The sequence below is a fragment of the Pempheris klunzingeri genome, chromosome 8 (assembly GCF_042242105.1).
Source record: "Pempheris klunzingeri isolate RE-2024b chromosome 8, fPemKlu1.hap1, whole genome shotgun sequence".
NCBI lineage: Eukaryota > Metazoa > Chordata > Actinopteri > Acropomatiformes > Pempheridae > Pempheris > Pempheris klunzingeri.
Genome location: NC_092019.1, coordinates 4,625,415 through 4,769,593, shown reverse-complemented (window position 1 = coordinate 4,769,593; position 144,179 = coordinate 4,625,415). Strand labels below are relative to the sequence as shown.

The window sequence follows — 144,179 nt, the reverse complement described above, 5'->3', positions numbered from 1 at the left end:
TAGTCGACAAGAGAGATGAAAAATAATGGGTAACATTTAAGAGTTTAAGTGATGGCTTTGAAAAACATGCAAAACTTTTCTAGGAGTGATTGTAAAATGATACTGAAATCGTTATTATTATTGTTAATTATTCTTCTGATTTTGTTGCGTGATGCCTTCAAATTGTTTGTTTTCTCCATCCAATGTTCAAAAAGCCAAAGATATTCAGTTCACAATGCAGCAAATTTACAGCTAAGAGGATGAAACCAGCTAGTCAGTCAGTGAACTAATGAATCAATAGATAAATGCTGATAAATAGAACAAATTAATAAATAGCAGACACTCTGAACTTTCTTCCGGTTTGCCTCTCTTGTGTTAAACAAGTTCAGTAGACGTCCTCCGCTGCTGCTAAACAGCCAGTGCAGGTTAAACCAAAGGAAAACACACACACACACACACACACACACAAAAACACATATTTCCACCAGCGGTAAAGAAGAAGTATCTATGATGACAGGACATGTGATGTGCTGTGACAGTGCTGTCGTTGAAGGTGTCGGTGGAGACAGAGTGTCACCCAACAGGAAGTGTAAATAAGACACACAACTGTGAGAAGAATAATCATCATCATCTTAATCATCGTCCTCTGAGGATATATAACTATTTCACCACTCTCACCATTGTGTCACCAAAAGAATTCTTTTATTGAAGCGTTTAACCCTCCAGAGTCTTTTTACTACTTTTCATTTTACCTTTGTGTTTCCCATTAAAACTGTTTAGCTTGCTTTCTTTGTGTTTGTGTCTTTGACGCCGACGGGCGGTCCGAGACTCTGAAGAGTTAAGGTTTGAACACTCAATTTAATGCTCTCATGTGGTACACAGACAAATTTCATAGATTATACCACAGTGACAAGTTTGCGTCGATCCCTTTAGTGATGTGACAACACGTTTGACACAATCCTGTTAGTGGCTCTGCATACATGTTGCAGATGGCAAAGGCGGTGACGGGGAATTTATTCTCTGTGGATCGGGGCTGACAAATTTCCAACAGTTGTGGCTCCTTTTCTGGTGCTTTGTGAAAAGAGTGTTTTCAGGTAGGACACAATATGCCACGACTGACATGACACCCCTGTTAACTGATACTCTGAAAGCTGATAAAAAACACTCATCTGAGCTTTAATTAACATCAAGCAAAGCTACTCACAGCCCTACAGTGGGTCTGTGTCATCGCAGGCTTTGTCCTTCATTATCATATGAAGCACATGCGAATGTGCCCCTTTACAGCTGTTATTAAGACCTGATATTGATATATGATAGCACATTATGAGCTATAATGAGTAGTATAAATTACATACATTTTTCTATAAAACTTCTGTGTTTGTTTTTCAGCCCAGATTTTGGCACGTCATTGTGGAACATGAGCCATTATGCATCCTAATAACCACATAAATCACTAATCTGTTTGTAGCATGCAGTGTTAAAAATGAACAAACTGTTTCATTGTTGGAGACTCTTTAACAGCCCTAATTACGTCAAGCTATCGCACGTGCATTGTTGTCAAAGCCATGGCAGAGGAGGCATTTGGGAATGAGGAGGGTTGAAATGCAAAAGGATTACGTCAAACTGTTGCAAATCTTTTTTCAGGGATTAGGAAGGTTTAAAGTCAGGAGAAAACCCAAGGGTGTCTTCTCCTGGTTGTGTGTGTTGTCTGCTTACTCTACAGATGACGCACAACACAGATACACACACACACAGACACACACACACACACACACACACACACAAACACATGTACTGTGCAAAATTATCATTATCTTCACAAGGGCTTCAGTGTGCAGACAGCCTCTTCCCATCTTGCACACACACGCATCCATATGTCATCAAACTCTACTGTAAGTGTATGTGCTGGTGTGTGTGTGTGTGTGTGTGTGTGTGTGTGTGCGGCTGCCCATGTGTTATTGAGGTGTGAATAGGCGGCGGCTCTGCCCAACGCTGTTTCCAACAGGCTTAATCTGCGAGATGACCCACGGGGTCAAACCCATTCTCTCGGACGTGTCCCTTATTGTAGCAGGCAGTTTAGAGGCTCATCCACAGTCAAGCCCAGTTAAAGCGTGAAGGATCTGGGGGCTATCAGACAGTGTGGCCATCACATCACGTCTGCGTCTGTCTCAGTGTGCCTGACAGGGAAGGCAGAGAGGTTTCAGACCAAGAGAGAGAGAGAGAGAGAGAGAGAGAGAAAGCGAGCCTGACAGCTGTCAGACATGAGGTGGAAATGACAGGCGGAGGGACAGACAGGTGGACGGAAACACAGACGGAGAGACAGGCCGATAGACTGATTAATGAACAGCACAGCACAGGCAAAGACGGACAGATATACAGACAGGTAGGCAATACAGGTCACACACACACACACACACACACGGGGGCACAGGTGCATCAGTTGTAGCTGCAGTCCCGTCGGTTGTGTGCTACATGGACACAATAGAGATGACAGTGGAAATACAGTAAAGAAGGGTGTCATTACAATGAGTGATAAGCTTTTAATATGGGCCCAGGCAGACAGGGAGTTTGCCCAGGTGCTGCTCTTTGTGAAAGTGTGTGTGTGTGTCTGTGTTCAGCATTTGTTTGCATTGGGACAATATGACAAGTCAGATCCATGTGAGAAATGTATTGTGTCCCATAGGCTGCACCTCCCAACACTGTAAATATAACACTGAATCACACTCTCAATCCTTGGAAATGCAGTCAGCAGTCAGATTTCATCCTCTCTCCTTTCCATCTACTTTTTCTGCCTTCAAAAAAAAAACATTTTTTTCTCTTTCCAATTTGTTTTGCAGTTTTTCTTTCTTCTCCTTCCAGAGTAATGATGCCGCCTCATTTCGGCGAGCTGCTGGTAAAAAGCATCTGAGCCGACGCATTCGTTTTCCCAAAGCCTTCCCTGATAGAGACAGATGGTGTCCATTTAAAAGGTCCCATGGAAGTGTGTTATTTCTGGTGCTTACAACCCACACAGATACTGAGACACGCTGGGAAAGACACACTCACACAGATGCAGACACCCAGTGGCGTCTGCATCTGTGTGTGCGCATGCAAACACCCATAAACATGTACAATACATGCAAATACACACATAACATGCAGAACATATTGTAGATGCGTCTCTGTCTGCACAGAGAGATGGAAAGAGGCAGCGGGATATGGGGTATCTATCTATCTTTGCTGTGTGTGAAAGTACAATGACACACCTTTCACGCTGCCCCATTTCAGGAGCCGAGCGTAAATATCAGCATTTATGGTAGTAAGCCCCCCCCTCCTCTCTGTTTTCAGCATTTGAGCTATGAAAATAAAGGCAAACGAAATTCTGCTGATGCATAAAATGAGGATGGGAAAGGCACACAGTAGCACCTGGTGGCATAGCATCAATTGGTGGCTGTTAAATAGCTCCCTGTTTGTGCCAGCTGCTGCATTGTTGGACTGAGACAATATGAGAGTTCCAGTAGCAGGGCTCGCCACTAGTTCATCTATGTGTGTGTGTGTGTGTGTGTAGCCTGACCTCAACCCCCCTCAGGGTATTTTGGTGTTTTCTAGAGCTCGTTTGACCAGTGTGGGAGACTTTCTGGATTCAAGTCACAACAATTGCATTCAAATTCAAATACTTTATTCAAAACAGCAGGGTTTACCTCAGGGTACACAACATCAGGTGGACACCCGCGCACCCACACCGCTCCGGACATCGGCTGTGCTGAGCTGTCCTCTGTCAGCCGAGCTCGGATCCGTAAAGCTGCTGGTTAATTCATTGTGCTGCTTATACACAGGCGTGGTAGATGTGCGCTGTGTGGAGTTTCTCTGCAGGTGCTGTGGGAGGAAACGGTAATTGCTGTTTGGCAATGCATGCTTTCATGCTCCATTGGTTTGTCATTTTTCAAAGTAAAATATTTTCCCTCTCATGATGCGATCCACACATGGGCTTTCTCTACAGACACTGTTCGTCTCAGCCTCATTCACCACAATATTACTGACAATGATGATGATGATGATGATGATGATGATGATACAAATGATAGACGTAGGGTCATTTGGGGTCTTTCCTTCTCCATTATAATGGTTAAGCTTTTCAAATTAATTTGCTACTTTAAACTAAACTTACATTTGATTCACATTGCACACACATTATACAGTAACGTAACCCACAGTTGAAACATAGTTCAAAACAATTCAGGGTGATGAAGAAGAGGTCAGTATAGACAACATCAACATCAACATCACAGAAGAAGAAGTGTCCAAAATCATCCTTGTCACACAGAAATTATGTTTATTTAGAACTAATTTGTTTTTATTTACACCTGGAGGAAATATTGTTAATCAATGTATCTGGCAATTTGCCAACATGTTTACTGAAATCATCAGTAAGATGTTCGCTGGAAAACATGCTACATTGGTTTTCCACCAAAGTATCTGATCTTGCAGTGACAACAAAGATGATTACACTCTTGTAGGTGTTATGTTTGGGAGCTCAGTGCTCGGTCAGGGATGGGGAAAGATCCTGGTCTGGTTTGATATCATAGACTGAATATAAAGATCTCTGCACTGTACAACGATGAAACCAAAACACCCCTGATACGATTGCTGGTGACATACTTTGGATCAGGGCTGGATCACGACTGCACAGGCTCTGTTTCCAAATAAGCCCGTCAGACTGAATCAGTTAGCTGTCAATTATGATGTTTCACCCTCTGTTTAAAGCAACACATAACTAATCAAGACCAACTGCTCAGAAAAATGAGCACTGGAACAAAGATCAGCGTGATAAGAGCTACCTAACGTGACAGAAACTGTCTTTGGGAAAAATGTAAATATGTTCTTTGATTTTTTTTTATTTTGGCCCGTGATGAAACACAATGTGATAATCAATATTTAACTAAAACCACCACTTTCTGTAACCTTAACCCAAGTGATTTAGCTGCCTAAACCTAACCACAGACAGGAATCTGGTTGTGACCTCTGGACTAAATGTCCTGTTATTACATTTCATAGCACAACATAATTGGGAAAATTATTCATTATTATATAAATATGAAAAGTGGTACGATTAAAAATGGTCTAAATAAACATATTTGCAGGAAGAGATTTATTTGTATTTTATTCTTGTAGGGAATTTTTGTTGATTTTTGTTCACTTTCCAGAAAAAAAAATAGCTATACAAAAAAAAGGCAGACACACACACAGCATAGTGTTTGTATAAATTTGAGTGTAGTAACAACTGTGCTACACACACACACACACACACACACACACACACAGTATTAAATAATTTTTTTGGCTATGCGGTGGCAGCAGAATGAGCTACAAACACAACAATAAAATATCATCATCTTACAGTTAATGATCACAGTTGCCTATTCACACATCCAGCAGGCAAAGAGCAACATTAGTGTTTATTTGGCGTCATGTTTCTGGCTACCTGATGAATGTAAGAGCAATATTCACTCTCCTGTTCACTCTGTTTTGGTCCTGAGGTCCTGAGGGAAATACCAGACTCTTGAGCTGCTAAATGCTCCACTACACTATGTCCACCATGCTAACTGTCAGCTGCCAGCTGCTGCTGAAAATTAGACATATTAGATAGAATATGTGGGACTGAGCCAAAACAGTTGTGGTTCAGAAAACCAAAACAATGAGCTGAAAGACTGTAAAACGTTCCGTAGAGCTGTGGGGGACTGCAGAGTCTTTGATGGCTCATCATTACGATCAACAATGCTAATTGTTTGACCGATTGTTCTTATAAAGATATTGACAGGCAAGTTCAGCCACTTCGAGTTTAACACATTTATTCGTGGTCTTCCGCGTTAAGACATTTCAGCAGAGCAGAGCCTGCTTGGTTTGAACCATTAGCATGGACTGAGAACACCTTGTGCACCTCCAAATTACATTTCATCAGTGTAAAATCTTTGACCCCCACCCTGCAACCACAATCTCATATCTCTGCTTCTTCCCTAACTAACCCCCACCCCCCACCCTGCCACCACCACCACCTTCTCATTAGTGGTCCCCGCCAACCCTCCAACAACACAGACTCTTCCCCTGCCTGCTATTAATGAGGGAAGTGAGGATTCCTAATAAGCAGTTTTTCTTTTAATTAAAAAGTCTCCATAAATAATCACCTCATAATCCATCTGTCAGATTCCATCCAGCTCCTACTTAGTTAGACTCCAAGATTAGAGACCAGGGCAGGAGATGAGCCATGGAGGAAAAATCTATCTATCCATCTATCTATCTATCTATCTATCTATCTATCTATCTATCTATCTATCTATCTATCTATCCATCTATCTATCTATCTACTTCACTCTCCTTCTAGACTTCCACCTCTATAGTGTGTCTCTCTGCAGCTGAGAAGAATATGCTAATAACGTTAGCGTGTGTGTTAATAATTGATGGTCATATAAGACTTGGCTCTGCTTTGCTGATTCGGCAGTATTAGTGAAGGCGGCCGGCTGCGCTAAATGATTTATCGGGGCCAATATTCTTCCTGGAGGGATTTTGAATTTCTAATAAGGAAATATTCCTCCTGCGCCAGTGTGTATTTATCAAACAGTAAGCTGTTTTCTGATAGGCCCAGCAGGTCTCTTGGTTTCTACTGCGGAGACAGTATACAGCTACAGTCACTGCTTACTCAATATTTCTGGGATTCAATTTCCTTTAAAACCAATTTTCTTTGATGCCTTTTGCATGTCTTTTTTGCAAACGGAGACCATTTACCAGCTGCTGAGCTTTTGTTTTAAGCTAAGAAATCATTACTGTAAACATTTTTAGATGAACTTGGCACTGCTCAGTAACCTAATACCATCCCCGAGTTACATTTTCAAGACTTAATTTAATTATTCATTACCTCAGATACATCAGATATGCATAAAAGCCCAGAAATCTAAAAAAGTAAGTGGGAAGAAAGCTTCGAAAGGGAAAAAGATGTGTCTAACTAATAAGCTGCTGGTCCACGAGGCCCTTCTCTGGGAAATTGGCTAATGTGGTGTTTGGCTGCAAAGACAAACTCTCCTGTTGAACAATGTGCAGGTGCAATAAGTGTGTGTGTGTGTATTCTCTGGACGGGTTCGCCATTCTTCATCTCGTCAAAGCAGAGCAGCGTGCAGGTGTGCGGTGGAATGTGTGTGTCTAGCACAGTTACCATAAGTGACGCCTCAGGTTAGTTGTGTTTGTTCACACAGAAGGGAGAGAGAGAGAGAGAGCACAATGATAAAGTCACACTCTCAAAGAAAGTATGACTATGCGAGTCATCATTTTCCCATTGCCTGCGCTCTGAATGTTTACGATAAGCTTGTTTGAACGGAGAACAAAAGCATGAGAGTGAAATTTAATGATCATAAAACAAAATGTTTGGTCAGCTCTTAGAATCTTTCCTCTCTGTTGTTCCATCTCTGCAAAACAACCGTGTTTGCCAAAGGTGAAGTCCCACACGGCCTCTTACACCAACACAAGGGTCGGTCTCACCCTGTAGGCACATTAGCTACAGAGTAAATCTAGTGACACCTCACTTTGTTGACATGAGGATTAACTGAGACCATAGCATGTGGCTGAAAATAAACCAGCTCAAAACAGTGGTTGACATAGGAAAGTGATGGATGTCATGATCAGGACCTTCATACTACAATGAATAGTTTGGTGTGGAGGATAAACTCCACCCGTCTGCTCATTCACCCATTACATAAAAACAATTAAGCAGGTCTGCTTTCATTCATGCTGATATTTTTGGATTGAGGCTAATGCTAACTACTGCAATGTGCAGTACTGTGTTAAATGGAAGAGCAGAAATAGCCTGAACAATATTATTAAAGGTATACTCCACTAGTTTTACACATCAAAGTTTACACAACAAAAGATTCATTTGCATGACGGGAAGTGATGGATGCAGCGTTTTTGGGAGCATGATCTACATTAGGCATTAAAATGTGGATTGTGACCATTCTTTTTGAAATCGGACTCCTCTGTATCTTCAGCCTCCGCTAAAGGACAGTCCTTAATCGCTGGAGTGCCCCTTTATGATCTGTCCAAGACTGTAGACTGTTCTGTAGACTCTTGTTAAATGACATAGCATTAGAAACAGTATGGCAACGCATGACACCATTATTACCTCTGGGTGATCTAATGAATAGGAAACATTAGGTTGTACAGGTCTAATACACACTGATAATATACAACATTGAAGCATTAAAATGTCTCAAACCAACTAGACCTACGGTATTTATATATTTTTTGATCTACCACAGTGCAAGTGGCTTAGCGATACACACCATCTATTTTTGACTTTACTATTGCTGCTGCTACTGCCACTACTAAGCCAACAGTTAGTGCCAAATATCAAATCATTTTATTTCAGATATTTCACTCTTATCAAGTCAAAAGTATAGAGTCCAAGGGACTCTTCTCCCCAGTGTGTGTGTTGGTGAAACCTGCTCGTCCTGCTCTGCCAGAACTTCTCAGCTTGTAACAACAGAGCACGTCCAATTCTCAAGCGTCACAGTAGGCTGTGTTGATTGAAACACAGCTGTGTTACAGTGGATGTAACCCAACACTGGATACACTTTGCTCATTTCCACATTCCCACCTCTCACATTGCACCATATATAAATAAGCAGGGTTACACCCTCGGCCACACACACACACTGTGCATATCCTTATTCAGGGACTTCAGCTTTCAGCATCATCAGTACTGTTTCTTACACTGAACAGTGCATACGGTTTACTTTGACATATGAAACATATGTATGCATCATTCTGTATGCTCTGTATTTGCTTTTAAATGCACATATATGCAGTTACACACACACATGCTCACACACAGTGTATGACCAAGGTTACAGAGTCATGCCGGGCCCTCCCTCCACTCACACCTGTTCATCTCATCCTGACCGCACCCCAACCTGCCCCGTCTCAGCACCAGTCTACGAGCTGACTGACAGGAGCTCCATCTGTGACCTCTAAAGGTCATCACACTGTACATGGACAACTTTTTACAGCAGCTCAGGGGGAGCAGCGTTACCTTCAACGGGGATGGAGCTGGTGTCACGGATATAATGGTGAAATTGCTTATCCACATTGTTAAAATTATTATCCTTGTTTTACATATGTCATACCTGTGTGTTTTTAGCTCTTTTAGATCTTTCTTGTGCTTCTCTGTCCTGCTTCACACTCAAACTGCCAAAATCCTCACCTAACCAAGAATCATGGGTGCTAATATTTGACGAATCGTTTGAATGAAGATACAACTAATTTTGATGCAGAAGGGTATCTTGTGCATCAGTATCAGACATCAAAGGGAATGAACAAAGTGTGGCTGTTTGATGCCCTGGAAATGAGAACAGTTTGGCTAAAACACAGAAGAGAAAAACTGATGCTCTTCACAATTCTAAACAATTCTTGTACAAAGTTGGTTTTTGTTGGAAAGTGTCTCTCTGCACCAGCAAACTTAATGTGGGAGCATGAGACTAAATTGACTAAATAAGATCAACGTTGCTGCACTACATACTGTATACTGTACTTTTTCTTTACTTTCACACCGGGCTACAGGCTCAGCTCTCTGCAGGAGTCATACAGTAGATGTGTGCGATCTCTTTCCTGCTTTGAACCACCAACCTGAGAATAACTATAATGGTAGAAAAATCTGACTTTAAGACTGGCTGTTGGACAGTGGTTCACTTAACAATCATGAACCAATAAGGAGAAACCAACCCCTCATTAGATCTCTCATACCCATATTAGGCATTATTCTAACAGTGCTTGAGCAGAAGAGGCCCCACTTAATCCGGTGGCGTTACAAATGGTATTATTGAAGTGTGTGCACAGTTGCATCAATATTCATCTCTCAGAGGACTATAGGTTTCAAAGTTGCATAATGAAATATAACAATAGCTTTCGCCAAAATATGCAAATACCTTCTGTTTCCCATTCGGATTATGTTAATTCATATCCAGTAACCTGGTATCTGCAGTATGCATAATGTACCAAACTCTGTCCTACAATATGTCCTATGGGTATGATATGGGAGGAGGCGTTATGAATGTGAATGCAAATACAACGGCTGCTGTAAAAACAAAGTAGGGATTATGACTGGAGGAAAATAAACCCCGGCTGGACACACAGGAACAAAAACAGGGTCCGTTTACTGTCCTGAGAAGAATCCTCACACAGGCCTTCTTGTAACACTGACTTTACCTCAAATATTAGCGTCGGGATGGAGAAAATACTTTATAATGGGATGCACCATTCAGCACTTGAGATGCTGTATAATATGGAACAGTAAAATATAAACTGATCCCTGATCTTTTCTCCGAAAAATCAATTTCCTATCTGTAGTGTGAATTTGGGCAGAAAGAGCAAAAGAAAAAAAAGTCATGACTAAGGGATATCACAGCGAGGGCCATTTCAGTTCGCTACAGTAAAACTTAATCAAACAAATATAGCCGCACTATAAACCAGTGGGATGTTTATTTGTATTGAGATAAAAAGCCATTTCCCATCCAGATCCCATCAATATTACATTCACTGTGTTGTCTTTCCAGCCCCGGCCAAGGGAAAGTGCAGGGAGGAGTTCTGGACCAGAGTTCAGGAGAGGACACTTGATGAGCCATTTCACACCAGCGTGATCTGATCAAAATTTGGCTGCATTTCTTACGAAAAACTCTTTGCAGAGTTATATAAAAAACTGTTATTTTTTAATATTTGAATGGCATTTGTGCAAGCTGTTATAAAGTCCATGATTGCTCAATGAGTAGCGGTGAAACAGAAACATCAAGCCTCCAGTTGGCAGCATGCTGAAATTTCATTCTTGTACACAGCTCTGTTTTCACATTTACACCTGCTCTTTCATGCCGCCTCCATAATGTGAAAAGATTGCATACAAGAGCAGAAAAAGAGAGCGGCGTGCTGAACAGGCCCACTGGACCCAGCGATTACCAGGTTCTGAACAGCAACCAGAGCGCCTGGAGTCCCTCCTCTGATCCAAGCGCCGTACATGTGGGACCAGCCGCTCGCTAATAGAGACATTTACACCTTAGTAAAAGTTGGCAGGTGTTACCCCGCCGTTGTCGAGAGCAGACGCATGCCGGGCATCATTAGGCCCCGTGCCAAGCCTGCTTTGGCTGCCAGCCTCACTCGCTCATTCTGGTAGAGGCAATGTGCATCTGTGAGTGTTTGTGTGTTTGTGTGTGTGTGTGTGTGTGTGTGTGTGTGTGTCAGTGGAGCAGCGGAGGAAAGTGTCCTCTGTTGTAGTAGCATGCTAAGAAGGGCTCCTTACTGTGATGGAGAGTGCATTACTGCTCTCCATGCAACATGGCCAGAAGTGGAGCAGGAGGAGCAGGGGTTAAGAGGTGATAGCATCTGCGTGAGTATTTTCAACAAATGATCAGAAAGCATTCAGAGATAAATTATATATTTCACATTTAATAAGCTTAACTGTTAACTCCTCTCTCCTAAAAATCGCGTTCAAACAGTATCCATCATTTTTTTGTTTTTTAGGATCAGAACATCACATTTTCATTAAATCCTGGATTAAACTCAATATATTGTAATACACCATGCCATCTTTTTTTAGAATAATTTCTTTCTCAAAAATCTGCAGATGGAAACTATGAAATACGTAAAGTGAAGGAAGGAATAAACAATGGTTACATTTAAGCATCTAAAACACTTGGTTAAGGTTAGAGAAAGTTGTGGTTTCAGTTTAAAAAAGGGAAGATTTACTCAGTTGACTCAAATGTTGGACTCCTATGAATGGTAGATGAACCGAAACACTCATCCACAGACCCAACCTCCACACCTCTACTTTCCATTTTAATTTGGATAGACGTTTAATTTGGACAGAAATTGCAGAATCATCCAGTACACATTGCAAGGGATCGTGGGCTGGTATGTCACACTTAGAAAAACATAATCCAGGCACCAATTACAGTGTGCTTCCTCTAAAATGTGTCTGGCAGCGCAGTATTATCAGCTGCATTTAAACATATCTGAGTGACAGGTTGGACTATCATATGCATTAGCTTGGAAAGCATAAGAGAAAATATGTTTAGTTTTTGAGCCAAGAAGAGAAGGATGTAAAACATAGTTGAAACCTCCTTACACATCCTCAGTTTGTGGTTAACATAAAAGACAGAGTGGAACCAGAAAAGGATTCAAAGACTTGTAGTAAAAGTAATTCTTCTGACATTATGATAATTTATATAATACAATATAATTTATGATACAATTATAATGTTGTGCTTTTGCACTGCAGTTCTTTAAATGAACTGTGAACTAGCACGGTGAGCCTTTTGTTCTCACTCTACTAGCTGGAAGGAAACTCTCCTTCTTTCTCTTTCTCTTTCTTTCATGGTTAACTAAACACATTTTCTTTTCTGCGCCCTTTCATTTGAGTTCTGTTTTCATCTGTGATATTTCTGTTCATTAACCGTTACCCTCATCTTGATCCCGAGCAGGCCGCAGTGCAGCGAGGAGACTGATTTGATCAGCTGATCAGTAGTCAGACGCCCCTGAATACGTTCTGCAGCCAGAGATTTCTGGCCGATCTCTGCATTTCAACACACACACACACACACACCGCACATACTCTGAGTAATGAAGTGTTGGTACTGCAGTCACCCTCCTCCATTTACATATAGAATACATTACTGAAAGGTTTATATTATGGCCCCCATAGTTCACAGTGAGATTCAATAAATTCTCAGAGCCGAGGCCTCTCAGTAGGAGAGCGAAACAGGAGAGAGAAGTAAAACATGAAGGCAGGAGGGGAAATGATGTCGCAGAGATACAGACATGTCTTCTCCGCTCAGAGAGTGAGATGTAAATTGACTGCAAACAGAAAAGCCATTAATAATGATAATGGCAATAATAATTTAGAAGCAGGGGATACACACATTTAACCAGGCAATCAGAAATCCATCTGCGGAGGTGTTAATATTGAAGAGATGCTGATGGCACAGAAAAAGAGCACAGCAGCATCTGAATATGTAATGACAACCGGGAGGCCATAACAAACACTGCTTTTATGTAGAGAGTATTACTTATTAAAATTGCATCTTAAATATTTATCACTTTATAGATGGCCCCTGTCACTGTTTCCTTATTTGTCTCCCTGAAGATTACTGTCTCAGTCGAGGGAAATGTGTGAACTCCATTCAACTCATTACAACCCCCCTTTTTCTTCAGAAATGGTCTGATTAAAATCAACTGTCAAAGTAGATTGTGATGAATTATGCAGACTTTGGTAAGGAAACGAAGCAAAAGGCGGTAGTTCATTTAAAAATGTAATCCTGGACCTCTTAGGTAGATGTTACAGTGCTGGAAAACACTGCATATTGATAAGGTATTGTTATTAGCAGTGTGTGAAGCATTGTTTTACAGGTGAGATGTTTGCATGTACAGATGTAGCGCTGTGGCTGACTCCTCTGTGGTTTGTCTCTGACAACATTGTGGCACAAAGTTGTTGGAATTCGCTGCAGAGAAGTTGCTGCTCCAAATGGTCATTTATCTCCATGGTGCTTTTTCATCAAGTCATAAAGTAAATGAATACCTGCTTTCAGCTTACGTTACAAAAGAGATGAATTAACACAGTAAACATGTTAGGCATTCAAAACAGAAACACAATGATATATCATCGTTACTTGGTGTAAATGAGATAAAGCATTCAAGAAAACTTTGAGGAAGTAGAAGAAATATGAGCGGTACCTCTGTATTAATCTTGTTTCTGTGGCTCATGTCCAGATCACAGATGTCCTGCGCTGAGAGACAAAGACATGGCTTCGCCACAGTGTTACGAAACATAACGTTTACAGACAAAAGTGAAAACGAAAGCGAAAATCGAATTGATGATGGTGATATAAGAAAAAAATGATCAAAATTCAAATTGTTTTGGAAGCAGTTCTGAACAGATCTTGAAAGGATGAAGGTCCTGCGGGCAGGTGCAGATATCAACAGGCGTTGGTGCAAATCAACATTTAAACAGTTTGTACGTTTAGAAATTAAAACGTGAAGCAGAAAAAACATTACAAGTAATCATTAAAATCCTTTTTGCTTTTCCCATTTATTTCTCAGATTCAATGAGGCCGCTGTGGGTTTACACTGGTTAGTGGAGGCAGCCATGACCACGTTACTTGCAGCGCACTCAATTATAAAAAATATATATTAAGGAGTATATGTTAGCATTTTAGCCTTTATTGATAGACAGAGTGCAAAACATGGAAAGACAGAAGAATCCATGTGTTTTGTAAAGGAAAGTAGGTCGCCGCTGGGATCATGTTGCCTGGTTGTGTTTTAGTCTAGTCTTTACGTACAGCATGCAAAATAAGGGATTTTGACTCTGGAGACAACCTGAGGTTTAATTAATGTTTGGTTAATGTTGAGGAGAGATGTTGATTTTAGTTACATGTTAATGAAATAAGTACATCTTCAAGTAACTGTTTCACTTTTCAATATTAAGATGAGATAAGAATGTTGTTTATTCTGTGGGAAATTATTTTGCAGCAGTTGCAGTACAACAAATATATACAGTGGGGTGATTAGAAATAAACCTCTCTTTTTGTGAGCAGCTAAACACAAATATAGTATTTTTTTATCATGTATTAGCTGCTGGATATTGTAGAAAACATTTTGCTGATACTTTCAGTATTAACAGTTTGTGACTTGGCAGATGTTCCCTTCATATGTTGATAATAAGGATAATTTCAGTGGTGTTGCATTCCTGCAATTTGTTTTTTGCTTTTCCAAATTAGTATTCTATAAACATAATTTCTGGGAGTCCTGGACACAACAGTTCATGAGTAACTTTATTACATTTCATCGCTTGTTTCTCATATTTTCACAAGTCACAGGACAACCACTGTGGGCTTATTTTGGGAATTAGAACGAAGTCGTGGCTGGTTTATTTTTATTTTTTTAATGCACTCGATGGATTTTGGCCTTTCTTGGCAGAAAGTGGAGACAGAAAGGAAGCATGGGAACAGAGGGAGCCATGCAACAAAGGTCCTGCACCAAATCACACTGTGGGCATTGCAATCGTTTGTATGCATCATAACTACTGGGAAATATTTTACTGGGAAGAATATTTCAGATCAGAAAACTAGTGTGAGCAGCCAGTTTCTATATTTCTAACTGTGTGTGCTGATTTTAAAAAAGAACCATGTACTATGCAGTGCAAATGTATTACTTCACAGCACCATTAAATGGTCCTAAATTCCCCATTGAGCATCAGGAGAAAAGTACTATTTAGAAAAGCAATGAAACCAAGCCAACTCTATTTATTTCTCACATTGCAAAGATGTCTGAAATGAAACTCTTAGATGACTTTTCAGCACTGGTGGGAAGCAGCACTAGAGTTTCTGCAGGGTGGTCGGAGTAATTTCCCAAGTTTGAGATTCAAGGACCCTATTGAACTCAACAAACACAAGAAAACACAGCAGCAGCTTCAATGAAATTGAATTCCAGGAAGCAGCAGGGCTCCTTCATTTCACAGGTAGAGTTAGTTTTCAAACTTGTGTGTTTCTTTTTTCCATTTCTGTGTTTTGATCAGGCTATAATATCATATGCGACAGGGATGACTGCCCCTGTCTCCTCTCTCTCCTCCTCTCCTCCCTCTGTCTCTGTCCTGTCTAAATAAAGGAACACAGAGGAAGAGGTTTTAATGAGATCAACACAGAGCGCCGGTTACATTGATAAGTAAATACTACAGCTTTAAATGCTTCTCGCACTCAATTGGCTCCCTGCTATTGTTGCCGAGCGTACGCCTCAGTGAACACTAAATTTTCACTGTCACACTTCAATAACCCTAATTGTCCAAAATAAATGAGCTAATTTCTGAAGTTCCATTTTCATATGCAGGAGATAAGGCAACTTTGCTGATTGATTGGATTCCTTTGTGTGCCTATGGGTATGAGTGTGTGTCTGAGCCTCTGTGTGTGCGTGGGTGCGTGTATGTGTGCGAAAGTGCAGCACTCATAATTTGAGTGAAGGCCTCTGTTTATTATGCCTCTGTTATTCACTGCAAGCATTTCTCTGACCCCTGCTGATATTCATCCGGCTTCCTCTCCCCATAGCAAGAAAGAGAGAAGGATAGAGGGAGAGAATAGATGGATGGAGAGAGGGAAAGTTAAAGATGGAGAGAGAGTGCATGAGACAGAGTTTGTTTGCGTGGTTGTGTCCGTGTGTGTGTGTGTGTCTGTGTGTGTGTGTGTGTCTAAGGGGTCCCTATGGATTTGGTGCTGGATCTAGCCTGATCATTTGCATTTTTTCATTTGAGCTGTTATTTGCAGCATTGCGTGCAGCACAAACCCCTAAGGGCCTGCAGAGTAATTCAGTAAAAAGGCAGGTAAGACATAAATTAATCATAAGACGTCTGAGAATTATTGCGCTCAACTCTCTCACACACATGCATGCATGCATGCGCAGATGTACACTTAAACATATAAATATATATATATATATATGCATACATATAAACACACACAAGAAACTGCACATCGGAAGAACACACACACACACATGCACATACAGAATAAACCCATAGACACATCACTGAGTCTTAGATTGAATCTGAAAGGAGACCAAGGTCGAGTGAGAAAGTTTTCAACTCCATCAAGCAAAATTACTGAGCTGGATGGAGAGAAGTAACTTTTAATGGGCCAGTGTTTCAATACAAAAACTTTTTCACACTCAAGCATGACTTGCATATCAATGTGATAATTTACTTTCCCATAATGTATATTGGATTAATCAGAAGGAAGGAAGGAAACTAAAAGGGGAGAATTTAAGAATATAGTTTCCAGAATGAATGCGTGATGATTTGTTGATTTGTTGAGTTTGAATGTGCAGATGAACGGTGTGTGGTGCACATGATCAAAAGATCCGTGCTAAACAGAAGAAGAATGATGATATCTATAATAATAATGATAATAATAATTACTGATCCCATCATCTATCTTGTTGAATTTGAACAAATCACTCTCATTTTGAGACATTGGTGAACAAATTAGATCACTGCCGAAACAATTAGAAGCCTCAAGCAGCCTCCATACTGACGTTTACACCAAAAAAATAAAATAAAATGACCACAGACTTTACAGCCATGCTAGCAACCATCGTCTGTGAGACTGTATGTGAGAGTAATGTGCTCACAATGGCAATGCCAACACGCTGATGTTTGCACGTTTGCATGCTAACATTTGCTAGTTAGCACTAAGTACAGCCGAGGATGATGGGAGTTTTATTTGTTTTGTAGGTTGATCATAAACCAGCATTGTGGTTTGGATTAATAGTCATAAAAAGTCATGTGGGTATTAGAGGAAAAGTCAAAAGATCACCATGAGTGTCTATATCATGTTATATTATTGTTCTGAATGTTGTATTGATAACATTAAAACTTGGAAAGCTGAAAAAGCAAAATGACCATGAAACATTTTGAGAAATTCAGCAGTTGGGTGGGAGGGGACATAGTACCAGAACCAGAAATATTGTATTTATCCTCAGGGGGAAATTCATTGAAAACACTGACCGTCAATAAAAATATTAATGAAAAACTAAGAGCTGGTGCTTTTTTCAGCCCTGATTCATGTCTGTGTTCCTTGTAGGCTGCCTACAGCCCCAACATCCCTCACCAATAAGATAAGGCAGCCGGTGTTGTAGCCTGGGAGACAACAGCTGAGGCAAAAATGTCCGCAGAGGATGTCAGCTGGACAGTAAGAGGGCAATGTTCACAAAGGTTTTCCAATAAAAATCAACCTGAAACTATGAAACTGAACAGGAAGAAAATAGGATTTTGAAAAGTGAGGGGGTCATGCTGTCCCCATCCCCACTGGAAATGATTCCCTTGAGTAGAAATACTAGTGATACACATCAGCTATCTCATCTCTTTGTTAGAATTACAATATTACCACTGCATAGCCGTACATTGTGTTCTTTCATGACTTCATCCATCAACCAACCAACAACCTTCCCTGTGTATCTTCAGTGTTCTGCTGCTGTATGTGAAGGTGAAATGAGGGCTCTGAGCTCTCATTTTACCTCCAACACTTGCTTTATTTGATGACACACTGCATGTGACCCATTGTGACCCAAACACAGCAGCTTTGAATCATCTTCTCTATGTTTTCTTTCTTTTATGCTGTAGCACCGGTTCGGCTGCAGCCTCACGTCTTAGAATTCAGCCCGGAGCTGAGCTTTATTATTTCACATATCCAACCATTTACAACACAAATGCATGGAGTGAATTGGGGTTTTTTTTTTTTTTTTTTACTGCTTTAAATCCCCCATAGTCCTCTGCACTCTCCTACCATACTTATCAGTGCCTTTGTTCCTGAATTCAGCAGTCTGAGGCAGATTGGCCCATCAATACACTATCAGAGAAGGTAGGCTAGATAAGAATTCTGCTGCTATCTGTCTGCTGTGAATAAGCTGTCTAGAGGTCTCCACAGTCCAGGTCAACGCACATACACTAACACATATATAGCGTTCCTGCACACACACACACTGAATAAGCTGTCTAGAGCCTCTACAGTGTAATCCAGCACATGCACAGACACACAGCGTTATCAGTAAGAGAGGAGGGATTCAATGCAGCAAGGGAAGATATTACTACATCTAGTGTATCTTAACTCCAACATAATGTTACTTTAATAGTTAAACTTTGGGTGAAAGAAAAGTTGTCTTCAAGTAAGACAGTGAACAGGATAAAACATGGCACCACCCAGATAGTGCACTACATTAAACTACACAATAGGATGTCATGGGCAGCTTAATTAAATCAATTAATTTGATCAGTGCAAGTCAGGTCAACCTGAACAATCTAGTTTGAACATCAGAACTAAGACTTGAGAATTTAAGTCCAGTTACTTAAAATGGCGACCAGCTGATGTCTCTGATCAAATTAAGCCTGATTGTTGATTATTACCATTTTCTTCCTAGCATGCTTTGTATTTGGGCTCAGATTCTCCCGGAAGCCTTAATTTTATGAATCTTATGGCTCTAATTTGATGAAAGTTAGATGATGGAGGGTTGTTGTTGTCATGTGCCTTTTAACAATGTGCATGAGACTCACATGAGTCTCTTGAACATCTGTCTGATGAAGAAAAGCTTCCATTTTCTGTATCATTTAAAAAAAATCGAAAGCACGTGACAATGTCAGACCGGAAATGTCGGACCAAGCAAGCACGAGATCAGCAGTGTGACAGCTCACCATCACCCCTGCGTAGCCAGGTAGCCTCATAATGTGCTGAAAACATAAATGGATTTATGAAAGTAAAAATAATTTCAGGGAGCAAATGTTTGTAGATTTTACTGCCGGCTATTTCCAAGGTCTCAGCTTGCTGATAAGAGCACAGCCTAGACAAGATGTCTAAAAGTTGGGATTTTGTAGATTATTTTAAGGACATTTCATGACTATTTTTTCAACATGTAACTGAGTCTACAGGATCTCTTGGACAGATTTCTTAGCAAAAGCTCATTACAAGTGAAATCCTTCCTTTGTTTCTAAGAGTGGTGACACTGCAGTTATGGCGACCTACAGCCTGGACTCCTCTGTATCATCTGATGACAAAAATGTAAAATCTAAATACTATGTTCACCAGTTAGCCACTGACACGTAGCTGCTGTTTAAATGGTCTTTCGGACCACTTGTGCTTTTACAGCTTCCGGAAAACATTTGGGGTCCAGCGTTTAGCCGAAGGACACTTCAACATGAGGAGCCGGGATCGAACCAGCTGATTATCTGATTGGTGAACGACTCACTCCACCTCTGAACCACAGCCGCCCCTGTGGTGAAGGGCAGGTATTTTTGTGTTGGAACAACTAATCAGTGGATCTAACTACTGCTGCGAATATAAGGTTATATTCAGGGGTCACATTCGAACACTCCAGGTATGTTCCTGATCACTTTTGCCCAAAGGAAATAACCACCAGGGGTTCAAGACCAACAAATGATTTAAAGGTCGTTTTCATGAATTATTCTGGAGCGATGCCCAGATGTTGAGAACATCTTTTATTTTAGCTAGAAATTTTAAGCTTAGTCATCAACGTGTCCCATCTGTGCCGTGTTTAAACGAAGCATCCTGGGACTGTGAAGGTTAAGAGAGGATGAGCTCAATGAGCACTTTCCCATTAGAGCCACAGATCAGAAAAGAGAGGGACGGGGAAGGAGTGAAACCGAGACGAGGAGAGACTGATTAAAGTCGGGCGGAGTGTCAAACGTGTGAGAGAGGGAGAATGAGAAAGAAAGGAGGAGAGAGAGAAATGAGGAGTCTTATCTTTGGCTGTGACCTGAAACAGCTGTTTCTCTGCGGTGCGTTGAAGATGGATCCTCGCTCATTTCCTCTCCATCCTGCCACTCTATTTATGTTGCCAGTTTACTGTCTTCAGAGGTACAGAGACCTACTTCTTCCCTGGAGAGAGAAAGAAAATCAATTCGACTTAGCAATCAATCAACGCAATGAAGAATACCATTTTACAAAAGAAATGCATCATGTAAGTGTCTCCTTCTGCTTTTATTTTTCAAAGGCTTTGACGGAAAAGGGAGGTGCTTTTTCAGGTGATGTAGCTTCTTCAGGAACTGGAACTGTGGCAGCTAGGATGCTGTTCTGACACTGCAGATTTGACATTGAGCCGAAAGTCTTTCCTGAGCCCTGAGTTTTAGTGGTGATGTGGAGGTTTTGGCCTGTCATCAGCAGCTGAAGACTCCCCCCTGCTCACCACAGCTGTCACCCAGAAAACACATGAGGAACAGAGAGGAGAGGAGAGGAGAGGAGAGGAGAGGAGAGGGTGAAAAAATGTGGAGGATGTTTCTCTTTCTTGCTCTCAGAGGTCAGGAGGAGAGCGAGGGAAACTGTGCTAGAAGCAACTGACACACAATCCTTTGTTCTCTGTCTCTTTCTCACACACACACACACACACACACACACAACATGCACTTGCACTTGTTCATTTTCTAAGAGCAGAGTTTGTACATGCAAGTAAGTGCTTTCTAGGAGCACAGTGATGGTTCCGCAGGAGGAGGGGTCGGAGTGGAAATTGGCCAGAGGAGAGAAGGAGAATGAGGAGAGTAAGAGAAAAAAACCTGGTCAGATGCAGCCGTATAAACTACAAGGTATGACATACTCGATCTGAGGGCTTTGGTTTCATTGATCACAATCCTGGCTGACTATTCCCACACCACATTTCTGCTAAAATTGAAAGTTATATATCTTGCAAGTGAGTTGAAAGTTGCAAAAATGTACACTTTATTTCATTTTGAGTGCAGGTTAAGTAAGGTGCTGCTAAGCTACATTTGTCAGATAGAGCTAGGCTAGCTGTTTCCTTCTGTTTCCAGTCTTTATGCTAAGCTAACTGTCAGATGGCTATAGCTTTAAATTGGCTGCGCTGATACAAGAGTGGTATCAATTTTCTCATCTCACTCTCAGTAAGAAAGGGAATGTGTGTACTTGCCAATTCATGAAAAGCGTGTAAAAGAGCACTCCAGTGAGAGATATGGGTAACAAGTTCTAAGAAGAGGAGGAAGGAGAAGGGTAGAGGCAGAGGAGGGGGAAATGAAGCCAGGATGAATCTGGGAGAGAGGAGGAGGTTTAGAGGAGAACGTGGAAGAGGAGAGTTAAAGGACAGGACTATGGAGAGGAGAGACGGAGCGGAGCGGCATATGACTGGTCGTCTATGGAGGTTGATGACCAGCCCCTGTCAGTCAAGCTCACACAGAGAGAGCAGGGCCCTGCCATCTGCTCCAAAGTTAATGGGAAGGAGACAAGGTGGGGAGGTGAGATGTGTCGACACAGCCCAAAGAGGCTGGAGGGAGAGGGGACGGTGAGAGGATGAAGGTCTGACTGAGAAAAAGAGGAGAACGGTGGAGGTGTATGGAGTACAGCAGGGTGGAGACCAAGGACAGGGAAGCTCATTTAATGAGATGGACGGATGAAGAAATGGCTGATGAAGCTGGAGAAAAGTCGATGATGGATTGAATAAAGGTGGAAGCCAATAGAGTGTAGAGGGTATCCCACCTCAGCCATGTGCTGTGGGTCCTATTATGGCTCTCAATGTACAATTCATAGAATCCAAATCTCATGGGCAAAAGCATCCACACCAACTCTGCATCCTACAAAATAAGAATTATACTATTGTGTTATATTATTTCAACATATTTGCTGCCTTCACAACATTCGCCAGAAGCATTTATTTTCCAGGAAACATGACATGCTGATACTGTGCAAAAATCACACGTAGAATATTGTGGTTAATTGCGAGGAGCTGGTCTGACTAGCATTTGTGACTTTTTACTCCAAAATCAATTAATTTCAAAGGGAATGACGTGTCCCGCCATTTAATTGTATATAACCCTGCTCTGCTGGAATATAAACTACCCCAGAAAAAGCCTTTTGTTTACATGGGCACATATAAGACTGGTTTCAATATTCGTCAGCTTTTTACTTTTTCACGTCAAGGCAACCCATAAAAACAACAAGGCAATTCAAAGTGTAAAAGACAGACATAGTAAAAGGACATTTAAATACAATAGAGACAGCAGAAAATAAAAACCATAGACTGTAATCTTTCTCTGACCTTAACCAAATGCTTTGAGTTTTCATTATAGCAAGACACTTATCTGCAAATGAGCTGGATATGAACATAATCTCTTAGAGACACATTTATTTATGATGTGCAGGTGGTGCTTTATACAGCCATATTAGGGTTTTTTTTTTTTTTTTTTGTAAAGGCTAAGGGCACTGCAAGGACCACCACTGATCCCTGATCCTCAGTGTCATGGTAGAGTTTGCACCAGCCTGCATTCCTGACATACTTTTGGATTTTCTGTGTCTTGTGGTGAATGTGAGCTTAATGCCTAATCAATTGCTTTTGTGATCCTCTGAGAGCTTCTTAATAGAGCCTGTAGTGACACCCCGCTGAGGTCACAGACCTTTGACAGTTCAATTACGCCCCCCTATTCACAATGGGATAGATGGTGACACACAGCGGGATCAGAATAACTATGTCAGACAGTCTTAAACATCTGCTCGGTATAATTTATGAAAGCACACACATGAAGATGCGGTTTATGTCACTGATAAACATTCACATAGGGTGCATGTTCTGCTGAGAGTCACAAGGTCACAGCAAGTGTTGACGTTGATGGTCGGACAGCTCTTCACGCCCTGGCGTAAAATGTGTGTGTTTCTCATTATAATTTCGATCCATAAATAAACAAAATGAGAACGAGGTCAAGTCAAAAGTGTTAAAATCACCAAGTTCGGCTGAGCCTCACGCCACCTGTTCAGGAAAGTAGGAACTAGGTCAGAGCTAGCCAAAGTCACAACCAGGCAAAGTTAGTGAGGCCCGGGTTAGAATTCAGGTCTTGGTACGAGGCTTTCCTCTCAGCCATCACACACACTCCACCCCCTGCTGTTGGACATGAGCGATACTGGAAGTGTTTCCTCTGAGGTTCACCCCCCCCCTCCTCCCTCAGGTTCACCTCCTGACTGGACAACAGATGGACTGTAGTAGAGCCCAGACAACAACACCTCCTGCTAGCGCGCGTGTGTGTGTTTGTGTGTGTGCCTGGCTGGCTGTGTGTTGTTAGGTCAACACGGCTGCAGATGCAGGTGTGATCCTTCATGTCTCTTGTTGACACCGTTATCAGTCATTGTCTAAACATGGACGGTCCAGTTTGCCTTTGTTGGTGTACATCTCACTCAGGGTCAGTACAGCTGTAAGCCAATCAAGCTGAACACCAAATCTGAAACACTTTCACAAAGAAAGTTTGCTCATTTCATACGTAGCTTTTTCAGATATGCTATTTATTTGGGTTTTAATCTCAACAAAAAGCCACCTCCCCTGGTTACCTCAAAAGTTTTTCAGTTTTCAGTTTTTATGGATGTAGATAAGAACAATGTGTTAACGCTGCATATTGCACCCCCCAGCTGTCATGTGTGAACTTGTCAGTTCACTTGTCACTGTATGCAATGTATAATCACAGTGAGGCAAATATACAAAGTGTCATTCAAACTAGTTATCATATACTATTTAATATAAAAATATAAATTGAAAATACAAACAAAATACTGAGGGAGAAGCAGCCAACCTGTGAGGATGCAATGCAATCACAACCGCTGGGTGTGGAAATAATTTCCCAAATACGTGCACAACCTGACATAATTCATTATAATTGCCATGGAGAAAAATAATACTGCAGAATGTTGTTCAACATTTTGGAAAAAAACTCTTATTTACTTTCTTTCTGAGAGTTAGATGAGAGTCTCATCAATCACGTCTGTACCTAAAATATGAAGTATGGACTAAAAGTTTAGCATTGACTGGTGGCAGGGGGAAAAAATAGTTAATATCTAATATCTAAAAGATGTTCTATATGTTCAAACCTGTCATGTGTTGAGTCAAAGGTCATTCTCAGGCCCTGATTTGTGGTGGTGCTGTGCTGGGCTGGTGTATGTCTGGTGTGTCTGATGTCATTTACATACATCCTGGTAATCCCTCCATTCACTCAAACAGTTCTCTATGTGTTGAGATTGCAGTACTGCAAAGTGAGTCCCATCACTATATTACAATTAAAGGCAGATGACGGCCATTGTGTGTGATAAATGAAAACACTGACTGTCATGATATGTCACTATTTCTCAGTGAAAACAATCAGACATGTACCTCTTGGAGTCAAAGCAGCCGCCTATCAATCAATCACTGTCACTAAGTTCATTGATTCCTGCTGTGTGGCGGCTTAAAGTTGAGAATATTTGCGGTCTGAAGCCTCTCTAATGACAGAGTACGGTCTTCCACAGTTTGCCGTCCATAATCATCACTCAGTCTCTGAAGACGTGCATATGTTATGGCAACAAATTAGACATTCAAAAGAACAACAAACATTTAGCGCCTCGTCAAACAGAGCAGCCCCGTCTGCACCGACTCCTGCTGTGGGGTGCTACTGTTCTCAAGCTGCTCCAAGCCTCTGCTTTATATATACTGCACACACACACACACACACACACACACACACACACACGCATACACACACACACACACGGATATGTGCACACACAAACATTTAGGAAATTTAAACAAGAAAACATGCACAAATGAATGTAGTAGCACACAAAACGTATATACACACACATACACACACACACACACACACAGATGAATACAAACACTCCCACACACACTGGTCTCCAACAGTGGTAAGAGTCTATCAACACTTAGTGACATCTGGCAGGGATGCTGCCTCATGAAGACAGGCTCTACTGAGCCTGCTTGCTATAGTCATTATGTGTGTGTGTGTGTGTGTGTGTTCACTTGGTTGTGTGTAGGTGGGTGAGTGGGTGGGTGTGTGCTGGGTTATGTTCTGCCAACATCTGGAGTCTAGACTGAATGAGTTTAAGCTACTGGCCAATAGTCCGTCTCCCTGTCACCCACTCTGTTGACTTAGGTGCTGCTGGGCGCTCCTGCACCTGTACGTGTGTGTGCGTCTGCCTTTGTTTGTGTGTGTGTGTGTGTGTGTGTGTGTGTGTGTGTGTGTGTCTGTCTGTCTTCCAGGTTCCTGCTTAGCCAGAGACACAAAGACTAAAAGCCTTGTACTATCCACCTGTGCTCAGACTTTAGTGGCAGGTGAAGGTGTGTTCAAAGAGAAAGACAACATCCTTAAACGACATGCACAATACCAACAATTTAGTAATCAGGTGTCAAAATTCAAAATCAGAATAAATGTTCAGAGGAATAGACTTTTTTTATCTGGTGACATTTTGTCATAGCTGGAAACCACAGACGTAATTAGTATCATTAATGCCTAAAGTTATTAGATATACCTGCGCCTTATATTTGACCTCAAAGAGGTTAATAGGGAGACATCTGTAGTGTTCTCTCAGTACATCCAAAAACAAATATTATTTATTCTGACCATAGAAATTGATTATTAAAGGCTCAGACCAACCCTTTCTTCCTGCACAAAACCTTCATTTTGAACAGGGGCTTTATTTAGCGTAACACTCCCTCCGGCAGACACATTGGATGTTTACAACATGTGAGCAAATAAACGGCTCAGAGCATCAGGCCGGCTTCTAAAAGTACAACTGAGTGAAATGTATGAAATACACATGGTCAGTACCTGTGAAGTTCAACAGGTGTGTCTCTTGTATAAACACATCTGACTGATAAAGCGTTAAAGTCTTTAATAACTGGTAGTTGCATGTTAAATTACAGCCTAATTGCATATTGAATAGTGATAATTAAACAGGCCTTGTCTCTGCGATTTGGGCATTTCACAATAGCAAAAGCACAGGTGTAAATGATCAAAGCTTGATGGCTGAATTCCATTCAGCTGCCTCAGTCAGCTCTGTGATTGACTGGTGACCAGTCCAGGCCATCGCCCCTGCAACCCTCCATGTATAAGCGGTAGAGATAATGGATGGATGGATGCTTCAGTTTCAAGGTGCTGACATTGTCCGTGTTGCCTGTCATGGCTTACCTGGATGGAACTTTCCCTACTGTGAAATGGCGTCAAAGAGAGTTGAATCACACCGCAGGTACACTTGGCCTGACTGAGGTTGCATGGACATGTGATCCTACTGGACGTTGAGATGACCCTCTCTGCCCTGACTTAAATGTACTGTAATAATCACATTATTAATGCATGTTTTAACTTATCAGGTTACAGTCTTTCTTAGCTGAGTGTTATTTGTAGACGTTATTTAAACACACCAAACACTAAAGTCAGGAATTTGTTTTTTGAATACAACTACAAAGTCTCTATTACATCATGTGGTTATGTGCATTGTTTTGTGGGATTGTCTACTAACACTTCAGTTTACTGTGTAAATGCAGGTATTAATAGGTGAGCCAGACAGTTATCACCACCAGAAAGAGAGTTTGTTCATCCTAAGTAGCGGTTTGTCGTCCTTCTCTCCAAAATTCCTCTCCCAAAATATTTCCATGTGTATACTACTAATGATCCAAATAAAAATAGATTATTTTTGCTGAAAATGTTTTGGGACACATCTAATTACTGCTGCTAATATGCCAAGTGGCAATGTGGTTAAGCTTTAGTCTGCTAGAGTTTTAAATTAAGATTTGGGAAAGGTTGTTGTTTTCATCAAATATTAAAGACAGATAATCGCAAGGGTGGGAAAACACAAATAGGCAGGAAGTAAGCTAAAAAGAGACAATACTACAAAATAAAAGAGGAAACAGTGACTTGACGAGACCACAACGTGAGAGCTAAACTAGTTACTCAAAGTCCTCCGAATCAGAGTCCTCAAACATAAAGAAGGAGAAGGAAGAGAATCATGGTACAGAAATGATATTCCCAAACATGTGTGTGTGTGAATGGTTGTCTCTCTCTATGTGTCGGCCCTGTGATTGACTGGCGACCAGTCCAGGGTGCACCCCACCTCTCACCCAGTGTCAGAGCTGATTATTTCAGACAAATAAAGATTAGTGCAGTGAGACAGAAAAACAAGCACTTCAAGATCTTAAATTAGGATTAGGGTGAGACAAGAGGAAGGTTATTTCTCAGGAGCTGAACTGAAGAAGTATGAGAAAATCGTCAGTCTCATATTGATCTTAAATTGACTAAGAGAAAGAGGCTGGACAAAGAAGAGATTTTATTTTGTGTAGGTGATGAAGAGATTAAAAAAGGCTGGTATGAATGAAGAAATACTGTCTACTAACTAACCTAATTCTGGACTTTATTCAGGGAGTGAACGTATCTAAACCAAGGACGCCCATAATGCTGCATCCCCCTCTCTCACATCCACACACACACACACACACACACACACACAGTCACTCTGAGCTCCCAATGTGCACTGATTGGGAATCAATGGAGAGGAGGAGCTCTCAGCCTCTGGTCTCTCCATCCCTGTCTTCCAGTCAAGCACTTGAGTTAATTAAGTCTATAATTACACAGCGTTGTGTTTGTTTACTCCTCCAAATACCAGAATTAGACAAGTTATTTCAGGGGTGCGCTCTGAAATGTCATGTAATGAGGAGGGCAGCTGACATTTAAGCATCAAATGCTTTGTTTTTGTTTGCGGCAGACAGTCTAAGTTGTTAAGTAGTCCATAGTTTTACCCACAGATGGAGACTTTTTCTTCAGCTTCTGTGTATTTAAGTGTATCGATACTGGTATTTTTAGAAAGATCTATGTCATTTTGAAATTACTGGGGTGAGATGGTGAGATGTGTCATCAAAATCAAGTTAATAGTTAATAGAAATAATGATGGTTTGGGAAGTGCCAGAGTGCTGTGGTGAAAGGCATCATTATCCCAAGTTTCATCAAAATACAATCAGCAGAGTCGTGGATTTGTGTGTGACACATTTGACAAATAGAAATGTAACTCATGGGGGGTGTTTGCTCATTTTGTTCCTCTGTTCTCCTTTTGATTTTTTTGGAGTCTTCCTATGGATTGGATGCCAGTCATTCATTCATTTTTTTCCCCTCTGTCATTGAAGTTTCTCTGTGGGGGACAAATATGATAATGTTTCATAGATGCAGCATTAGAGCATGAGACTGAAATGTGTGTATAAACCACAAGTGTGTAGAAAATTGCCATGAAATGCTGCCTGACTCCAACAGTCTGAACTCTATTGTTTTAAACTCTTCCATTTAACAAAAGCAGTATTTCCCTGTATTTCCATGGGAACAATTTGCACTTGACAGAGAGCAAAGGCGCTGCGGTGGAGGAGGGCAGTGAGGGAGGCGGCGTGCCGGCAGGCAGCAGGTGATGTGTCTGCCTCCTGAATGCCTCCACATGCTCTGTGTCCGTGGATTTATGGCCGTGCCACCGTCGGCCCGGATCCCCCACTGGCCAGGGGTCGGAGGGCACCGTGGTGCCCTGTACAGCTGGCCAGCTGGTCCTGCTCAGCCCTGCCACCCACCAGCTGAAAGAGGGAGCTACGCACAGACACACAGGCATAAAGTGTACTTACACACATACAAACACACACTCCTGGCCAGATAACCAGCACAGATGCCCATGCAGGACAACCGTGTCGGCATTGATGCATCCTTGAGCGAGTTTGAAAATGCACAACAGTGGGGAGGAACAGGCTTGTAGCAGATGCACTTAACACACAACACTGTGAAGACCGGGCGTCATGCTCACTGTACGATTAAAAATGAGTTATATTTGGTTTCTTAATAAGCATAGAAGTATTACTTCTGCTTTCTCGCTGCACTGCAGTGTTTCTGACTTGAGGAAAATGTTGCATTTCTAATAGAGTAGCAAGGTGGTGGAAGGCAATGTTTGTACAGAGCTCCATATTTCAGTCCTGTCCGTGTTCTGCATAGACAATATTAGGTGAATAACAGCATGAAACTCTCCTGGTTTAGCCATTTGTACAAAAAAAAATGAAGAACTGTTTTTGAAAATATCTGGTTCTGTGTGTAAAGAGATAAGGTATGAATTCAATTCTTTGTATTGCAGTAAGAAGCATCTAATCATCAAGCGTCGTGTCACACTGGAAAAAAAGTACTGATGACGTCAACATCCAATATTTTTTCAGCTGAGGAGGGCACAGCTCAGTGCTACCGAAGTAAACCAATACAGACATCTTTTTCAATAATCAGAGATGACTCATTGTAAAAGCTGCTGGTCAGCTGGAGGTAAAAATGCTTCCAAGTTAGCTTTGTAATGGTAGTGCTAGCTCTGCTATTCCTGTCCGTCACACCATAATTAAAACTCGTGCCATGACCTAAATCTATAGCATGAATAAGATGTGCTATAGCAGTGTAATGTGTAAGGTAAAGTCAAAAAACAAGAAGTAAAATGAGAAGTGATGAGAATGAGAAGTAAAAGCACAAGAGGTAGAGGGAAGGAGACAGCTTGTTAAAACTGTTCAGTGTCCTTCAGTGTTCGGATTAACATCTTTTTTACTTTTTTACTTTTCTTACTGTCAGACAATGGATGGAGGGTGACATTGATCACGGATCATAAATGCATTGACCGGTAGGCATTACCAAGCTGCAGAGCTGCAGATAAAACCACTACTTTACAATCACAACATCGACAGACATAATTAGCAAAATCCAGGTGTATTGCAGCAGCTGTGCTTTTGACATTGACATTAAAAATTAGTGATGACAGGGAAAGTCATCATATTGAGGTAGAGGCAAAAAATATGTTGCAGCCTAAATGACCTGCAAACGTGCTTGTAATGCAGGAGATGTGACGGCAAAACAACTCGAAACAAGCGTCTAAAAATGGCTGCTGCAGAACAGATCTTCTCCATCTGACACATTTCCAGTGGACATTGAAACCACAATGAAGCCGTGACTGAGCCGGAGCACAACCAGATTATGTGCACATTCAGCTTTGCTTTTATAATTATATTATATGGAAGCTGCATTCATGGTGGAGGTTTTCTACAGATTACTGCTGTATATTTTTCCAAACTGAGGCCCCATAAGTAAAGCATCTGTTACTTAACCGTCTGGCTAACCTTCTGCCATACAAGGACGGATCCTTTCTGCTTAGGTCACAGGCTGGATGATAGCAATATTGTGGGTGTGAATATATTTTAACTGAAGACTATGGTAGTCATTCTAGCCGAGTAGATCTACCCTCTCTCAGTCAGCTAGAGCGATGATATCCACACTCCTGACACAGTAGTTTCTATGACAGTCAGTTCAAAGACAGGCCTGCCAGAGACGGGGAAATAAAAATGTACCCAGACGTCCAAAAATACGAGGTGAGTGTTGGAAAGTTGACACCAGAGTATTGTGGAGTCACTTTTTCACAGTGCATATCCCTGCCAAGAACTGAGTCACTGCGGAAGGACACTGGTAGTGTTACAAACACAAACACACACACACACACACACACACATAAAATTGAGATAATGTGCACGAGGCCAACACTAGTTCAGGTCAGGGTGCCCTGGATAATAAATGAGTCTCTAGTGATCAATCCACTCAGATGATGTGTGTGTGTGTGTGTGTGTGTGTGTGTGTGTGTTTTTACATCTGTATGAATTTGTATATACGAGCCCCCCCTGCCTCCCGCAGGTCAGCGTCTTAAACCTAGCATAATAAACAGTGGATGTATGTATCCACTTTATAACATGACATTCTCCATTCACAGCGCTGTCATCATGGAGCCAGTTACCGCCTCCCATAGCGTTTTGCTGACAGACATTTTAAATTAGACTAATAAATTGCCTAGCGCTCTGCCTCGTGCTTTCTAAAAGCCCTGTTACCCGGAGACAAATTAGCATGCTGCAGGTATAAAGACTGAATTCTGCACAAAAGGCCAAGTTGTTTTTATGAGGCGAGGCCTAAATATCCAAATGGAGATGTGAGGGTCGTCTGAGGAGGTCATACGAACAGAAAGTAGCGGCGATAAGAAACAAGAAAACAGGCTTTTATACATTAATAATACCAGTGTGTAGTGAGGTGTGTGTGTCAGTATAGCGCGGGCTGCACTCAGAGGATGGATGTGACATTTCAAAGCCAGTCAGAATAGGAGAAAATGTGTTTTGGCTTGATATGTGATCTGAAGTGGGGGAACAGGATATGTGCGATACGTGCTGGCTAACACCCAGTTAAAGCAATAAAAAAGTGAGAAAGAGTTTGAAGTTTCTTTCTACAGAGCAGGTTCTGTTGTTGCAGCGGTGGTCTTTGTCAGCGCTCATTTAGTAGTATTCTTTCAACTCTCAGAGCAAGCCTTAACATCCTCTCCAGATGAATTGAGCTGCACTTAAGAAGAGAGTGGATGGAAATTAAGCTCCTACACAATGCGTGGGCAGTGCTGCCAAGCACATGACAAAGTGGAAAGTGTTGTATTTCAAACCATATAATGTTTCTCAAATGTGAAGCAACGCGGTCAAAGCAAAAAGGGAAAGTGGAGAAAGAAAGGAAAAGCAGAGCACGCTATATAGCCGGCCAGATAATTGACACTCTCAGAAAACAAGCCACCACTTCTCCTCTTCCTCTCGTCGGCTGAGTGCCGTGCTGTTGCTGAAGTTATTGTGCCCATTGTAAGTCACAAAGCAGGGAGGAATGTTTGGCCGGCTCTCTGGGAAACGCCACTTCAGGGCCCACAGCTGTCACAGCCTGGGGACTTGAATTCTGCCACAGAGAGTTCAATGGTGAGGAGCTGGCAGAGGGAGATATGCTTTTTACTTAAGGATGGCAAGCTGTGAGAGGACTTGATGTGAAACCAAAACTGGCTGCTCTGATATTCAGTTACTCACACGCACTCTTAGCTTCTCTTGCTTTCCAAAACCACACACTATCGCTATCATTCTTCCCCATCGATCTTACTCACAAACTCTTAAAACTCTTTTCTTTCCCTCTTTTTTTCTCCATTTTCCTCATATCTCTCCTCTTCCCTCCTCTTTTCAAAAAGCTCATTCTGTATTGGGCCTAAACTTGAATAAACAATCGTCTCTCTGTGGCGAGAGCTTCCCATCCCGCTTCCTCCAGGAATGCTGCTTCCCATCCTCCGTCTCACCATGGTTACTGGGAATCTGCTGGGAATCACATTTTATGCGGTGGTGAATATGGGCACTTACCTCAGAGAGGCTCCAGAGGCTGATCAATGTGAACTTTGTGAATCACGCATTCACTCATTTAAATTCACTCTTTGATTAAACCAGAAAAATAATGTTGAAATATAATTCAAGGCAAGCGAAATTATGAAAAGACAAAATGCAGGAGCAGACTTGATCCGCCATCAATTCACTAACATAATTACTAACAGTGGAAATGCATTAAATTAAATCACTTTTATGACTCCTTCACATTAATAATCATTCTTAAACATAAGCCTTTTAAATTAAGCGATTAGAATTCCACTCCGAAATGCAAAAACCTAAACATAATCAAAAAAACATTTTATCCAATGGCTATTTATTTTTATGAAAAATTAGATTTTCTGAATAAAAGACACTCTGGTGTGTTAAAAATGCTTTCATTCACCATATCGTGCTCAAGTTATTACTTGTTTTTGCAGGTCTTACTAGAACAGATTTACATGGTTTAATGCTCAAAAAGCACATTATTATTTTTCTCCCCCCTGACATGGCTGCTGTGACTCTTTCTGCACCAAACAATCTGCGAGTTTTGATCTCGTCTTTGACATCTTCATGTTAGGACAGCTCGGTGGTTTCTGGAGGTTTTTCAGTGGGTCGGCCTGCTGAATGGCCTGAGGAGGTGATCAACAGTTCCCCCTACGATATCATAAAGGGAGCCAAATCTGAATGGAGCATTTTTGCTTTACTGAAAGATGGAACAGGAAAAACGCAGACAGGATCCCCGGGGACATACATTTATGTTGAAAAGACATTAAAAAGTGCATTATGAGCTTTAAATTCTGCACCCTTCAAAATCTTACAAAGAGAATAAAAACTTTTTTATAGATCTTAGAGTGCCTTGGATTTCTCTTTTATTCTGAAAGATCACTTGAGGACCCGTTTTTGTACAAAGAGTGCCTGACGCCACAATCCCAGCAGCAATCCTCTGTGTTGTTGAAATAAAATAGTCCCTTTCTTCCACCAGCCTAGAAATCAAATCGTTTAAAAAATGCTGACTAAGTAATTGTGTTTAAATACTTTCACGATTGAACCCCGGCTCTGGACCACATGTGTTTTGGTTGTAGTTTGTGTTGCTGAGACTCTTCTCTCCCCGCAGCCTTATTATGATAATGACCAAACCCTCACATTCTTCAGCAGTGATCTCACTTTACAGCACAATACTGTGTGACACCGACAATGCACTGGCACCCAGAAGGCCTTGGAGATCTGCAATGTCTTGCTCGCTTGGAGGTTCACAGACCTCAGGGATGATGAGGGAATTAGAGGGCATGGAAACAATGCACCTCGCAATCTCCATCTATTTGTCTCTGAGCAGCCTTGGTCTGTTCTGCTGAAATGACATCGTCTTTCTCTGCCTTAATAGCTTGGCAAGGTCGTTTCCCTCCACCTACTGACAATTAGAGCACTGCTGTTGGATGTCAGGCTTTGTACCAAAATCTGTTAGCGATTAAATTAATAATTAGGCACGAGCTGCTCCTGTGTGTATTTATTGAGGATCTTCACTCTGTGTTGAGAAAATATACATGATCTTAAAGGGAAAAAACACGCTGATAATGTTGTTTAAATCAAGAGTATATGCAGAATACAATATAATAAATCACAGCAGAGTAATGGCAGTAATGGTAGTGATGGAAGAAGTATTTAGATTCTTTAAATGTTAAATTTAATGCAGCAAAATGTACTACAGTATATAAAATAAAAGTATTCTTTCTGCAGACACGTGACTGTCGATTACTACAGCTGACATTATTAGATTGTTAACACTGATGCATCAATTTGTAAGCAGTATTTTACTGTGTGAGGAATTTTAACGTCTCCGTATAGTTACGTAGTTTAGCGGAGTGGTTGCCAATCGAGGGGTCAGGCCACTCCAAGGGGTCATAGCATAAATCTGAGGGGTCATGAGATGATTAATGGGAGAAGACGGCAGAAAAAACAAAGCATTCAGAGGGAAATACAAAGTATAAAGTAGCATTAGATAGAAGTATTGAAGTAAAGTCCTTCAAACCTGTGATTATATACAATATTCCCCCCACTGTGTGATGGCACATTAAAATACATTATATTAAAAAAACACCCTCAGTATTTTAAAATGCTGTTATTGTTATTAGAAAATGGCAAAAGACGCACAGTATTCTGACATTTGATGACCACCAAGGCTATTACCATATATGTTTTTCAGTATATCTAAGCTGTTTACGGTGCTGAGGAGTTTAGAGTGAAGGGAAATATAAACCACTCTAGCAGACCCTAAGGAATCACACACACACACACACACACACACTCAAAGTAAAACATTCCCCCCTCCTCACGCAAGCACTTGCATATTTCTCTAACAAAAATGCAAATCTAATTTTGTGCACTTCCATCTCTCCTCTCTCCTCCCATAACTCCCCCACCTCCCTCCCTACTCCAGCTCTAGCTTTGCCATTAGAGCTATTTGCATCTGACTGAGAGGCCATTAGAATAATAATTAGCCTGACCCACCAGAGAGGGAAGGCCTTCGTCAGCTCTACACCAGCCTGAAGGCACACACACACACACACACACACACACACGCTGGTCGTGAGAGAGAGAAAGTGAGAGAGAGAAAGGCCAACACATACATGTAATTCCATTAGCCAAATACGTCTCCGCAATCAATCTGCACAAACAAGGTTTCTAGGTTTTTCATTTTTGCACAGGTGGGCTTGAAAGTCTCCGTTTTTTTTTTTTTTTCCTTTTGTGCGTGTGTATTGCAAAAAAAAAAAAAAGCATCAAGCGTGAAACCTTTTGGCAGTGCTGCAGTTTAGGAGGCAACTGAAGAGAATGTAAGAAAATGCAGCATGACTTGTCAGAAAATCTCCCTGAAATTACTCTGGAATTACTATGCATGATTTTCTTTTCCTGAAATTGCTGAACTAATAGTACTCCATACTGGCAGAATGCACTTCTGGCAAATGGGATGAAAAATGGGTGTCACATGCTTTTAGCAGATATGTGTTAATGTGCCCAATTTCCAGGCTCATTATAGCATTAATGTACAAATCTCTGGCCTGGGTGGTGATTATTCACATTGAAGGCAAAAATAATCACCGATAATTAGCTGTGTTCGAGTATCGCAGAGACCAGAACCCTGTTTGTGTTGTATGAACCACAAACTACACCTTCATCACAGTGAATCGCTGAATCTTTCACCGCAAATCCCCCCAAAAAAACATCAGGTTCAGTTACATGCAGGGTAGAATTTATTTTCCTGGTGCTGTCATGTGTGCCACAGAGCATCTGTATTGTATGTGTGTATGCTAGAGCTTCAACAAATGACACCACGTTTTATTATTCAAATTAAGAGGTGGACGTCATCGTTATCGGACTACGTATGTGCATTCGATGCAGAAGCAGATGTGGAAGAAGCCCTTTCCTGTAGCAATAGCGTCACTGTGTGCGTTCTTTGAATAGATTTTAGGTTGGGCCTGCATTAATCAATATCATCTATAACAACAACAATTTTCTAGAAATACCTTAAGTGTGATTTTAAATGTCGCTCATGATGACAAACCAACAAGTCAAACAAATTAAATAACAAATTTGAATTACTTATGGTGAAGGTTTGGTCAGCTTATCCAAGGATGAAGTTTTGCTCTTTTCCCTCTTAGACCGTCATTATTTTGGTTTTATGGCTCACCACTATAAATTGTCAATGAAAAAGCTCTGGTAAAGTGACTGCACAATACGGTGTCCATTGTCAAACAATAGTCAGACACTGTGGAGACCCAAACAGAGCTAAAAAGAAAATGAATATCAGAATTATTAGCCAGAGACACAGTCCAGTTCGATAAGGTGATATGCAGTATGTCTCATGGTCTGTTTGCTCCCAAGTGGCAAAAAGTAATTAATGTTGTTGTAATATAGCCACATACTTGAAATGTCAGTTAGCAATTTGGCAAAGAACAAATACAGTTGCTTGAAACTGGTTAGTCCACTATCACTCCTTTTATGTATATCTTTGCAAGACTCCAGGTTTGGGTGTACCATTGAAAAACATGCATCCGCAGCTTTACAGATTACACACAAGACATGCAAACCCAACATAAACCCCATCGTAACATTCCCCACAGGGCACGACCTGCGCTATCGTGTGGCTGGCCTGCTTTGTGCCACTGTGTTTGTATTGTAAAGCGTCAAGCTGCAGATAAAACAAGTTGGGATAATCTATTCAGCCATCAGATGTGTGGAGTTTCAGAAGCTTTGTCTGGAAATGACATTCAGTGGGCCAAACATTTGCATCATTAATATACCCTGGAAAGCACTTTTTTCCTTTGCAAGAACTAAACAGATGATCAATGCCAGTATTAAGTTCATATGTTAATGCTCACAAAGTGTACTTCTATTATTTTAGCTCCAGTCCCTTCATATTAAATCAAAAGTACAAATAATTAGCAACACTGCTTGACAGGGGTCGTCTTCCTACAGAATAATTTGGTAGGAGACACCCAGTCATGGAACTTATATTATACCAATTCATAATAATGTCCAGTAGCCAATAGGACCATTTTGCAGTCACAGTCATTTTGCTTAAAATACATGTATGTAGAATCAATTTAGAAACTGTTAAATGAACATTTGCTGGAACGGTTTTTAACATTTTAACATTTACGTAACGTCATCCAAAGACAAAAAGGCAGAACATACTTTTGCTCAAGCACTTAGTTAAATTCCCCCACACGTGACCCTTGTGGCATCTTTAGATAAAGAGGATTGTAAACTTTAACCTTCAGTGAAGCTATCTGGTGTTGGAGGCACCAATCAGAGCATCTCTAATGGGCCTACTCAAGAGGAATGCGTGTGTATGTGTGTGTGTGTGAGCCTCCGCCTGTCTACTCAGTGGCTACTGTGTATACAGTATGCATGCATGAATCCATGCATATGTTTTTGTGTGTACAGGTAAGTCTGTCCTTATGCTGGCTGGCTCATGTGTGTGTGCGCATGCATACAATTATGAAATGCTTTGTGCATATGTGTGTTACATGCATGTGTATTCAGTATGTACAAACATCTAGTCAGTATCATTTCTAGCATACGCGCACACGCCTGTGTGTAGCTGACTGCTGCGCCCGTGTCTGTTTGTTTATGTGCGTGTGTGGTTGCTGCAGGCAGGTTGAAGATTGTCTCCCCCCTGAGGGCCTCTCTCTCCCTGCAGCATGTGGGAACCATGGCGCGTTGCCAGGATACAAGCCCCTCGTCTGTACTGACAAGAAGACATGAAGAGCAAAGATTAATTATTTACAAGCAGACCCCTGTACACCGCGTCTGGCTTGGCACTTCTCCTGCATTAAATGTCACTATCTATGAAGCCATCCGTTTTATTGCTTATTCTATTTAAGCACCATGGAAAATCTGTTGCATCACCCCGAACACTTTCTCATATGGAATTCCTACATCTAGGGCAATATTTCCTTTTAAATGAGGCTGTTTTGTATCGGCGTGGCCAGTATTTTTTTTAAAGACATCTCTGTACAATAGCCCATTTTTAAAGGCAGTTGTTAAACAGACCAGAATGCTCCTTAATGGTCCCTGCACTCTCACAGCTATATTCAGTGTGTTTGCAAGCTGGGATCACCAGTGTCCTCTGGGCAGCCTTCTCCCCTGCTTCATCTAATATTTATGGGGTCTATACGGTGCTGACTGACTAGCAGATCCGCTTTCTGAGTGCAAGCAGATATTTACAAAACATATTAGAATGATTCATTTACCATCACATACGTCTTCGGCGGCGGTTCTGCCTTCCCTCAGCCTCAGCCCAGCTAAATGACGAGACGTCCAAAGGCACGCGGGGGGTGATTGAGTGAGTTGTGAGTTTATCGCCCTGATGGGTTTTTTATTGTTGTGGACGAAACAGATGAACAGTTATAACGTGCAGACTAAAACACACTACACTGTATCAAAAGCGGCATTAATGTCAGATTCACAAATATTCCAGTAATATTAAGAGATTCATTGAGGCAGATCTCCAGACATGTGCACCCTGGTTCTGGTTGTGACAAAGCTGGAAGTGAAGGCATCTGTGCTGCTTCAACCCAGGCTGGTCCTTTGTTCTCATTTCCTACCACCTCTTTGTTGTGCTGCTGACTGTCTGACTGCTCGCCTGTCTGTCTGTCTGTCTCTCTGTCTGTCTGTCTGTAGCCGACCAAGGTTTATTTGCATTCTTCCAACACATCCATATTCATGATGGAAGCAGGTCACTCCACGAAGAGATGTGTGTGTGTGCGTGTCTGTGTGTGTAGGTGTGTGTGTGTGTGTGTGTGTGCAGGATTTAATTGGACTGTGGTCAGAGGGGATCCTCCACACTGAGTCCCAGGTGGAGAGGGAGCAGGGATCCCACTGTTCTGAGCATTATGCATTTTCCATTGTTTCTTCCCCCCTCCTCCTGTACACATCAGCGCTCCTGCAGCGACGGCACAAGACGCCTTTTCATCAGGCTAAATTTGGTCTGATCCAGCACTAATTCTGCTCATATCTAACGAATTGATTTCAAGGACCACAGACTGGGAAAGATATATCTTGCTGTGTTTTTCAAAAAGGAAAAAACAAAACAATAGACTACAGATTTCAGCATTCAATTATTTTATTTCAGTAAATATTGTATTGCTTTTAAGAGTACAAATGTTAGTGGTTGCTGTGTTCAGGGACGTGTGCAATTCTAGGATAAATGCATTTTTGAGAAAAAGGAATAGCGAATGCAAATTTGAGTCTTATATGTGGAATTAATTTCTAAATTTATTGCAGAAAATAAAATATTCAAGATGTTACCTGAAAAGATGACATTGATGGCTGACTGAAAGATGTCACATCACAAAAGCAAAGCCACCTTCTCTTGCAGAAAGCACTGGGCTTCGTGCAAAGGGCTTTTATTATCATCAGAAATGTAATTGCACTGTTGTTGTTGAAGGACAGAGGACAGGGGAAAAAAGGATCAGGCTCAGAGATATAAAGTACGTGCCGAGCATTAATGCCGAGCCCACTTCTCTCCTTTATATTTCCCCGCCAGTCTCTGTGACTTCCTTACATGATGGAGCTATTGTATCCCCTTAACCCCCTGTATGTCACATGTCAGGAAACACAATCACAGCTGCAGCCTCCTTCACCCTAAAGTGGAAATGAGCATTAACACCAGGCTGGGATTGTATGGCAGAACAAGCCTTATTATGGAGGTCAGTGGCTCAGGATAACACTGTTTCAATGGTCTGTGGAATGGTTGTAGGACAGGGCCTGCAATTATTTTTGTTAAAGAATATGTGATGGGTGCTTTATTTATTTTCCACTTTAATATTGATTTAAAATGCAAAGATAAAATAAAAGTGATTCTGCTGTATTTTTGCATTGTTGCAGAATGACTGAGGCGTTAGGGACTGTATGCAAATTATTAGAAAGGAAGCGAGGTCAAAAAGGGGGGGAGGGTTATGTATTTTTTCTTTTTCTTACATAAAGGAGCAGTAGAGCATTTTTTTTTTCATATTACCAGTAACCTCCAACACAGATACTTGCTTACAACCACAGTGTTTGCTGAGGGTCGACCGGTATTTTATGAACTCATCTAAAGCTCCTTGCAGCACTGAATGTTCATCATGTCAAACGTGAATACAACATGATATATACATACACGTTAATTAATGAATTAATTAATTTTTCTTGCCCTTTTATATCATTTTCTTTTTTACTGAATGTAAAAAGCTTCTTGTGAATTTTTTTGTTTGTCAGTTTTGTATTGTTTTGTGTTAAACTGTATTCCCTTGTTCTTTCTTTCCTCTATTTGTTCTCTAGTATCACTGTGTTTCTCAGTCTCTATTTGAATATGACCACATTAAATGAAAATAGCTGGCAGGTAGTTTCATCATATTCAAGACGCATTTCAGGAATCACACGCAGTTTTTCATCATACATTGTGATTCCTATGAAAACTTTACACCACTTTCATAATAAGATTACTAAGAGTCTTGATCTTTCTGCCACTTCTATAATAAGAAGTTCAAATAATCCCAAATTTGTAGTTAACAACAGCTCCAATGCGTTTGAGGAGTATGAAACTCTTCCTGTAATGATCTGAATGCATCACCTGGATATACATCATGAATTTTTGTAGTTCCAGTCATTAAACCTCACATCTGAACATTCAAAGTCAGGACTAATCACAAAAGGTGCTCAGAGTGAATGAAACGATTTTAAGTTTTTGGTCCATTTACATATTACAATTAAAACAGTACACATGGAAAGTCCTTTATGCAACTTGAGCTTTTACCATTAAACAAACTGTACTAATTTAACACTATTATTTTGAGATTTTAGTGGGAAGAGTGTTGCAGTTTCTTTTCTAAATCAAGAGGAGCATCCATTTAAAGTATTGATGAAACTGTGGAGAGCTTTGCTTTATCAAAAAAGTGAACAATAAGTTTTACTGCCGTCTTTACCCAAACCATTTTCATACAGTCCCTTATTATAAACTCACTTTTCTCTCACTTACCACAGCTGTCCTCGTCTGAATTTTTCCATCCTCAAACTATCTCCGTGTAAATAATGAAACCAAATGAAATAAAGAGGAGAAATGCCAAAATCTGCCTCTCTCCTGCCAAACCCCCAAGCTGTGCATATTATGACACAGACCCTAGGTAATTTCACATGAAACGCTCACAGTCTGTCTTAAAACAATTAGCGGCTTTGTTTGATGGGAGAGAGAAAAGAGTCTATGAGAACTGATTATTGCGATGGGATTTTATATTGCTTTTTAAAAACCAATTAACTCCTGAGAGCTTAGTGGCTTTTCAACAAACGGCACATCGTTAAAGTATTGTTGAGAAACATTGTTGGGTAGGATAATTGGCATCCATTCAGAGCGGCCCTGGCAGACTCTTAGAAAAGGGTCTCGCTGAACAATCAGACACTCAGAGACAGAAGCCTGAGTTGGCATTTCTCTGGCCTTTTCCCCTCATCGCAGATTCTCCCTCACAGCCATTTCTCAATCCTTATCTCTGCTCCCGCATGGAAACGCTCACATTTAACAGCACGCTGAAAGAATGCTTTCGGTGTAGTCATTTGACACACAGTGCAAGTGACATTAGGTGCATGTATTGTCCATTCCCTCTTGACACTGAATTTAAAAGAACAATTTGAACCAGCCTGCTGTTTCATGCATTAAAAAAAGAAATAATCTTCATGTCCGGCAAGAAGTGCTGCAAATGTCAGCATTCTTCTCCTTTTGATAAAAACTCCTGATATAATCTACTGTCCTGAAAACCTAAGCAGTCATTTATTTCCAAACGTAATGAAGGAATCAGAGTTTGTCAATTGAATAACAGTCGGTCAGCAAGACAGCAAGTTCTTTTGCTTTTGAATTAGTTTCATATTGATGGAAAAACTTGATTTATTTTTATTTGATTTCATCAGTTTATTTGACAGAGACAGGAAGAAACTGTAAATGAGATGAAATTGTGATGTGATGTGTTTTTAGATGTGATCTGCCCATGTGTGATTCTTTTTACTGGTTTTATGGTTTTATTTTTAATTATTTTTACTCTTGTGAAGGTCTTTGTGAGCACGTCAAACATGCCGAAGCCACAGTTTCAACGGGCCAGTGAAGGAACAGCAAGTGTTGGTATTGACTTCTGTTCTTTTCATGCTATTATAGAAAAGGCTGATTGACTGAACGCTCTTCTTCAAATGAGAATCATACAATTTTTCTCTGCTAACCCGACTGCTTGTTCCTCATGTGATGAATGTTTGAAGTTGGGGGAGCAGTATTATATCGAATTTAGAGAAAACAGACAAATATTGACAATTTTTTATGAAGTTTTAAATTAAGTTTAAAAAGTTTCAAATGGTTTAAATGTAGATTTCATGTGGATATGTGTATTTTAGATATTGGACAATGTGTGGACTGGACTAATTACATGTTAAATTTAACAGAGGTATAAAAATCCCATGAGCTTGCACAGCATAATCAAACTGTTCCTGCAGAGAAGGTACAAAAGTTTTAAATTATCTGGAACCGTGGACACAAACTCACCGTCTGTTTGGGGTCCTGTGGGCTTCACTGGGGTTCACAGTGACACCGAGGAGAGCCTGAGTGTTTGGGTGGAGATTAACACTCACAGACCGACACGCTCACACCTGGTGGGTTCCTCTGCCGCTCTCAGAGAAACAGCCTCTAAAGCCTGGACTCTGACCGCTGTACAGAACATTAGACAGACAGACAGACAGACAGACAGACACACGCACAGAGAGACAGACAGACAGGGACACGCACAGAGAGACAGACAGACAGAGTGAGACATAGAGACAGACAGACAGACATACAGAGAGACAGACAGACAGACAGACAGACAGAGACACATGTAAAGACAGACAGACACACACGTACAGACATACAGACATACAGAGAGACAGACAGACAGAGACACATGTAAAGACAGACAGACAGAGAGAGACTGACAGATTGACACACGTAAAGAGAGACAGACAGACAGACAGACACGTACACAGAGACAGACAGACAGACACACGTACACAGAGACAGACAGACAGACAGACACACAAGTACAGAGACAGACAGACATACAGAGAGACAGACAGACAGAGACACATGTAAAGACAGACACACACAGAGAGAGAGAGAGACATACAGAGAGAGAGACAGAGAGACAGACAGACAGACAGACTGACACACGTACAGAGAGACAGAGAGACAGACAGACACACGTACAGACAGACAGACAGACAGACAGCTCCACCCACCTTAAATAATCTAGTGTGAGAGCCGTGAGATGAATCCTGTTTTCATGAAGGCTGTAATGTTCAGTTTTTGTTGAAACTGTTTCAGAGGAGCAGATTCAACTGAACACTGGGTGGATAAAACAATAGAAACACCCAGACAGTCAAACACAGTCCAGTTCAACAGCACCACTAACTACATCCTCCAAAGTCCCCATACAGTTGAATCTGTCTGCAACAGTTACAACAAAAACTAAACATTAAAAACCTTCATGAAGGGGGGGGATGTTTTTGTAGGATTAGATTTAGCTTGGTGTACCTAATAAAATGGCTCCTCGTGGTCAGTCAGTGACTCCTTTGATAATCCAAACACCTTCTCTGTTTCTTTTTCATTAACTATTTTCACAGAAATACACTCAAATAATGCTCAACATATTGAAACGTATTGGAAAAAGGCACAAATAGTATGAGTACACATACAATAGTATACATACAGTACGTGTGCTGCGTCTCCCCAACATCTACATACACAAACATGCTTTTAAATATGCTAATACATTTAACACTGAGTGCTTTGGTCCTCTCTCAGAGTTGCTCCTTCTCCTTTTACTCTATTTGCTGGAAGAGAATCTGCTAAACAATAGGGAGGAGAAGATTAATATTCATACAAAAACATGGACCAAATTTAAGGTGGATTTAATTACGTTTTAATAGTAATCAATCTGCACGTCTACCATGCTCAGGTCTGGATTTATTTTTACAACATCAGTGTGTTGTACTCAAAATCACATTTGAATTAAAGGTATTCCATTTTGGATGGGCGAGGGCTTTATCGTCTCATGAATCACAGACAACTTTCTCTGTGTTTCAGAGTAAAGAAAACAATATTCCTTTGCGCAACTGTGTAATGAACCCAAATGTTGTTGCCAGTGGTGGAACCTACTGAGAAAAAAGAGATGAATAAAAGATGAAGACACAATAATGCAGAGAAGGAAAAAAAAAAAAGAAAAGAAAAGAAAACTTTGAACACACCAAAAGTTTGCATTAAACAGTCTTGCATTAAAAAGACATGAAAAATTCTGTTGTTTACTTGAAGAAATGGGCTTTTCTTTTTCATCTCGGCTTTGATCAGAGTGACACAAACACATCCAGAGAGAGGAAAACAAAAAAAAGGGAGCTAGTCCCATTCCTGATTGACAGCTTTAATTAACAAAAGCAGCGCGGGCTCTGTGCATTTCCTTTTGCAGCCTCTGGGGGCCGAGCCATGATAACAGGGAAATGCCAGAAAACAATACCTGACTTTTCAAACAAACGATCTATTCTCCTAGCGGTTGTATTCATGTATGTTCGTGTAGGATTTTTTAATGAGGATTTTTAAATTGCTGAGCTAAATCAAACTGGAATCCAGCTGGATTGTGCCGAGATGCTGCCTAAAGTATTAAATTAGTGAGATACCATATGCTTCTTGTTGTCTGTATGGGAAATTTTAACCTTCAGTGTTCATGTGATATAATGACAATTAATTCCAGATAAATGGAGAATGTATCAGAATCTCCATTTGATTTACAAATAAGATATGAAACAAGCCTTTATGTCTAGAAAACTCTATGAGTTCGTGATAACAGTGTCTTTACATGGAACAGTGAGTTTACATAACAGCATACTTTACATTCAGAGCAAACTGAGACTTCTACGTCTACCTGGTGATTATTTATTTTATTTTATTCTATGCTGGTTTCACTATTCTACTCCCCCTCCAACGCAGGGGGCTACAAAGACTTTTTAAACAGAGTGTCTAAGTTACAAACGGCATGGTGGAGCTGAAAAGACGTGACAATGAGCATTTAAAAGGCAAACTGTTTTGGCCTGATGTGGACCGGAGTTGTGAGCAGTCCAACTAAACAGCAATTGCCTCTTCTCAGACACAAATTTTCCTTTCCAAGCAGCAAACAAAAGTAAGAAACATTTAACTTTTGTGCATGGCAGACATGTTTGAGTTTTTTTCTAATCCCTTTAATGATCTTGTGACCCCACAGATGCACCTTGACACCCCTCAGTCGGTAATACTAAAATAATACACAGCTTGATTCATTTAAAGTTCCCTTCCAGACATGTTTTAAGACATAAAATACTACTGTATACTGTTTGGTATAATGATTTGTGTCTGATATGGTTTTTACATAAAAATAGTACAATTACCACGTTGTGAAATCTTATAATTGCATCAACTCCTTTGCCCTCATTAGACACCCACTCTATGAATACAGTGTTTGTCATTTCAAAGGCTAAACTACTGAACACAAGATGTCTCCTGCTTCACTGACAAGTCTGTTCTCAGTGACTGCTGGTTATAAATTTACACATCAAACTTGTGCGTTGCATCCACAGTCCATGATTAAATTAGTTGTGATGTCATAAATCCTATCAAATCAAAGGTGAACTCAGAGGAACTATCCCTGTCCCGCTGATGAATGTGAAAACAAACACTGCACGTATGTCATGCTGCACAGCGAGGAACAGGAACACTTTTTGGTCGGGGTGGGATGGGGGCTGCAGGAGCTCAGGGGAGATGAAGAATATCCAGTATCTTACAAGTAAAAGCCAAAGCTTGGAGGAAATTGTGCATAACAGAAAGGCATGATTTTCTTTTTTGTCTCTTTAAAGTATCTTGTGACACCATGGATTCATCTGAAGACCCCTTTCCTTGGTTGGCAATCACTGCTGTGAGGGACTTGAACTCGGTATTTGTAAAATCCTGGCTGACTACAATATTGTGATATAAATACACTTTTTGGAATAAAATCCAAAATCACATCCATCAGGTTTTCTATTAGGGAAGATTTTTAATACAAGAGAATTTGGCTCATCTATGATTTAAATAATAATCATAATATCACATAATAATCACATTTATTATTGATGCCGACTGGCTGTTTTAACTATATTAATGATATTACCTGTAAGGAGTTACACTGCATAAAGGTTTGTTAAAAGTATGCAGCAGCTCTTTATCAGCAGACTTCTCATTACTGATGACACCTTTCTCTGAATAGTAACATTTAAACAGCAGGAAGTCATCAGAAGAAATGGGACGTGTCATATTGGGCCTATGCATTCCTTACGCAAACAATGACCACAATTCTTATCAAAAGACGGAGTAGCTCAGTGATTAGGATGAGGAGAGGCACATATAGCAGGCGATAGCATGATGGAATATGGTGAAAATGGACCCCCAGTAAATGTATGTACTTTCAGAGCAGTATTCCCTGCATCCAAATCATTATGTGCTGCGCGGGGAGGTGGAAAGCAGTCACTGATTATGGTGTACAAGAGCGGAAATGGCAGGCAGGCATTAGCACACAGCGACATTAGCCTTGTCCCAGACAGCCTGTTAGTTGAAGTGGGTTTTAATTAGCTATTTTCCAGTTAGTAAATGGAGGAATTATCAATGGCCCAAAAACAAGATTGAAACTGGGCTTGCAACCTACATGCACAGCACAAAAACACACATTCACACACATAAAAGCGCTCACGTGTATTCGCCTCTGCAGGTGCACGCATGTACACAAGCATACACACTACGTGGCACACACACACTACGTGGCACACACACACATAGGACTGCCAAGTACAAAGACAAACACTCCAAGTAAATGGCAGATACAGGCATATCATATTAGCATAATACGTGGCTCACAAATGGAAAAACCCATTATCTTGTTTTAGGGACAAAATGATTTTTTCACCTGCTTCCAAACAAATCAGAGACTTCTCATACAATGCCATGCTTACTATAAGTGTTTAGAAATGCAAGATTGCTATCACTATCAGTCCATTGAGCTTGTAACGCAGGACACTCCTGGGTTTGAAATCCTCCTTTATGGATGTGCTGTGTGCCGTCATGGCTGAGGCCGTCACATCAGGATGATAACAGAATGCTGAAGTTATTAGCCAGCTTTTTAATTAGATTCTGCCCTTCCACCCTGTCTTGTCCCCTCTTGATTTCTTTTTTCTTTTTATATGTCGGTGCACCACTGAGGCATTATTAATATTTAGATGAGAAGCCCCTGCTCTTGCCTCAGAGGCTGTTAGTAAAAGCAGCCTCCCCCCAATAGTGTTGGATGGATGGATGGTTGGATGGAGGGATGAATTCCCCTGATGGCCCTTCATCTCTGCTGCTGCCACAGCCGTGCAGCCTCTCTAATAGGGTAGACGAGGATTCAGGCTGTTTGTAGTGAAGCTAAAACATGTTGTGCTGTGCAGGTTTCTTTAAGGTCTACAATACTAATAAAAGCTCTGCAAACGAACCTTGTGTTTATGGGTTCACTTTGCCGTGTGTGGGTGTTTGTAGATGGCATGACATCATGTTGAGATATTACTGATGCAGCTACAGTGGTGTTTGATAATAGAAAATAATGATAGCAAAAAAACTGAAATACATTAAATATTGCTGTGAAATTGCTAACAGGTCCAGTGTGAATGAAATGTTCACATCCTTTACTGAGGTTAAAGTAGCAATACCATACTCTACAAATACATAACATACATATAGAATATTTGCTCTTCTGCTACTACATGTTTCCACTTGTCACGACCCTCTGCAGAATATAAAGGCTACAATATAGTATAGAATTAAGTATTTATATCAGCTTAGAGGAGAAACAAAACTGGCACGAAATCAACAGAAGAAGCAAATCTCAAGTGCTAACTGAGCTGCAGATTTATCAATGCCCAGTGCTGCTGTCAACCTTTTACCCAAGATGCCTCAGTTGTGCTACTGTTGCACCTGCTGTTACTGAGCATCCAAAGACAGACACTGGACAAGTTCAGCCCAGCAAGAAAATGTTGACTTAGATTAAACATTAGATGAAACTAAATTAGCTAGCTAGCATATCAAGTAGGCACAACTAGTAACAAAAAAGATGGTCACCAGTTCTCTCAAACTCTGAGCGGATATATCTCCAGTAGCTGCTCCTTTGGTGTCAAAATAATAAGAACTTGGCAGGTTGTACATCTCTGGGTTTCCCCAGTATAAACACTACTGTACTACTAATCCATGACATCACCTCATTTGTATTGGAGACAGGTTGAAATGATCTCTTGCATAACTACTTACAGATTTCTTTGCTAAAGACTAAAAAAAAACAAAAAAGATGAAATGCTTTTCTGGTTTTGATTTATAATCCAGTTGCAAACAGAACAAACAAAATGTTAAAAAATAATCATGATTTCACTTAAAGTCGATACACAATAGTACTGAAGTTTTGCTAATACTATTATTTTGAAGCATCCCCCCTGTTCTGTGTAGACAACAGCTTTATGTATTGAAAGAGAATGACTTAAATACTCCGAGCATTCATGAAGGTGTTGGTCCTATATGACCAAAGGGCATTTCAATTACATTAAAACTGAAGTGTGGCTGTAAAATAGCAGTGTGCTACTCAGAGCAACACACAATGGTTTCCCTGTGTCACTTCGCTGCTGTGTAAGTTCAAAGGAGAAAGTTTGCCACAGACAGCAAAAAGTCCCGCGGCTTTCGCAAACAGTGTTGAGTAGACTTATTGGAGTGTAGGTAGTTGGAGGGAATTCAAGCTTAGCAAACATCTGAAGCCTTTCCAAAATGAATAACAATTAGGTGGTTTTTAAAAAAAAAATGGTGGCTCCAAATGGTGTGTAGGAGAGACATCTGTTCCTGCAGGTTAGCTGAGGTGAACAGAGGATAGAGACTAAACTCCCTGATGCAACAATGAAGCTGTTGACATTCTTGTTTCACAACTTTCCCAGGGCCTGACTGTGTGTGTGAGTTTGCTTTTACACTTATTACACTGTTTTCAAGAGCGATACGAACATAATAACTCTAAACAGACCACAGACTGTGAAGAATAACTGGATGTAACCACTGTGATGCCTCCCATTGGTTTGTGGACTGCTGGTTTCGAGAGTTTGGCATTTGGCCGTCGCCATCTTGTTTTTTTGGGAGCTAAAAAGTGACCACATTTGGATGAGAGGCTAGCTAGCTTGGTAAGCATCCATAATTCACTTTGAATGTGATATTAATTGAAATTCTACTTTTGGGTAACAAAAAACAGGCTTAAAATAAAAATGTAAATGTGTGTAAGAGTGTTGGGGTCAAAGTTTTACGACAAAAACACCCAAAAACTGCTATTTAAAGAATTCAGTACCATGAATACGCTTCTCCAGGTCTTTGTCCTGATTGACAGGTCTCTATGGTGGTAGCCATGCCCTAAAGCACACCCTGCTTTAATGTCTATTTTACCCTAAGTGCTGTATTGAAAGTAACAATTGAGACCATAAACTCACGAGGAAAATCTTTACTGGGATAATAAATCCAGTGAGAAGTAGGGTCATTTGATTTTAGACTTTTATACAACTGGACTTCTTTTTGTAACCAGTGGCGTCGTCCCCTTTAGTAAAAGAATGCAGGTTTAAGGTACTTCCACATTGGCTTCATGTCTGAGATTCAGAAGATGCATTGACTTCTTTTACACAGTGAACATGATTATTACACCAGTGATGCACATTGGCTACCAGATGTCTGATTCCCACAGCACCTTTTCCACGACAGTGCAGCCAGAGAAGTTCCAGTAACAAAGAAGTGACGCCATGCTCTTCATTTAAAAACACTTCAGTGTATCAATCAAACCATCAAGTCACCCTCACGGCTGTGGAGGATCCCTCCTACCAAGGGGGAGGGGGGTAAATTAACAGGTACAGTCTGCCACACACTCCCCACTTTCAGCACGAAACAGCCATCGCCATGGTTACTGATGGACGCCTCGCTCGTCCAGCTGTTGTGTCTTTTAAAATTGATGAGTGCACGTACAAGGTAATGACTGCAAATCAGGTGACGTTAAGAACAAAGTGATGCTTTCCATTGTTGTTTAATTTCAGCTTTACGTAACAAACACACTCACACGCACTTTTGATTCTGTCCAAAGCCACCACGCAGAGCTGTAGCCACCACTGAGGACAGTGTGGTCATGGATCGTTGTGTACTGTTGATGGGAATGTGGGGGTTTTAGAAACCTGATCGATTTAGAATTAAAAACCAGGACATGGTCGTGGAGCTTTTATAGGATGATTCATCATAAAAAAGGACTACTAAAAAAAATACTACTACTACTTTTGGACCAAAGTGAGGAAAAAGGAACAAAAAAAAATGTAGTATCCAGACTTGTATTCCTGGCAGTGCGGAGAAAGCCTTGAAACGGTCTAACATTTAAACTTAATTAAAGTCCTTCTGACATTTAACTAGGATGATTGTGAAATCACCGTGGGGACGGTTTACAGGTACATGTGATGAATTCAATCCACGGCTGGAGAACCTCACTGATATATTTCCTCTTTAAGGTCTGATGAGTGGTGTATCAATGTTTAAAGGTACACTGGAAGGTGCTTAGATGGGAGAGATGTGGTAATCACTTAAATCTGGGGACACATTTTCAGACAGTCCCTCCTGGGAGGCCTTCATAGTGTTGATCTTGGTCGCGTATATGAAAGTTGACTGAAGTAATTGTGTGAAAATGGAAAAAGAGCTAGAGGGAGAAGTTCACAGCTTGTCCCTAAGTAGCCAAACACATCAGACGGTCCATGTTTGAGAAAGACAGAACGTAAGTCAGCTCTGACGCAGACTTACTATCACAGTTCTCCTCTCAGTGTGGCGAAGGATGGGAGCATGCAGACAGGTGGAGTGGATACTGACTGCTGAAGATATTTTGTCCGTGGAGAAACTGGTGTCTCAGCCTCTTCTTTCTTGTATAGATATTCTCCGTTGAAAACACATGCTAAGTTTAAAAGTTAACCACTGCTGTATACACAACCCGATGTTCAATTACATTAGTACGTTCGACCTCACCTTTAATCTTAAAGTGTCCTCAGTATAAAAATGTTTTGTTTAGCTCCACATTCTGATCTGCAGATTTTAAAAGTTTGAAAGTTCTGATCCATTGAATTTATCAGTAACTTGCTGCATAAATTAGACCTCTCCCTCATGAACATGCCATGTAAACATTCCCCCATCTTTCCCGAGCCTTGAAGAAGTCATGCATGGAGTCACGGTGAATTCTCATTGACTGTGACATCTCTGTGATTTAAATGGAAGACCTGTGTAGCTCCGAAGTTTACCAACATCAAATATAAAACAAAACAAAACCTCCTCGTTCCAGCGAGACCGCTCCGCTATTAAATATTTCAAAAACCTTCCCCCTTTTTCCTCTCGCCGGCAATCAGGAAACAATCTTTCCTTGTCTCTCCCCGGCATCTTCAGGGACTGAGGGTACAGAGTGTGAGGGAAGACGTCTGAATGCGAGATGACTGCTCCAGATCCGATGGCGGATGGATGTAGCTGGTGGAGGGCGGCTTAATTGGAGATGTGGCTGGCTTCTCCTGCGGAGGGAGAATAGGAATATGCGTGGTTCCCAGTGGCTCAGCACATCGCATAACCAGTGACCTAGAAAAGGAACACTGATCACTCCCTGGAGTTGACGGCAGAGGAGACGCACTCCCAACAAACGCACAAGGCTGAGTTCTGCTGCTGATCAGAGAAAACAGGGGCATTGTGGGTATGCAGGACAGGCAGCAGCGCATGTGACCACCTCAGTACTGAAGGGGAAGAGATGCAGTGTGTTACTGTGGTCTTACTTTGCTCGGGTAAAAACACGCAGACAAAGATTTAGTCCAAGTCATAACATTGAAAATTGCAAGACAGGACGTCGTGTCACCTGACAGAGAGGCACAAAGTCTGCACTGGGACACAGCTGCACACGTTTAAGGACATAACCTGACAGGATAAGAGGTAACTGAGGATACTAGGAGACAATAAGACCTCTAATCTGACACAAACACATGGCAATAACTTGATATATTGTAATCTATTAATTCGATGCAGTCTAATGGCTCAACTGGATTGCTAATGCTAAAATGAAACTATGAGTCTAATCCATTTGAAATGTAGAATTTTAGATAATTTAGCATTTTCATCATTTTACTTGGTGGCATTCAGACTATTTTTCTCTCTCTCTCTCAAAAATCAGCAGGACACTCACTTCCAAAACGTCAGATCAAGCAAGGACTGTATCTCTTTGGGGAAGGGCCAAAGCTTGAAACCAAAGTAGTGTGTGTGTGTGTGTGTGTGTGTGTGTTTGAATATGAAGACTGACAGGAAAAGCAAGCACACTATACTGTACTACAGAGGTTCACTTTTGTTTTGTTTAACAGTACCACCCCATCAGGAAGTTTCCCAGTCGTCCCAATGCCCACTGGGATATAATTACAACATGGGCTGAATAGCTCTCAGCATACCTGTCGTTTACATATGATTTACTGTATTAGACACATTCTACCCTTAAAAATGGGCTTCGAGGGCTCAATTTGAAACCTTCATTTCCCATCAAAAAGCAATTCAGATGAAGCAATAGTTGAGGTGTGTGAAACGTGAATATTTCCCTCAAACTGCACACATTCTGTGCTTTATAATGAGGCGAATCACACAGAGAAAGAGAGAGAGAGAGAGACTCCCATTAGAGGTGGGGGAGAGGACTCCTGTGTTTCCACTGTCAAGTAGTATTGCAGCCAAGCCAGAGGAGCGCTGCTGATTACTGAAGGAGCTGCAGCCTGCCAGAAAACCCACCAGCCAGCCAGCCAGCCAGCCAGCCAGTTCTTCAGTCAGTCAATACAGGACCTACTTATTGAATGACTTTGATTCAGCAGGCCCAGATGGGGCAACGAAAAGCCAGTCCCAGGTTGGAAATCACTGCACTCACACACCTAACCAAGGCGTTGTTTACAGTCATTAAATATTCAGCTGGTCAGCCAGCAGGACGGCCCACAACACGGCACGTTAAGTCCATTAGAGAGGCTTGTTAGAAACTTGCCAGGCTCAGCCAAACTGAGGTGGCCAGCTAGTCCTCTGATGCAGCTTATACCACCGTCACATTTTAATTAGCCTTTCATGCGTGCTTTGATGTTTCTTTACATGGCATGCTGTAAAGTAGCACTACATACGAATACATCAGACCCAACAAAATGCAGTGTGTTCTGATTGTAAATTTCCTGGCTTGCAGGATGCGGCAAACTGCAAAAGACATCCAGTGGTTCAGAATTGTGGTTCCCAGTCCAGGGGTTGGGACCCCTCCGAAAAAAAAAAATGTCTTGTTTTTTCTTAATGAAATGAATAACAGGGTATTATAACTTTAAATGGTTAAAAAGGATTACTGGATCATTTACATTTTCAGGCCTCTAAAGATTATTCCAATGAAAAGGTATTAATAATCATAATCTATGCAAATACTGAAAATAATATCACTCATTGTAACTTAAAAATAAACACCTAAAATGCTATGTGCCAGGTCGAAGTGATAATAGGACACAGTGTGTAAGGGTTTGGCTCGATTTGAGGCTGAAATGTTAATAGACTGTGTCCTCTTTTCCTTTTCAAAGAAAATCTCTCCCCATCCTTTCATTTGTGTCCCCGTTGACGTGCATCACAGCCTTCACATTAATCACCAGTCTGTCGCTCCTTTCTCTCCTCCTCCTGGTCTCAATTTATTCACATTCCTCTCTTTTCCCTTCCTTTACCGTGAATCACGCCTAATTAGGCGCTCTCTAGATCTGATTTTCATAAAAGGCTCGGGGGAAGGGGAGATTTGGTTATGACAATTATTTTTCATATATGGAACAGGGACAAAGGATAAATGGTTATTAGTATTCTGCACCTTAAAGAAAATCACCAAAAGATCCCGCTCTGCTTCTGAAATTACAAAGGGATGCTGCTGTTTTGGAATATGTGGGACAATGCTGAGATATGGCAGATAACATGCATGGCCACATTATTGCACATTTGAATGTGGCACTTGGGAAATTAAACACAGAACTAGATTTGATAAGAAAACAAGCCTACATATGTGAAACACTGTGTGTTGACTTATTTTGGAAAATATAGGAATTACATAGAATTTCGACAATACAGAACTTGTTAGATATCCACATTAGGTAAGAGCTGAACAACATAGGCTTGGTGTTTTTTCATGTAGAACTGATTGAGTCTGCATCTGGCTCTCTTCGATATTGGTCTTCTGCAGAAGGCTTCTTTTGTTCCAATTAGTGGCTACCATGGTTGCAAATGCAGCACTCTTCAGTGGATCCACAAAAGACGTAAAAATAGACTGTAACAAACCCACGAAAAAAGCAGAAATAAGCAGAATATGCAAGACATTTTAATTGACAGTCTTGATTAAAAGGTGAAATTGTCCTTTACTGCTCATCAGCAGCAGATATGCCACACATACACAGAAAAACAAGTATATTTTTCAAACACACACACACATTATCCAGCTTTTAGGTATTGAATAAATGAGTGTCTACATTATTCAGAATATATGTGCCGATCGTCCTGTTAAGAGCAGCAGTACCTAACCGCCTCGGGGTGGATGCAGGGGGTGAGAAAACATTGGTGGGGAAGATCCGGTGACGTCCGCTGTCATATTAACAACACACACACACACACACACACTCATATTCATGTACACTGATGATGTCTTCTACCATATTGAGTGGGCTCTATTGTTTACGGCCCCCTGGACAGGGTCTCCAGATGGCAGGGTGCCTATTACTGCGGCCCCTACTGTGAGGGCCCCAGTGTGTGTGTGTGTGTGTGTGTGTGTGTGTGTGTGTGTGTGTGTGGTTGCACGTATTCATCAATGAATGTGTGTGGATGCAAATACAGAGAGAGATGTTCACCTCCATACTTGTGTGCATTTCTGTCTATACGTCTGCAGGGCAGGCCATGTAGGTGTGTGTGTGTGTGTGTGTGTGTGTGTGTGGATGGGGTAAGGGTGAGCCAGAGGCGACACACGGTGAGACACCAGTGTGACATTCCTTCAAAGGCCTCATCAGAGCCTTTCCCCTACAAAGGAGAGTGCGGTGTGTGTTCCTCCGGGGGATTAGCTGGGCCTTGGTCATTAGGCCTCAGCCAAATGGCCCTGAGGAGACGCTGGCTGGATCTATAGCATGAAACACATACAACACTCACAGCCGTATGGTGGGCCCAGCTCATGAATATCATTACATAGTAATGCAGGATAACTACCCAGGGATAAAGCACAATATGTTGTGCTGTGCAGTCAGGATGGAATTCAAGACAGTGTATGCAGACATGAAATAAAAGTCTGTATTTTAAAATCTTTTTGTCCTTTTAATTTGGTTGAAATGCAAAAATAAAAGTATGTTATGTCCTTTATTGGTGTGGAACTGAGGGGAAAATATACTTTGACATAATACCTTCGAACATGTAGAGCAGGAGAAGAGAAGAACAAAGAAAAGACAAAAACAGAAACAAGGAAGAGATGAGATGTGAAGAGGAGAGAGGAGAAATAAGAGACGAGGAAAGAAGAGAAGATCCTGTCAAATCAACACGTTTTTTGTCTCCATCAGGTCTCATTGACGACTATCGTCCACCTCTGACCTTTATCACCGATGGAGCCCAGTGATCAACACTGCAGCACATTGATCAGCAGAGAAGAGCCAGGCGTCAATACGGAAATCAATCTCCACAGGTCACTGGGGTAGGGCAGGAACAGACTGCATGTAACAGGATGATGGCAAATTAGATTTAAAATGATTGGAACAGTGGTGATTTATTAGCATTACTAAAATTAAGGAATGATAGAAAGGGAATGGGTCTCAGAACAGAAAAGAGAGACCATGGTCAAAGTGCACAATAGAATAGCATGTTGTTTGAGCTTCTGATTCACTTCCCTTGAATCTTGAGCATTTCAGAAGTAAATTAAATGTGTGCAGCTCAATGTAGAGCTGAAAGAAATCACTTCGTCAATCAGTAGAAAATTAACAGCAACAGATTTGATTTATGAATCAACACTTTTTTGAGCAAAATGCCAAAAACTAATTTATTTCACATTCCCAAATATCTTCTAGTGGACAGTGAATACCTTTAGATAAAACTAGTTATTGATGTTTGTCATGTTGGGCCCTGGGAAGTTGTCACGTGGCATTTTTCACCATTTTCAGACAGTTTATATGCCAATGAATGAATCATCTGAGAAGCAGAGTAATCGATTAGGAGAATCATTTGTACTTGTCCCCTCAATTTAGATGTTGTGAGATGATTTTTTAAAGTGTGATTACAGGTCATGTTGTATAGATTTTTGAATATATTCTATACCCAGTTTAATTTGTCTGTATCTCCATTTCATATTGCTGCTGAATTCAACATTTTAGTACATTTCCTGCCTGGACCACACCCTGACAAACACTCTTTCAAGCTGAAACTGATTAATCAATTTGAATTTACTGCACTGCCGACTGTAAGGGCATGTAACATCACTTCAGTCTGTCAGGTTTGGTTTTTAGAGCGTCAAAATGCCATAAAAGAAAACAGCACACAGAGAAAACATTAACAGCTATTGAAACATCGTGGATCAATATGCTGTATAAAATATATCCTGCCACCCCAGTGACACATCTGAACTGTAGACACAATCCACTACCTGCAGGCTAGCTGACAGGGCCTGCTGTGGTGCTTCCTTTTGTACGACACAGAGACGCGCTGACATTTCAACATAATGGTGCCAATAATGCATTCATCTGCTCACCGTTTATGGACCAGCAGCCAGGAGTGATGTGATAGTTAGGAATGATATCATAATATGAACCTCAAGCTGCTGCTGTATTTTTGATGGGGAACATTTGACTTTTAGCATTTGGATAAACAGAGGACTGAAAAAGGTAAAAGGAGACAAGGATGTGGGTTTTAAAGTTCTTTATTGCTCCTTTTTACTGATTTCACAATCCCATTTTTAAAAAAGGCACCTAAAGTTCTGTACAGTGAGATTATTGAGACTTTATTGAAGTTTATGTGATAGTAATCCTGTAATTTTCCTATAGTGGTTAATCGTAGTACTCGTAGTAGCAGCAGTAGTAGTTTACTACCTCCATCATCATCATCATTCTTTGCACAGCATTGCTCTCCCTCCTGTTCCCCTTTTCAGTCAGTGATAAATCATTTACACATAGTATGGATCTACAAGCTCTCAGTGCATTGCAGTTGCTGAGCCACATCGCCCAGGGGCGGAGGAAGGGGGTGGGGGCGACGGGTGGCCGGGCATTTTACGAAAGAGCGAGCAAGCGAAGCGAAAATGCAGCGCTCTCCAAAGGTCATCGCCACCCACCGGGTCTGCTGTGATATTTTCATTACTGAGGTGAAAAACACCCGCTCTGCCACATTCAGCTCTCTGTGTATGTGCACCACCTTCAGGCCCGCCGCAGTAATCCCCAGTGGCGATGCTATGTGGTGGGCATGATGGAGGGAAACAGTGTGTGTATGCAGGTGTGTTGGTTAGAGTAAAGGCGAAAATGTAAGGAGAGGTGAAAAGAAGGAAAGGAAGAAACTAAAAAGGAAATCGTTAGAGACACAAAAGGGGAAATGACATCCAACATGGGAAGAAGAGGACAGAAAATGGAAAGACATAATAAGAGGAAACGAGAGGGACAGATGGAGGTAAGGACTCGGAGATAAAAGAAGGAGATGGGGGAGAGAGGGGAGAAATAAGAGACTTCATTACAGGGACGTGTCCCCTGCTATAGCTGGGAATCAGATAGGCTCTGATTGTTTTTTCTTAGATACACTGTAATCTCGCTGATCTCCAAACAGTGCTGTAATTGGATTCTTCTGGGATGATCAGAAAAAAAAAATGTCCTATTAACTGCTGTCTTTTTTTGTCTCCAAACAACAGGACCAAGGGAGGGGAAGATGATAACCTAAAAGATAGATGAAGGTTTGGATTTCTGTAAAGATTCATGATAAGAAATCACATTATTTTGTAATAATCGGGCTTTAAAATATTAGATATAGTTTCACATATTTTGATGTTGAAATACGTATCAATTACGATATTATAATTCCTGTTAGACTTACTGTAAGTAATCACTAATAGTTTTAACGCAAGCTTCTTTAACAAGTAGGATGTCCCTGCATTACCTGATGTTAAATGTTCAAACTGTTGGGTGTAGTTTGACATTTTGATGAAATAAGCACATTTGCTTAGCGTTCGATGAGAAGACACCACTGTCCCGTCTAAAAGAGGTACAGAGCTTCACATCTGACTCGCTGTGAGAAAGCAAATAACTTATTTTCCAAAATGTTTGATTGTTCCTGAATGTAGACATGAAACAGCGCACGGTTGAGCATACATGATGAGCATCACAGCTTCATAGCTTTGAAGTGATACGACAGATCTTTTAAATAGTTTAGATCTTTAGTGGATGTGGCTTATGAAGTCCTCTGTTGTTCTTTTCTGAGGATTAGGAGGATTCCAGTAAACAGCGGATGGATCCATATTTTAGGACTCCAATCCGTCTCGATGTTATTGTTTTCAAGGGGTTTTTTGGTAATCTTGATTAAAAAAAATGATAAAAACTACAGTTTGTTGGCTCAAGACTTGGGATTAATGAGATTCTGTATTTACAACGAATAAAACTGATGAAATAAAACAAAAAATCTAGTTTTTTGGTGAAAGTATCATCAGCAGAAACGATATAGAACCACAACACGTACAGTCTGTTCCACTTCAGTTATAATTATATTAAAGTGATCCTATATAAAAAATTTTAGTGTGTTTTGAAGAATGTTTGTGACGACCTCATAGTGATGCTCCCCAGCAGGATTAAAGAAGGATGTAACTGATTGATTGATTGATTGATTGTGGTTCTCTGTGTCGGTGATCAGGAATGATGAGGTCGGTGCTTTTTCACTACCATACGTTACACATATAAATAAATACACAAAACAAGCAAACTGCCACGTGCCAATTGTTTGCATACCCAAATACTAAAATAGATTCCTATTTTAATTATATGACAAGATATTGTACTTTGAACATTTCTCATATAACCCTGAAGCAATTACTGTCACTGAAGGTGTGTGAAATTGGTGTAAAAACGCTAAAGCCGACTGTTAATTAATTCTTCCTTTGAAATGGCATTAAAACTCCCCTGAAAATAGAAATTCCTAATTGCCGTAGTAAACTCTTATAGGGATGGTGAGGAGGATATAAACCGGGCTGAGCAAAACAACCATGCTGTAACAGGTTCATTTGAAAGCTTTCATCCATTAAGGTTGTTTCATTTCTTCCCCTCTGCCACAGGGCGGGGAAACGGGCGAACGGAGGGAAGGCGGATGGTGCAGAGCGCTTTTAAATCTCGCTTTCCTCAACAATTCCAGCTTTTTTTCTGCCCGTCTTTTCTTTATTTCTCTTAAATCGACTGCTCCTGCTCCTGTTCTTTCCATCTATTTCTGCCGTCTCTCTTTCTCCATCCGTCCCTTTATTCTGCAGCCAATCCTTTTAACGCTTCCATTAGAGGTTCAAATCAACTGATGTTCCTCTGATGCCAGCTCCTGCTGGAACTTCTTTCAGGACATCTATTGATCTTCTGGCCCAGTACCCTCTCTCTCTCTCTCTCTCTCTCTCTCTCTCTCTCTCTCTCTCTCTTTCTACATCTCTCTATCTCAGTAAACAGGACCACAGGGAGTTTTTCTGTCCCAGCTGGTTTGACCCTTTATTCAGTCTGGCACATCTCTGGCCCCTAACCAGCACTGTCACCTGTTAGCAGCCCAGTGCCACCATTTCCATTTAGATTCTACACACATCCATGTCTCCTTTTCTCTTTGTCTAAGAGACGCGCTGCCAACTCCTAAGTGGAGCATGTCATAGCCCTGCAGCCCTGCAGCCCTACAAATATTGATACAGCCCTCCGTTCGTTGCCCTGTGATTCCACTCACAACATGGGGTAACGTAGGGAGTGCTCAAATCCCAGCCGGGATTAATGCCACATTTGTATCACTCAGACCTTAATTCCAAGCAACCAAGTCAGAAAAACTGTTCTCTCCTGCCAACAATTTGTAATTCCAAGACAAAGATAAAAGGCATTTCTGACAACAACAATATCCCCCACATGGTGAAAGGAATGACAGAAAATGTTAAAACTGCTTTCAAAATAGCTGCAAAGTCACAATATTGACACTATTATTACTGATTCAGGTCAATTAAAAGGAGCTGTTCACAGGCTGCTTCCACCAGTTTTCAGTTGATAACGAATTGCTCCAAATTTGTAAAAAATGATTTGAATGATGTGACTGCCAAGCTAGTTGTAGGGTCCCAAAAAAGAGTCAGAACAACAGGAGGCTGCTAAAGACGCCGTCAGCCCAGAGCTGGTTCTGCCTGTGTGTCCGTTAGAATTGGAGTGATATCACAAATTATTCAAATCAATCAGATGACAGTACTTACATCGTGAGTTGGAACCATGAATTTAATCCCCTGGCGAATGCTAATGTAGGAGGTGCAGTCAATGCAAAGAGATAAATGAAATTATAATTTCTTGCTTTTATTTTAACCTTTTCCCTCTTACATTTTTCTTTGTTTTCTCATCCTTCACACTGCATCACAGCTTTCTCTCCCCTCCGACCTCTCTCCCTTTCTTACGATTGACCACAATTTCAATGGCGGCGGCCAAGGTTATTTGGCAGCCACCATAGAGCACATTTGTTTTTCCCTCTCTGCAACTGAAGAAGACACTCTGCTATTCTAATGGACTCCAGAAGAGAGTCCTTTGAATTGGTTTAAAAAGAAGGCCAGCAGAGTCCCTCTTTCTCTCTTTCCTCTCTCCTTCTCTGCCTTTGTAGACGCTGACAAAGGAGTCTCTCTGTGTTTGCCATGGGACCAGATGTACCCAGGCAGTAGACAGGATGCTAACCCCTGGAAGCCCTTATGTTCCTCCTGCTATAGGACATTAAAGCTCCGCTTGGCAGCTTTGCATATTGGCAGCTCCAAATGGCAGTGAGAGGTGACTTCAGTAAACACAGAGCATGTAAGGTGATGTCTCTAACTTGCACTCCACTCGGTCGCGCTCTCCGACGAGGTGGAGCTGCGGTACTTTACAGTACAGGAAACCAAAAGGATGAACGAGGCAAAAGATTTAACACCGGTGAGTCCAAACAAGTCACTAAATCATATGCTTTGTTGACCAATCCACAGGAGGTTTCGCAGCTGCACAACTAAAAACAGCATCACAACTCACAACCTCTACTAGAGGTCTTTCTCAGGTAGATATAAACATTAGGTGTTTTTTGGCGCATTATCAAGCGAGGAGAGTGTTGGTGAGACTCGAGGACGACGTCATTTGTCTCTCCATGGTGAATGGTTTATAAATATCAGCTGTAGCTCACCTTAGTGCCGCTTTTGTGTTTGTGGTGCTTAAAATATGAGACAAAAGAAAAACTCACAGAGTTAATAGTTTATAAGGTTGTATGATCTGAAGCAACCCAACGCTGCTGCCTTTTAACAAACCCTACCCTCATGAAGCATATAATGCCCACTTTTGTGTGTCACAAAGAAAACGTGGTTCATCTGCACTGACGCTGTATTCAGTAATGTTTCGAATAATTGAAAAGACTTTTTTTCTCTGACCTTGCTGCTTCATCTCCAGGCGTCATGGACCTGAGACTCTGTAGCAATGGTAGAAATACATAAATCCTAATTAGTGCCCTAATAAATTCTCCCTCCTTTCATAATTCTCCATTGTTTTCAAAGCATAAAGCCATTCATATAACCAACTCAAAGCACATAATCAGCGGTAATTGCTAAACGAGTCGTGCAGAGATAAAAGACATGGAATAATCCCACTTTTTAAGGCATCATCGTTTGTCCCATTAAGAATCACTTTCCTCCCCACTTCTCGCACACACTACAATCCAGCTCAGCATTAAAGGGTTGACTCCTGGCAGCGGCTCACAGTGCAGCCCTGTATCCCCGCTGCTAGATTCACACAATAGAAAACAATCCAGAGTTGGATTGAAGTCATGCAGGGGTCAGCAGCTCCCTCGTGCGAGGAGTGTGAATGTTTTCTCTGACGTGCTTCCTCTCTGGCCAACAAGGGAGCAGAAAATGATGATGGGTCTGCATGTAATAGAGATGCGGCAGCACATAGACGCTGCAGTGGAATTTATAAAGGCTGCATTTGTTGACGCCGTTGAATTTGAGCTTTTCTCTGTACAGCAATCCACAAATGTAAAGATGATGTGTTTGTGTGTTATGTTGTTTTAGGCATATTTAAGTCGAGTTAAGCAAATTTCAGCACACGAAGGATTCATTTTTTCACCTTACCTTTATTTATCAAGGGATGCATTTCTGGGAGCAATTCCATTTTTAATTAATCCATCAGTTTAGTTTGGTGCCTGACTTCTGGCTATTTTCACAATTTTGGTTCCAGTTAGGCTGATTAATACATTTAGGATGTTTACACTCTGTAATGTTTCTTTGGTTTCTGAGATCCACTTCAGGTTAAACTGTTCTTCCACACAATCCGGACTGAAGTAAGTGGTAAAGGCGAAGAGAAGGGGGAAGTAATGGGTTCTGCTTTTGTTTAAATTTAATAAAATCTAATCTAATCTAACTCTAATGTCACCTACTTCGTTGACAACTAGGTGGCTCTGACCAGGGAGTAATCAAAGCTATTTTTTCATCCAACAGGTCTTTTATCTGTGGTCTTCTGGCTTTAAACTTCATACTGTATGTAGTAATAACACATAAGACTAGAAATAGTCATATATAGTGGCAAAATGAAGCTTTCTGAAGCATTATGGGTTCCCAGCTTCACTTGAAACACTTGCAAGCGTGTGCCAACATAGACGGGTCACTAGTAACAAGTATAGTAAATCTTGACTCATAATAGTAAATATGTATGTTGTAAATATGAAAAGTTGGACAAGAAATAGCAAACAACAATCAATCAAGATGAAGACATCAAAAAAAAAAGTCTAGTGAGGAAACAGTCTTTGTTCCTGTCATTAATTTTGACTCAGTCAGTCTAGAAGAACATAGTGTAAAAGCACATTAAGGTTCTTATGGGGACAGAACATAGAAACAAACCCCAGAACTCGGTATTAGATGCAGCATCACTTCGCCTCTAACCACATTTCTGCACTGTTTTTCTTACTTTTGAGTCTTTAAGTCTTTCAGAACTGCTGGCTCACACCTTTCCTCAACTAGATTTATCCTGCTGGTCCTGGGATTGAACCAGCAACCTTCCTGTCACAAGCCTGCTGGACTTCTATGGCTTTGCTTGTATCTGACATAACCTTTACCATCACTTAATGTCTACATAGTGTAAGTTTTGTGGAGCTGCCCTTCATTACTTTTTAGAATAAAAGAGAGATATCATGTTATCATCAAAGTTTGAATATAGAAAGTATAATACTGTACTTTTTCACACTCTTGCTCCACAGTTATAGAACATTATAACACTGAAGTTTCACAAGTTGATACATTTATCAAAGTGGCGTCATTGCTCAGAGGAGGATAGGGGTGCGGGGGTTGAGGATCCTGCCTGCGACTCCTGTTGCTGTTTTCCCTGTGCTTTCTTCTCTTGCATCTAACAACAAGCTCATTAAACTGCAAGCAAGCTGACATTTCACCCCAGCTTCTCCCTCTCTCTCTTGTTTCACATCATTAAGTGGCACTGTCAGGCTCAAAGGTAGCTGGGCAAACTCTTTGAGAGAAATAGCTCGCCTGGCAAGCGGACGTTTTGATGAGCTTGTCACTCCCTCACCCCAAACATGCCTCATTAGTAGTTCAGTCAAAACACCTATCTGCACCCCCCCCTCCTTCCCTCCCATTGCACACACGCACGCACAAACAGTTTCTTTCTCTTTCTGTCTCTCCCTCCATCTCCCATCTCCCTCTCTGGCCCCCCTCCTGTTTTTCAGCACTAATTAGCTGGCTTCTCCCTCTTCTGTGCTTCCCCAGTCACATCTCAAAGGGAGACGGATATGATTTTTCTTTAACCCAAAGGCCAACTTAATCAGCTGAATTAATGACTTTATTACCCGTTAGGCTCCGGGCCATGCAACACATTTCACTCCAATGCCCAATGCTCCTCTCTCTATCGCTCTCTCTCACTCCTGCTTTTACCCCCTGCAGGAATTTTTACATTTCAAAAATAGACAGAGACAAGAGAAAGAGAGGTGCAGAGACCAGGCGATGGGTGGTAGGAAGACATTATGAGAAATAAAACAATTGAACAGGTACACCCTAATGACCACTTTATAAAATTAGCTTCAAGCCACCTATGTGAACGCAGCGTCTATGTGGATGTTCCCGGAACAAGAAAAAGTATGTATAATCAAATTGTCCTTTTTTAATAATCACGTAATCACCAAAACGAGGAATATGTGGGTTTTTTTTTTTTGTCCCACCAGTAACATCCATTCTGCAATTTGAATATGATTATATGTCAATTAGCAAAATGTGTCTGTCAAAGATGGCAAATGGCAACGCAGAGTGCCGATCTCAACAGCGAAACACTCCTTTTTAATGGCTAAAATACGGTAATTAGTTGATACATCAATGTCTGTCAGTAGATATATTGCCACAATTGAAAAACACCACTGATAAGGAGATGCACCATTAGTCTTCTCATTTACTTGACAAACTCTAACAGAGCCCAAGGCCTATACATTGAATTAGGTTCATGTAGTGACAACAAAATAATGAGCTGGCTCTGCAGCTAGGAGACCGGCCTTGAGAACTCACTTCTTATTTCAGTAACCAGAGGAAACGGCAGCCTGAAACAACTGTGCTCTGTGGATACATGGTTTTTGTCTGGATCACTAGTGGGGATAAGGACAGTTAGTAATGATTTACAGGCAGAGTAGCGCTACATGCATTTGTTTTGCTTCAGTTTGGTTTAACAGATTGATTTGGTTTATGCATTATGTCGTCTCTTAGGTTAAAAACTAAAACATTCTGTATATCGATATTTATAAGATTGAAAATATGTTTTGCAGAACTTTAAGGCAAAGGGGAAGGATTCAGGTGAAACAGGGTGGCCACCATGGGAAACACTGAGGTTATGTCCTTTTTATAGGTGTAGTGTTTACCGTGGTCACCACCTGGGTTTGACCATTAACCACAAAATACAGCTAAGGATGATAGGAATGTCACTTATGCAGGTTTGATCATTAAAAAGGGGGGTGGGGGCCTTGTACTCTGTCCTGTGCACATGCCTTCTCAGTGGGACCCCTTCTACTTGAAATTCAGCTTTAAACAGTTCTGGTTAATAATGCAGTGGGCATTTGGATTATATGCACTCTGCACAATCTGAAATCTCGGCAAACCTCAGCACTTTTTTCCTCAACATACTGAACAATACTGCCACTGTCACCTCAGAGTGATGCTTTACATTTAGCTGGTGGTTATTTACTGTCCTTGCAAAGTGCAGGTCATATACGCCGTATACTCTTATGAGAACTGATGGACACCACATATACTGTAGCTGCATATACTGTTACACAAACCTGATTAAAATTCAGATTAAGAATAGCGAGTCCATTAGGCACAAAAACATTTTACCTTAGTAAAAGTAATAGGCATTTTATGTTTGGGCTTATTCATGCATTCAAAACCTTGTTTTCATTAAATGCTAACCAAATTGCAAAAACAGTATGATCCAGTCAACACACTCAAGGACTTTTGGGACATCTCAAGTACTGACACACATGAAACACACACTCAGCTCTGCTGTTTCAGTGTGGTACCATTGATTCAAATGAATATTTTTCTTTTTTATTAATTGTGAGAAGATGTTTCTTCTAATCCTTGATATTTCACAATGAAAATTCTTATTTGACTGCAAGGCATAATAAACAAACACGCCACAGTAATGTGCTAAAGATGGCTTCCAGGTACAGTTTATTTCTCCCAATCAACACCATTATAACAACTGATGAAGCGGTTACTGACAATACTTGTGAGCTGCAGGTGAATAGTCTACGTATGAAAAAAAAAAAAAACTCATTAGCAGCTTATGCCACCTATGATGAGGAAGACGATTAAATGTGTGAAAAATAAAGTGCAGGCCTGATAATTCAAATTGATAATAATTTCTATCAATATCCAGTTTATAACCAATACTAATCACACACAGGGCCATTTATAGTATCGTTTTACATAATAAATTCATTGTTTTGCTTATGATAAAAGTGTAGCTTCTCTTTACACTCACACATGACTAGTTACTCAGGGTGAAACTAGCACACACTCCAACAGTTTTTACAGAAATATTTAATTTGGAAATCTCACCTGAATGCAAACACTGCATGTCAGCAGCAGTGTTGAGATGCAAGGTGTGACTGACGGTTTTGTTACACTCAGTTTTGCAAGAAACCAGCATCCCCTCTCGCCTCTTCCTGTTTTAAAAACCGTAGCTCCTGTCCCACAGGACCTATTAGTCAATTACACCTGAGCGCTGCTGTTTAATATGGGCTGAAAACATACCTGAGTTCCCAGCATCAAACACTTCCTTTGCTGTACATTCTTCCTGTGGTATACAGTAATGAGTGAAGAGGAGGTGTGCATGTGTGTGTGACATTCAGAAAAAGGGAGGAATTATTCATTAGCTCTCTATTTCGCTCTTTCAGCCTCCCTCCTGATCCTCATGTTCAACAACTCTGGGGCAACTGCAGAATTGCAAATTAGCTCCCGGAAAAATCGAATTAATTGGCCATCCTCACAGGCTTCTTGTCAAAGTTTTGGCTGATGTGTCAACGATTCCCCCACAACTCCAAACAGCACTGAGCAATATGGCACAGAGCGGGGAAAAAAACAAAGGAGCACAGCAAAGCAATTCATAAAAACAAAACTACCCTCTGCGTGTCAATTAATAGAGCACTTCAATCAGAGCAAAACTTTCCAAGTTGACTTCTCCTAACCGCACAATAACTCACTCAACCAGGCAGCTGTCACTTCGCCCTCTCTGCAATTTCACAATCAGCCAGTCTCAAATTAGAAGTCAACATTCGCCTGTGGGGTTTCTGTGGCTCTCAAGCCACAATAATGGCTTCACTGTGGCTTCTCCTCCTGCACCTAAAGTGGAAAAATATCTTCAGGATTTTGCAGCATAAATGAAATCAAATTCAATTCTTACGGTTTTATGGCTTTTCCAATTATTCTGCCAGTTTTGCATCAACTGTTCTAAACGCCTCCACTGATTAGATATAAATATATGGTTCTGTCACGCTCCAGCAGGCAGTGAGGGCTCGAGTGGACCAGTGAAGTGACCGCACTCATGTTATCCAATATGTATTTAAAGATGCTTTTAAGAGCTGTAAGCATGCAGGTCTACTCTCATGTGTCCAACAGGCCAGGATAAAACTATGAGCTGCATCCAATGAGCCAACAATTGTCTTAACACGCCATCTAGTGCTGTTTTAATGTATTACATGCTCTTATAATACAGTATTTTAAGATGGCTCTGGAGTCTTGGTGCAAAGAGCCAAACTAACTTCTAAAGATCTTACTTTTGAGCGTATGATGTCATCTTTTACATACAAAGAGTAAAACACTGATTCCTCCTCATGTTCAGTCCTCAGAAAACGACCATGACATGTCAGCATAAGTTTCAATGCCTGTTCCTACTGTAGGCGTGCAGATCACTGAATCAGTGGCTCGTGTGTGTTTTTCCGAGTTTTTCTCCTTGGAGCATTTTAACAACATTACGTGGTGAACAGCACTGAAACATAATTGCTAATTACTTCACCACCACTGCAATATATTTTCAGTACATCATGTGGCAGCATTAGAAAGAAAAAGAAATGCAATTACTTTGCTTTTGATTACTCTCAAAATAATGCAGCGTATAAAGTGTAAATTGTGGTTTAATACTTTGTACTTTCAACTATTCCGGTAGCTTACCTTAGTTTACATGATTACCGTAATCTTCAGAATACTGGTACCTTATTAAGTGTGTGTATTTTCAATTGGAAGTGATTGAAGAATCGAAGGTGAGGAAGAACAACAAACTATGTGATACAGAACAGAAACATTAACTGATTTGTATAAGTGTAGGGTTTACGGTCAGGTCAGACTGTACACTGCACTATGTATTTACAGTATTGCAGCATAGATGTCATCTCTAAATGTCATCCTCTAAAAAGTACACAGTGAGATGATCAAAGATCCGTTTATTTACAAGAATAGATATAAATACAATTCTGAGTATGAATGTCTGTACAAATAAAGAGTCTACCTGGCTGGAAAATAAAGGCCTGAGAATCACAGCAGAGACCACATGTCTCCACTTAGGTCCAGGTGTTCTTATGGTAATTTACACAAATCTATACAAACCGGGCCTGAAGTGTCTCTGTGAAGATCTAAAATAGTCTGAGGTCATTATGCAAACATAAGCTGGTAGTTTTTGGGTACCTCCTGTCCGTGGGTCAGAGTACAGAGCGGTATTTACATGCAAACATGAGCCACACTGCACATGCGTTCTCAGGATAGGCAAACACCCGCACACGGACCGCAAGCCGCACGTGGTCGCCACGACAACACACTATTTCCTCACAGAACGGAGACCTGCACAGGAAGTGAGAGACAGCCTGTTAAATGTGAAGTATTGCAGAGTCTTTTACAGTCTAATGTCATTTTCCAGGAGCTCAAGACACAGCTGAGTACTGTGTTCAGTTCAATTTAACGGTCAGGATTTGGTGCTGGGGGCACATGTATGCATTTATATGCTACTGTGCTACAATAGGCTGCTAATAACACAGACTAAGATGCAGCTGGGAAGAAATTGTTGGTCAGGGAGGTCAGGACATCATTTGCTGCTCTCTGAATGGGGTCGATTAGGCAGATATTGTTATTGTTCGTTCATAGAGTCATATAACTGTATCCACAAAAAAAAGCAACATGTTTTGAACCACACATTCACCACGCTGCCGACAGGCTCACCTGAGGCAGGTGGCAAAGGCTCTACGTGCATTGCGGTGAAGGAAGTGGATGGGGAAGCCTTTGAAGGTGTGTCCGTCTGGCACCGCCCTCCTCACCGCATCCTGGAACTCCTCGTTGCCACAAGAGACGCCGGTGCAGCGCTCCAGCTCATAGGCTGACAGCGCCGAGGACAGCAGGTAGGACAGGTGGTCGTCCCACACTGTCGCCAGCTCCAGGTCCTGGAGGAGAGTTTGCTTCAGTAATTCTTATAATTCTTGCAAGACCCAACATCTAACCTGTAACTGGTCAGTGGCAGTTTATCCAAGTCACACATGAAGAAACACACTTTGTCACCTCCCCCCCAGTGATGTTATACTGATGCTGTGCAAGTAAATGCATACATTCAAACATTCCATTGAAAATATAAATGTGTTATTTTTTACAAGTCTACCAATCACATGCAATTCAGAATACAGTATTACATCCTGTTAACATACACTAACAGTCACTCTGTATCACTGTTCCAACCTCCTGATGACACTCTGTGACCCTCTAAGCTCAGTGAACACCTCCGTCTGAGGACTTCCTGTTTGAAGCCTCCAGTGTTGAGGTGCTGCTGATCAACTGTTAGGTGTCGTCTTGGTCTCATGATGTCAGAATGTGAACAGCAGGATGAGGAGGACTGTTTAAATACCAATTCTAACTGAAGCAGGAAATGTATTGGTGGATTCATGGATCAAACCTGTTGTGAATGTTGCTGTTAAGCTTCTTGTTAGAGAACAGCAGCTGGTGCAGAAAGTACTGAGACACTGAACAGTTGGACATGTGCATTCAAAGGTTTAGAGAAGGTCACATTAAGCTCACCTGGAAAGGTTAGAATGCATTTTAGGTTCATCCTGAAATTTCACCTGAAAGCCGAATATCCCTAACTTTTTGTGAGTAGTGTATGCAAGATTTAATCTTAGTAGGAAATTCTGAAATACACATCAATTTTATCCCATTTAAATATCATAGATATTACTACTAATACTATATTATATATTACTAATACTATATTTGAGCCATTAGTCAACTCTCCTTACAAACACAAATGTAGTTTGTTTCATGTATTAACTTCAGGACGGTTACAGTCTCCTCATGGCTCCACAGAGATCTGATGGTTTCATCTATGTAGTGGAAACACAAGTTATGATTTAGTCTGTTTCCAATGCTCATTTTATTTTCATTAATATACCAACTTCTCCACCTCAGCCAAGTGTGAAAACTATTTCATGTATTTTGGGATTTTGGATTGTCTCTTTTATATGAAAAATGAATATGTGCATAAAAACAGGTGGGTAGAACTTATTCAGCGGATACATTAACCATAGCCGTCACCTGCCATACTGTCACACACTCAGCACAGTGCAGATGAGTTGAACATAACATAAAACTTCCAAACTTTAAGGGTGGATATTTAGTCCAGCACTGTGTCTTACCTTCCTGTGCTCAGAGACCAGGTACCGCATCTCTAGCTCCAGCTGATTGCTGGCAGCAGCAGCATCCAGGGACGGGGCACAGAGCGGAGGCAGAGGGGGCAGAGAGGTGGTGGAGCCTGGAGCACAAACAGACTTCAGAGCCTCTTCGCTCATCGCCTTCCACCGAGACTGATTCTGAAGGGAAATGACGGAAAAGATAAAAACAGGCGTTTAGCCGACGCTCCTATACAGCCCTCCTTACAGCTTCTGTTCAGTGGAAGCACTACGCTGCAGCCGCTGGGGGTTTGCCTCCTCGCTTTAGGGTAACGTGGCAGGACAGGAGTTGCTGATAAATGGTACTGTTGCAGATTCAATTTTCCTGTCCGCAAACTGGCCCCTTGTCTGATGATTGAAACTGGCAACTATCCAGTGACAAGCCCACTGCTGTCCGCTCCAGGCTACCTCTGCCCTCTGTGTGACTTAAAATCACCACTGTCCGTTTGATTAAATCTGTTCTGGGCGATTTAACATGCAGTGTGAATGATTTTCATTTCACCAAATCCTGACCCTGACTGTTAACATTAACCCTGCCAACAAAACTACTGTGAATAGCACAATGGCATTTAAAGGCACATTTTCACCACTTAAGTGCCTTAATGATTAGTAAATACAGCAAAAGAACATGAAATAGAAATAAAAATGTTTTCATCAGGGTGGCAGTTCTCACACCACCAATCCAGTGTTAGTGTGTTAACTGTGAGGGACACTGTCCTCTTACCTGGAAGTCAAACACACAGAGCTCCACAGCATCGGAGGGCTGGCAGTTTGCCAGGAAGGTTTGATGGTTAAAGACGCAGCCGACGGTCCGGTAGGGGGAGGAGGGTTTGGGCTGCGGGGCCAGGGGTGGGGCATCTGGGTCTATGGCCTTGTGCAGGTATCTGACCATACATGTGGGACATCGAGGCTAATCAGTGCCATAACAAGCAAACATGTTTTCACAGTGATAGTGAACACATTGAATAAATACTGTAGTATTTACAAATAGCATTACAGTGCAGCATTTACAAATATAAATATGGAATCAAGTGGAGCTCCATTATAAGATCATTGAGTTATGAACAAAATCCCAGAACTGGATAACCATCCAAATGTAATCAGTTGTTTCTTGGCCCAGAGCCTGGCCACCACATTTCAGGGAAACCTTCATGGGATTGAGGCTCCACTTTAATGCCGGAGGGACAGAGGAGCAGTAAAAGCAGCTTCATTACATAATTTATCAGGTGTCTGAAGAACCGAAAAAAAACAAAAACAAATGGGACCTGTGTGCTGTCAGACTCTCCCAGAAGGTGATGCTCCCCTCAGTGCCGCGAGTGAGGACCCAGGCGTGTGGTGCTCCTTTGGCTTTGGTCCCCACACACACATACGCATCCAGGCCAAAGCCCAGCAGGAGGCTGCACAGCAGGGTGGCGTGGTCCTCGCAGTCTCCCTGAGGAGGACAGACACTGATGAGTTCTGGTCTGGTTTCTGAGAATTAAATGTGGAAAACATATTATCAGCATCCTGTTTAGTGTGACATTATAGTCATTTGTACTTAGAGAGCAATTCAGGTAATGCACCTCTTTTCTTCCTCCATTTATTTATTTATTGAGATCATGAGATGTGACTGATGGATCCCAGATCTTTTCCCCCTAACATCTTTCTTAAAAATACATTGGCACATTCAAATTCAAAGTCTGGACCCCTTTGATTTATGCCTGTTGGCTTCTCCATTTCCACCTTTACCGACACTCTCCCCTTGAATTTCCTGTAAAATTAGAAAAAGCTGTTAAAAAATACTCATGAGTGAAAAACAGTAGAAGGTGTGACCCCTGTTCGGGACAAATCCATCATTTACAGTGTGGCTTCATGGAGTTTAACCTTGACGTATTCTGAGTCTCTATATTTAGACAGATTTGAAGAGATTCGCTGCTGTCTTCATGCCATCCCCGCTGCTTGTCTAATTCATGTCACTACAACAGTCTGTTTAAACAGAAATACAATATCCTGCTCTCGCTGCACTGTTAGCCTTTCTCAGAAGTGGCGAACGCAAGAAAAGACTGCTGGAGAGGAAATAAACTCTGTAGTCTTCAAATTGTCCATGACAGTAAGCAACTCTCATTTCACTCGTACAACTTTTCCAGTAAAGAGGCCTGGGTTGAGCTGGGGACTTGTGCTGCTGCTGCTGCTGTTGCTGCTGCTGCTGCTGCGTGCTGGCTCGGGCTTCAGGCAAGTCAGAATGATAGATGTTCCCCAGAAGTGCTAATATGGACGGCAGCATCGGAACAGGCTGGGGACTGATGAGGCTAAATTAATTTTCCCTGGAATGAAACTCATAAATCACAGCTGACAAAGGCCACTTTGTGAGAGTTGTGTTGTGTCTGTCTTGCCAGCCGCTCACAGAGGAGAGGCAGGGAACATTTATCCTGTGGTGGTCTGGGAAATTCCCCACTATCTTGCCGAGAGATGAAAATGCATCAGTCAGTCGACTCTGCACAATCCTTCTTTCTCAGAAATGATACAATGAGCTGTGCTCAGAAACGACACTAGAGTAAATGTAAACGCAGCTGAACCAAGTTGATGTGATGCTTTGTGACTGATGGAACAAAACTGAGCAGCAGACATTTGTGACATTAATAATAAAACATACATTAGAGTCAGTGTGGCCAGACAGAGGCTACATGAGGATAAGGTCTGTTAAAGGGAAAATACAACTGAAACTTTTCTTTTCACATGGTTCTCCTTACTGTCCACCTTACAAATGGAATAAATTAGAGAGGATTACAAAATTTCAATATTACTATTTGTATAGTATTTTACTCGTTGTATTCAGGTCCACTTGATCTCAGTGAGATAACTTGATTAAACATAGATTACACCACAGCTAGCTTTTTTGCTTTTTGCACATTTAACACAACGTTTGCAAATTAGAATTGAATTCCACTCACAATACTTTAAATATTCTTCCCAGTGAATCTGTTTCTGTGGTGTTATCTTATTCACAGTGTGCAGAGGTGCACAACTTTTGATGCTAATCAGACTGAAACGACATGTAAAGGGACACATCAGGTTGGTAACCTCATGTTTACTAAACTCACAGAGGCAAAGACGATCTGTGACATGGGTCAGTATGCCAGCATGTGTTATTTATGCTAAATTCAATCAGGGGTTTAAAACTGACGGTACAGACTATATGAAAACCAAAATTGATGACAAAATACTTATATTATCAGGGTTAACAACACTAGGATTCCCAGGGTTAGTGGAAGATATAAAGGCCTGGATGGGAACCAAAGGGTCTGCAACCTTTGTACCGATCATCTGGGAGACGAGCATCACATTAGGTTTGAATGTAAATATTTAAATATAATGATAAAGAGGGAAATGGACTTGCCAAAGTATTATCCTCATCCATCCTTGTTTTCCTTCTCAAAGAATGCTCTGGTTTTGTGGGTAATTTCTGTGCGCCATTGTTTTATCACAATGGTTTTGTCATGTATAGTCATGAAAGTCAGGAGCTGCTCCAAAACAATCAAAGAACAGGTCTCAGTGTTACGTTTCTAAAACCATCCACATCACACACGTGTCGAGATCAGCGTAGTCGTCCCCAGGCTGGATCTGATTTTGGGGGGTTAACCAGAGGAAAACATGTGGATCTAAATCTATGACCTGATGTAAATAACAGGAAAGATATGGAGGACTAAAGAGAAGGCCAAAAAGGTTTTGTTCATTTGCTTTTCTGCAGGTTTAAACTTATATTTTAATCATTGTGTTTAAAAATAAGGATAACTGTCAATTTGCTGTCCTACTGTGTCACAGTATTTATGATTGTATGGATGATTGTTAGAGGAGATTTGAGAACACCTTTTTAAAACAAATGGAACATAGCTTAGGAGATTTTATCACCTATTGTCAAAACAGGGCTCTCATCTCTATAAAATGATTGAGGGTTTTATTGATACTCACTGATTTGAAGAGCCAGTTATTTCCAACTGTCATAAAAACGGCACATAAACTTGTACACTACGTTTCACTAATATTATTATCTGCAGAATGATTTACTCATTAGTGCTGCAGATATGTCCAAACTGTTTATACAGTCTGACAGAGAAAAGGAGAAGTTATACTAACAATAGCGTGAAGACGCTGCTATTAAGGAGAAGCCAAATGGGAATTTTGGATGGCTGCCTTGCACTTACTCAAAGACAGTATGTCACAAACAAGATGGTAAATCATAAAAAGTAAAACTATAGTCGACACATCCTGAAAAAAAGAGAGATGCTTTCCACATCTTTAGATCTACGGAATTTATATTTAAAGTGCAAACAGATTTAAAAAATACTTGTGTTACAGTGAAGATGAATGTTAAGTCCAGACTCAGTCAGGTGAGTGACACACACTTTACATTCTTGTGATTTATGTCCATTTAGAAGAACTGACGAAACACAAACCACTTCACATGAACTTTGGCGTAAAAAGACCATAAATCTGCCATTGTCTCGGACTTTGACCGTAAGGATCTAGCGGTACAGTGAGTGCATTGTCATCTGAAAAATGAGTTCATCCCTGTTATGGCTGCCAAGAAGACGGCCAGTTCTCCTCACCTTCCCTCTGCACAAGAACGCCATTAAAGTGCACCACTGCTCCTGCTTGCCTCCTCCTCCTCCTCCCACCACCGGGGCCTTCTCATGGCCCAGCAAGCTGACGAAGCGGGCCGCCTGTCGAGGGCTCTCCAGCAGCCGGCCTGCCCGGAGGACATGCACGTACGAACACACTGGCCTGTTGACGCCATTCTCGTCCTGCAGAGAGAGGTGTTAGAGCCACATATGATATGGAGGACCTAATAGTCCCTAAACTGGCTAGGAATATGAAAGGTCCTCAACCCAAGGCAGTAACACACTAAACCAGAGTATGAGTGAATGAATCTGGTTGTTCCTGGTTAAAAAAAGGTGTGGGTACGAATAAATGCCATAAAAGTAAGCAAAACTATGTCATATAAAGGTTTGACATGAGTTTAGACGAACCTGTGCAAAGATTTTCACCATTTTGGATTGGTGTGATGGACGTATCTCAAGGAACTCCCTCCACCACTGTTTGGCATAAACTAGGAAGAGTCTCTCCTTCTCCGCCGTCCTCTGCCTCTCCAGTGATTGCTGAATGAGAAACACACACTGGTATCAGTTAGTGAATACACAGCTTCGATGCGTCACTTACACGGCAGCCTTTCTATCAGCTCTGATTGATTCCTAACAGCGTTAATGGAATTCTGTTGTAATGATTCAAGGTTAGTTCACTGCGTTATTTTTAATCATGAATAATGAAGCAGATGAGTAAACAGACAGAGATAAAGAGACTCCAGTGTGCTGACCTGTGTGCTGATGATGTCAGTGTTCAGAGTCTCTGTGAGAGGAGGGTAGAGCTCCAGACTGACCGTCAAAACACCAGCTGGGACTTTACATTCACTTCCTGGTGACACACACACACATTGTTTGTACATGGAAATAATAAGGACAGACTATTGTTTTGCTACTCAAAGTTAGATTTCTTTTTTATTACTTTTCTCTGATCTTTGCTTATTTCTCGTACAGTACTACAGAAATCATCCTTTGAGAAGGACTTGCAAGAAAGGTAACTAATGAATAGCTCAGCAAGTTCAACCACATGCATGTGCAGGATATAGAGTAGTAATCTACTTCTCTACTCTATTCTGGTCCACTCTACCAATGAACTGCATTCATCATTCTTTACTAACACCATTCCTCCTTCATTCACTGCAGCAGAATCAATCTCCCTCACCAACTCCCATCAGCTCCACAGCAATGCAGGTCTTCCCACTGGGCGAGCTGAGGACAGTCCTCCAGTCCAGGAAGTAGGACGAGACCAGCGTCGTCTCACTGGATGTGTCCGTCTTGATGAGCACCAAGTGAACCGGGTCACACATAGAGAGCATGGTGGTGGGATCTGCCATTTTACTGCCCTCTCCTGCAGCACAAAAAGTTCCACCTTAGTACAGATAATATATTCAGCAGTTGACGGACACCAGCAGTGCTAAATTAAGTGTACCTCTGCCATCTCTGTGGATCTCTAAGAGGAAGCCCTCCTTCAGGTCAGGTTCACAGGCACAGGGCACTGGCTTTGAGCGAAACCTCTGGTTGCGGAAGTGCAGGTAGAGTGTAAATGTAGAGCACACCTGACCTGGTAAAGGCTCTGGCTCCTGGAGGTGCTCCAGAAAGGCCTTACCACCCAGAACTTGGAGATACAGGTACCGCCTGGATGGGTCAATATTGGCTGACAGAATGAAAAGAATGTCTTAACTGTTCAGACACTGACGAGGACAATTTGAGTGAAAAGTGTTGGTTTATTTGGGTTTGTGAAAGATGTTTCTTACTTTTTTCCAGCGGAGTAATATTCTTATCAACAAAGTGGGTAGCAGGCTTTGGAGGAGATCCTGTGTCTGCATCTGTGGGTACGTCCTACCAAAGCACAACATGACAAAGGTACCAGACATTCAGCTGGTGATAGAATTCATGCAATGGATCATTTCAAATTAGTGCTCGAAAACTGGAATTATTCAATTTAGTTAGGAACAGTATATTTTCAATGTTGCATCCAATGAATTAAACTGAACTGCTGTCGGCCTACTTATCAAATCTATACGTTTGAAATGTGTCTGTAAAGTGTTGGCCAACCTGGGTAAAGCGTAGGTCCTTCATCACATCATCTATGATGCCCCTGTGCTGCAGAGCACGTAGGAAATCCGCCTCAGACAGAGATCGATGTGCTGGACCTTGGTCATCCCTCACAGTCTCAGCCAGCACCTCTCGGATCCTCCCATGGATATCCATCTGAAGACCAGAAAAGACAGAGGAACCCCACACACATGTAAGGTTAATTGTCTATCAGTAGCTTTCCCCCACCCCACAGAAAATGCACAGTTCATCTTCAGAGTGATGAGCAAAATGAACGAGTAACCCAAGTCTTTAAAATATTCATGATTCAAGTCTCCCATCGAGATTTAAAATATATATAAGTAGACCTACAAGCTGTGAAGGTAATTACAGCATCTTCCACCCGTGTTTTACAACTGAATAACGTTTTAAATAATGACATAATATACATATTTAGCACAGCCGAACTGGAAAACAGACGGAGTTTAGTGGTGTTAGACCTTAAAATATGATCCATGTTGTGTGAACTTTAGTCAGTAAGCAAGTAGACATTAATTTACTATGTTTTTCAATGGCAGTTTGCAGTCGGTCTTCCTTCAAGAAAACACATATGCCTAACTGTCAAAACATGTGGTTTAAGCACTGTAGCATTCAAAGGGACTTTGATTAATAACATAAGCATGTAAAGATATACAATCTATGTAGTTTGCTCACCTTGAGCAGGTGGTTGTGAATGATTTGCTTCAGCTCGGAAGCTTTCTCTGGAGGCAGAGACATTGCAGCGGAGATCTGGCCAGTTTTGACGCTTGTAGCTAGCTGCTTTAGAAACGGGGCTCTATCAGGAACGATTAACAAGTGTAGTTTTCTTGTTTGGGCAGTATTTGATCCTTGTAAACATCTGCCGTCTGTATCAGAGACAAATTTCATTGACAGCCACAGCTGCCAGTTTAAACTGTGGCGGAAAAGCAAGCGGGAATACGGCTCCACTGATGCCTGAAGTCTTATGGGCAAAGTAATTCGGTATTCAACCTTTCTGTTCCAGACCAAAATTGCACACGTTGAGTGAAACATCACTGAAGAGATATTTAATTTTAGAGGAAGTTTATTTTTGTTTTTGTTCATTTTGGTTGAGTAAACATTTTCTATTTTATTCAGGGATCATATTGGTTGCCTTAATGACGTCATGGCCTGCGACAAGCGATAAAGGACCCCTCTATAGTCCCAATTGTAGTTTGTATCAATCGGCCTTTTAAATCTACCCTCAACTTTGCTCTTTTTAAAAATCGAATCAACCAATTTGTATTAAGGCAATACATTTTTTCCTCTCACCTATTTTTTTTTTAACATTGAAATGATAATTGTGTTTGTAGCACTTTAGAAAAAGAGAAAAATATCTACATTGTCTTTCTTCTAGTGGGTAGGTATGAGTAAATACAGTACTTCCTCCTCCACACACGCCAGCGCCATCCCACAGACAAGAGAAAATTAAATTACTACAGCAGTCAATATGAGCAAGGCCTCTTCTAGAAATATTGAATCAATTCCTGGAATCCACAGTGAGAGGCCTCCAGTCTGGCTGCATTGATTTAACTCATGGTCAGAATGAAATTATGACTGTAACACAGCACAGCAGTGCAGGGATGAGGAGAGCTGGGGGTGAACACTGTAAAAGCTGCTTTACTGACTAAAAGAAGAAAGAAAAAAAGCACAAGTAGACAAGCAGGGTTTGGTAAAAAAGGATGAACGTTTTATTTTAATAAGTATTTTGTTTGTTCTTTTTTTTGTTGTTGTTTTCAAAACACCATCTGTCCTGCTCTCACTGCAGCTCAGCAGTGTACAAAACTCCCCTGAAATCTTATGTGGAAATCAAGAATGAATGGAATGTTATGGTCAAACGTGTGTCTTAAACTGGGTTAAAACTGAGTAAAAGCCATGTCCAACAGTGGTAACTAGCCAATCAGAAACACATCATTCGGCACATGCTAATGACACATTTGGTGTGCAATCAACTCTGATACAGTTTACCATATCTCCGTCGATGCAGTGCAAACATGTTACTCATGGGAAACACCAGCTCACATAAACCTTTATCTGTCCTGATCATGGTAGGAAACCTTGGAGTGCACATTTTTCCTTTGAACTCACTTCAAGGCACATTAAAAGCTATCTCAACCAGCAAACAAGACGTGTGTAAGCCATCACTCCATCCTAACTGGATTTTAATCCAAGGTGCTCTGCTCCGACTTCTAAATTGCACTATTGTAGCTTTAGATTGGTCCCAGTCAATTGAAAACCAATTTGGTGATACTATGGTTTCAAATTAAGGAGTGACACGCCAAGCAAAGCTAGTGACCATCGTTTTGTAATGCAGGTGTCAGTTATGTCAGAGATCTAACAAAAAATATATTGCCCTTAAAGGGAGTAAAAGTTTTTCTCATTTAACAGCTTGCCTGGCTGTTATATTCCAAAAACGGACAGCTTTGCTTTGGTTTCCTCAAAAACAACAGCGAGATAACCTGAACACACTCACTCACACATGCACGCACACACACACAAAAACCCATCCAGTGGGTAAACACACACACACTAAGCGGTGAGGGACCGGACAGTTTCTATGAACCATGTGACAACCAAAATCTACAAAAAAAACGTGCTCATATACCAGAAAATAAAAGGTTAACATTCTAGCAGAGTTTGAAACATCAGCAAGGCAGCTTCCCACGAAGAGTCCAGTCACACAAAAATATATATCTGGCCGTATTGGGATGCCCTGCTAAATGTGAATGGAAGAACAAGTGGTGCTCTGGAAAACCTCTAAATGCATGCATGAAATGCAAACTCCATTACAGAAACAAAACCAAAAAAAAAAAAAAAAAAAGCCATAGGTGACCTCTAGGCTCTGGAGTCTTCCTACATGTGGACAGTCAACACAAGTCATTTTGAAATGTAAAAGGTGTCAACAGATCAACACACATCTGACCATTACAAATAAAGAATGCAAAAAACAAATCCGTCAGATTTTTTTTTTTTGTTTGTTTTTGCTTTGTACTGCACCTTTAGTTAGTTTCTTTCAAAGCAAGTTGCTATGATACAGTACATTCATCAACAGTGACAAGAAGGAAAGGAAATTAAATCATCGTGCTGGCACCAAGATCCTGAGATGTTACTATTTTTGTTAAGATCTTACATGAAAAATATACACACAATCATTCGATCTAGCGCTCCCGCATTTTGACCTTAAAGAAATAAATACCCTCAGTTATGCACATATTACCATCTAACTCTACTTAGGGAAGTACCCAATCCCAGGTACTGGTGCAAAATAGGAGTCAGTTTTAAGTGACCCAGAGTGTTTCACTGGGAGTACATCCAGCACACCAGCAGGCCGACGGCCAGCGCTGCCCCGGCGCCGACGTTGAGCAGGATGGGTCTCCAGTACAGCCACTTCTCTCGTTTCCTCTCTGAGTCGGTCAGTCTCTGTTTCATCTGCTGGACCTTCTGTGAGGTGCTGGCAATCCTCTCCTCACGGTGTCGTTTTCTGATACTGAAATAAGAGTCAGTTAAGGATAAGTAGTCAGCAAACAACAGTGTGAAAATCCCATCAATCTCATGCGCAGGGGCACTGACGTGCCAGAGAATTAAGGACCTTACGTAAGAACTACAAACAAAACTGTAGCAGGTTAGAGATCAGTTTCTCTGAGGCCTACAAGTAATTTCAAGGAGTCGTTTTAGTGCATAGATGGAAACAAAAGCAAGAAGTTGTGCTTGCAAAGCTAGTCTGTTCACACTGTGGATTACAGAGCACATGTAGAATTTCAGTTTTACCACAATTGTGCCCTTTCTTCATGATGGACCTGACAAAAGTCATTGTAAGAAGTCCTGATCTGTTACTTACTGCCCAGACTTCTCTGCCATGTTGTGGTCTTGGCCGTCTGGTTCTCCTGTCAGCTGGTGGTCTCCTGAGTCAGCCTGTGGCTCCAGGCAGGGTCCTGGCTGACCGTTGGGCCTGCTGTCATTGAGGTGAGGTCTGGGTGGTGGTGGTGGTGGGGGCAGATCGGGTTCCTCGTCATCTCTGGACATCACTCTCTGCTCGGTCTGCTATAACAGAGAGAAAGACAAACGTTTGGCAAGCTAAAGGAAATATTTCAGACTGCCCAAGCTTATCAGTACCTCTGAACTTCTTAACAGAGGGTCTCGATGACCAAAGTCACCTTTGTTTATACATTTTTAGTTTCTAGACTGAAATCAATGGCTGTGCTAATTTTTTCCAACTATGCAACTACAAGGTTTGCAGGTGACCAGAAGCCTAAATCTGGTTTCCCGACACCTCTACCTGTTCCTCAAACGCAAGAAAAGCAAGAAAATGCAGCACAAGGGTTTCAGTAACAGCCTGTATCCCATGGAATCACCTTGCAGACTTTGGCAGTCCCCTCTCTAGTCTCAGATGTCAGAGTTTCACTGGCACTGGAGCTCACCAACAAGGTGTTAAACATCTCATCACAGCCCAAACATGAGCCTGAGACATTTTACAAGGGCAGTCTTACTCGCCAGCCTTGTGCCTGAGATACCTGTGCTGCTGAGTTGTCAGTCAGGATGAGCTTGGCTCCCTCGATGACAGCCATATAGGAGAAGCGGAGCTGGTCGGGGGTCTGGATCAGGCCCATGCGGTATTCCCTCATGTCCAGTAGCACCTTCTGTACGTCCACTGATGATGGGTTCTTCCTCCTGTCCATCTGCAAAACAGATTAACGTGTTTAGAATACAGTTGAAAAGACTCGGCCTATGTTTTCACTACATACTGAACCACATTCAGACAGCTTAACCCAGGCTATGTGACATCAAGTAATGAGGTTCAGGGTTACACAAGTCCACAGTGATCCGGACACCCAAGACCTGATTAGGACTGAATCCAAAGGTTATTAGCTGGGAATGGGCCAGATCCCATTCAGTTTGGCAGGTAGGTCTGTGTGCCATCATGTGCATTAGCATTAGAGCAGATATGAGTGGACATGCTATCTGCTGTCTCAACATCCTCTCATGCCCTCTATAGATCGGACAGCACCGGTTTCCTTTAAGAATGAATATCACTCTGATCAAACTAATTAAGCTACTTTGCGGCGCACCAAGTGTACAACTGGCGGCTTAGACTGTCTAAAAGGGGAACAAAGGGCTTAACTGGCCACCAGCTAACATTAGTATTTACACCAGACAGTAATCAAACTGATTCTCTAAATCAATAATAAAGCCCCTGAACACCTGGCTTTAACTATACTGGTTTTCTCCATTACGTTAAATATTCATGACTAAATAAACAACAAGTAGAAGAAAAAAAACCCACACCGTAAAGTTGTTAATCACTCGACTGGAAAAACTCTGCTTATCTGCTTCATCACGACTATGTGGGTGTCATTTCTGACAGTGACAGTGATTAACATGTTTCATAACTACGATTTGTGCACGAAGGTATCACCTTCTACTGAGCAAACGCTGTCAGCTTCTAACCAGTGAGAGAAAAAAGAATTACAATTACAGAGAAAAAAAAATGACATGACTTTAATAAGTGAGCTGTGTGTTATTGTTGGTCCAGGAAACGAGAACCGTTTTGTTCCTAAAACAGCTTTCACAGTTTGATTTCTATAGAATAGCCGGTGTGGAGTCCTACATAATACTATATTTTTGGCATTAGTTCTTGGACATTGGATTGATAGTTATGGACATGAATTTATCACTTTTTGCAGCTATTTAATTGTTGACTACAGCCGCTGTCAGGTGTCTATCTCCGTGGAAACTAAGTACATGTTTAGGTAATTATAATTAACTTAAGCATTTCCATTTTATGCTACTTTATACTGATTAATTACTTGTTGCTTACAATTACTTTACAGATTAAGATTTTACATTAAAAACGCTTATGCGAAGCCGTACACTGAGTAAGATTAGACTAGTGGTTTCCATCCTCTTTGGCTTGTGGCCGCTTACACAAAAACAGCATCTAGTAGGGGCCCCTGGTGAGGTCATATATCTGATGTCTGAGTTGTTAGCAGCTCTACAACAGAGACATTTCCCTTCTAAATGTGTCAGACAGTTTTATTTAAATGTTGTGCCTAAATAGCAGCCTAGGAAGTCAAATGTCCATTATTTCCTTGCATGGCAGAAAACAAACCCACTGACATTTGAAAATGCTATATGCATTCAAGTTTAATACCAACATGCCACAACTTCTCCCTTCTCGGCCACCAACTAAGTCCAATCATACCATGAACATCTCATCTTACCGTCTTGCTATAGCTTGCATCTCTTGAGCAATGTGTTACTGTTGGTTTTCAACGTAAGAATTAGGCAACATTTCTCTGTAACACTGACTGCATTTGGTAACATTCCCCCTCCCCGCTCTCACCAGGACCAGGCAGGTGTCCACCAAGGCGAAGGTCCCCGACCGTCCAATCCCTGCGCTGCAGTGCACCACAGAGGGCCCGTGCTCGGGCCCCAACGAGCTGGACTCCCGAACCTTGAAGAGGAAGTTGAGGAAGGAGGCCGGGGATTCTGGGACACCAAAGTCAGGCCACGTGGTGTAGTGGAAGTGGTAAATCTCCCTCAACTCGCCCGTCTGAAACAGAAAACATGTGATGTCAGCCACGATTGGAGCATCGCATAGACAGAGTTCTGCCTGAACTGATTATTCACAAAGAAAAACATCGCACACCCTGTGAAACCATAGCATCCTTCATCTCCATAAATTTAGACTTGAATTTACAATAGTTATCACCAGTCAAGATAAAACAAGTTAAGACATGTTATGTAATGTTCAGATCCAGCAGCTGCCCTGAGAATGAAGTAACACAAGCAAAGCAATGAAAAGAGCATATTCTTTACTACAGTGGGGTACTGTTATTTTCCTGAACTACACGCATATCAGTTTTCATCTCACAAAATATCATCTCTGAAATTGAACCACTCCACATTTAACAGTTATTATCTAATAGTCCGCCGCTCATGCTCACCGTTGTGTTTTGCAGTTCTAGCACTCGGATTGTGTAATAGGATTGGTCTTCCTCGGAAAGTAGCCTGACAACAAACCCTGTGTCTGTGAAAGACATCTGCAGGTCCTCTGTGGTAGGCCAGTACTGAGCACACTTCTCCTGTTCAGACAAACATGAATTAGCTTAAGTCCTGGATATGAAGCCACATGCTCTCATGCTTCTGAAGGGCAAGCTGCAGGATAAATGCACATGAAATTCAGTCATTCACTGAATTCAGAGAATCTATTTTCATCAAGATATATGTTCCCAATGTAAAGGAATGAGCAATCTACAAACACAACTTTTGATTATGTTCCTTGGTCTCTGGGTCATTACAGTCAGTAGTTTTGGTAGTAGACTTCATAGGAGTTGGCAGCTTGTTTCTACACATCATAAATAACCACTTCTGACAAAGTGCCAAAGATTTAACAGACTTAAACCCTAAACTCTGATGGGCTGTACAAAAGGTTTTGGCGCAGTTCCAAATCCCACATCCATACAAAAACTTTTTTTTTTTTTTTTTTAAATTGTTACTTCACTTGGATGTTTGAGGTCATAAGTGCAACGTTTGTTTTCACATTCTTCTGCTGAAGGAAAAAAGCTTCTCTGTGCTCATCTTTAATCTTAGTTTAACACTTGCATGTATGAGCAGGACTTTGTGACATCACACCTTGTTGTGTACACTTCAAACTTCCATGTTAGACGCAGTACAGGAGAATATCAGTTAAACTTTTGAAATGAAAAGATGTATTATACATGCATCTTTGTGGATTCTGTATTTTTCAGTGAGGGAGAAGGTGTAGATGTAATTTTAGGACCGTTTAACAACGTTTTTAATGCATTTTTGTGAAAGAACACAACAGACACAGCTTATTAGAGAACATTTCTATGTCTGGAGGGAATCTTGTGAAAATAGCTACTGAGGTCTAATTAAATGTAATAATGAAGTATTCCTATTGTGGAATGTTTATAGAAAAGCAACAGATAAGAAAGTCCAAATGCCATTTTCTTTTTACCAAAACAAGTGTAAAAATATACAACAGTAGATTCTTGGATGCATTACTTTTGGTAGAACTTATAGCTCATATTTCCAACCTTTTAGGTAAACTCAAGGGAGTTAATAAAAACATTAATATCAATAGAAAATGTAACTTTGCCAGCATGTACATGTAACATTAAAGTGAAAAGGCATATAGCTACAGTGGACCTGGGAACGATAGAGCTAACAGACAATTTATGTAATGATCTGTGTGTAGCAAGAACATTTACAGCTAATATTACCTTATAAGATGTCGCACAGAACTATTGAGTGTAACAGACGACAGCAGGGGCTTGAAGTCCAGATGAAACAGCAAGGTTTTGTCATAGTGAACACCTGAAGACACACAGACATACTGTGCAGCTGCTAGCTAGTTTACTAATGAATCTTAGCTCTGTGCTGCTAAAAGCTGAGGGCTGATTGATTGGTGGATGTCGTGGTATTATTGGTGCAAATTGGTTTTATTTACATGAAAAAAAGATTGGATTTTGATATAAGAATAAAAAATATATATATATTTTTTGGCACCTGGGATGTGATCTAAAAGGGTTAGAAACATTAGAGCATTTTTCCTTTCATCTCAATTTTAAAGAGTCAATGCTCAGCAGGTGCTGAGGTGTACTCACAGATCCCTTTTCAATCACTCTGTTGAGCATTATAACAGCTTTGGAACACTGCTCCCAAATCATCAGCCAGAAATGACCACAGGTGTTCCTTAATGGCCCCTGTGGTGGCAAAGGAAATAAATGTACATGTAAAACATCATGTCGTTTTCAAAAGCTCACAAAACATCAATGTGACAGCCTGCAAGTCCTTCTTCAGACGAGCCACAGATTTATTCAGAGTATATTTATGCAGACAGTGACACAGACATTAACATTTGCATTGCTTGTACTGCGCCGTACCTGAGAAAGAATGTAAGCTCTTTGGGCTTCTTCCACTGTGACTAAACTTGCATTGATGTAGTCATTTTCAGAGTTTTCAAGTTTTACCCGACTGTGATCGTCTGAAAGCAGATGAGAGATCATCAAGGACGTCATTCGCGGCAATACACATTTACATTAACATCCTTATCTGTCATAGGACTCACATGGGCTGACGTCTCTGTAGCGGTTCAAATTCCGATTCACAGGGAGTTTTGCCACTTTGTAAGGATATTCACTGGCTTGGTTACGGATCTCCTGTTGGGAGACAAAAAAAAAAAGGGGAAAGAAAGTTAGGAGTAGTGCATGTGATAGAGATGGGGAACACTGTCAGACAAACTAGAGCATACATCGACTTACAGCACACCTCCTGCCTGACTGACGTGGAGGCCAGTAATAGTGGCAGCATAAACGTATCAATGGAGAAAAAAGGGCTTAAATACAGTAGGTCTTTTCTGGTAGATCATCTGGAAGTGTTGAGCTCTGCTCTGCTTTGTTTTGACTGACAAATTAGTGTATTGTGCTGTTGGCTGCTGCTGTCTTTAACACACACTTTTCAATGTGTGTATAGGATTTTTATCTCTTTAGTATCTCCTCCTTTTTTCCAGGCACAGACAAACAGAAACTCTTTTACTGCTAAAAACGTAAAGCATCTATGGAAGAACAAAACTAAGCTGTGACAGACACCATTATAATTTAAACATTTAAGCAAAACTAACACTGAATAGCTGGCAAACTTCTAATTCTTTGAAACTAAAAGCTTGATGCTGTAATTTGGAATTCACTGAGAAACTGTTTCTTGAATAAAATGATTTCCTTATCAACTACAATATGTATATATTTTCCCCATAGAAACCCATAGCAATTTATCTATCTACTATGACAAGATTAATAATCTTCTTCGATTCATAAACAGATTATTTGCGGTGCAAAACTGGTATTTCAGGTCAGGTAGGAGTAAAGATTGGATTAAGTCATAATTAGTACTATAGGAGGTTAAATGCAGGTTAGAAACCTATAATAACCTGTAATAAATCATGATCTAATTCTACTTGAATGTTTTGGCTAGGGTATAAAACACGGGTGTACTTATCTTGAGTTTCTGCATTACTATGATTATCATTCACACCATCTATTTTTTGCATTTCACTCCATGTAATTTATGTGAATGTAAACGTTGTGTGCATTTATAATGCACGTGTGATTACCACAGTTAATAGATGTAAATGTGTTATGCAATGTCTACTTGATCTTTCAGTTACATTCATCCATTATTAATGCAAAATGCAAAAGAGAAAAAAGGAGAATCAATAAAACCTTGGTTACAAATAAAATAACAACAATAAAACCGGTGTTTTCAGTCTGACTGAGAGTTTCTCTGTAACTTCCCAACAACAGGGTGACTGTAAGCCTTCAAACAACCCCAGTTGCAGGTTATCATTCAGTTCCCATGTTTCAGGGGTAGAGCTAAAGTTTAACCGGAACCGAAATATTATAAACGAAACGCTGGGCTCTCTCAGACAGCTGCTGGTAAAACACATGCGCTTTTCTCTGGAAGTCCTGATGAGTTCTCAGAAACTGCAGCTGACGTCTGTTAGCGTCAGCCAGCATTAGCTAACCGAGCTCAACTGGGAGCCACCGTGCCGCTGCACGTTTTCTAGCTGCGAGCCGTCTGGCTACGGAAGTCCGCGACTACCAGCGCGGATTCGCTAGTTTCTCATTCCTCCTCTCCAAGTGCACAGCGCCTGCTAATAACCTCCACACAATGTGACGAAGTCTACAAGTTAACACGATTAAACGACTCGCACAGGAGGCTAAAAACCGTCAAAGGTGTCCAACGGGCTAGCTATCAAATTAGCTAGCTAAGTAAGTTAGCAACCGATCGTCATAGAAACACGAGAGGCCCAGTGTCCCGACTTACATTGTAAAGGTTTTGCCATCTCCCGGACGAGTCAATGTCTTCAAATTCTTGCTCCATTGTGTCGCACTTAGTGCCCCGAGACACTTGCTGGAGGATCACAGAGTGTTTGCAGCACCGTTCACCAAGTTACTCCTCTCTGTGAGCCATCTAAACAGCAGTGTGTGTGTGTATGTGTGTGTGTGTAACCCTGGGGATCCCTGCGGGGAGTCTGCTGCTGCTGCTGCTGCTGCTGCTGCTGCACAATACTGCATGCACGCTGACTGACTGGGGTTGCCAGTTCCGTGTTTATCTCAACCTACCAAAAAAAAAAAAAAAGAAAGAAAAAAATTAACTTGCTGCCTTGTAGTGAACTGAATTTGTATTTTGATAGCAGGTTGGGATATTTTTTCTATTTTTTTTCTATATCACAACATAAGAATAACTAATAAAATAGCATATAATACAAATATATTAATAATTTTTATTTAAAACGCATTTCTCTCTACACTCCTCTTGTCTAAAAGTGTTTAATGTGAGTATCAAAATTAATGTAGGTGAATATCCCACCAAACCTGGCAACCCCGGTGACCGGCAGTTGAGCCAAAATCTACCAAAATAAACACAGTTGACTCTTTTGACCGTGTCAGCTATTTGTTTTCATAGATATATTTTAATGATATCGTAGTAATTTCTCGGTCCCACACGATAAGTTTCAACTTTAACCGTTTTCACGAAGTCCGTCAAAACATGATTTACTTAAAACTGGTGTGAACGCGCCGCTCTGTGGTCAGTAGCGGTGCGCACACTCTCTGCGCACATTACGAGGACCCGCCAAACACACACACACACACACAAGTAGACGCATGATGATGACAGGCCTGCTAGGTGCTCACTGTAGCTAGTGTGGCTGGCATATTGTGGTTGTAATCATGTTTGTAGCGCGTAGCATCGCAGCAGATCACAAAGATCTAATTCACGATGTGTCGTATGATTTTCACGGCCGGAGAATGGCAACTTGCTCCAGTGACCAAAGTGTCAAGGTATGTAAATATATATACCAGTTTGCTAATGTTAGCGTTAGCTGTAGCGGCTAGCTTGTTAGCATTACCCTCAGCTCTCTATTGAATTTGCCGACTCTCGTCTTCCACCAGTTGATACAACTTTTAACATTTGATTTGCTAAATCTGCTGCCAATTCTGACAATGAAAGGCAGCGTTACCTCACTGAATTTAGCTAGTTTGCTAGCAGTGTCTGGCATTCAAGCTAATCATTGGACTCCCATATAATGTAAACTGTTTGTGCTAGCACAGTTTTAAGTACACATGTGATTTAAAGACTGTTATCTATCCATAACCAATTCAGGATCTCAAAGTAAGGATCTCATCACACTGAGCAATGCCAAATGAGTGTCGAGTATTAGCTAAACAAGTGCATGCATTTACAGTTATTTGGATTGTTTCACATCTTCCTCTCAGGTTTGGGACAAAAGTGAGAATGGAGAGTGGCACTGCACAGCTAGCTGGAAGGTAACCCACCTGCTGATGATTCATCTGTTTTAACACAAGGCTTCTCTTGTAAAATATTGATTTATCAGCTTGCTTTCATGTTAGCATGTTACATTTGTCTACTGTGTGCCTCACATGGACTCATTTCACTGATATGGATACTGCTTGAGATCTGACCTCTTGAATTAGTGTTGGGTTGTATTGATTTGACAAGTATTTTCATCCTCCGTGCAGACACACAGTGGATCAGTGTGGAGAGTGACCTGGGCTCATCCAGAATTCGGGCAGGTCCTGGCCTCCTGCTCCTTCGACAGGACAGCCGCCGTCTGGGAAGAGATTGTAGGGGAGTCCAATGACAAGCAGAGAGGACTGAGCCACTGGGTTAGTGCAACCCCAGCATTCTTTTAAACTAGCACATCAGACATTTATTTCTTAGTCACAAACATCTCTTCAGTTCAGCAGCTCCTGCCACATGCAGACGATGGTACCCAGTAAGGTGTGGTTTTGATCGTGAAGCCTACTATCTATGAAATGCATATTCCGCTCTGGTGCAGTTTCCCTGTTAAACATTGCAGATCACTGCTGTTAGCCACTTTCTCTTCAGGCTCATACAAGATCTGATCGAGGTATTTCATGTTGTTGTCTTTCAGATAAAGAGAACCACACTAGTGGACAGCAGAACCTCAGTGACTGATGTGAAATTTGCCCCTAAACACATGGGCCTGATGTTGACCACCTGCTCTGCGGACGGAGTGGTGAGGATCTACGAGGCTCCTGATGTGATGAATCTGAGTCAGTGGTCTCTGCAGCACGAAATCTCCTGCAAGCTCAGCTGCAGCTGTATCTCTTGGAACCCCTCAAGGTTAGACCACGGCTTTACTTTGTATCAAAACCTGTTAAACTGAGAAATACTGTGACATTGAATTGCATAAAACATCCATTTATTCTTTATTACCACCCTCAACCGTATTGCGTCTTGCTTTGCAATAAAAGTTAATTATAGGAGGTGGAGGCAATTAATCGAGAAACGGAAAAGTCAATTTTTAAGTAAAAGTGACAGGCTTTTAATGGCTCCCAAATCTAAAAGTGATTATTTTCTAATTTCTACTTACCCTTTGTTAGCTAAATCATTCTATTGGTATTGCACACATTGTTGTCTAAATAGGTTGTTTTTGTCACAAACTGCATGTAAATCTAAGTTTGTGGTTTGTGTGGGGATTGAATTGAAAATTTCCCTGATATCAGTGGCTGAGATGTCTGATAGAAGTCATTAAAAAAAAAAAAAAAAAAAGCTCATTTATTTTTAGTCAGCCCACTTTTCAGTTGTCCAGCTGTGCACATACTGTACCGCCGTGCCACACTGCTATGAAACTTAGTCATCATCCTATACAATAACAAAAGAATCAGCCCACACGGCCTCATTCACCTCTTCTGGTACTGAACAACAAGCCTTTTTCACAGCAGGCATGTTGACATGTCACCATAAGAAAAGCACAGGTGTAAATAATAAAATGAATGATGGCTGAATTCATTGAGCTGGTTCAGTTTCATGGTCCTGGTATTGTTCATGCCGGCTCATTTGTCACACAGTCGTGACTTACTGTGAAATCTAAACAGAACAGAGCCATTATTAATATTATTAGTAACAGCTGTGCTTTTCTCAAACTGACAAGTCAGAATGTCTGCTGTGAAAAAGGCCTATTGGATTAGTTCTGAAATCTAAAACCACATTAAACTTTGCACAGATTATACCACAGAGCACTTAACAAAATACAGATGCTGTTAACCCTGTGAAAAGTAGAAATAAAAAGATTATGAAATTATAAGGTAGAAATATAAAAAATTATGAAATTATACCAATTATTAAATAATTATGAATTCATGCATAAATCCTTTTTCTTTTTTTTTTTACTCAGAGTTTTCATCAAGGAATATAAAAGCTAATCAGGTGGCCATGTGAGCAGGTCACAAAGCATTTTGCCACAGCCCAAACTATATACAAGACAAAGCACTAAGCACCAACTCAAATGCAAATGTAGACTAAAACGCCCACATGTGTAAATGTAAAGGGAAGAGAAAAGAAATCAAGGGTAGATAACAAGACTGATGATAAATATATCACACTATTGCAGGCTCAGATCACTGATAACACTGCCCTATAGAGTGAAAGGTGTCGCTCAGTGAATGAGTGTTTATAATAGCAATATAACCTATGACTATGTCTACAGCCTCATTTAGAGCCGAAGGTGTCATAAACACACGTTGTAGTAAATTCTGGCTCTGACCTTTAACTTTGACTTATGAATCAGCTTTTTTTCCCTTGAGATGAACATTTAATCATGTATTTTATTTAAAAAAAGAAAATGGCTGACCAAATATGCTATGTTTCACTCTTTAGGGTAGTTTCAGACATTCTGGCAGAGCAGTGTTGAATTCAAGACATTCTGTAACTTGACCTTTTTAAATGCAAGGTTTCCTGCTGCTGAACTTTAACACTATGAACTCTGACCTCCCAATAAAGTGGAGTTTGAGGATCTGTCCGTGTAATCGTGTGTTTCTTCTCTCTACCATCCAGCTCCCGTGCCCACCCACCAATGTTTGCAGTCGGGAGTGATGACAGTAATGTGACATACGGTGGGAAAGTTCAGATCTATGAGTATAATGAAAACACAAGGTAGGTATTGTAGTGTTGTATATGCCCCTCTGTTATCAATATGCTAATATAAACAATACAAAGTATTTTTTCTACGTTTTTAATAATTGTTTTTTGTTATTGTTCAAAAGGAAATATGCTAAAGCAGAGACGCTGATGACCGTCACTGATGCAGTCCATGACATTGCGTTTGCTCCAAACCTGGGAAGATCTTTCCATGTGCTCGCCATCGCAACGAAAGATGTCAGAATCTTTAAGCTTGTTCCTATGAGGTGACTAATTCTGTCTTTTTCCTGAATTGGTGAAAGGTGTCATAAGAAGGACTTATAGTACACAGAGATCAGTGGAGTCACCACATTTTGCATAAACTTCATCTCATGTAAATTCATTTTCTGTGACTTGGATCCGTCTGACAGGAAGGAGAGCACGTCTACGGGACCCACCAAGTTTGAGGTGCAGATTGTGGCTCAGTTTGACAACCATAACTCCCAGGTGTGGCGGGTGAGCTGGAACATCACCAGCACCCTGCTGGCCTCTTCCGGAGATGATGGCTGTGTTCGCCTTTGGAAAGGTGAGTGTATTATTAGCTCCTGTTGATGACTGCTCATCTGTCTTCTTTTCTTTTCAGTGACAGCTATGGTGGGTGCAGTTTTTTGTGTGACATGCTAATGTTTGTTTTTCCAATGCTGAGTGACTCTCACAGGTTCTGGAGTGACTCTGGTTGATGCATTTCCAGTTTAAGAATGACGAATCCATATTTCACAGAGCTGAAGTTATTTGCACAGTGTTAAGGTTGGCACACACCAAGCCCAGAAAACTTCGTCACCTTGTCAGTCTCTTTTTCAACTAATTGCTGGTAGTGTTACAGGCACTCAGTGCATCTATGTAGTGATGTGCAGCAGCAAGTTTTTGATGTAAGTTTGCTTCTTTGATTAGCAAGTACAAATTATATTAAATGAATCAAACTGAAATCATCTGAGTTGTTATGATGTTGATTGCTGTGGTTTGTAATATAAAAGTTGTAGAACATTGGGTGCGACGATGGCTGTGACCCCAGATGTCCACAAGATTTGTCTGCATTGTGCCCTGGCTCTGTCGCATCTGGCGCATTTCAAATGTTGGCTGGAAGCAGAGTGGAACCTTTCCAATATTGTGTACAGCTGTTATTATTCATGTGTTTTTAGACACATGTTGAAAACAAGATTTGCAGTTCATTCATGTGGTAACAGATATTTTGTGGCTCTTCTTACTGTTCCTAGCCCACTATCTTATCTGTATTTTGTATTCTTGTCCTGAATAGTGCAGATTAACAGAAGGAAAATCACAGCATACCTTCTTCTGCATTTAAAGAAAGAAGCATTTAATGAAAAGTTTATGCCGCAAGTACTGATTTTATCCCTCCTCTGGCCGTCTGCAGCAAACTACATGGACAACTGGAAGTGCACAGGCATCCTGAAGGGAGACGGCAGCCCACTCACCGGCTCGTCTGGTCAGCCCACAGCCATGAGCACAGTGGTGGGCTCCTCCGTTCAGACCTCCCAGAATGCCCTGAACGGCATGTCTGCAGGAAGGTAGGTGGTGTGGTGCGTCTGACGCCACTCACCCAGCCCGACCCGAGCCAGTCAGAACTGACAGCTTATTATGCCTCACACTGACTGGGACTACAGCTGCTCACTGACAAACTCCCTGGGCCAACACTCACCAAATGTTGCACTCATGCAAAGAGCTTGGCTTCCAGCATACAGGTTGTTGGCATCAAGCCTGTGGAGTTGGATGTGTTATGGTGTTTTGTTTTTCTTTTTTTTAATAATAAATGAATTCCTCTTGATTTGTACTGATGCATGCTGATGAGTGGTTTCATGTTTCCACTTAGCATTACCAGTGTAGGGCTGACCATTTTCTTCATATTTAAAAAAAAAACAAAAACAAAAAAGAAAGTCAAATAAACCTGTTTATATTAATTTGATATGTGGCGATTATTTCAAATGCTAGAGCTATTTTGGGATATACGCAGAAATATTGTGTTGTTGGGTAACATTATTTTGTAAATATTGAATTAAATAAAATTTTAAAAAAAGATTAGCTTCAATCAACTGCATCTCAACATCCAACAGCTTTGTGACTATTTCCATTTTAAGATGAGCAATTAAGTCCAAGCTCATTCATTTTCTATACTTTTTTTTTTTTTTTTCCTCCTTTGACTTTTCAATTTGAATGTATCCTTGGACAAGTATTGCCAAACTCTTTGCTGAGCAGGACCGCTTGAATGAACCTCATTAACCAACTGTAATAACATCTGAAAGTAGTATAAATATCTACAGTGTGGGTATGAATACAGCCATCAGCATTTATGCCTTTAAAGTGAGACGGTAACTTTCGACAGAGGATATAACACATTCTTCTGCTAACAAATGAAATGCATAATTCCTAACCAGAAATATACGACAACATAAAACTCATGTTTTCATAATTAAGCACCGTCAGGGGTTCTGTTGCTCCAGCCTTACAGGTCTGGTATGACTAGTAGTTTTCAGTGGCTATTATTAGCTAAACTTAAGGTAGAGATGTTTGAGTAAAGGACATTACTGAGGTATTTTGCTGACTTTGACTTTGATCTACATCTGTGACAGCATTTACCATTATCCTCTCCCGCAACAGTGATCGCTGTTGAGCAGAAGTTACTCAGCCTTGCTTTAAAATTTGGATTATAAACGGGCATATATTACCGTTTGATATGTGAAACGGAGATTAAAACATTTCAAATAATTTTGAGCTTTTATCATTTGCTATGTGGCTGTATTTATGTTCAACTTTATAACCTCTAACATAACCTCATGTATTTACCATTCTTTTTGTTTTTGACACCTCTAACCTTGAGCAACACAAGTTCTGTGTACTGTATGCCAGCCTATGTTACAGAATAATCATCTTTGCAACCAAATTTGATTTTGTAATGTATTTTATAACTTTTGCATAAAAGTTTTCTTGCATTCCAATTCCTTGTTAACAAAAATGAGTGAGAAGTGGGGTTTGTTGAAGTAATATGGTATTGTACTGCTTGTTGCATGCAGGATTGGCAAGAGAGCTCCCTTTGCCCCTCCCTTCCGGCAGCTGGCCTCTCCAAAGATATACCAGCATCCTGCATATTACTAATGTCTCCTCTGCATCAGCTACTATTTTCCCCTATGTTAGTGCATTTTGAAATGTGTGAGCCGTGTCCTAGTTATACTTGGGTGTTACTGGATAAGGGCCCTGTTTTAGCATGTAAACTACATGGTTCTCTTCTTCACAGCTTCCACTTTGTTTTGATTCTGACATGTTGTTTGCCAGTGGTTCACCTCTTTTAAAGTGCAGACACACCTTCAAAAAATAAACCTCCCATCACTGCTCCCATTCTCCTCCCTTTTTTGTTTTTAGACCATACATACATCCTTTCTCCTTTTAATCTCTCATTTCTACTTCCTTTTATGTGTTCTCCCCTCTGTAATTCATTGTCATCGTCTTCTCCCTGTCCATGTATTTGGCGTCTGTCTCTCCTTCCATTTTTCTTTGCTTCAGGTATTTCTTTCCGCCTCTGGATCCTCCCAGAGCGGGGACCAGGTATGGTCACCTGCTGCCTCCCTCCTCCCTCATAGAGCACTGTGATGCTGAGCCCATTCAGCCTCAACAACAAGCTCTTCCCCACAGGCTCTCCTCTAGAGCACTGCTGCCCTTACCAGAGGCTGAAGGGCAGTGATTTTGGGGGCATTTTGTCTCAAATAAGAAGGAGCATGGTTTGGGAATGGGCCAAATAACTGCCATTAATTTCTAAGAAAAAGCATTTTCTGTTTTCTAATGTTTAATTAGGAAGCATCATGAAGATTTTGTTAAGTTTACTTTGTATGGTCAATGTGATGATAATTTAAATGTGTATTTTAGTGAGTAACAAACTAAACCGTTCCCATATTTAGCTCTGTAATCTAGTGTGTTAAGTTCATGAAAGGTGAAACAAAAAGCGTTGTTTTGTTCATGAAGTAATGTCGATGTCGGCTGGTGAAGCAGACCAAAACAGAGAAGTAATGTTTTGTTTTGCCATTAACAACCTCAACCATCAGTGCCTGCAGAGGAAATGTTTGTGATTATCACATGGTGCTCGTGGTGGTTAAAAATTGCACATGGTTGAAGTCAGAATAAACACTGAGTTATTAAAAGAATTTTATTGTTGACTTTTTTTCACATACACAAACTGACAGCGTGCCTTCACGAATGAATCACCACCATATGAGACGGCTCTTCTATGGAAACAGCACATGATTCATTATCACACAGTTCTTTTGTTGGAAAGGGATCCATTGCTCCTTTACTGTGTGACACTTATCCAGATTCAGTCCGTGTTTCAGATTGGATTTACCCTGCTGGAGTGTCTGTCTGCTAGAAACTGATCCCCACCAATTCCACAGCTTTTGTGTTACTGCCGAACCCCACTTTTAAAAGCAAAGATTTCCCTGTGAGGATCAGCTAAGGAGTTTTACTCTTAAATTAGAGAAATTAACGTTATATAATTTGTTTTAACAGGGAGCATAACGTTTCATTTCACAGCTCACTCAAATAGATGCCTCTGAAAAACTGGAATGCATGGGATGGCAGTTCTCTCAGCAGGCAGCTGTCTGCTAACCAAGGCATTATTGCAGCTGCTCCCCAGCTCAACTCCCCACTTGGCCAGTTACTATCATACTGTACATCTTTGGTTTTATGTCATTCTGTACTGTAGAACAAATATTTGAGTTAACTTTAACTGCAGCACTCAATTTAAATGAAGCAAATTCTGCATGTTTAATTCAACAAATCTGCACAGCTGATTTTTAAGTTATGATCTATATTGGCATTATCAGATGCAATATGGCTGGAGTCTAAAAATAACCATCGTTTTATTCATCTTGCAAGGACAGACACCCTGTTGAAACATCAGTAGGCTATTCTCCAAACTTCCCAAACGTCCAGCAGAATGACGTGACTCCCATCCTATCAGGATCGAGAATTTCCTCCCTCGCCGTTCTGTCGTCCAATCAGAATGGCTAAAATCGCTTAAGTCCCGCCCATGTGATATGACGCTGACGCGGGCTTCCTGTGGCTTCTGGGCGCTGCTTGGTCCTGCGAACTGTTGCACGACTTGTCTGAAATGTCCGATTTTAGGCAGCAATGACTAACTTAAGTGTTTGGGAAGTAACTTTTGGAACTTAACGACACCTTGCGACGTGTTTGTACAAGTTTAAAAGGATAAAAGAAGAGTTGGAGAAGAACACTGGTCGCTCGGCCCGCTTCTGGAGTAACGTTAATGAATGTGAGTTGTCCAACTAACGTTTAGCTTCGTTATGATTGAGTTATCTTGATGATGTGGGTCTTCAACGAATTTTGTTAGCAAGCAGACTTTACTAATTGACTTAACTGTCTGAAACTTGTCTTCTTGCAACACTTTCCTCTAAATTTGAAAATGAAGATAAGTGGAGTAACTTGGGGAACTCGAATCTTGAGCGTGATGGCGAACAAGCCCACTTGTTTTTAGCAAGTAGCTAGCATTAAAAGTTAGCTAACCTCGGCTAATTGGCTAGTTTATTGCTCTCAGTTAGTTTTGTGGATGAGCCGTGAAACAACATATCTCTACAAGAAAATATTTATAAAAAAGTCTGGTTCTGGTTTTCATAGTTTTAAGGTTTTTACCGAAAGGTGTTTCTTTATTTTCTTGTATTTTTGCGTTATGTTTATTTTTAATCTTAACTATTTTGTTATTCTGCTCTCTATTCTTGATCTGTTATTCTTAAATAAAACTGCATTTTATTGTGTTTTATGGGCTTGTTGTAAAGCACTGTGTAACTGTGGCATTGATGAGCACCCTACATATAAACCTCATTATTATTATTAGTGAGATTATTAACTTCTGAATAGACACACATTTCAAATGGCCCCATCCGTCCTAATGCAGTATAGAAGTTTGCATAGGTTGTTGGATGTGTTTTTAAATTGTCAAAGTGATGCTAACCTGGCCTTTATTTCTCCCATTTATTGTTCCCAGACATCACAGATGGTCTTCACCTGAACTGAAGTGAAGCCACATTTGGCTGTCACCCCGCCGTGGTAAACATGGCAGACAGTTTTTACAAGTTGGAAGATGAAGCGTTCCCCAGCTTCCTCTGCAAGTCCCTGGACAGCACTAGTGGCCGCGCCACACTGGGGAATGTGACATTGGGTTCAGGCCCGGGACTTCCAGTGGCTGCCTCTACAGTGGCTAAAATTAGACCAGGGCCTGACAACAGGTGGGAGCATGCTGCTGCTTTGGACAGATGTGACTTGTTGTAGAAACTAAGGGTGTGACTATACACAAAAGTCACAGTTTTGTATGTACCTCAGTTTTGAAGTCATGGTTCAGTGCGTTTTTTGGTACAGCAGGAAAAAAGAAACCAAACTTAAAAGTATTATTATCATTATTATTAGTATTATGATACTGGAGGATCCTAGGCTCTGGGTTATCTGTATTTGGTATAACTATGAGGCCCTGAATGTGCTACATTACCGGCGATCACTCTGCGTGCGTGTGTACCAGCATGCATAGTAAGATGACTTCATGGTGTGTGCATGGGCTGAACAGACAACATCCAGGCTTTTGCAAAAGTTTTGCTTTGCGAGGGCAGATACTCTGAATTTTAGATTAAGTCTTGCACATGCAATAAGTAAAACAACGCTGCATTCTTTCGATATACACCTACTGAACTGAAAGACTCGTGCTGAAAATTCCCAGTACGCTAATGTATACTGTGACATCCCTAATAGAAACATACTCCTGCATCATTCTCTGAATCATCACACGGGTTGTTGCCTACTGTGAGAGCATGTGTGTTAGTACTATTTATAGCATATAAATGCCATTACTAAAGGACAGATTGATGCAAAAATAGATGGTAAATTACTAAAACAAAGCATTGAAACATGTCAACCAAATATAGACCTGCATAAAGAGGAACTACTCTTTTGTGAATAATAATTTGCTTTAGCCCTTTTAGGTTTTTCCATAAACGTAACAGAAGCAGCACTGAGGATGTTCATACTGAGTTTTGGAGGGCTAATCGTGATACAGAGCTGTTTAGTATGTTAATCAGTTACTTTGTAAAAGTGTCGACGTGTGCTTTTTCTCTACAGAGGAGATCCTGTTGAGGCATCATATCTGGAGGGCAGAGAGCAGAAGCAGGCCAACTCACAATCATCTGTTGGACAACAGCCCAAGTTTGCCCTCAGCTTCAAAGATGACTTGTAAGTGTGCATAACTAAATGTAGTATACATAGCTGATTTATGTTTTGCAATATTGTCTGGAAAAAAAATATTTTAAATCTAACTTTTATATTGCAGTGCTTGTTGACATCTGTTTGCTTTATTTTAACTAATGCAGAAGATTGTCACCTGAAAGCATAAGCCATTCTATAAAATATAATATACATGTATCTCAGTGTACATTTGTTTTTGTGAGTCAGACGATGTTGGTTTAATTAATGAATACTTTTACAATTAGTATGTTGATTTGGCAGAGAAGAGCTCAAGTACAGCCAGTCGTACTAAAAGTAGCAGACAGCCTGATGTTAACGCATAAATATTTAAATGTTATGTATTTGAATGAAGGCATCTTTCTTTATGTGGTCATAATTATTGACATCCCCGTCTGTGTCACAGGGACAATGCAGATGACTTCATTGCAGCCCACCGTCTTTCAGACATGCTGGTGAAAATTAACTTGGATGAGAGTGCATCCAGAAACCAGGGGTCCATGACGGGGCTTCCTATCACACAGATGGGCTCAATCCACGGCCGGCCCACAGAGCTTGGAACAGGTAAATGCGTATGTTTTAGCTTTATAGGTAGTAGTGCAATGCCTCCTTCAAAACGTGTCATTTGTTTAGCCTCCAGTATAGCTCCTTGCAGCTTTCTCTCATTCAGATAAACGTTTTCTAAACCTTTTTGGATGTAGCCTTCTTTTTTTAAAACCTAGTCATTACTAACACTTCGCTATTTTGGACCGGGCTATTTCCTGGAACAAAAACTTTTATTCTGAAAGTTTCCTTGCAGATGCTTGAAATGTTTGCGTTTGCTGCAGTGTACTGTAGCGAGCAACAGAGACTGAGCTGTATCAGGCGGTGAAAAGTTAATAGGGATTCCTTCTGAATATGTTCCACAGTGTGTACTTCTGATGAAAGTAACTCGCTGTTAATAAATGTATCCTGTAGATCTTAAGAGCTTGCACTGCACACTGCACCTCCTTGGGTCCACACACCAAGTGTGAATCTGATTGAATGAATGATTGTTGAGAAAATCAAAGGACAAACGGGCAAACTTCCATTTTAGTAAGATAACCCTGCCAGTACTGCCTGTCCTGAGACGCAGTAAGCCAATTATTTGCTATAATTCACTGAATACTACATGGACACTACGCTCTGATATATTGAAAAGATTGCCACAATGGGAATGAAGAGACATTTTATTTGCACGATACTAATGGACTTCTTTTTGTCTTCTCTAACAGATCTGTCCACAGGGCTTCTGACATTCAGCCAGTTTGGACATAAAGATAATACAGATGCAAAGGTATTATTCTAGGCTCCTTCATACAGCTTCATACCAGTTGGTTGGTTTTTATCTTGCAGGAATTTATAGACCCCAAAAGGCCTAACCTGGCCTGTGTGCATGGCATATTTTTACCCCTAGTTCCTTACAAGATTTTTGGACTTTAAACAATGATTTCTTTGCAAAACTCTCACGTTACATTATGTTCCCCTCTCCTGGGCGATCTGTACATGTTCAGACCTTACCAGCTACAACTGAGGAGGACAGTGTGCAGAGTGAGGGAGTGGACAGTGACCATTTCAGTGGCAGTAACTCTAGCTTCCTGGCAAATGAGAAGCTCATGTCTGTGGACAGCATGAACAGCGATATCACAGGTATGACTGTGATTCATCTGTCTTTTTAGTTTTACTGCATAACATTACATGCTTATTACATTCTGTAGATGTCATGCATCCTTTATAATTTCATTGCATAGTTTAACGTAGATTGCCAAAGCATTTTGTCTTGTCATGGTGTGAGCAAGTGTTTGATTCCCAGATGATGACATTGATTCGAACAACCTGCCTGATGATGAACTGGAGCTGTATTTCAATAAGCTGGTTCCTCCTGCCATGCAGAGAGGAAGAGTGGAGGGACAAGAGATCCCTGCAACAGTAAGACTCTACTGAGACACTTTCTACTTTAACAGCTTGTTTTGTCACGCTTTGCAAGCATTAATAAGCCATTTGAAAACAAATTAATTCTCGACTACGTTTCATTCATTAATACATCAAATTGTTCATAGGGGCTGCCAGGAGCTGTTGATGACATATCAAATCCAAGTTCCACAGAACCAGATCAGTATAGACACTACCTCCTTGATGATTATAATCAGGTGAGCATGGTTACACCCTTACTGGTTTGTCCCCACGATGTGCTTCTTCAGCTCGTGTGGAAAGTCATATAAACATAAGCTTCTTGCTTGAAAATACTGTTCAGTTTCCGTTTTTCCCTTGTTAAAAGGGTTTTTGTGGAGTCATCCTTATCCAAATCAAGTGTAGAGAGTGTTGTACACTGCACAGATCTTAAAGCTGCGAGAGGCGAATTGTGATTTGTGATATTTTTGTTCTATATGAAATAAGTTAAAAATTAATTTAAATTTGACTTGATTTTTGTGTCTCACTGTATCTTGTGTACCTTTTTCACAGGAGGACTTCCGGATGCCTGATGTGCGTCTGGCTGCTACAGGTATGGACTCTTGTCCTGCCAGTGATGAAGACACTGAAGATGAGCTGGAGTCTGCCAGAAGGAACAGCAGTGCTACCAGGACACGGCTGCTGCCCAGCACCTCCAGGCAGCTGGTCAGAAATGGCAAACAATTTTGTTAACAGATTATTTTCTTTTGCTCTTAAATTATTAAGATCAGCCTCAAAAATCTGGTATCAAGTAGCTCTATCCATCTCCTCAAAGTGTTCTCTATTTCTACATGTTGGTACAGGTCGGAGAGAGTAATCGTCCCAGTTTCAGGCCGGGCTTAGAGGGAGGCAGTTCTGATGATGAGGCTTCCAGTGGCCGCGGTGGACCATCTCTGTCTGGGATTGAACACAGACGATCTGCTGAGGGACAAGTCATCAATCCTCCGGTCACAGGTGCAATATACAGCTTCTGTCATTGTCCTTCACTGCCTTATTTATTTCTTTTTTCTTTTTGGTTTTCTGACATATCGAGAGAGCAGGTAAACCAGCCAAAGTAAAAGCATATTAAAGCCTGATATGAGTTCAACAAGGAGCTGAGCATTGACTTTGTCTGACAGGAAAAAAACTGTCTGTCACCTCAAACCTTGTTACTTGTGTCATTGTGTAACTCCAGGGGATGGAGGAGGTGGGGATGGGAGCAGTGGGAGTGAAGAAAGTGGAAATGACGGTGGAGTTTCAACCATCCCTCTCCCAACAACTAATGTCCAGACCACCTATGATGTCCTGCGTGGGCTGGGAATTGTGGGTAGTAGTGCTGTTGGTGAGGATGTGGACGGTGAACAGAATAATCTGCCAGGACATGGAAGGAACAGTATTTCCAGATATACCGAGGTAAGGATGAGGTTCACTTTGGGTGCTTTTCTGCAGTGACAAAGGTTCTTTTTTAAAAAAAATTTTTTGTAGATACACCATTTTGTGACCCTTACATACTTTAGTTTGCTCCCATAATGTGGATCTGCTGCCTGAGTTACATGATGTTTTGCAGATGGGTGACCGCGTGGGTCCTGTTGGAACAGGAGAGGGCAACACTTCTTTTGGGGCATCAGGGGAAACTCAGAGGCTTTCTCCCGTTAACTGGAGCATGGTCCTGGACCGACAGGAGGCATTGGTCAGTACAGATGTGTGACAGCAATAATGACAATATAACAGTCTTCCGTTGGGCATCTTAATCAGGCTATTCTGTGTATCTCATGATATAATATGATACTTTCTTCTATTAATTACTTGACATGAATTTACGTTCCTGTGATGAAGTAATATGATAACTACCCCAAAAAATCTATATTGTATGAGACACCCATCATTGCAAACGTTACAGTTTGTAGTTCGTTTCTAAATGATGTAAAAAAAGTAACTCTGGGAGACCATTCGCAGTCGAACCAGTGAGTGCCCTGGGTGCTTTGTTATTCAAATGTTAGATTTGGGGTGAAGTATCACTTGAAATAGGAACAAAATGTAGTTATTTGAAATAAAAACAGTTTGTCAGCTCTTCAGTCAGTTTCATACCGATGACTGCTGATGACTGTTAGCCTTGACGTTTTTTTTTAATTATATTGGATTAGAAAACTAAGAGCATTTACTGTTTACTGTTGCATAAACAAGTTGTGTAGAACTGCACAGTGAGAACATGGGAATAAAGTAAAGGCTGCTAAGACTGAAATACTAATAAATATGATGAGCTTTTAAGGTTCTGTTTGTCTGTGTGGTTCTGATTTGAATGTCAGGATGCTATGGAGAGCACAGAGACTGGGACTACTATTGACAGACTGTTGGACTCAGTCTACCTGAGGAGTGGAACTGGACCCAGGAGACCTCAAGTCTCAGCAAACCCAACTGTCTCCCACCTCCAAGGCACCCAGGGCAGCTTCCACCTCTCCCAGGTACAACACTTAATATCTATTATATCTAACTATGTTAGCTGTTTGTTCCTAAATATCAGTCTTATTTATGTGCGTACAATGAAAACATAGAAATTCTCATGGCAATCTGGCAATCTTAGTTGGGGTTTGGCTCTGGCTCAACTTCAGACTGGAGAAGGCAACCCTGAATGACAAACAAACAAACCTTTATTATTATGCAGCCTATATACCTTTGTCAACAAACCCCTCCTCAGGTACTGCACCCAGAATGTGATGATGAGGAGGAGGATGATGGAGTGGATGAGCCTGATGGTGCCAGGCCTTCCTTGGGCTTAAGGGGTGGGCCTTGTGGTGACGTGACTGGTTCAGAGGCTTCAGGCAGTGCCAGTGAGGATGATAACAATCCCCTTTCCACCTCCCTGGAACCAAAGTATTTCTCCCAGAGCTTCCACCAGGATCAAGAGGACTCTGATGATGGGTGGAACCATTGCCCAGACAACCTGGAGCAGGAGTTTCAACAAGGTTGGCTTTTTTTTTTTTTAGATCAGACATTTACTGAATTGATCATAGGTAGTCAAACCTAATACTGATTATTATTATTATAGTTGCATGGTTTAATATGTTAACAGTATTGCTTGTCTCTTCAGGTACCAATGCCACTCATAATGTGGTGTACCAGAATGAAAATGGCGAGTGGGTGACGGACCTAGCATATTATTCCTCCTTTGAGAAAGAGGTTGATGGAAAGACCGTGGGCAATATTGGCCAGTTTCAGATGGAGGAGTTTGTTTCTTCCAGTACGTATGAATTCCACACCTCCGCTGTACGACTATGAGATTGTTCTACTGTAGTGTTGTTGTTTGTGCAAAATACAATATTCATTAGATGTTCTTGCTTTTTTTTTTTCCTCCTTTGCAGATGATGCTATGGAAAAGATAGCCAAGGATCAAGAGGAATTTGAGAAGGAACACCAGTTCATGCAGGTACACAGCAGCCCCATTTTTCCTATATGCCTTGATATATATATTTTTTCCTTTCTTTTTCCAGAAAACTGATTTCAGCTTTCAGTTCTGTCCTAATAATCCCCATTTGTTGTGTTACAACGCACAAAAAGTAACCCCAATCTTGGATTATATTTTCATATTAAGATTAACAAACAAATGCATGAGTGAATTGTTTAATGAAATGTGTTATTGCCATGAGAGAAGATCCCAACATACCTGAAACTGTTGTACAGTACGGCCTCTTGTGGTTTACTGTGAGTATTGCTGTTCACACAGGAGGAGAAGATTGAACCAGCCAGTAGCAATAGCACCTTTCACAGTGACTCATCCTGGAAGCTTCCCGCAAGCAGCCACATACTGATGAGGGCTTCCCAGTTATCCTCACAACTTCAACAGGAGGACCAAAGTTATCTGCGACTGTCTTTTGGGCAGTTTATTGGACAACGCTCTGAAGCCCTGGGCTGTCTGGGCAACACTGATGATGTGAATGGGGTTAAACGGGTCAGTAAAACTGCTCAGCAGATAGCTGAGAAGCTCAAGCTGCCAAAGGTTTACTTTTTTTGGCAGGAGATACTTCAGAAATACTTTTGACAGGAACGAAGACATGTTTCAGCACATTTTTTTAGTCACTCTTATAATGTAAAGTTGAGGTTGTATTCATATGAACCTTTTGCTTTAGCTTTTAAAGTCCTCCAAGCTGTGTAGGTAACTGTGATGTGTATTAAAAGCTTGTCTTTCGGTCCTCTAGCCGTCCTTTGGATACATCATAACCTCTCCAGAGAAGCGGGAACCATTTCCCCTAATTCACCCCTCAGAGTTCTCAGCTAGGGACAGTCCTTCTCTTACTGACAACATGGATCTCAGTGAAGCAGACAAGACTCTCAACCCAGGTGTGTGTTCACAGTATTGCAGAGGCTAAAGAATATTTTTTTACGCTGATAGCACTATCTGATCTTTTCTGTGTTTTTGCTTGTTTTAAAATGATTTATACTGTGCTTTTCTGACTATAAAGCACCATCCTCACAAAGAAAGATAACTATAATATATTATTTAAACTGTACTAAAGTGGATGGTGAAATGGTGTGGATGCTCACGTTATCGTTATAGTTGTGTGGACAGCCCTTTACTTATGGTTTTCTCCATCAGAGGACCTCGACAAAACTCTTGAGGCACCAGGTGAAAGGATGTCACCCAAAGGTGATACTGATCCAGAGCCATGTGAACAGGAGGTACAGGATCTTTTCGATATGTTGATATTTGAATATCGTCTTCTGGCCATACATGCACCACTGTGTGGGTTTCTAACATAAAATCACTCCTCCTCTTTAGGACCATGCTATTGCAGCTGCAGTGCCCGACCACAGTGAGGCCTCTGGCTCTGAGTCAAGCCTGGGTAACAAAAGCTGTGTGTCCCCTGAAAATGACAGCAGCCATCTAATGCTGAGTATCAGCACGATTGCTTCAGCCATTGCTGATGCATCCATCAGCACTGACCCATCACAGCTGGCTGCCATGATCATGGAGCTGTCCAAGAGGAGTAGGGCAAGGAATCGACCCGAGTATGCAGGACCTGTTGGACCTGCTGGCAGCTGCACAGAGGAACCACATGCGGATGAAAATGTAAGGCTTTATGTTTTCTCAAATATAACTATTGCATTTAATACTATGTATTTTGAATTGGAATTCACACTGTATTTTCTGGGGTTATAACAAACTGTTTCAATTCAACTTTATTAGAAATGTCTCACAAAAACATACTAAGAATTCTTTGCATGCAGTCCTTTTGTAGAACTTTACAAAGACTCAAATAAAATACTTGAGTCATGATCTGTATTTTTTTTAAGCAGGAAATGAACATTTAAACTATAAAGCGATGTTTTGTCTTCTACATAGATCCTCTCTGAGCCAGATCAGAGTGCTGTTTTGGACACACTGCAGAGAAGCACCTGTGTTGGAGAACTGAGTGCCTTTGACATCGAGAAATACCTGAAAATGGCCAACGTGTCAGGCAGCAGTAATGGATCTGTGGCGCACACTACCTTTGATCTGACTGGCTGGGCTGACAACTTCAGCAGCTCTCAAAGGAACCTGCAGGCAGGATATCTGGAGCAACAGGGGAGCTCAGCTCAGCGACTGGATAGTGAGACTCAACAGAAGCCCACAAGTACCAAAACTGAGCTGAAAGACAGACGAGGGGAGACAACATTAAACAACAGTTTATCTGCAGTATCCCTTTCACGTCCATTATCTCCAGGTCACAAGAGTGACTCAAAAAGAAGCTCTATTCCTCGTCCGCGTACGTCTTGCAGCTCTGCCCGAAGATCTGTGGGTTCAGGGCAAGCTTCTTCTCTAAAGCCCCCTGCAGCCAAAATGGCCGCATGTGATAATTCTGTTTCTCCTGCAAACAAGATTTGTGGTTCCTCAGGCAGGACCCTCACAGAAAATGGAATCATGCCAGGAGAGCTGAACTCACAGGCATCCAACAATGTTAGGTCATCCTTCGAAACAACACAAAATACAGATAAGAGCTCTGCTGCCTCACCTGTTTTGCCAAGAACGTCACCAGACTGGAGGAAAGGGCAGTCGGGCCTGCCTTGTTTTAAAGGTTCCTCTCCTCCGCCACAGAGGGTGAGGAGTGCAGGACAGCAGCAGCAGGACAGACCCAATAGTTCTCCAGAGAAGAGACCACCGCTCAGGAATATCATGCCTGCTCCACTACCTCATGGTTATGTGGAGAAGCATGTTGGCTTCTCCAGCCAAAACACCCAGCCTCCACTAGACCCAACAGCTGGTGAGTGAATGCCAGAAATATTTCTCCGGATTTAAACACGACACATGCAACAGTTGTCTGGACAGTCGTCGGCCTTATTCAACCTTTAGAGATCAGCAGCAATTGCATTGTACGTGATTAGAAGGCGGACATTATGAACGTGTAAGTTAATAATACTTTTGTTTGTCAGAACTGCTGAAGGGTTTCTCTGAGCCCTGTGTGGAGGAGACGCAGTGCAACTTTAGACCGTCCACCTCTCCACTTACTCACTCCTCTCCAAGTCAGACCTCATTTCCCAGTGCTAATAGGTAATGTATCACACATTGTCTCTATAAATCTATTGGTAGTTTTTGTTCAAATTAAAATTCCACCCAAATTGATAGAATATAGTTCACAAGAAAGGAACTGCCATATTAATTTCAAATATTTACTCTTTTGTCCTGTTGGGTATATTTTTATGTGTCTGTTGTGTACCTGCTGACAGACACAGGACATTTTCATTTTGAGTAATTATTTCTTTTATCACTTGGTTCCTATGTTGTGTTGTCTTCCCAGCATGCTGTCGCCTGCATCGTCCAGTGGGGGTCTGGCAGACAAACGTCCAGGTCTTGACCTCTCTCCTCAGTCTACCTGCTCCAGTCCTAGTCTCAGCAGGCTCACATACATCTCAATGAATGATGGCACTGTCGTACCTACTCCTGAGAGGCAAAAGGTACTGTGAGACATAATCGGGTAACCTCAGCTGCAACAGCAATGTCACGCAAGACATGAAGGTCTGTGAAATGAATGTTGCGTAGCCAGGTCACTATCATGGGGCATTCCAGTGCTGCAGACCTACTAATGCCATTGGTAAAAAATCACCCTTCAAAAATGAAATGCTTGATCTGACATATATAAGATGAAGTGGTTCTTTGTTTTTTGGTGTCAGTTGAGTTGTTGGTGGAATGGTTGAAGTTGTGTATTAATCACGAGTGTATTATTTATTGTTGCCGGTTGTTTTGCCCTTCACAGAATAATTGTACCATGGCGCTGAGCACCACCATCATCAGATTTAGTCCAACTCCACCTGTGGAACCAGATGCACAGTCTAACCTCGATACTCTTTGCCTGCCCAAAAGCCTGGACCAGGTGCAACCACAGCATTCAAAAAGTCTGGACCCACTACCACAGCAGTGTAAAAGCCCAGAACTATCATGTAATGGTTCCGCTTTGAGCTGCACTCGCAGCCAGAGTGAATGTAACCATCACTGCCAAGGGGAAAGAGCTGGTAACCTCTCGGCAGGTTGCAGGAACCACAAACACCTCTCCGAGTCCAATGTTAGACAGCTCACTAAAGTGGACTCAGGCTATTGCAGCAATGTGAACATTCAGCAAACTAGCAGCAGTGCAGCTTCTCAGAGCTCCCAGCAATGGGGAGCCGCTAGCTCGGTGTCACCGTCTGTGTATGCTGGTGGCCTTGGCATGCCTCCATCCTTCTCATCAGAGGGACCTCACTATATGCCCATCTCCAGCTTTAAGCCCCAATGTGCTGGTTTGACTGACCTTCCTCACCAAGGAGATATACAGTCCCTTCTCGCTGGACGCTCTCTCTTCAACTCTCAGCTGGCTCAGCAGTATTTGGGACCTGAGGCTCCATTACATCCTGGTGCTTATCATGTGGGAACAACAGGAAATGGACTCTTCAGTGTGTCCTCTACAGGTATGTTCTTTTTGCTTTCATAATAAAAGGTGTTGAACTATGTCTGGCAATGTTTTTCAGAATATTCTACCATTTTTTCAAACAAGTAATTATTCAACATTATTGTTAAAGCCATAAAATATGCTTGTCAGATTGATTCAGTGGGACATGTCCATCCCACAACAGGTCCTCTGGGGATTTCTGGGGCTGCTGGGTCGCATCACCTCACAAGACCCCATCAAAGCCAACAGGACATGGGAATAATGGGAAAACCCTACAGTCAATATGGTGCAGAGCCACTGGTAGCAGGTGTTCTTGAGGAACTGAGAGGTAGCATTGGTCTTGTTTATAAGATATTTACATTCCTTGACCCATTTTAAGATACTGTGAAAACTCTAATAATTGTCTGATCCCACTCTAGTTAATTCTAGACTGTCTTTTTGTTAATATTCTTCTTCTGGTTCTGTAATTACCATTTCAGAATCAGAATCAGAATTCTTTTATTTGTCATTGAGCACGAAGCACAACGAAATTGAAATAGAAGCAGCAGCTCTCATGGACAGTGCAAAAACAACGGAAAGGTGCAAAAGGACAGAATGTGCAAAGATGTAAATAGTGCCAAAGAAATTAAATAGACTGTACAGAATAAAGAAATATATACAAACATATATATAAAAAAATAATTTCCAACAGCAGAGGCGATGGTGTTGCTGCTCATCAAAAGTTACATAGTCTTACTTTAACTAATCATATCGGTGGGCAGCAGTCTGTCGGAAATGAGGCGATAATCATTTATATGTGCCTAGCAGAAAATTCCAACAGGCAATTTAACATTGAATCTTTAATTGCTGCAATCGATTATAGTGTTTAAGTCTTTGCATCTCATTGTCTTCACTTACATTCGGTACATTACTTGCCTCTTCTGCATGGAGGGACAGCATTTCCCTGAATCAGCTATCCCCTTTCCACTGTCATCCTCAGGCCAAGTGGTGGTGCCAGAGGAACTGCGGTTCCCTCACGCCTGCTGTGTAGGCATCGCCTCACAGACCTCCCTCAGCCTCTTCAACCCCTCTGAGAGGTGGCAGCAAGTGTCGATCACTGTCAGCAGCCTGGCCATTGATGGGGAGAAGGTGAGCAGAAAGCACAGAGTGGTGACTACATGTTTACAGTGTCAAAGCACATATCATGCAAAAACTGTTTTCAAAATGATGTTCAAAACCACTGCAATGTCACTTTGTGCCTAAAAACCAAATGTGTCACTATAAAATATCAGGCTAAACCAGCTGATAACACTCATTCAGTGAGCACTCTTTACTTTTTATCTTTTGATGCCGATCCTTACAGGTGGATAGCTTGCCGTATCAGTGGCTTATAGTGAAGAACAAGACGATCATTGGCCCGAAGAGTACAGAGGAGCAGAAGGTGTTGTTCATCCCTCCACAAGCTGGTGTCTACCAGTGTGTCCTCTCTGTTTGCTCCTGGCCTGCATCCGCTGAGACCGAGACTGCTGCCAGGGCCAGTATCTTTGCTAAAAGGGTGCTGCTGGTTGCCATAGCAGAGAATCCTGCACTCGAGGTGAAGGCCCCAAGTTCAAATATCACACACTTTACCAGAGACAATCTGCTACATAAGAAAAGTAAATAATAAAATACTAGAAGATCAAGATGTACAGAGATGTAGAATTGCTTTACTGAGTGACCCATTAATTAAATGTGGTGCAGGCTACATATGACAGGACCTGAAATTCCCTTTGATTCACAGGTTGAAGTAAGCAAGTCTGGCTGTCTGGATTTTGGAGACCTTACAGCAGGCAGTGCCAAATCCCTTCCTCTCAAACTGCTCAACAGGACTCATGCCACAGTGCCCATCCGTCTGGTCATCAGCGCAGTACGTCTATATAGTATATTTCTACATATTCTCAGACTGCTTGCAAACGCACACATACTGATCCACAGCAGTGATGCAGTGACCTCTAGTGGTATTTATGTGATGCCTACATGAAGCAGCTATGTAATCCTAAAACACAGGTGTACATTTAAATGCTGCTTCTGAGGGCTAAGCTGTAGGCTTTAAGACAATATGTGACCCTTTGGAAATAATGTGCCTTTAGCTTTTACTCTGTCAGCAGCTCAGATGAGATTTAAATTTTAAGATGTTTTGACATTATCGAGGGCAGAAAAGTATGGCTGCTATCTCCTTACAGTTAGATTGTTTAGGTAAACATTAAGAGTTATTTAAAAGTCAGTGGGTGTAGTTTGTCCTAAATTATCTTTCTAAATTGGGAGGTGGCTGCTTGAAAACAGCAAAAACACTGCAGTGAACATAATAACTAGTATCTGAGTGGCTCATATTTTTCATCTCGTTCTCCAGAACGCCGCAGCATGGCGATGCTTCACCTTTTCCAAGCAGCCTGTTCCCATGACATCTGAGGCAACACAGCAGGCTGGACACATGAACCCAGTGTCCTCTCCCTCTGTGATGAATCACGTGATGCATGCCAGCTACGGAGAGGTTAGAACTGCCAAAATCATTACAGCCTTACTCAGCATCTTGGTCGCTTGTTGCAGTTCTTTTATGCTGCATGTTTTAGTTTGATAATTTTTTGTTAAGCTTGCTGATGTAATGGTAGTATTCACCAAGTGGTTCAATTTTTGATTTAACCTTTGAAAGAGAGGCATGTCTTTAAGATATTATTGGTAACAAAGTTTCAGACATCCAATCTGATTCTCACCTAATGAGCAGTAAAACTGGTTTTATCAATTTTCTTTTTCTAGAATCCAGAGAGCTTCATGGTCTGGGTTCACTTCAAGGCCCCTCAGAAGTTCACAGTTTCTTCAGGTAATCAAACTGGATTGAATAATAATAGCCCCTTATGGGTTTTAACTGTAAGCAGTGGGATGTGTTAACTCATAATAATGTAAGTGAGATGTATTACATTTTTTACGTTTGCATTTACATTTTCCAGATCAAGTAAATTTGCTAAACCCAGTTATTTTCTGTTCTCTAACTCTTCATGGTTGTGCTCATCAGGAGAGCTCGGAGCGGCTGATGAGTACAGCGCTCGGGTAGACATTGAAGTGGACTCTCCAGGTCCGAGTCATGTCATCAGCAGTATTCCCCTCATGGCCAGGTCGGGAACTGCAAGAGTCCATGCTCCTAAAGACCTGCAGGTACTCAAACTGAAAAAAAAAAAAAAAGCGCCATACAGCAGACTGATAGTGAATTTTAGATGATTGAAAATGGATAATTTAGCTAATAAATTACGTCAAATATCTTTGTTGTCCATCTAAAGGGACTTGCAGGTTATTGTGTCTCCTTGTATGCTCAAACCAGCCAGTCCTATATTTAGCCATTCAGTCATACACTTTCAAAGCTGATTAAACTTAAATGTGAGACGGCCCTAGCCATGGAGAGTAATTGTAACACAATGAGTCACACCAGTGCACAAAAGACTATTCTGGTTGGTGAGTCATGGTGACCATTTGAGCAGCTTACATAGCAGCAAGCACATGAAGAGTGAGCCATGAATTCGCACACCACTTTTTTTTTAGCTCCCATTCTTGCTGTGTTGTCTGATGTTCCACGGTGCATTTAAAGTCTATCTTTCTGCAGATTAAAATCAAATTTTGTAAGACAGAGAAAATGAATTTCTGGGTCAATCATGAATACATTACATTTTATTTGATGCAAACTTTGACAGAAAACTACTTGTTTTATCAACATGTTTCATATCTTCTGCAATGTTTTTTGGTCTTTTGTAGCATTGGTACTCAACTGTTTTTATTTTTTTTGTGTGCTACCTTTGTCTAGACTGTCAGTCTCTCTGCTCCACTGGGTAAATCTAGTCAACAGATGCTGCCATTAAAGAATGCAGGAAACATTGACGTGCAGCTGAAACTCAAGGTAATTCTGACCTTTACTTTTCTTATTAGATCTGGGGTTTGGGTAAGCCTCTGTGACATTTTGGGCTCAGACTATGGCACATACAGTGGGGATTCATTGATATTTTGCTCCTGTTTTTCTTCTTTTTTCAATTTTTACCTTCCCCCTGTCCTCCTCCTCTCACTTCTTTTGTTTGCTGTCTGTCTAACTTTGTGTCTTCTTGTTTCTCCCTGATCCCAATTCTCTCTTTTTTTTTTTTTCTCCTGGTTCCCCCGTTTTTGCCTCACCTACCATATTTTCTCTACTCCATCACTGCCATCCCATCTATTGCTTCTCCATTTCTTTCCCCTTGTTGTTCCCCAACATTAAACCCACTATTTTGCCATTTCATTCTTATTTTTTCCCTTTTCCTCCCACTTTTCTTCCCTCTTTTTCACCCCTGTTTATAGCGCAGTGATGCTGAAGATAGTTTCTCTGTGACACCTGATGAACTGTCCCTGAGAGTAGGAGAGGAGCAAGGCATCGTGGTCTCCTTCAAAGCACAGGGCAGCAGGAAATACAGGGAAAGGTATGCAAACACTTATCCCATACATGTGCTTGGTATTGTGCAGTAACCACATTTTGTAAAAGCCCTGTAAATGATAAACCAGATCCATCTATCCATCCCATAATGTGAGACAGATATTAGAGAAACCCACTTGAAAAGTAGATTATTTGTATAATAGAGACACCTAATGCATACATCTACTTGATGTGTCAAGTAGTTGAATGTCTTAGTGTGGAGATTATAGTAACTAGTTTACTACAACAGTGATGCTACACATCCTGCATCCCTGGTGTGTCACAGTTTGGAGGTAAAAGTACTTTGAATATGGAGTAACAGAAAATGACATCAATGTTTTCATTTTATCAAACTTCTGTCAGAGATGAAGGTGACCAGATGAAGTTCTTCCAGTTAATTTCAAGTGTTTGGGTAATTTGGTAACAAAAACCTATTCACCTATTTTTAACTCTTTAAGTTAAGTTAACTTTAAGTTTTTTGCAGTTCACGAATAAACCTATTTACTGTTTCTTCAACATTTAATTGGTGTTTTTATTATGCCACAAACAGCTAACAAGAAGTAAAGTGATACTTTTTTGATTTTGGGATGGTTAAAACTGTATTTTGGGACAATTTGGGACTGTGGTGGGAAAAGAATATTTTGGGTGGGTCCTAGGTTCTGTAAATGTAGTGTATATATATAACCATTGCTGTTTTTTTTTTTTGATCATACCATATTCAAACATACTAATGAATTTAGATTTATTGTACTTGGTATGATCCCACTGAAGTAATCCTCTGAGTAAGGTTGCAATTTGGGTTAAGCGTTCAAAAGCATCAGGCTTTAGTTACATCCTTGAATATAATATAGATATAATTGGGATTAAGTTGGTTGTGCTTGTTGTGTTACAGCCTGCTCACCATCTTGGTGCTGCCATTAGGTCCTCAGTATGAGGTCACCCTGAGAGGAGAAGTTGTCCCAGAGGGCTCTGGGAAACCTGCCATTCCCTCTGCTGCTGTCTTTGGTCCTGGTGCGGCCAGTGATGTTCCACCAATTCTCTCTAACAAACAGTTTGTGGCCTGGGGAGGGGTTACTCTGGGACGAGCTGTGTAAGCAACATTTCAGTTTTTTCATTAATTTCACTTTTACTCGGTTACAGGAAAAAACACTTTATAGGTATCAGGTATTCATTGGAAAGTAATCAATAAGGAGGCCTGGTGGCTCACCTTATTCTATTAAGGCTTGTATAATGTTATTCATGAGGAGGGACAGAGGGTGTCTATAGGGAGTGTTATTCCTCAGAAGCCATTTCAACATAATACACAATTTATTTACACTCATTGAAGGGAGATAAAGTACAGAGAGCAGTAAGAAAGCTAAATCCCCCACAGGACAGATGCATTCTTTGAAGGTGTAACTTAATCCTGGTTTGACTTGGCTATTCTACACAAATTTAGACATTGAGATTATGACTCTCAATTTCAAAGCAAAGTTTGGCAAAGGCATCGAGTTTTACACAGAACTCCTCTACATCGACTGTTATCACATAACCAGCAGCTGCTATTGTTTTTCAGCCAACAGAAGCTGGTTCTAAGGAACAACTCGGCCAATTCCACGCAGCAGCTACGGCTGCTTATTCGTGGTCAAGACCAGGACTGTTTTCAGGTAGATCGTAATATTCACATCCTGTTTTTGTGATTTGACATCTTGTGTTCATTAATAGGAACAAAGATGTTTTTTATTTAATCAGTTTTTTCTTTGTTTGTTAAATCATTTGGATAAAAATTGGATTGCAGAAACATGGAGCTAAATCATATCCAGAAGAGTCCTAAGATGAATACATTGACATTGTCTAACCCATGATGGATAATTAAAGGGGAAAAAAGATTCAGCAGATGCACAGATGTCCCCTTTCTCATTCTATACATTCCTCTTTAATGTCAAAACCTGTCACCTGGAAATTCAGGTGTGTTTTATTACGTTAATGTGTCCTTGAGCCTTTAGCCTCAAACAGAGATGAGGAGCAGGCTGCAGAGGTCCGCCAAGGTCCCTTCTGAACTCCACAGCTCCAGATGTTTTTCATTTCATTTAATGTTCTTAGTCTTTAGCCCTATTCAACACCCTCAAGTGACGCCATTTGAAGGGATTTATCAGACCTCACACAGCTGCCACAGTACAGAGGTTATTCGATCGACAGAAAATTAACCTGCAACTGTTTTGAAAATCAAATAATTCTTTCTTTTACATTTCAAGTAGAAATGTCAAATTCTGGTTCCGTAATGTGAGAATTTAATTCTTTACTGTTTTATATTATTGTAAATTGAATATCTTTGTGTTTTCGACAGCTCATGTAACAAAACCAAACATTTGGAGGTGTCCAATAAACAATTAATTGATTAATCGAGAAAATAATCAGCAGATTAATTGATAATGAATACAATAGTAGGCTAGTTGCAGCCCTAAAATGCAGTAGGACTGACTTTCTCCTTGCATTCTCCCATTTCTTGTCCAATAAAAGAGAAAAGCTCTAAAACCATAATAGATGGACTAATCACTTAAGGAACGTCTACATTGTTCAAATGTGAAGTTTCTGAACTTGTTTCTCTCTCAGCTCCAGAGTATGTTCAGTCCAGAGGAGCGTCTGACCCGACACGGGGAGCTGTCCATTCGTCCGAGAGAGGACGTGACTGTCCACCTGCTCTTTGCTCCCACCAGGGTGGCCTGCATGCTGGCAAAGCTGGAGATCAAACAGTCTGGAGTTCGGCCCTCACAGCCAGGGGTCAAATTCACTGTGAGGATGTGTGACCGTTCTTCTCCTGCATTGCTCTGTGGTCACCCATCACTTTGCATTTCTCCCTCTTATCCTCTTTACATCCTCAGTGCTTTTCATGGTCTTGTGTTTATTAATGGGAACAAAGATCATTTATTAAATCAGTTTTTTCTTTGTTAAATCATTTGGATAGAAATGGCCTCTTTGCTGTGTTGTCTTATTTTCTACAGAAGGACTTGGTTATAGTTTTAATGTGGTTCCTGTATTTCCCATCTTCAGATTCCATTGTCTGGCTACGGTGGGACCAGCAACATCATCCTGGAGGACCAGAGGAAGCAGGCAGATGGCTATGTGGCGACACTGACCGACATCGCTGTTGGTCGTGTCAGCAAAGTGTGTCTGTGCGTGAGGAACACTGGCTCCAGAGCAGCTTTCATCAAAGCAATAGCCTTCTCTGATGTGCAGACACGATCACTTATGGAGCCTACGGTCATCAGCCTTGCCCCATCACAGTTTGTACTGAAGGAGAGGACACAAGAGGTAGGACAGTAGATACAACTAATATGAACCATACTATAAGGTGTGTCTTAAAAAGATTTCTGCAAACACTACACAAGATACATGAGGTGGAATTAATCAGTTTTATCGAGTATTAATGATATTTGTGTGTTTTCAGGTGATCACTGTGCTGATGAAGTCCACCCAAAGAGAAGAGACCCTGTGTCAGTCGGCCAATGCACTGCTGGCTACTGTCTGTCTGTTTTGTGGAGATGAGGTCTCCAGGCAGCAGTATAGGAGGTGAGACCTTCCAACATGTAGTTTAGTTTACTAGTAGTGTTAGCAGGTATGGAAATCAGTTGTGGATAGTTGATAGTTAAATCTGAACTGTCCACAGGAAAAGTCCAATACGAAGCTCTGATGCAGTGAAATGCCCTGTTTAAATAATAATGGGCATCTCTAGATTGACGTGATTGCAACAGTGTCACTTTATTGGATCATGAAAACAAATGTAAATTCATTTCACTGCTGTGTTAAGTTCTTGTGTTTCAATCAGACCAGCAGTTCCTTTACTTTGTTATTTCAAAAAGAAGACCCAAAATATATATATATATATCGTCCACAACCTACTCTCATGCACAAAGCAATATTTGCGTGCTGCTGCTGCCTACAGATGATTTGTATGCTGGAGTATCGCTTCAAATAAACATACACAGTTTCTGAATCATTAAAAGTGCTGATAGAGTTTATAGATCCAATTCCAGATGGCGAGAAAGCTGTTTTTGTTCCCCCTACAGTGTGTTTGTGTTTTGTTCTTTCAGATTGCTTCAGAGCAAACCAGAGGCTGCGCGGAAGGCTCTGTCTGAAAACAGTCTGCTGAAAAACATCGACTTTAATGAGAAGTTCCTGGGAGAAGAAAATGTTACAGAGAGTAAGATGTCATTATTATCATTATTTGGTCTCCTCGTTTAAAGCAGAGTTTGTAAAGTTCTCTGAAAATTTAGTTCAAACTCACTTTTCACTGGATAATATTGACTCTAATAATCTGCCATGTTTTCACATTGGATTTTGCTACTCTATTGCTGATTAGTTGATAATGTTTAATGTTAATTATACATCTATATCTTATGATCTATACATCAATCACAGGTTTAAAAAGGTTCAGAGAAAATGAAATGAGTTGTTTGAATGCATTTCTCAAATTTTGGTGGCGCTGGCTAATTATTTACCTTTTCCGCAGCATACGACCTTCCCCAACGGCCCAATGAGGCTCACATCTTCTATGGAAACATGAGCAAGATAGCGGTGTCGTTGCTGGGAAGTACAAAGAGCACAGACTGCGAGCAGAGCGACCACAGCGAGCTGCTGCTGCTGCCCTCTGCTAGACGCAGTTCAGAAACAGACAGGTACTGTCAGGACATGGTTCATGTAAATACCGGCCTTCTGAATTATGAACACAACAGAGGGATTCAAAAATAAGTTGGTAGTGTTGCATTTCAGTTATACATGAACCTCAATTTGAAAAATATATGGGGACATTAATGGTTTTGCTATATATTCTCAGGTTTTCAGTCCTGAAAGTTTGGAAAATACTTGATTTTAACTATCATGTTTTAAAGGCTTGGAAAAGCTTTGAATTCAGATTTACTCCTCAAAAACGCTTGATTTTCAACATCAATCATTCACACAATCATTCATAAATAATCCCCAGGAAGCAACAATTTAAGTTGATAAGGACAGCTGGAAAAATTAACAAAGTGACAAAGCACTGTGACTGCTGTGCTTTATGTTTTTTACAATAGCAGTCATAGCAACAATCAAGATGTGATGATAAAAGCTTCGTAAGTCGTTGAAGATGCTTGAAAAGCGACAGAATCGAGGGTTCATACAGCATTTTAGATCAAATTCAAACTATGCATCTGTAGATTTTTTTTTTTTTTAATGATGAACACATTTAAAAGAAACACAACATGTGAGATTCTCTTCTGTGTCTGCATTTTGCAGCTTTTTGAAAACTGGAGTGCTTTCTGTAACTGAACTCAGTTTAATGTTGTTGTGTAATTCCCAGCGGTTTGCCCAACGGCAATGTGTCCCTGGATGTGCTTCCAGTGAAAGGTCCCCAAGGTCCTGCACTGAGAGTGACAGAGCCGTCCATAAAGGTACCCTAAGGCCTCTGTAATCGACTTTAATGGTTTATTGTGATGGTTTAGTGATGAGATGAATGCTGATTATTTTGGTGCCGTTTCAAATGAATCAGATGAAAACATTTGTTTCACTGAATTTGACATAAAAGAAACATTTATTTTTCAGTGCAAAATGTCTTTTTTTTTTGTTTTTTTCCCCTCAGGCTTCAGAGCCATTACACAGGCAGTCTGAGTCCTGGACCATCCATCCAGAACAACTTGTCCTCGCAGCTCCCACCATCAGTGAGCAGGCTCCAGATTTTAAAAGCATATTATTATGTGCACTTTAGTCACCTTAGCTTTGAATACCACTCCATATTTTTAGTATATATTATAGTATATGTAAGTGGTCACCTCGTAGGTGACCCTGCAGTAGCATCTGACTTTTTAAGGAGGCAGCTGTCAACCTGTTGTTGTTGTTGTTGTTGTTGTTGTTTTATAGATGGTGCAACCGCTACCAGTCAGGTTCAGATCAGGAACAATACACCCAGAGAGCTCAGCTTTGATTTGTCCTGGCCCGCTCACTGCCTTACCATCACCCCTCAGCATGGAGTTATCGAGCCTCAGTAAGAAGACACATGGTTCAATGACAATATATCGGCTATGGCACAGTCAAGGTTTTGGGTTAGAAGTAGACCTCATAATGTTTGCTGGATGTTTTTCTGTTCAAATTTCTCATGTTATTTTATTTGGTAAGTATTTGGTTTAGTGTTACACTAAAGGTAATACGTGCAAGTGTCTGCTCATCTCTTTGGGGACAGTTTTTCACAAATTAAATTACATTTTTGTTATTACAGAGTAAAATACCGACAAAATGTATCCAGGCTACCTACAGTACTTAACAAATTTATCAGACCAGCTGTCATAAAAACGAGAAAACACAAATATTTTAGAAATCTGTCAACAACTTGTTTCAAATTAAACATTGTATTATTATTTATTAGGCAAATAACAAACTGGAACAACTAAAAGTCCTTATTCACATATTTTAACCAAAAATCTTAATATTCTGTTTGACCTCCTTTGGCCCTGATTGTTTTCATGTACTTTTCGACCGTCTCTTTTGTTATTTAGTTCCAAATAGTTCCCAGCTGTTCCCAGAGACTTGCTTTGGATTAAATGTGTGTGTGATCTATTTTTTAATTCAATAAATCCAAGATCTGTTCGATAGGATTCAAGTCTGGACTTTGACTTGTCCAGTCCATCAGTTCCACTACTCCAGATTCCTTTTACATCATTTCAAATACATCATTTTGATTAAAGAGCTTGCACATACTGGAGGGTTAACCATTACAGAAACTAAAAAAATATTTTGGTAATCAGCAATACTGTTAATTTATGGCAGTGGAGGCAAACACCTTACACTGGGTGGTGGTCTAGTACATTTGTTAAGCACTGTATATTGGTTCAAATTCCAAATTGTTATTTATTTAGATCATTTTACAGACCACAGAGAATAAAAACCATCCCAGCATACTCTCTCATGTGGATTTTCTCTCAAGTATGGAAATTTGGCACCGATTGGTTTAAAATGAATCGATACTGTGATACTGACGTAATTCAGTGCCCAACCCTCATTGTCGTCATAGCTACAATAAATGAACAATTACAGGTCTAATTCAAATCTACGTGACTGCGTTTATGTGATTTTAACTGTTCCACTTGTGTCTTCTCTCTTAATTATTGTTAACTAAGGTGCCACCTGCAGATTTTGATCAGCCCCAACCCTTCGCTCGCAACCAAATCTAACCTGCTGCCATGGAGTGGGCAGATTTATGTCCAGTGTGACGGTCAACAGAAGGTATGGAAAAATCTGACTTGTCTTCAGGTCAAAAAGCTGCATGTCTAATCATGAATGTAGTTTTTTTTGTCTTGAGAACTGAACAAGAGCTGAATGTGTGCATTGTGACTACTGGTGCAGTTTATTAAGGTCCAGATTCGCCGGGACCTTGCTCTTGATGTGTCCGCGGCCCCGGCGGACACAACTCTGTCAGCCCTGCCTCCTCAGGCTGCCACCCCAGTGCTGCCTGTAGCCAGGCTCACCACAAAGCCCTCGCCATCCTCGCAGACCCCACAGGCACCTCAAGCCCTGGTGGAGATCAGCAACAAGACCATCATCTTCCCCACCACTCCCTCAGGGGACACATCAGGTAGGCAGGTGACTGGTGGCCTGTACATTTCATTGTGTACATTGTGGTGTACAACCTAAAAACAATGACTTAGAAGGCTAATAAAGTTTTAGTGAAAAATATTTTCCATCTCCAGACTGTTGGGGTTTGAAGTCCTAGTCTGTTTGTAGAGTATTCCAGTGGGAGACTCAAACTCTGTGTTGCTCCTCTTCTTCAGAGGCCCAGCTGGAGGTGCAGAATGGGGAAGTGGAAGTGAGGTGGTACCTGTCATCATTTGCTCCTCCATATGTCAAGGTGCTTTTTTCTCTTTTCTGTTTTCTTTCATTAGTGTTTACTGTTTTTCAGTTATTTTTCTCAAGTGAAACAGAAAAATAAAATTTTTTTTTTTTGTTTTTTTTTACAAATTACGTTTGTCTTCTTGTGTAAGTGTAGCTAAATTATTTTCTTTTGTTTCATGACTCGCTTCAGCATTCAGTTTATTTAGTAGGTTCACAAGCCTGATGTTATTTATGTCTTGTTTTTGGCCATTGAGCGATAGTGACTCGTCTCTTCTCTCCTCTCAGGGGGTCGACAACACTGGAGATGTTTACCGGGCCACTTACACTGCCTTCAGATGCTCCAGGGTCTCTGGCACTCTGGGGGCCCATGAGAAGATGCAGGTACGTCCTCACATCCAACTAATATATTTTAAAGCAAGTTGTTGTAAAGAGATGGAACCAACCAAATGTTGTACAGTACTGGGAAATTATCCGGGGAAGTGCTGCGTTCAGATAAACGTATCTTTTCAGGATGTCAACAGTTCTTTTTACAAATAAAGGCAATAACTAGATTAACACAGTCATTTTTTTACTCTCTTAATCCTGCTGAAATTCTTTTTTGGGATTCTTTTTATGGTGGCTGGTTCGGCCTCTGGAGCAAAATAATCTTATTTCTACTGTTACAATGTTATGCATGCTCATATTGATTAAGTTAATAGCCGAATAAAACAAACATTGGTAAATAATTTCTTTCAAATGCCTGATTTTAGGCCACTAAACATGTTTGATGGTTGTTGGATAAACATGATTAAACTTTCAGAAGTACGCTTTGTGATTAATAGTTAAAATATAAAAAGATATTCAGAAAACTGTCATTCAGCGTGACAACAGTAACAGAACGTACCTACATATTAGTTTTGGAGCACAGCATTGTGAAAATTATCGTTACATGCTACTATGACTCCCAAGTTCCTCAGTTTGCTGACACCATCAAACAGACTATTTTTTGTCGTCAACATTTTTTCCTGCCATTGCAAGAAAATCACAGGTACAGAAACAACCTTGGCTTTGTTCCATTTATCTATGGTACTTAGCAAGACGATATGAGACGGTGTACACAACACCAATTACCCCAAAGTGGCACATCTAAATGGAATGGAGCCATTATTATGACTGACTGCTATGGGAGAGGCCTACAGAATTGAGACACTGGTGTTTCCTCCTAGAGGAACAAAACTAGAGCACATCCAGTCTTGTTTATGGTACAATGCAAACCTAAGCAAACAACAATGATTTGCTGATGCCTTGAAGATATCTGTACTGGGCCTTTAATTTGGAAAAATACTGCTGTGACATTTTACACCAGGCCCCCCCATCTTCCTCTGAACTATTCCACTTGGCCCGTTAAATCACCGCTTTTGTTTGCTTTGTGCAAATTCAGCCATTGCTTTTCTTTGTTTTATTTTTTGATTGGTTTTATGTGCTTTACTTACACGCAGGCTATACTTACTGCTGAAAAGCTTGCAGCAGTGGCGTTCTTAGAGGCACTTCACAACTTTGGTTTCCCTAGAGTTTGGCCATGTGTTACTATAACAAGCATTTATGAGGTTGAATAAATTCTGATTGTTTCCTCTAATGCTTTTCTTGTAGATGCCCATTACCTTCCTGCCCAGGGACAGAGGGGACTATGCCCAGTTCTGGGACTTGGAGTGCCACCCTCTGACTGAACCCCAGCAGAAAACCAGAATCCGCTTCCAACTCTGTGGCACTGTGAGGACTCATTTATAAGTGTTGGTTGATTTAACTTGGCATTGGACTCAGATGTCAGAAGTATGTTTCTATAGTGAAGGAGTTCTTTTGGAGAAGACGCAGACATTTCTTTTCTGATTGTTGGTGTCTGTCACTCACTCACACACCATAACTGATTACTAATCTACTTTACGCAGGAGTCACTATAATTCTAAGGTTTGTATTACACCTAAAATGATCTGTTTTTTAATGTGCTCTCCTTTACAATACTTTATCTAAACTGGAGCTGCATCAATGAATAAATAAGTTGTTAACCACAAAATTATTTGCCCACTATTTTGATAATTAATTAATTCATTAATCAGTTTGAATCTTAAGAAAAAGGTTAAAACTCTCAGATTCAGGCTTCTTAAATGTGAATATTTTCTGGTTCCTTCACTCCTCAACGACAATAAACTGAATATCCTTCGGTTTTGGACAAAGCAAAAGACATTTTAGGGCGTCATCTTGGGCTTTGGGAAACACTGACATTTTCTTACCATTTTCTGACATTTTATAGACCAAACAACACATCAGTCGATTTAATGAAGAAAATAATTGACAATGAAAATAATTAACCACTAATCTAAACCTTAATTAAGTACATTGATCTTAATTCTGCAGTGTTTGATACTTCTTTACCAGCAGCAAAGCATAGAAGTGTCTAAATCAACGTCAGACCAACTTTTATCTACCATCTTTATCAGGAGTGGAATATCATGGTTCTTTGTACACAGTCACTAATTAACTTGTTTCACTCTCAGACTAAATCATGTGTACAGGATCATTGCTCTCTGGGGGGAAATGCTCACTTTAAAGCATTCGAATGTGCCACTACCTTCATCGGTTTAAGAAACGCAGCACGTGTAGTTAAACCTTGACTATGGCTTTGTAGTGTCTTGGTGACAGAATTAACAAATGAGGAAACTGGGTTGTGGGATGGCAAGAAGAGCCACCCTGCTGAGATAGGCCTGCAGGCTTTGTGTGTGTGCCGCTTTAATGTGAAGTGTTATGACAGACCCAGTTAACTTAAGAGCATACATACGCAGCAAGTGGGATGTCAGATAGATGGCTCCACATAAGTAGGTTAAGTGGCTATGATGGTAGTACTTTTGTTGTTGCCTTGCTTCTTGGATGTACTTTTAAAATGGAGTGCCAAGTCTTTCAGTGGTGTTAAATACTAATCTGCAACTCCACTTTGCAAAACGTTGACTTAGATATGTACCTGACAGTCTGACGTAGAGCTAAATATGTGTGATGTGCTTCACTTTTAGTTTTCTTCATGTCTGCTATGATGTTCAGTCGCGATTTGTCTCACTATGAAGTACAGTTAAGTCATATCGACTGTGCATGATGTATCTGAAAGATGCTGGAGGGCATTTCCTCTCGATTGTATTTCACTAAGTAACAGTTTTGAAATGGTATGGAGGTGACAGTAATGCTTTTCTGCACCGTCGGAGTTTACTAGCCGAGATCCTATAGTTTTGTCTGTGTGTCTAAAGGGAATGAAGTCTGGACCCGTGGAAAGACCGCAGGAAGGAGACTGCTCTCTGGTGAAGACAGAAGCCACAGTCAAGACCAGGAAGAGAGCTGATGTCTCAGCAGGCAAACCCAGGTGAGACCTGTTTGGCTAAAACTAAACATGTGACCCCTGTAAGCCAGTGAAGGAGAGATCAGAATAACAGTGGAATGATTCAAGTCATCTTGGAGGGGAAATGTACTGCTTGTCTTTAAAGCTGGAGTACAGGACTTGTACATATAAACGAACGTCTGTTACATTGAAGACCATCAAGTTCACACACATCTGATTAAACCCACCACTACCAGGTAAATCTGTGCTTCATACTAGATAGAAAAATCAACAAGAGCTCATAAAACTGGCATACCTCAAAATAAAACTCATAAAACTGGCATAGCTCGGACGCACACCAAAATAGTGTTTGTGTAATCACTTCCTCACCAGAAGCCAGAAGGGGGGGGACAGAAGTCCTCCACTGCAGGTTTAAGCTCAGTTTGTGGCACCAGCCATGAATTGCACAATGTTCCCCATCTCTTCACCCTTTTGTTTCCTGTCAACAGCCTAAAGTGTGGGTCATAACGATGCAGAAGTCAGTACATCTCAGTACAAGTCATTCATGTCTTCATTTTTAATCTACATTCTTTGTGAGGCTCAGAAAAGCACAGTAGTGACCAAGTTTCATGTGCTGTGGGTCATGTTTTTAGAGTAGGTGTGTCTTCTTCAGGTGGTTATCGTGGTCTAATGGTTTAGTCCTTTTTTAAACTGGCACAATCTGTAATTCTCAGCCAGGAGGAGGCTGTGCGGAGGGGTGTGTATTCTCCACAGGATCTCTACACCTTCCCAGCCACACGGGTGGGTGAATCCAGCACTCTGAAGGTCAACATCCGCAACAACTCGTCCGACACGCATGAGGTGAGACGAGCCTTATTCTCATGAAGACATAGGAAGGATTTTTCTTTTCTTTTTTTCTCGCTTACTGCAGCATAAAACTAAAAATCAGAATATAAATATGCAGCATTTTTTATTCCAGAAAAGAGAAGCTGTCAGAGTTAAAAGAAAAATGTCTATAAAAGATGGAAGTCTTTCTTAATATCAGTTGCCTCTGGAGATGAGACCTCATCATCTCAGACGTTAGATGCTCAGTGTATTAAAAAGAAAGTAAAGTAACAGCGTAGATTGTAGCTCACCTTATGTCTACTGTTGTTCCATACTGCGTATAGAAGCTGCATGACTGACTTGATTTATTTGTACTTGTGACACATGTAATAACTCCTAACAATTGCTTTGCATGGATTTGATATTTGATGTGTGGCTTCTCTAATTGACTTGCAGCTGAAATTTGTAAACCCTAGGGAGCCCTTCCACATCAAGCATTCCAAATATTCCCTGAGGTGAGTCCAATGGTCATTATCCCTGACAGGAACTCTCCATTCTGCACTTTTAAATAGTAGCTGGGTGACACGTTGGGATTCAGAGGTTTATAATCTTTATAATTAGAGCCTACCTCAGCTTTGTTTACTTGTTACTGTGTTTCCTTGAGTTTTCTTACTCTTCGAGATGGTTCTACATAGATTCCTGTCATTAAACTAGATGGTTCGTTTGGTATTAATACAACTCCAAGCATTCTCTGTGATTCTCTGTCATTTTCCCTGTGCGAATGCTCACTATGGGAGGTCCTGTGACATGCTGGGACCTGGAGGATGATGTTACTACAACGGTACACACTTGTGGCCTAGCAACCCGTCCCAAAGGCCTTAACATCAGCGCTCCTCAAGGCCACAAGTACCAACTGTGCTGTGCTTTGCTCTGCTGATGTGGGGCTGTTTTCAGAACGGGCATGACGTGTTACAGGCTGGAAAATAAATATTGAGATGTATTTAATTTCTCAGCAAAGATAAAGTCGGACATACTATTATTGTACGTCAGTGTTGCCACAGCCTGAACCGTCCCGGCCCTGCGGTAGCGTGTTGTTGAACCCTGCTGTGTGTGGATTTGCAGTAGCCCCGTGGTGACCCCAGCATGTCGTGGCTCTTATCGTGCACCCTCATGTCCACCTCATCCACGCCGAGCGTAATAAAGATTCTGCTGCCCCATTCATCATCTGGTCATTATGCTTTAACATTTTGTGTGCACATGGATGAGGGTTGGGCATTTTCCTTTCTGACTACATTGATTTAAGATTATTATTAACGCCATAGTCTATTATGCCATGATTCATATAATTCAATCTGAAGTACTTGATTATAGTTTTTATGTGAAAATGCTTGTCCGTTTGTGCTGGTGCGCATGTTACGTATTCATGCTCTGTTTTAAATTAAGATAATTATCTATTTATTAACGGTCTATTAACTGTCATTCCTCTTTCCCTCTCATTAGATCACAGCATTATCTGAAGCTACCCGTCCAGTTCAAGCCCAGTACTGCAGGCAGACACGCTGGCTTGCTGCTCATCCAGTCAGAAACAAGTGGAAGTCTTGTTATTCAGCTAACCGGTGAGGCATTGCCTTGAATTCACCATCCACCATCCTACGCCACCTCCTCATGCTGGCTGGCCGGCTGGCTTTGGGTGGATGCTCTTCTCTGTGCTATTCATCACGGGACAGACTAGATTAGCAGAGGAAAAGGCAGAACTGCAAACAGCTGAGGATGAAATAAAAGCAACTGTGGACTTAAATCCGTCCTCTCATCATATATGGAGACTGTAGCTGATTAAGTGGAGATGACTGAGACTCCTCTGCCAGCAGAGCCCCGTCTGCCTCTGGATGTGGCACAGGTCCTCAGCTGGCCCGTGAGAAATGATTGTGCCCGTTTGTGCCTCAAGCTGAATGATTTGGTCTGACTGGCTCACAATTAGTCGGCACCACTTTGGCATTTCGGAGAGCTAATGATTTTTGTCACTTGACTCTGGATCTGGTATTTGCCTCGTCCCTGAGTCATGTCACAGGGCAGCACTGTTGTTGCCACGGCCGCTGTCAGACAGGACCACTTGGGAGAGGTTTGGGATTACTTTGGTCACACAGGAATACCTTTGTCTCTTGTTTGGTAACATGGCTGTAGACAGTTTGCCAGGTTACATAGTAAAGATCTGGAAAAATGGGTTACATATGTGGGGACATATGTTTCTTTTTTTTGTCTCAAATCTCAAAATCTATGCCTTAAACGCTGGAGATTTAAGGATTCTGCTTTTCTTAAACCACACAAACTCTGATTTTCAACTCTAAGTCTGTCTACATTTCATAAAAATATCTTCTGCACCGATGTGGTTTCTATGGAAATGGCTCCTCATCATGCAGAGCCCACCTGCACGGTGGCCTTTGTCAGCACCATGTGTCGACTTCCCGGCAACCTCCAAGGCTCGTTCCAAACAGTCCAGATGTACTTAATTTAGTCACGATCAGGGCAGCTCCCAGCAACATTGGGATGGTTAATGATTGTTATTACATGCTAAAAGAGTTTCCTCTGATGGGGCTTTTGTTCGGCAGCTTGCCAGGTGCTTAGTATGGTTACCATGGCAAAACAGTGTTAATCACTGCTCCAGTCACAAAAAATTAGCTCCCTATTTCCTCTTTTGGATCTGGGGCAAATTGCCAGAATTGCTTCGGGGGTATTGGATTCACACCCGTGATCAGTTTTGGTACTGGAATGGCTTGGGGGTGGGTGGGGTGGGTGGGGGGGTATGTGAACCTCATCAAGGATGTGTCGTTAAGCTGTTAGATGCCACACATTGCAACAACACTTTGGAAGTGAAGAACACTAGTGTGGAGCGTTAACTTTCTGCTTGTAGAGCAAGTTTTATTATGAAGGCACAGCTGCTGTCAGACATAGTTTGATTTACAGTTTGCACATACTTTAAATGGTATATAATGTAATATATTGTTGTATGTACACATTTTAAATAAAGTTTTGTGATAAATAGTTTGGCTTTTTTTTTTCTTTTTATTTGAAATCATGTTGTCGGATTTATTAAATGTGGTTTGTAGTTTTCTGCTGATTTACCTACAAAGCTACGTTTACTGTGACGTGTTAATGTGAACTGCATTTGTAATGTATATCTAGTATTGTATATCTAGTCTCTCAAAGCCCTTTTACACTACATTTACATTCACTCACACAGTAAAACACTGATGGTACAGGCTACCATGCAAGGTGCCAGTCTGCTCATCAGGACGTAATCGTTCACACACTGAAACCGCTGATTGTGTGATTAGCGGCTAACCACTCCACCGTAATTCAGTCTGTTCATTTCTGATTTTTACCACCAAACACCACCCTGTCTTTTCTCCACTGATTTCATTTAGAAAAGATATGGCAGCATTAAATATGATTTTGATGGCACACAGGATATTTTGCAGCATAAAGCCGAAGAGAGAAAAACTGCACATCGTCTCTCAGGTCCATCTTTGATTCAGTCCCAACATGGGAGGATCGTTCTGCAGTTGCTAGAGTTTACATAGGAAAAAAAACAGTAGCACAACTAATTTGACAAAAGAGAAATCATGATCTAGTGAATAAAAATCTACTTATTGAGTCTATGTTGTCATTGAGGAAGCATAAAAAAACGACTTAACAAGTGAGGTAAATGATTGAAAAAGCAAAACTGATGTACATTAGACAAGAAAAGTGGGGAACCAGTGTTTTACTTAAGTAAAAGTCTGAATACTTCACTAAAAACATGTTACATGTATTGGTACATGTAACATGTTAGCTGAGTAAGTTTGATCAGTAAAATGTACTTAAATTATTAAAAGTAAGTACGACAGTTAACTGCTACATCATTAGATCATTATTTGTCATGCGTTGCTGCAGAAGCAGGATTTTACTGTTGTAGTTTGGTCATTTTGACCAACTTTGAATCGGACTGCAGCTTATGATTATTTTCATTATGGATTAATATGCAGATCATTTGTGAGAAATGCTGTCATAATGACCCCTTCACAGTGTGACACGTGGAAATTATTACAATTCTTAAAAGGAAAAGCAACAGATTCTCACTTTTTATCAATTAATTCACTATTTGAGTGCTACTTTTATATTGTTATATGGTTTGTGTCCAAAAGTCTCAATTTGTAAAGTAAGTAAAAGTAAGTTCTGTGCCACTGTTCTACCACTGTTTGATCTTCATTCAAAGTTATTATAGTTTGATTTAGTATAACTGTGAACTTCAAAAACTAAAATAAAACAAAAACACACACCACAGTAAGCCTGGGGAGGTGTTTATGGAGACTGGGATGTCTACATGACTGGGAGCCAGCTGCCTACACAAAGTGCTGCGCTTGTATATCAGTAATAATTCTGAACTTATGAAATCTGCACCTGAAAAATACCCCATATTATAATAATAATAAACTTACTGAAGATAAAAACTAATGAAGAATGCACTCAGGTGCCACTTTATATCGTACGGCCAGCTAAAACTGAGCAGTCTGATAAAACCGAATCCCAATAAATCCTGCAATCATGAAGGCTTATTCTGCTGAAACAGTTTCAGAGAGGTGCAGACTTATTGCTATAAACAGGGTGGACAAAATAATAGAAACAGCACCACATTCTCCAAAAAATGACACCAACCAAATCAGAGCATTACAAGCTTCATGCATGGATCAGTTCTTGTGTCAGACCGTCTGATCCTGACCTGTGACCCCCCCAGACGGGGAGGCTTGTGCCGGCTGCTGTACCTGCAGAGGCCTGCAGGTGTCGTCAAAGCTGCATGTCCTCCTGTGAGCAGCAGCAGCAGCAGCAGCAGCGTGCTGGTGGTGGTGGTGGTGGTGGTGGTGGTGTACTGTAGCTACAGTGGGGCAGCTGGGCTTTATTTTGCTTCCCAGACTGGAAACCACTGTAGTGCAGTCGGACTTGACGTCTAGCGACACAACATCACAGACTTTAAACAAGCAGACGCGGCTACTTTAGCACGCTAGCAACTGCATTCACAGGTAGGAAGCCTGCGACGTTTTCTCACTTATTTCTCTCCACTGGTGTGTGTTTTTTTTTTCTTTTTCCCAATGCATAATGCTGTGGTCGTGGGCGGCTGGAGGAGTGCCGGGGCTGCGCTAGCTGCTGGGGCTAAAGGCTGAGCAGGCTGTCCGCTCAGGGGGGCTGACTTTGGGCCGGACGGTGGAAGTTGCTGCTCGGAGTTGGAGCCGCTTTCCGAGCTGCGCCAGACAGCGGAGCTAAGCTAACACGGCTAAGTTAGCAGCCAGCAGCGGGCTAGCCCTGGCTGCCGTCCATCCGCCGGGGCCACGGCACCAGCCCGCTGCGTCCCTGCCTCCCCCCACGGACCGTGACCTCCGTGGTGGCTGCAAGGCTGAGCTCCCCGAGCGGAGGCGGACGCATGCATGTTTCCCCTCTCTCTCTGTGTGTGTGTGTGTGTGTGTGTGTGTGTGTGCTGTGTGGTTAGCTGCTTTGATTTGATGCACATGCTAGCAGGGAGAGCTAGAGGAGACGTGCAGCCACCCCGAGCTGTCAGTGAGGCTTCAGGCTCGGAGCTGCCCAACTTTTTCTCTCATGCAAATGAGACACGCCGTGCACATGACGAGGTGGCGGTGGGGTCGCCTCGTGTGGGATGAGCTGGTGCAGAGCTGCTGCGTGGGGTTAAACACTGTGGGGTGGGGGGGGGAGCACCACAGTGGGACAGTGACACACACTCACACACACACACACACACATCCTCCCACCGTGCTCAGATTAAGTCAGACACTTGTTTTAGGAATCCTGTAAAGAGATTACTTTTAAATCTAGCCAGCCACTCAATATAAATTATAAGACAATTATTGTAATTAGTAATCTAATCCATTGGATTACAGAAAAAGTCATCTAATCTGATTACTTTTGCATTACTCCAGGATCCAAACAAATCAATCAATATTGCATCTTATACAAAAAAAAAAAAGAAAGTGTGCAGCCACAAATGTTCTTTTAACATCTCAAACTATTTTTGCATTTTGCATATTCAGCATTTAAAGTTGGTCAAATCAAATCAAGTCAAATCAAATCACCGCCACACAAACAGTTATGGCACAAACTTAAAACGTGAGCTGTTTCTTTCATCTAAATCTTGGCCGTATTGACTCAACGCCCCTGCCACTAAGAGGAGCACTGGTTTAAGAAACCCTGATTGTCATTTCATGAGTTTATAGCAAATGTTACCATTAAATAAAAAAGTTTCATCACCTTAAAATTGCCGTATTTTAGAGACGTGATCAAGGAATTCTTGACAAAGTAACTATAATCCAATAAATGTCTGTAATCCGAGCTGATTGTAGTTATTTATTTTCCCATTTCATGTAATCCGTGAGCCCCCATCCCTTCCTATAGACTCCCACATTCAAGGGGAGGGAGATCCTCTGCGTCATCATCATCATCATCTTCAAGATAAAGATGATGATGAGGGTTAAACTAACAGTACACCTCGTTCCAAAAGTGACCCTCACACCTCATCTGTGCAGGTTTCGTCTTAGAAACGTCAAGAGAAATGTAACCGACTACGTCTTTCTGATGTAATTTTGTCGAGCTGTGACAAAGAAGCGTGGATCTATATGATGCTGTACAGTAGCAGAGCACTGGTCTCTGACTGTCTGCTGTATTTCAGCCCACTGATCAGGTTCACATTAATTTGATTACTGAGCTCTGCTCGCTCTCTGGTTCTGTGTGTGAGCTGCATGAGGAGTTTTTCCTGCATGAGTCTGGTAGAGAGAAGAAGAAAGTACATGTTCAGGGTGCTTTGGGCTCCTTGTCTGGCTGGTTGGCTACAGATGAGTTCTCCAAGCTTTTAATGTTATTTAGTGTTGTTTATCATGGTTCTTTGGTTCTGTCTTCTCACTCTGGCCTCCCCACTCTCCCCCTTTCTGTGTCCTTCACACACTCTTTCTCTCGCGTACATATTTAACACAGCTTGGACATAAACTCCACCCAGTGCTTTGTGGAGTTTGGATGCTCGTGTAGTTGTTTGGCAGCTGCTGTCGCACTCTTTTTCTCTTACCTGCTTCCTCTGCAGCACCGATGAGGTGAGCTGTGCAGGTAAAGCTCGTTAAGTCGGGTTCAATGAAAGGATACCTGGTGATGTGTGTGTGTGTGTGTGTGTGTGTACTTACAGTACGGAGACCTGCAGACGCTGCCAACATGTCAGGATGTCGTACTGTTTCAGACTTACAGTATTAAAGGATAACACTGATGTCTGCTTTAAGTGCCTGTCATCTATATTTTGACCTTTTTTATGGAAGTGTTTGGACAGACAGTGTCCTCTCCTCTCTGCCATCTCTGTTTGTACAGCATTAAAAACATTAGACTGTAAAGTTCCCTCAGCTTTATCATTTATTATAGAAAAATCTAATCTTAATTTTATCATAACGGCACAGAGATCATTTTTCTAATTTTCTAATTCATTATGCTGAAGTCAAGTACATTCTCAGTCTTTTGTTTGACTGGTTGAGTCAGCCAATGTGACACAAGGTTAACAACTTGTTAACAAAGGTTTTCATCAAGTACTGGTATTTTATGGCTTTTAAATCATTACACGTGTTGTTTCAAGGACTGTAAATATTGGTGGACTCCTTCAGTGGCTTGCTGCGTGTTTTAAAAATTCAAAATTAAGCTTTAAGAGTTAAATGTTGCTAAATTCTGGTTGGTGTAAGGATGTGCTGGGCCACACACCAAAACACATAGAAGTTAATACATTTTGGAGAAACTTTTTAGTTTGTGGACCCCATCACTCGTCTGATGAGAACGTGGTTAAGGCAGGTCAGTCCCTGAACAAACACAATCTAAAGACTTCCCTGTTAATTCTATTACCGACACGGTTATTTTAAAGTCACTAGAAAATAAAACATTGGAATAGATGCATGTAGCTTTAACTTAAAGGTGTTCTGTGGAGCTTCTGACCACTAATAGTGCTGCAGAGCAATGATCGACGAGTGGGTTCCTGTTCTGCGATGTGCATTCCCGCCACCAGCTTCATGCTCTTTTACTGACTGACAGCTGGTGGCAGTGACGCACCGAGATAAGAAGCATTGTGCTAAGAAAGGCAGGGAAGCTAGTGAACGCTGATGTAAACAAGGCAGGGTTTAAAACATGCAGAACATCGGCTTTGCAAGTGTTTTATGAGAAAGAAAAATGTACTCAGCATGTTTATTTGTTGTCGAGCATCCACACAATGGATGTGGTGACGGTAAATACGTTGTAATAATATTGTTTCTTAAAAAAATAACTCCATTGGGCACCTTTAATACTTAGCAAGAAGTTGAGTTGTGGTCTGTCTTCACAGAAGTGATTTGTCTTGGAGCACGCACAGATTAAAATCAGCACTTCCTTGCTTCATAGACTTTATTGCCACATCTACGTCTAGATGGTCTGGGATTAATACGGTTAAAATCAATTAAATCAGTATCAGGTAAAGTGCTTTGTATGGCAAATATATGAAAAATCACACATGAAATAGGCAAATACAAAGACGTGTCACACTGGGTTGCTTTAGCTCTTCACAAATGTAACCAAGAGCTCATTTAGTTAAGTTTATCATGAAAGCAGACACATGATGACTCACTGTGTTCATGTCATCAGGATGTGTTTCCACAGACAGCCAGCAGCAGTAACACTGGATCTGAGGTCTAGTCGTGTATATTGTGTGGTTTTTTGAGAAGCAGGACAACAGATGTTGACTAAACAGTCTCCGCTCAAACTTTTTCTGGGCTCTTCGTCGTATCACATGGTCTTCATCAGCAGATGGAGTCTGCTCACTTGTCTACTCTGAGCACCTCAGGGACTTCTTATCCAGTGACAACACGGACCTGAAATGACAGCAGCTTGTTTCAAATCCCAAAGTTTAGCCTTTGATTCGCAAATAAAACAAAACAACTTAAATATTCAATGCAACGTGAATGTAAATACTAATAAATCGCATCAAGGACCCCTAGACTGACACAGATTAGACCATGGATGCCAATTTCAGGTGTTTTATTACAGAAAGTCTACCAAATTAGTCATTTAGATTGTCTCTGTGTTAATTAAAGATGGATTTATGGGGAAAATAAATTGCTAGGGACTCCTGGAACCCCCCCCCAAAGAAACCTAAGATCCCATTGTGAGGGCCACTGAAATAGAAATCATAAAAAACTCTAATGCTGTCCATTATATACAGACCGTGTCCTTGGAGCAGGTTTCATGGGCTGCAGTCTCTTGTTTAACTCAACCTTTCTTTAAACTAAAGAAGACGGTGACCTTTCCCTTTGGTAAGGTCAACTCTGAGCGCTAGCTAAACTGCAAAAGTAGAGTCTATTAATATATAAGTGAACAAAAACCATCAAGTCATGAAATAATAACTCAGCGGGAAAGTTGAGGAGAAAGTCAGCGAGCAGACTGTGTGTATTATTAGCTACAATAATGTGTTCTTGTCTACCAGGTTGTACTGTGTGTTTGCTTCACACAGCTCACTGTACAAGTGCCTCTCCGAGCCAGACGTCTGTGTCCATCTGTCCGTTTGTGTTTCTGTCTGTCTCTTGTTCTAGTCTGTGTGTGTGTGTGTGTGTGTGTGTGTGTGTCTAACTGACTGACCGTCAGTCTGTGTGTGTGCCGAGTGCGCTTGTGCGTGCGTTTCGCCCTTTGCCAATTAGCGGCTTCTCACCTCCCGAGGCGAGAGGCTGAGTGTGTGTTAGACAGAGGAAGAGACTTGACGGGGCTTGTCTGCCTCTGACGGCTCAGCCTTAACCTGAACTCTCACACTACTTCTCTCTCAAACACACACACACACACACACACACACACACACACACACAAGAGAGAGTCAGAACACTGAACTCCAGCTCACACTCACACATATGCAGGACCTGAGCTCCAGCCAGTTGTTGATAATGCAGCCTTGTCTGTCTCCGAGCCCATGTGACACGCCAAAATGTGACAGTATTGTGTTGGTGGAGCGAAGGCGCGAGACGGGTAAAGACGAGTGCCAGCCTGCGCCAGAGTGTGTGTGTGTGTGTGTGTGTGTGTGTGTGTGTGTGTGTCTTTGTCTGGGTTGTGCTCATGGGAGAGTGTGTGTCTTTGCGTGTGCGAATACACTGTCTGGTATTGTGTGCCTGCGGTAATTGGTATGTATGTGACATTACAGAGTGAAAATAATGTAAAAAAACCGTCATATGTGGAGGCGAGTGAAGAGCTGGTGCAGAGGAGACAATACATCTCATTCAGAGTTTGTTCAACTTTTTCTCCATGGATCTGTGTTCTTTATGTAATCATCCAAATTGATTTTCATGCTGCTGTATAATTAATCAAGAAAAGTTCATTATGTTTATGCTACAAGCTCAGTTTTTGAGAGTGATTTCCTCTACAACAACTTGAGAAGGTTTTGGAAACACAGCTTGTTACCACCATTTCTTTTAAGTAATATGGCAACTGATATAAAAAACAACGTCGATGTTTGAGATGCAGCATATCATTTGAAAAGCACTACAAACAAGATTTTCACATTCTGGCCAAAGAAATGAAAACATTTTTAACATTTCTATTCCAATATCAGTATTTTTAACATTTCTTTTTTGGCCAGAACCAATCATCTCGCTGAGTTCTGACTGAATACATCCAAAAATGGTGCGCTAGTCAAATAGAAGATGAAAGTGCTGCGTGAAACCCTCTGAGAAAAGCTGTGGTTTTATTTTTAACTCCAGTTGGCACACCATGATAAGTTGATCAAAGAACTTATTTGCCAAAACATGGTATATTCTTCTGCGATACCCTGCAGAAATCACTGCATTGAGGTCCGTATCCTGTGTGAAAGTTAATCTCACTCATTCACTGAACACAGAACAGCTTTTCAGAGATATTTCTGTTCAGGTTTTCAGGACTGCAGCCTGTTTGACGCAGCAATCCTGTTTATCTCCGTTCGAGATTTCATGCGTTGTGCAAATTGTTTGCGAGATTTGAACATATTTATATAGCCTAGATGATTTCTGTCTTTCTTTTCTTTATAGAAATATTGCAGGGTGGATCCGCGCCATCCGTCATACTGCTTCCATTTTCAGCCCCTGTAGATAGTAAATAAATAGTGGGCTTAGAAAAACACCAGAATTGTTGCTGGATCTAGTGCTGAGAATATCTATGTAAAATAGCAACACAAAGCTTTTTGAGGCCTAATCTTTAAGTGATTTTAAGTCTTACCTCTTTTTTTTAATTTGTTCTCGAATGTCCAAAGCAGTTGTACAATAACTTAACTTGTATAAAGTAGTCTAAAATCTTAAGTTAAGTTAAGTTCACATTATATTTGGGACCAAAAGAGTACTGAGGAATAGCAGCCCGACCTTAATGAGTGGAGTATTTCAGTGGCACAGCTGAAAGGTTTCTCTCAGGACCACCGTTCACTGTAAAGGCCCTCGGGTGTTTTCAGTTATGGCTGATTAGACCTCTGCTCTGGGTGAAGGTGGCTGTTGAATTATGTAGGTCACCAGACTCCATGTAACGGTAAGAAAGGTGGAAACTGTCCCACCCCAGCAGGTGTAACAAAGCTTACTGCAGAGTTAGTAAGCGGTCAGTCCAGCCCGCTCTGTGCACGCCCTCACTGTCCTGACAAGATGTCCCATCAGACAAAATAGGGACATACAATAATGTCGTATGTAGAGTTTATCGTATATGCTGACACACTTATTGTGCCGATCAAAATAAGTCCGAAACTCAAAGGAAAAAGTGTCAAAAATGGCAAAGCTTAGTTCTCGAGGCTTGTTTGTACACCATCATCTTATCATCACACACCATGCTGTTGAAAATCATGTTGAAGTGGATTTTTTTTATGTTTTTTTATTTCTCTTGCTGGTGGCTAATCAGAAAATGTTGATGACCTCAGTGTTTCTAAAGTTCTGGCTACGCTCCTGCACTCTTTCATAGGGAAAAGTGTTTTCTCTGCTACACTGACTGTTTGTCTCTCTGTAGCTCACGTTATCTCCGTTACTGTGCGTCATATGTTGATCAAATCTGGGGGGATTAACACACCTCTGCTATACATTTGATCAGTTTCAGTAATACGCTGACTGGCCCATGGGGGGAGCTGCATCGTTTGTTTTTGCCTGTATCCTGTGAAGTATCTCAGATACCAGTAATTGGATTTTAAGAAAAGCTGGGTAAACGATACATGTAATCTTCTCGCGGCTTTTCAAATGAAAGTGACTGAAGCAGATGCTGTATGCACTTTTGATAATATTTGGCCGTGATGGGGGACTACATCATTCATGACAGCAGACGTTTGCTGCTGCTTTGCTGTCTTTACGATGGTTATCGTGAATAAAGGCAGTTCTTTTTTTTCCAGCAGGAGTCATTCCCTTCTCCTCATTTATCTTACCTTTTGCTTCTTTGGGAACCCACTTGACAGATCTCATAGCCCTCAAGCTTTAGAGAAGAGAAACTCCTCAGCATTTGGCTAATGGCTCCACAGTTCCCACACTGATTAGGAGCAGTCCACAAACTGCAGTATTAAATCGTTGATGTAGTGGTTGAGAAGGCCTAGAAACAACCAAAAAGTGCTGGAGACAGCAATTTGATATTGTTTTACTCCGTAAGAGCGTTTCACAGAGGACATTTAAACAGTTTTGTCAAACAGTGCATTCACTTACTGTGAGTGTTTTTAATGCAGTTGGTCCTTGTTTGCATAGCTTCATTTAACCACAAAGCCTAAGTAGAGATTTAATAATTCAGTGAAGTCCCTGCATGGGAGGAAAGACTGGAGAGAGAGAGAGAGAGAGGAAGAGGGAGGGAGAGGGAGGGAGATATTTCACATTGATGCTTCTACCTCGAAAACCTCCACTTCTTAGGTTTTTTCTTTCTACTCAAATTAAAGATTTACATGTTTTTATGCACAGCACTGCAGACTATGAATCTCATTGACAACTAAAGAAGTATCGTTTCAACAGTAACACTTGGTCAGTGGGGAAAACGAGCCAGCGTTGTCCTCAATACCTATTTTCATCTGACAACGGAGATGTTTCCCAGCAGCGAGATAAGATGAGATACAGCAGGGTGTGTATTTACTGTGTGTGTGAGGTGGAAGTACCCTTCCTGAGGAATGCTGTACTGACTGCTGCTCTGCTCTTGTGTAGTAATTCAATAGACTGGCTACAGAGGCTGTTAACATGAGCCACAAAGATTTAACACACTACACACACACACACACCCTCCTGATTGTGTCTGCGTGTGTGTGTACATACTGCACACTTATCCATTCATCTGCGTGTGCTTATCTGAGAGTGTGTACAACTGGGTATTATACAGCTGCAGAGGGTGTTCATGTCTTGATCCGTACTTCCTCCTCTGTGTCTGTGTCAGTGGTGTGTGTGTGTGTGTGTGTGTGTGTGTGTGTGTGTGTGTGTGTGTGTGTGTGTGTGTGTGTGTGTGTGTGTGTGTGTGTGTGTGTGTGTGTGTGTGTGTGTGTGTGTGTGTGTGCGCCTAAAATAGCCCGGGTGTTGGTGCTCCTGTTCTCATGGTTCTAGTCTGGGACGTCTTCAGCCTGCCTTTGTTTCAGCGGCGTGTTGTCGAGCAGCCCTTTCGCTAAAGGCTGCGATGTTGGAGCAGTCTGTGGTCTCTGCATTATTGATGCAGACTGTGACGGGGCTCTGCAGGCCATAGGCTACAACTTAAAAAATCAGAAGGTGGAGTGAACTCGGGCTGAACTCGCAGGGAATTTAGCTGGAGACAGCCTTTCTGGCTGCAGTCTAACACAGAGGTTGCTTAAACCAGGAGCTGAGAGACGACCTGATTCTGGTGACATGACAAGTTTACCAGTACATTTTTAATGAGCCTGGGTCCCAGGGCGGGACTCAGATGATTAAATTTGACTCATGGGCCGGAAAAGTTTAAGACAGTCTGCTTTAAATGGGGGTTGAACTGCATTTGGGTTTTATAAGTGGATACAAGGACTGCATAAAAGGAGCTGTAAAATGAGACGTTAAATAGGTTAAAGTCACTCATCAGGTGAGCCTACAGGAACCTTTTAATCAGTAGGCTAATTATGTTACAACTAACAACAACAAACATGCAAATCAGTGATGCTGTCTGCTACGGACAAAATGATACCATATAGCTTAACATAAAAGAAAAATAAAATTTGAACAGTCTTTGTTAGCTTGCTTGGGATTAGTGAAGATTTTCCCTGCATAGAAAAAGCTTTGGCAAAGACTTAAATCTGGATTTATGCTCCTCTGTCAAGGTACATATTATCATTCATGTTGTGCATCCATTATTTACCTGAACTGATTATATTTACATGCAGCGGTGAGATAAAAAAAAAAAAGAAGATAAAGTTTTCTGTTTCCTCACTGGCTGCTGGATTTTTAAAACTTAATTTACCTTTGAAACCTTAATTAATGACCACGAGGGGCTCCCGCCCCCCGCTTCTGATTAATATCTGCATGAATTTCATCATTTAACATTAAGTGCACACTTTTTTTCCTCCGTCGTGTGTGGTATCTTGACCACTTGCTGTGAACTTGGCTGTGACAGTATGGGGAGGAGAGGCACAGTAGGGGACGTGTTGTAAATAAGTGGAGATACTTTGGTGTCAAGGATTTTTTTATTGTCATATTGCCAACTTGGCATCTTACTAGTGCTTTTTATGGATAGATTTTGGCCAGAATGGCAGATCTTTAAGTAATTTCCTGGAGCAGGAACAAATGATATACAGGATTTCCCAGTGTAACCGGCTGCTTGCACGCTGTCTCTGTAGTTTATCTGATGCCACCGAGCTCTTAACCACTTTAGCCTACAGATTTTTATATGTTAGGATCGCCTGCTTTGTGTGACTCACTCTTGGCTTTTATTTAACTTCTCCACTTTTTCTTTCACCGCCAAATTGTCTGGGAAATTGTTGCTGTTCAGTACAAGTAAAAATGTGATTTAGTTGCTTATGAGTGATCACCACCCTTTGCCATACCTGTTATTATGTATTCCTTCTAATTCAACCCTGTTTCCAATTTTGCTCAAAGTTCATTGCACACATCTGGCCACACAATACACCCCAATGAGGTGGCCTTGTGAATTCACTCTGCCTCTGACTGTGTTTTATACAATTCATATATTCAGCCATTTATTATTTATATAAGCAAGTACTTCATTACATTCGTTATGTCTTCGAAATGTTGCACCCTCTTGGTTCACAGATTTCTCTGTCACACCGATCTGAACTGTGAAAAGACCTGTTTTTCTGACTTGATTTGAGGTATATTACATTTATTAAATTCTAGCCGCCATTAAGAAGTTCTTTGACTTGAAAAGTTGCAGACTCTCTAAAATTGGTACTGCTGATACCACATAAATGTAAATTAGCAGATGACGTCACCTTGCCCTCAGGACAGGAGCATCGTTTTTAAATCAGGAAAAATCCTGCTAGTTGGCATTCTGTAACAGAGCCCACACCCCTGTTTTAATATGGGATATAATATTAGAAACTAGAATTACCGCCTTGTGGTTGTATGCCTCTGCCAGCCATGTCAGTCCAGACCCAAGATTAGTGTCAAAGAACCAAATGTGAAATACATTCACTACCTCCCCTTCTGCTCCTGAGGTGTGATTTAAGGATTTAAGGATGTATTTTCTGAACATTGAAGGTGACCTTTGACTTTTTGGACATAAAATGTCATGACGTCATTCCCCTTTTATTAAATGTTTTATGTAATGTCATCATTAGCGCACAATTTCTTCCGTGTCCAGCTGTCGCCTGAGCAGAGGGCTAAAAAAAAAAGAGTATATATGATGATGCTGTGCACTTATTTGTGGTGAAGCTGATGGTTTATGCAATGTTGTTTTGCTCATCGCAGCCACTGCATTAACTTGTCATAAGAAGTTGAATAGTTAGATGCCAACTGACACGTACTAGAGCCTGCTGCTGCAAGGCTGCTGCCTTTCTCACTGCAAATCATTTGAATTTGTCTGCTGCCACTCACTGTCTTTGAAGTGATGGCCCATGTTTTGAGCGTGTGTCTCTCTTTTAAGGACAGGAAAGACTACACTGGTATGTTTGGGCTCGTTTACCCCATCAGCCACAGCTAACAGACAAAGTTTGTGTCTGTGCTCAGAAGTTCCTTTTGGTTGCTACAGTGGTGAAAAGTAAGGTTAGTTTACGCCACAGCTGGTATGGTCCTTTGTCTTACTTTAAATTGTGGATGTGCATCACAACATACAACGTTTACGAAGAGTCACAGAGTCAAATAGGGTTCAAATGCAGATCAGGAGTTTTCTGACTCAACCTCAAACGCCCCCGCTGGCTCCCTGTCTCACAACAGATTCACAGTCAAACTTCCTCTCTACACTTACAAAGCCCTTCATAACCAACTCCCCCTCCTGACACATCAACCCTCTCCACAGATACACTCCCTCCCCCACCCTCCAAGCCTTCGACACCCACCTCCTGCCCAGCATCCAGGATCAGGCACCGTACCTGGGGTGAGTTCTCCATCCTTCCTTTTGGACCACACTCCCTAAACACATCCAGTCTTCATGTTTAAAAAGTCTCAGATTTTAATATTTGATTGTCTGCAGTAAGTTATCAACACTCTTCTAGTTCTAGTTTTTTTCTGTTTATGTATCTAATTTGTCATGTTAATCATCATCAGAGGATCTATGAATGTGTTATTAATATTATAAGTACAGGGACATCATTTTTAATTGCTATGGCTATGACTATGTTTCCTTTATGACACTGCTGCGAGTTGTGACTTCCTCAACACACATTGTGAACCTACACACAGGTCTTTTCTCACCTGATCTTCTCAGGATGTAATTATTTAACATCTCACTTTCTTCTTTCTACTGATTGTAGGTGTAGCCGTTTACACCTCAATGGTTTTCAGCAATGCTTTTTACATCTTTATTGTTTTTATCAGTACATGGAGTAATCAGCCCCTACCTCCGTGGGTGTGAAGGACCTTTTAATCTTAACTAAGGACATGCTGATTGTGTTAGCTGTTAAAAGAGCCTGTGAAAAGCTCATTGAAAGGAGAATACAAGGAGAGAAAAAAGATAAATGTGCAGATTTCTGTGGTATGTGAGGTATTTGTGGTAATTATGGAAGGTCAAAGCTGGTCTGCGGAGCAGACATTTACTACAGACAGATCAGGTGCAAATGTTAATATTTGCCCAAAGTCTCCTCCTCTTCAAAAGAAGGATGGAGAAAAAAAAGAGTTTCTCTCGACTTGTCCAATCGTCTGCTTGTGCTTTCTGCCCAGAAGATCTAGTAATGTTGCTGCGTCTCTAGGTCTTGGAAAAGAGGTTGGCGAGTCAATGACTGTAATAACTAAAAGAAATAATAGGGCTCAAACCATAAAAAATGTAAAAATACTGTAATTGTAGCCTAATAAATGTTTCATCCAATCAAAACATTTGTTTAATTACCGTAAGTGCTTCTAATTAACTAAAGTCAAATCAGTGTATAAGCTCTCTTATCATAAAGAATTCAGTCATTAGTCTCGAGACATTTTCCATTTTCTTTTCCCACGAACTGGAAAAAGATGCAGTGTCCACATTTTGCAGTTGTTATCTAAACTCAATGGTGCCATTTTTTCCTAACCCAAGGTTGAACTCACTATATTTCCATCAGCTTATTTTAAATCGCAGCCTCATTCTGGCAGTGAATAATTGAGTAAATTCAATTAATATCTCATGACTAAAATTACTAAATTGAAAGTTAGTTTTTCAAAGGACTTTGACTGTGAAATGCAATTAAGAGCGAAAAAAAAGCATGAAAATTAGCAGCACTAGCAGTTGATTCTGTTTCTAACAGACTTCAGGCTGCTCTGGAGGCAAAAATACCTTACCTGTTACTAGGCAGCTGTACTAAATGAAGCATGTGTGTGTGTGTTTGTCTGCTAATGGTGTGTAATGAGTCAGTCGGTGTGGGTTAGTGTAGGCTGATGTAGTTTCTGGTAGGACTGTGTGCGTGTTAGCGTGAGATAACATGGGGTGCTGTGGGCTGATGGGAGCTGCTGGAGGTTAGTTCGGGTTGCGGGTTGGTGTGTGTGCTGGTGTGGAGGAGGGATAGCCTCAGAGTCACCGCCAAGACCTTCAAGGAAGTTTCCCCGGTTCTGAATCCACAGCTTTAATTGCTTGGAGTCTTTGTGAATACCAAGGGACAGCACTAACTCGCTCCCTTTCTTCTAGTCTCTCACCCTGCCTCTCTCTCTCTCGCTCCTTCTATTCAAGTCTCTTTCTCCTTTCTTGCCCTATCAAAGAGTCTAGGTGTGTT

The 144,179-nt window shown here is 41.1% G+C and overlaps 4 protein-coding genes across 5 annotated transcripts; 2 read left to right on the top strand and 2 right to left on the bottom strand.

Annotated features, from left to right (window-relative positions):
* Positions 1 to 68,348: 68,348 nt before the first annotated feature.
* On the bottom strand, positions 68,349 to 78,162 carry cep76 (centrosomal protein 76). The gene is made up of 13 exons (XM_070835582.1): positions 77,959 to 78,162; positions 77,266 to 77,421; positions 76,965 to 77,049; positions 76,640 to 76,864; positions 76,373 to 76,558; positions 75,945 to 76,042; positions 75,601 to 75,729; positions 75,181 to 75,375; positions 71,860 to 72,026; positions 71,319 to 71,478; positions 70,562 to 70,735; positions 69,105 to 69,322; positions 68,349 to 68,729 (listed from the first exon to the last, which is right to left on the bottom strand). Exons 1-13 carry the CDS (start codon positions 78,019 to 78,021, stop codon positions 68,591 to 68,593), a joined length of 1,995 nt encoding a protein of 664 aa, XP_070691683.1. The 5' UTR covers positions 78,022 to 78,162; the 3' UTR covers positions 68,349 to 68,590.
* Positions 78,163 to 78,965: 803 nt separating this feature from the next.
* Positions 78,966 to 88,376, bottom strand: ptpn2a (protein tyrosine phosphatase non-receptor type 2a). The gene is made up of 9 exons (XM_070835736.1): positions 88,147 to 88,376; positions 86,393 to 86,483; positions 86,208 to 86,308; positions 85,929 to 86,027; positions 84,246 to 84,383; positions 83,642 to 83,851; positions 81,813 to 81,977; positions 81,140 to 81,342; positions 78,966 to 80,788 (listed from the first exon to the last, which is right to left on the bottom strand). The coding sequence occupies exons 1-9, from the start codon at positions 88,201 to 88,203 to the stop codon at positions 80,599 to 80,601; spliced, it is 1,254 nt and encodes a 417-aa protein (XP_070691837.1). The 5' UTR covers positions 88,204 to 88,376; the 3' UTR covers positions 78,966 to 80,598.
* A 610-nt stretch (positions 88,377 to 88,986) lies between these two features.
* Positions 88,987 to 96,458, top strand: seh1l (SEH1-like (S. cerevisiae)). The gene is made up of 9 exons (XM_070835879.1): positions 88,987 to 89,165; positions 89,601 to 89,651; positions 89,865 to 90,011; positions 90,281 to 90,492; positions 92,206 to 92,304; positions 92,415 to 92,555; positions 92,700 to 92,854; positions 93,701 to 93,854; positions 95,842 to 96,458. The coding sequence occupies exons 1-9, from the start codon at positions 89,055 to 89,057 to the stop codon at positions 96,017 to 96,019; spliced, it is 1,248 nt and encodes a 415-aa protein (XP_070691980.1). The 5' UTR covers positions 88,987 to 89,054; the 3' UTR covers positions 96,020 to 96,458.
* Positions 96,459 to 97,556: 1,098 nt separating this feature from the next.
* Positions 97,557 to 128,883, top strand: cep192 (centrosomal protein 192). 2 transcript variants are annotated; one of them, XM_070834984.1, is made up of 52 exons: positions 97,557 to 97,603; positions 98,333 to 98,573; positions 99,454 to 99,564; positions 99,980 to 100,137; positions 100,827 to 100,888; positions 101,106 to 101,241; positions 101,405 to 101,520; positions 101,652 to 101,741; positions 102,055 to 102,207; positions 102,345 to 102,495; positions 102,716 to 102,933; positions 103,088 to 103,210; positions 103,827 to 103,982; positions 104,216 to 104,483; positions 104,609 to 104,758; positions 104,880 to 104,944; positions 105,242 to 105,466; positions 105,714 to 105,855; positions 106,112 to 106,194; positions 106,295 to 106,585; positions 106,859 to 107,756; positions 107,926 to 108,043; positions 108,291 to 108,447; positions 108,747 to 109,434; positions 109,600 to 109,743; positions 110,395 to 110,543; positions 110,758 to 110,988; positions 111,175 to 111,300; positions 111,784 to 111,924; positions 112,188 to 112,251; positions 112,444 to 112,583; positions 113,224 to 113,316; positions 113,745 to 113,863; positions 114,749 to 114,946; positions 115,412 to 115,502; positions 116,449 to 116,628; positions 116,887 to 117,147; positions 117,284 to 117,405; positions 117,927 to 118,036; positions 118,346 to 118,511; positions 119,174 to 119,264; positions 119,453 to 119,531; positions 119,731 to 119,854; positions 120,984 to 121,089; positions 121,210 to 121,438; positions 121,635 to 121,711; positions 121,981 to 122,076; positions 123,325 to 123,444; positions 124,965 to 125,077; positions 125,767 to 125,893; positions 126,314 to 126,372; positions 127,358 to 128,883. In XM_070834984.1, exons 2-52 carry the CDS (start codon positions 98,401 to 98,403, stop codon positions 127,488 to 127,490), a joined length of 8,421 nt encoding a protein of 2,806 aa, XP_070691085.1. In that variant the 5' UTR covers positions 97,557 to 97,603; positions 98,333 to 98,400; the 3' UTR covers positions 127,491 to 128,883. The 2 variants fall into 2 exon arrangements, with proteins under 2 accessions (XP_070691085.1, XP_070691086.1); XM_070834985.1 differs by lacking the exon at positions 126,314 to 126,372.
* Positions 128,884 to 144,179: the final 15,296 nt, after the last annotated feature.

What these genes read in the sequence shown, in the direction of transcription:
- cep76 (XM_070835582.1), bottom strand. Translation starts at nt 78,021, where the DNA reads ATGTCTCTGCCTCCAGAGAAAGCTTCCGAGCTGAAGCAAATCATTCAC. An exon ending in TGTGGAGCTGATGGGAGTTG is followed by an intron (nt 76,043 to 76,372) that starts GTGAGGGAGATT and finishes GTGTGTCACCAG; the next exon opens with GAAGTGAATGTAAAGTCCCA. An exon ending in GAGAGTCTGACAGCACACAG is followed by an intron (nt 71,479 to 71,859) that starts GTCCCATTTGTT and finishes ATGTATGGTCAG; the next exon opens with ATACCTGCACAAGGCCATAG.
- seh1l (XM_070835879.1), top strand. Translation starts at nt 89,055, where the DNA reads ATGTTTGTAGCGCGTAGCATCGCAGCAGATCACAAAGATCTAATTCAC. An exon ending in AGAGAGGACTGAGCCACTGG is followed by an intron (nt 90,012 to 90,280) that starts GTTAGTGCAACC and finishes GTTGTCTTTCAG; the next exon opens with ATAAAGAGAACCACACTAGT. An exon ending in TTTAAGCTTGTTCCTATGAG is followed by an intron (nt 92,556 to 92,699) that starts GTGACTAATTCT and finishes TCCGTCTGACAG; the next exon opens with GAAGGAGAGCACGTCTACGG.
- ptpn2a (XM_070835736.1), bottom strand. Translation starts at nt 88,203, where the DNA reads ATGGAGCAAGAATTTGAAGACATTGACTCGTCCGGGAGATGGCAAAAC. An exon ending in TAGAACTGCAAAACACAACG is followed by an intron (nt 83,852 to 84,245) that starts GTGAGCATGAGC and finishes TTTCTGTTTCAG; the next exon opens with ACGGGCGAGTTGAGGGAGAT. An exon ending in CTGACAACTCAGCAGCACAG is followed by an intron (nt 81,343 to 81,812) that starts GTATCTCAGGCA and finishes TCTCTGTTATAG; the next exon opens with CAGACCGAGCAGAGAGTGAT.
- cep192 (XM_070834984.1), top strand. Translation starts at nt 98,401, where the DNA reads ATGGCAGACAGTTTTTACAAGTTGGAAGATGAAGCGTTCCCCAGCTTC. An exon ending in AACCACATGCGGATGAAAAT is followed by an intron (nt 106,586 to 106,858) that starts GTAAGGCTTTAT and finishes TCTTCTACATAG; the next exon opens with ATCCTCTCTGAGCCAGATCA. An exon ending in ATGCTCCTAAAGACCTGCAG is followed by an intron (nt 112,584 to 113,223) that starts GTACTCAAACTG and finishes ACCTTTGTCTAG; the next exon opens with ACTGTCAGTCTCTCTGCTCC.